At 42.7% G+C, this 144179-nt stretch overlaps 1 protein-coding gene across 1 annotated transcript; it reads right to left on the bottom strand.

Annotated features, from left to right (window-relative positions):
* Positions 1-78679: 78679 nt before the first annotated feature.
* On the bottom strand, positions 78680-133980 carry LOC126175675 (ER membrane protein complex subunit 8). Its single transcript, XM_049922599.1, has 5 exons — positions 133757-133980; positions 112762-112838; positions 100389-100455; positions 87804-87898; positions 78680-80855 (listed from the first exon to the last, which is right to left on the bottom strand). The coding sequence occupies exons 1-5, from the start codon at positions 133964-133966 to the stop codon at positions 80690-80692; spliced, it is 615 nt and encodes a 204-aa protein (XP_049778556.1). The 5' UTR covers positions 133967-133980; the 3' UTR covers positions 78680-80689.
* Between the last annotated feature and the right edge of the window lie 10199 nt (positions 133981-144179).

Genomic DNA, 144179 nt, shown 5'->3' with positions numbered 1-144179 from the left:
GTGCGGGAGCTCGTACATGAACCACATGTTGTTTCGTACTTGTAAAGGCACATGTTTTAGCAGCACGGGTAGAGTATCTCGTATGAAATCATGATAACGTGCTCCATTGAGCGTAGGTGGAAGAACCTAAAATGAGCTCTAACTTGGAAATTAAGCGTTTCCGGACACATGTCCACATAACATCTTTTCTTTATTTGTGTGTGAGGAATGTTTCCTGAAAGTTTGGCCGTACCTTTTGTAACACCCTGTATGTGGCCGCGCGGTCTAGGGCGCCATGTCACCAACTCCGCGGCCCCTCCCGCCGCACGTTCGAGTCCTCCCTCGGGCATGTGTGTGTGTGTGTGTGTGTGTGTGTGTGTGTGTGTGTGTGTGTGTGTGTGTGTGTGTGTGTGTGTGTGTGTGTTTTCTTAGCGTAAGTTAGTATAATGTAGTTAATGTAGTGTGTAAGTCTAGAGACCGATGACCTCAGCAGTTTGATCCCTTAGGAATTCATACACATTCGAACATTCGAAACTATATGTACATCAACTACTGGCACAAATTGTACATCCATTTGCATATCTTAAAGCATTAACCAATGTATTACTGCAATCTTTAGGCAATTATTACATGTAACAGATATAATTTTAAGAACACCCTGCTTTGGAAAGTTTGCTCTCACCCAATCACTCATTCCACCCGCTCTCTCCCTCTCACTTTTTCTTTCTCTTCCTCTCCCTCTGCCTCCAACCTTTCATATCTATCTGTGAATCCCAACCGAAATTGTTATTTGTGTATAAATTTACCACTGCAGTCAACATAATTATTGTACTTAAAGTTTGTAACGTGTCACCTAATTATGTAAACGAGTATGAAGTTTAAGCTATATTATCTTGACAAAATCGGATTTATATACCACCCGAAATATTTATTCCAAAGCATATATTCAACAGCAGGACAAAGGTCTCTAAAATCCTTTAAAAAAATTTATTCTGTAATAATGCTATCACGATGTGTATTCTTTGTACTTGTGGTAATGTTTCTCTTTTGCTATATGATTCTTGCACCTAATAGTTTCCAGACGCCATATTTGTTTACAAAATATGACAGTTACATGTGATGTATTACGACAGTGAAAGGAACCTGTGCCCACTGGAGGTTCTCTGTTTTACTTATTTTATTTTTACCGTTAGATATACGTTTAGTTTTTTATCAAAAGAATCCCGAAACCATGTACTAAAATAGTGTCCTCTTTCTCCACTAGACAGTGCCACAAATTCCTTCAAAAAATCGTAACACAAAACACGCACATATGTCATGCTAACAAATGTAAATCCACCTAAAGATGGAGGTTTAAACCCTTGAAACGCGTCGTGGAGATAAATAAACAGTGACTGGTAACAGTAAACGTCTTGTTTCATTTAAGTTATCAGATTACACTCTGGCAGCGTAGTCAAAAGAGTTGTGGTAAGTCGCTAAAAAAATAATAAAGTAACTTGGCAAGCAAGCCGCCCCACTTAGCCCTGATTGTAATGAAGTTCAGCGGCCAACCACGATTTAGCTTCAAATCACGCCACGAGGCAGAAAACATGGGTAGAAGGACACGCGAACGGTTGGCTGGTGAACCTCACCTACGTTAAACACAAGCTTGGCTTGGGGGTATAACCCACCAAAATACATGCCACAAGATTTGCCCACGTAACACATAAGCTTGCGGGCTCCAGATAACAAAAGAAAGCGAGTTGCCGATTTAGTACACAATGTACCAGGCAAAAAAAAAAAAAAAAAGTGTCACGAATAATGACACATTGAAAGAAAAAGACTTTGCATTGCCCCATGCAGTGTAAACCCCCAATAATCACAACTCTACGAAAGTCACGAAACTGAAGTTATTACGATGTCATACGAGCGATAGGCTCTTCAAATCTCCTGACCAGACAAAGGAACAGAGAACAACAACAAGAGGCTGAACTGAATCCGAAATAGAAGCAGCAAGACACAAACACGTGCAGGAACCGAGTCAGTCACAATTACCACGCTCACAGCGGAGGGAAAGATCAGTCTTTTTAAAAATAAGGCATGGTCTCAGCATCGAAGCAACGAATTCACAGTAGCTCACGAGCATCCAAAGCTGTTGTGCGGTGATAAACAGTGGAAAAATTTTGAGCCGCCAGGAGGTACGTGGATGACGACGATCTACCGCCCGTCTCCAAATCTGGTTAGCCAAAGGAACAATGTGTCTATTCCCGTTACCGGTGCACGTTCCTCGTGTTCGGAAGATGCCCAGCCAGACAAACTTGAAAGTCTCACAACTGGTAAAACAAACTGCCTTCCCGTTGGCCCGCAGACCTGCGCTGTCCATGTCGCTTCACTCACTGCCTCTCCCGGGTAAATGTGTCACGCCCCCTTCACGCCAAAGATCGTGTTCCAAGAGACAGGGGCGCAAGCTATCGATCGCGCAACATTTGAGCATCCCTCCGCAAAATAAGAAGCCCAGGAGGGTGGGGCGGGGCTCACAAGGGAGACTTAATTAATACAACGTCTCTTAACTTGTCTAAGGTGCACCCACAACTCATTTCCACTCTCTTCATTACGGAGCCTAAGCTTGAGTGGAGTGTTTACCTCCAACACCTTGTATGGGGCCACAAAGCAGGGTAACAGATCTCCAGACGCTTCACTCGTAGAGTCTCTGCCCCCAAAATTTCTCACGAAGATTATATCCTCGATCTGATTGTCTCCCGGACGTCGGCCCTTGTTACATCGTGCTGGTTCCCCTTTATGGGTGCTACGAAAAATCCTTGATTGACTCATTAATAATATCACTGGCAACATATCATGTATGAACCAGATATTTTATAAATGGGAATTAAGGGGATATGGAAATATGAGAGAAGCAGTGGTAGTTCTGTGGACCTCGTGCCTGACAGTATTAAAGGCTAGGTTCAGTCATGGTAAGGAAAGATCCCATTTAATTTGAGCCTCGGAGTGGAAAACAGTCACAGAAGACTTTAGGTTACGATTAACCCACTCCGCAAACAAAGGCTGGGGTAATCATGTGTAATGTTGACGTGTTTCACTCCTGATCAGAAATAGACGTTACGAAACTCCCTAGAAGAGAAACAAGGCGCATTATTTCTGACAATGACCTTCAGAGGACCGAACCAATAGAAAATCTTACTCAAATGCCTAATACTTTGTCCGGCAGTAATACCACTACTGGGAAGCAACCAGCGGTGAAAACCATCAGCCACTACAACTATACAGTGTTGTCCACCTTGCGTCCGTGGAAGAGGACCGACGTAATCAATAAAAGACGCTCCATGGGGATCTCTGCCCATGTGGATTTTCAAATGGTTCAAATGGCTCTGAGCACTATGGGACTCAACTGCTGTGGTCATAAGTCCCCTAGAACTTAGAACTACTTAAACCTAACTAACCTAAGGACATCACACACATCCATGCCCGAGGCAGGATTCGAACCTGCGACCGTAGCGGTCGTGCGGTTCCAGACTGTGGCGCCTTTAACCGCTCGGCCACCCAGATTAGGGACTTATGGATCTTGTGAATGTTTTTATATACCCCAGATGACCCCCCCCCCCCCCCACAACAAACTTGTGATAATATTTGAAGACAGCCGGGACAGGCACGGCAGGCAGGCAGACAGATTTTAAGCCCTCAATCGTGGCGCGTGTGCCAACCGAGAATGTCCTCCTGCAATTCGTACCCGGCAGCTTGCAGATCGGCTCTTAACTGCTCTCTAATGGAATCCAACTTGGGTTCCTGAACTTGTGCAAGGTCAGCAAGCAATACGGGAACCTAGGTAAGCACTGAATTAACAAGACCCTCTACCACCTCAGTGAGGAGAAGAGCCCTCGTCCTCCTCTTTGAATATTCTACTCAAGGTAATCCACTACAATGTTATCGCAGCCTCTAGAGTTGTGTACGTTTAAGCGAAAGGTGGAAATTCGATCAGCCGACCTCGCAATATCCCCAGTTTCATGCAGGTAAGCCAGAACCCAACTAAGGGCCTGGTTGTGTCTCCAGTGTGAAATCCAGATGTTTGAGGTAATATTTAAATTTCTCTGGCGCGAAGAGGACAGCCAGCGCTTCCAACTCATAAGTAGAGTATCTCTCCTCAGCTGTAGACAAGCACCTAGAGGCGTAGGCTAAGGGCCTCCGCTCGCCATCTTGCTCCTGAAGCAATGAGGTGGCAACCTCTGAGTTAGAGGCGTCGGTTTGGACCATGAAGGGTTGACTGAAGTCATGAATGGCCAGGCAAGGGGAGTACTCAAAGCGATATTAAGCGCGCAAAATGCAGCCTGCTGGCTGTAGCTCCAGACAAACGGCTCGCTTCCTTTCATAGCTGGTTTGACAGAACGGCTAGCCCAGAAAACTTCGGGACGAATTTTCAGAAGAACTTAGTCATTCCAACGAAATGGGCTATCCGTTTCTTAGCTTAAAAAGGATGGAAACTGTAAATAGTTTGGTCCTAGACTGATCAATCCTGACTCCCTTGGCTGAGACTAGATGCACGAGAAAAGATATTCCATAATGAACTAAGGTAACTTTAAACAGTTTGGCAGTTAGTCTTGCTTGCTTCAGACACTCCAAAACCAGTCGCAAATGCTCCAAAGGCTCGGAGAAGGTGGCACTGTAAATAACATCGTCCAAGTAGTTACACACACACTTGAACTTCAGGTCTCTGAGCACGGATTCGAGTAACCTAGAAAGAACTATCGCCCCAGTAGAAAGGCCGAAAGGCATCCTGTTGAATTAACATAAGTTACAGTCAGTGAAAAAGGCAGTGGCCACCTTGGATCCTTTGGCAAGGGGAATATGGTAATATATCTGGTTAAGATCGAAAACGGAAAAATAGCGAGCCCCGGCAAACCAAGAAAAACACCCGTGTCGATCAGGAAGAGGGACAGATTCCAAGATCACTTTATGATTAAGGACACGATAGAGCACAATGGTTCTGGATCCCCCCTCCCCATTACCCTTAGGCACCAAAAATATCGGTATTGCATATGACAAAGTGAATGGCCTTATAGCATTTTAGCTACCAACTCACGCAATACCTTCATCTTAGGTGGAGATAGCTGGTAGGGTGATTGCCTGACTGGAGGTGGGCGGAAGGTAAAATCCGATATTCAATACGATTACTCGCGCCTAATTTATCAGTCAACAAAAAAAAATGGCTCTGAGCACTATGGGACTCAACATTTTAGGTCATAAGTCCCCTAGAACTTAGAACTACTTAAACCTAACTAACCTAAGGACATCACACACACCCATGCCCGAGGCAGGATTCGAACCTGCGACCGTAGCAGTCCCGCGGTTCCGGACTGCAGCGCCAGAACCGCTAGACCCCGCGGCCGGCTATCAGTCAACACCTCTGGGAAACCGCACGTCTCAAAGAGAGCCTCAGCCTGATCAGGAGGTAAGAGAGCAATGTTGAACTCTGCCCCAATTGTTTCACTTCCAATTTGCGAAGTTCATGATTAAATAAAAAATTTCTTTTACGCTGCCGACTATAAGAGTGTTGGAACTTTAATAGTGGCAACTATTTATTTACAGGTCGTACAAAATAGATACGTGTTTCAAAGTTTTACTGACCTTCAGAGTACTCACCAGCATTGTGTATAACCCGTTGCCAGCGACGTGAAAGTCGTAGGATACTCTTAGCAGTGCCAGTTGTGTTGACATTTCGAGCGGCTCGGTCTATTTTCCGACGAATTTGTAGCAGTTCTGAAGCGAATGCCGTGAAGTGTTTCCTTCAGTTTAGAAATCGAGTTGAACTCACGAGGGCTTAAGTCAGGGGAGTGCAGTAGGTGATATAGCACTTAGCAGCCCCATCAGTCAAACAAATCAGTAACAGCTGGCACTGTACGTGCTTGAGCATTGTCCTGCAAAATGATGGCCAGGTCCTGCAGAAAGTATCATCATTCCTGTCTCTAAACTGGTCGCAGGTTGTGTTCCAAAAATGAACAGCACAGAGACAGAAGTGACGACACTTTATGCAGGACCTGACCATCATTTTGCAGGACAATGCTCAAGCACATACAGTGCAAGCTGTTACTGATTTGTTTGACTGATGGGGCTCCTAAGTGCTATATCACTTACTGCACTCCCCTGACTTAAGGCCTCGTGAGTTCAACTCTATTTCTAAACTGAAGAAAACACTTCACGGCATTCACTTCAGAGCTGCTACAAATTCGTCAGCCAATAGACCGCGTCGCTCGAACTATCAACACAACTGGCACTACTAAGAGTATCCTACGACTTCGACATCTCTGGCAACGGGTTATACACAATGCTGGTGACTACTTTGAAGGTCAGTAAAGCTCTGAAACACGTATCTATGTATCTATTTTGTACCAGTTGTAAATAAATCGTTGCCACTATTAAAGTTCCAACCCTCGTGCTTTCCGCCTAGAGGCTGTTCAGTCTCTTTTATACCATTAACTAGAAAAGCACTTTGTCTTACATAAACAACCAAATTCATTCCTTAACACGAGTCAGTTTCACCAAATAAAACGCTTCTCACACCCGGGGTATATGCTAAAAACTTTGTGAATCAAATTTATTACAATTAGCAGATGAAGATAGGTGTTACAGTTCGGTATATGAAGACAGACCAACTGATGTACAATACCTCTAACCATTTCATTCATCTAATACAATACAATACATTTCTATTTCCCTTAACGATGTACAATAATGAAACATGAGCGACACAGACTAACCGCGCTTCCTCCGCGGCTTGGCCGTCGGCTGCTAGCTTTTCGCCGGCCGATGTGGCCAAGCGGTTCTAGGCGCTTCAGTCCGGAACCGTGCGAAAGCTACGGTCGCAGGTTCGAATCCTGCCTCGGGCATGGTTGTGTGTGATGTCCTTAGGTTAGTTAGGTTTAAGTAGTTCTGAGTTCTAGGGGACTGATGACCTCAGCAGTTGAGTCCCATAGTGCTCAGAGCCATTTGAACCATTTTTTTGCTAGCTTTTCCGTGACCGTCGCTAATCATACCCGAAACAATGAAGTATACAACGCTGGTCTCCTCTGCTCTCGCAACAGACTAAATAAACACGATTATGTAGCTTCGATTCTAAATCTGAACCTAACGCATCAGTGACGTAACTTAAAAATAGTTCAAAGTCACCTAACCTCACGCAGCTCTCTAGGAACGTAGTGCATCGAAAATTTTTGCGCACTACACTCTCCCTATTCCATGTATGTACGGAGTGAGGAGAAAATAAGTATGTACGAGGATGTGGCTGGATGATGCAGAATGAAAAGTTACTGGCTTTGCACAGAAAGAACTGGGTGAAAGTTCTGTATAAATTAATTCAACCGCCGCCTGTTCCCCACTTCCAACCCCCACCCAATTACCCTGCATGAAGCACTTCTTACATCGTTTGTGCAACTTTTATAGGCGTTTCGAAAGGAATTCATATGCTAGATGGTCAAACAGGTTCTCAGCAGCAAGTTTTACGTCTTCGTTGTCGCCAAAGTAGGGATAAATAAATACTCTAGGTTGGTCTGACATAATTCCAACATATCCGTTGCTCCCGCAAACGAATTACACTGTGGTTACTCTATTTTATCAGTGAGCTGCGTCATATGATTTCACCCCTCTGTCGGCGTGATTCAGTACTATGGCACAGGATTTCAGTGCGTTCCATCATAAAACAAAAAATTAATTAGGAACTTTTATTTTTTCGAGGTGACAACTAAAAATTTATATCATTACTCCTCGAGTACGACTGGTGATCGATGACTAGAAACTGTAATAATCTTAAAACCGACATGAAGTGCAACGAACACATACATCTAGTTGGAAAAGCAGATGTCGGACTGAGAACTGTTGGAAGAATCCTAAACAAATGTAATTTATCCACGAAAGAATAAGTTCGCAAAATCACTACATAGGATTCCCGAGAACTGCCAGTAATCAGGGTCTGTCACCAAACAGGATTAACAGATGAGGCGGAGAAGATTCAAACAAGAGCGGCGCTTTTCCTCACGCTCTCGTTTAGCAAGTGACGGCGCCAAGCAACTGTTCATCAAACTCCTGTGGCTGAAGCTGCAAGACAGCCGTGGTGTATCACGGATAGGTGTACTCTTGCGGAGGTGGACATGCCGAAAACAGACAGGCGACATATTAAGTTTTTCTCATACACATCTGGCGACAGGACTATGAGAGTAAAATCTGTGAAATTCGAAGTCGAACTTCCTGCACACAATTCGCAATTGGAACAGAAAGGGAGGTAACGGTTGCGGTACCCGAAGTACCCTTCGCCCTAGTTTGCTATAACCCCGTTGTCTCGCCTCTGATCACCAACCCTGGTTAGCTGAGTGGTTGCCGGCACGGTAGCTCAGCGTGTTCGGTCAGAGGGCTGCGTGCTCTCTGTAATAAAAAACTGAGTCAGGGAACCAACGATCAACTTGAACGGATGTCTTGCGACGTCCGCCCAGACCAAACGCTACGAACTGTATCGAACAAAATGAAAAAAAAGGGGTCAGCGCGACAGAATGTCAATCCTAAGGGCCCGGGTTCGATTCCTGGCTGGGTCGGAGATTTTTCTCCGCTCAGGGGCTTGGTGTTGTGTTGTCCTAATCATCTTCATTTCATCCCCATCGACGCACAAGTCACCGAAGTGGCGTCAAATCGAAAGCCTTGCACCCGGCGAACGGTCTACCCGACGGGAGGCACTAGTCACACGACATTTTACCAACCCTGGTATACTGCCGCGCCTTCTCAGACACATCCCTTCGTCCCTACGCCTACACACACTCCGTATCACCTCAACGCAGATTCAACCAACACCCTCTCTCAGACAATTAGATCCGCCCCGATCTTCATCCCTCCTACCAACTTTAACCGTTCCCCACGCATCTCACTCCACGTCAGGGCTCCTCTCTCCTGTTCCCTATCCACCCAACCCTCTCTCTTGCTTCTTGTACCACTACCCTCCCCAAACACCATTACTCCTCTCCACCCTCTGTCTTTCCCACTGCCTGTATTCCCACTATCCGCATCATCTCCTACCTGTCATCTCCATAGCCTTCCCACCTAACAGACCCCTATCTCTTTACCCACACCCGTCACCCTCTATGGATCATATTCTCTCCTTGCACAATATTTCCCATCCAGTGCAGGTCAACTGTTAAGTGAAAGTGCAGTGCTCCGTTGCTTTTTCATGGGTGAGAATCACCACATTTCATTTGTGTTTTTTTTAATTTTATGTATTTTCGTCCTTTTAGCTGTCTGCCATTAATGTTGTTAATTTAAAACGACAACAGTCCTCGAATTCTTTCTTCTCTTATCTTTATTATATCATTCCGAATGCTCTTGGCTGATAGTGCACTCCCCGCCCATACTGGGTGAGGGGGATGAAATAACCAAAAGAAAAAAATACCCTCTGCCGCACAGCATATAGTGCTTTGCGCATTCTAGAGGTAGAAGTGAAGTCGTCGCATTTGCAACCATCTTTACGCACGTCAACGGAGCCACCAGTGAGCAGAAGATTACTACAGCGCCGCTGACACGCCGGTCACGATCAGCACTGTGAAATGTGAGCGCCACAAGGCCATGTCTGGCAGTAAACCTCAGGTGCCGGCGATTTATAGCGCCGTGCAGGAAGTGGGGTTGTAAGGCCACTAACTGAGACAACAGTCCCAGTTGTCATGTGCCAGGGACAACTGCGAGCAACCAAGGGTCTCCTCTGCTTAAAATATAAGCAGTGTCTCAGTTATTGGTCTCACTAAGTTTATTACCATAATCGATTGCTCATAATAGGACACCACAACATCAATGAACTGACGAAAGATGTGACAACAAATGGTATGCTTCAGTTGGACAGTTCAGTCATAGACACAAAGTGGCAACTACAAAGCAGATGTATTATAAAAACGGACCTACGGGTATGTAAGTGTGTGCGTATGTACGTTCCACATCTCCTATAGTGCACAAATTCTAGCTACATATACAATTTTGTTGAAATTAAAACACAGCACAGTACGTATAAAGAAAAACTACACACTGACCAACTCAGAAAGCAGTACTGAGAGATAGATTAATTCACAATAATAAATTATCAATAAAGTAATACAATCAAAAATGTCCAATGAAAGAGAGAAGCTCCTCTTCTCTTCACAAAAAACTAAGACAAGAGAATCTTGAGATTACACACATAAACTAGAAGAAATATGAAAGAAGGGACGAAAATTTATATGGAATAATTATTAAATCAACTGCAGAGGAGATGAAAGGAGGGTCTGGAGATGTTGATCCTGGACTGATCTCAGCCTATTAGTTTTAGCTGTTCGTATGTTGGATGATAGCGTCATATCTATGAACTGCTTAATCTTAACACATTGGAAGCCTTTGGATAACTGGAAGATAATCCCACAATACTGCTTCAGAACAAATTAGATATTCTGTTCTGTTCTTTACTTTTTCCTGCGTAATTTAAAAGAACTGTATTTATTGCCTGTCACCATGATGTGTTCTTATGACCCAGCTGCTATATCCTCTGTATGTATCTACGCAAATTTATTTTACTAATCAACTGTATCACTTATTTAATATGCTTCCAGCTGCATTGTAAGTTCACCAAAAGCCCTTAACTCCAGTCATATTTCAAAAATTGTGTGTGTGTGGGGGGGGGGGGGGGGGGGGTCTGTGCACGCGCATCCGTATGCGTTTTTCACATCATCTCCTCAACCATTGGACCGATTTCAACAGAACTTCGTACACATATACCTTACTGTCAGGCAACAATCACTGTGGGGGTAAGAACCACCTGTCTATCAAAGGGGTGGGGGTGAAAAAAAAGCGTAGCCAGCGACATGTGAATTCCCCGACTTTATTCACCCAGTATCTGAGAATGAGAGCACTTAGCCAGTTGCAACAAACTTCACACATAATTTCAAATCTTTATGAAATTGTTTCTTACTGACAAGCTCTACAAAACGATGAAAGAAAAAAAAATTATCGCTTATTACTTTTCCGCTGTTCATGCAGTAAAAGTACCGCATGAGGCATTGCGTTATGATTTATTACATCTTTACTACTAACTGTGGTAATTTCCAAGAATGATTTCCTATCGAGGTCGCTGGGCCCCAACGATACATATCGAACTTGCGATCGGAAATCGATCATGCGAAGCTGGCGGGCGTTATGAGTATGTTTACGGTGGTCACTACAGCAACGACAAAAGAAGAGCGTTACAAAAATACTTGTAATTCCGAAGGAGACGACTTACCTTACTCGTCGTCGGTGTTATCGTCATGTGCAAGTCCATTACGGTGTCCTGGATGGATAATTTGGAAGAGTCCAACGATGTATTATTCCTGATACTCGTTCCTTTTTCGCACTGTCCGCAATGAAATTGTAACGGTATTTCAGCATCGAAATTGTTCTTACGAAGTTTTACACACTTCGCACCACCACGGTCTACACAGTCCCTTCTTTCCTCGTCCGGTAGTACTCCATATTTGCTACAAAAAGTCGAACAATTTTCTACGCTGGATAAACATGGAATTAGATTCTTCCATGTGAGAGAGAACGCCGAAGAAACGCCAAGAACACCAGACATCCCACTCCCTAACGACATAAATCATGTGGGCTTCCCTAGCATCTCACAAATATTCGCGTTGGTATGTAATTTAGCGCAAATAAGGGAACGACGGAAAACAGAAAGAAATGACGATCACAAACAATTGATCACAACGCCCGGCACCGGGATCGCATGATCGGTTTCCGATCGCAAGTTCGATATGTATCGTTTGGACACAGCGACTTCTATAGGCAATCATTCTTGGAAATTACCCTAACTGTATTCGCGACACATTTTGCAAGCATTATGCACATATAGGACTGAAACGTAACTGTAAAAATATATCATTGTACGCCACTCACTTCAGGAGACATGACGTCATAAACAAATGGTTCAAATTGTTCTGAGCACTATGTGACTTAACATCTGTGGTCATCAGTCCCCTAGAACTTAGAACTACTTAAACCTAACTAACCTAAGGACATCACACACATCCATGACCGAGGCAGGATTCGAACCTGCGACCGTAGCAGCCGCGCGGTTCCGGACTGAGCGCCTAGAACCGCTAGACCACCGCAGCCGAACAAATGAGTTGCGTGAAAAAAAATGGCTCTGAGCACTATGCGACTTAACTGCTGTGGTCATCAGTCCCCTAGAACTTAGAACTACTTAAACCTAACTAACCTAAGGACATCACACACATCCATGCCCGAGGCAGGATTCGAACCTGCGACCGTAGCAGTCGCGCGAGTTGCGTGAAAGACAGCCGCATTATGCAAGACGTTAAGATTTATTGCTTCTTTGGTAATAACTCTAATCGCAAAAAAAAATTCCGCAGACAGTATCCACATATGTCGCTGAATGTGCCTACAGTATTATATTATCGTACGACCCATAGTTCAGGAGATATTACGTCATAAAAATGAGTTGCGTGATAGAATGCCACATTGTGCACGACGTTTAAATTTATTACTTCGTTGCTACTACTTCCATTCGCACCACAGTTTGTAGACAGTATCAGTACACGTCGCTGAAAGTATCTACAGTATTACATCAATGTGGGACACACAGTTCAGGAGGCAGGACGCTGCGTGGTACGGGCATGGAGGCACAGCTAAATAAACATCCAGGCAACGCTAGGAATTAAGAGAGGTTTACTATCTTTGGCCCGAAAAAAGCATATTCTTTTAGAATTTTTTTCTCCGTATGTGTTATAGATATCAATGTCAAATTTGGTCAAAATGTTTATTGATATTGCCTCTACTAACTGGAATTCTTTCGACCGGAAATGTCGAAGAGCAAAGGCAGAAGTGCCGTCGGAACGAAACAAAATTTCGATTCCTCCGCGCGCGGTATGTCACAGGTCCGCCGGCTCGTCTTAAATCAAAATTGAGTTGACGTTAGCGAAGTATATAAGATTCTTTAAAAGTTGTATCTCGCTTAAGTTATTTCGACCATAGGAAACAAAATGGCGGCAATTTGAAAAAAAATAGGGTTTCTTTCATCGATTTTTCGATTTCGTCGGCCAAGTAAAAATATTTATAGTTGATGGATCGGAATAAAAATGGTACAGCTCTTAGAAAATTTAGTTAGCTTCGTCGGAAACAAAGAATCATGCCAATCGGTTAAGTATATTTGAAGTTACCATACCGCGCGATAAAAAGAAAATGTCATTTCGAGAAAAACGCGTTTGAAGTTTTAACTACATGTAAATGCAATATTATGCAACGTACGTTCAATCTGCTATTTCGGGTCCATAAGCTAGTCCTTCCTCTTCCTCATAGAGGGCGTTGTGCTCGATCTGGGCTATCATGCGCTGCTCCAGAGCCGCTCGTACGGCCGGTGACATGCGGTTTTCGGCCGCTTGAATCCGGTGGTCGTCCGAATGCTTGACGATCTGCGTGGAATAGAGTCCCAGCGTGACGTCCATCGTTGTCATGGTCTTCAGAATTGCTGAATAGCCTTCGTTGAAGCTGCTCACTGCCAGGAAAGTCGCAATCCCCACAGTCTTCGCACCAGAATGGAAACACTTGGGGACTAACTTCCAAACACATGCGTTCAAACTTTCATTTGAATTTTGTGTGTTTCCTCCCAAGCACCAGTACAAAAAGGCGTCCTGCGAAAGAAACAAAACTGGTGCGTGAAAAAGACCGATTTCAGGCAAGTGCATTTTTTTGTTCAACCGCGAATAACAAACATTTCCATTCCGTATTCGGAAAAGCCGTTTCAGGGGTGGATTCTAAACACCTTTATGGATCCACAAATGCAATTTAAAAATAATCGATTTTTTTAAACAAAAATAGTAAATCTCCCCTTAATTAAAAACCTGACAAGTGCGATTAGGACTCGTGCTCTCAGGGTTGTGTACGGACTTTAGTATCTACATAGATAATTCACCTACAGGTTTTGTTGAGTGAGTTTGCAAGTGTCTAAATATGTGACATAAATAGCCGTATCTTTTGGTTGCATTCACTTAAAAGCTTAAATGTTTCACACCGCCAAGGGACCGTAGGCCTTAGTATTTGACATAAACTTCAATTTGATATCTCTACCCGTCCCTGAGTAAAAGCGGTTTTAACAGACGGACAGCCAGACGGACGACAAAGTGGTCCTACAAGGTTTCCGTTTGTACCGACAGACGTACGGAACCGTAAAAAAAGTCGCTTTCGTCTATAAACACACTACAGTGATGGAGTGATGATATAATATCTAATTTTTCCGTTCGGCGGTTAACACGGCATCTGAAATTTAAAATACCTACACTACTGGCCATTAAAATTGCTACAACAAGAAGAAATGCAGATGATAATCGGGTATTCATTGGACAAATATTTTTTTTTTAATTTCTTTATTATCAAAACCATTATAATTATACAAATTAACCCACTACCTTACTTCATTAGTGGGTCCTAACATTTATACATTTATATTAAAATGTTGCAGCTAGTTTAGTTTTAGTTGGTGAGCTACAGTTAATATTAGTAACAATGGGCATCTAATATCTACATATACTATTTATACCTAATTCCTATGACTAATTTAATTTATATATGTATTCTGCAGCGTCACATGTGTGCCAGTAAAGATATAAACCTACTTGCACTTGCCTTGCTCTTCGAGCTAATCCCGAAGAGCATGCCCCTGGCACTGGGCAGGCCTCGATGTTAATTCGCTGCAGTCCCTATCTTAATTTCCTATAACTAAGTCCTACAAACTAACTTATCCTACGTCAAATCCGGTGTGTGTCACAATCGGTGGTTGTTCCCTACTCCCCCTAGTCCTGCACGTGGCGGATTCCAACTTAGATGTAGTCGGCCAGTCCACGCACAGGCGGCATGGGAATAGGGCTCCTGGACGCAATTGGTGGTTATTGTATCTCTCCTAAATAGTCAATTAGAACTTTTCGAGATACCTCGTTAGCCAAGGTGTTTAAGGTCTGAAATGTTTCCTCTTGTCTGAGTAGTTGGTATGTGTCGCGGTTGGGTAGTCTGTCTCGTAGTGTGTTGGCAACATCATTGAAGAGGGGACATTCGTAAACTACATGCTCGGGTGTACCCTCCGGATCACCACAGTCACACGCTGGTGTTGCCCTCTTCCCAAATCGACATAAATAAGTCGGGTAGGGTCCATGGCCAGTGAGAAAGTGGATCAGCCCTCGCGTAGGCTCGAAGTACTTCAGTCCAAGTCGTTCCCTGACATCAGGTAGGAACTGGAAGGTTCTTCGTCCCGTCTCTTCTACCTCCCAAGTCTCCTGCCAGAGCTCCTCCCCTCTTTTCCTTATCTCTCTCTTATCCCCCACTCTAATACCCATAATATCAGCAATCTTCTCATAATTTCCCTTCTTGGCCCAATATCACGCCACCTGCTCTCTTATCTTTATGTCCAGGGGGCAGAGCCCCATTATGACTAATAGCCCCCCCCCCCCCGGAGATGTTCTATAGGCACCTACTGCTCTTAATACCATGCTTCTCTGGACCCTTCTCACGGCCATGGCGGGCACAACCCTCGTGAGCCTGTGCGCCCAGACTCCCGAGCCATAGTCCACAACTGAGGTTAAGATACTATTGTGATAGAGTCTGATTAAGTGTGGAGGAAGATGGAATCTTTTGTGGCCTATTGAAATGAGATTATTTAATATCTGAAGGGCTCTCTGGGTGACAGTATCAATGTGTTTTCCGAAGTTCCACCTCTCATCAATGATAACTCCCAGGTAGCGTGTCTCTCGTCGTCGGAGAACTGGTGAACCGTCTATTCTTACTGTCGGGTTACTGATGAGATGTCCTATTAGTAGTAGGTAGGTGGATTTACTGGGTGAAATCGTCATTTTAGTCGTGTGGCACCACTGTTGGAGTTTGTCTAATGCTGTCTCTATTTTCGGTTCAATGTCTTCGCGGCTACGGCCACCGACCAACAGGAGGAGGTCATCCGCGTAGGCTATCACCTCATTACTTTGTTGCAATCTATCTAATAAAGGCTCCGTATGGATGTCCCAAAAAAGGGGTCCTAAGACAGAACCTTGGGGACATCCTTTGGTAATTACCTTCCCAACTCTTTCGCTAGACGATGATAACCAGACCTCCCGATCCTTACAATAGCTCCTCAGGCAACCATATAGCGGCCCTGGACACTCTTTCTCTCGCAAGCAGGAGAAGAGCGAAGGCCACCACAGGTTGTCGAAGGCGCCACTGATGTCCACCATGATGCCAACCACGTATTTGTGCGGGGTCGAGTCACAGACCTCGGCCGCCAGGGCGATTGCATCAGATGCCGATCGCCCCGGCCTGAACCCGAACTGCCTGTCACTCATCCCCCACAACACTCGGTGTGCTGTCAATCTGTCAGCCAGTAATTTCTCTAATATTTTGCCAAATACGTCCAACAAGCAAATCGGCCTGTAGGATTTTACTTCTGCAGGGTCCTTGTCTGGTCCTTTCTTTATAATAACTACGTTCGCCATTTTCCATTTCTTCGGGAATCTTCTCTGTCTGAGGCATTCGTTATATAGATGTGTTAGTGGCGCAATCAGCTGAGGCGCCAGAAACAGCACTACCTCCGCCACAATGCCGTCTGGCCCAGGTGCTTTTCCTTTTTTCAGTGATCTTATATGGGTTGCCACCTCCTCCTCTGAGAAGGGGTAGACAGCCGTTTCATTAACATATTCTTCTTGATCTTCGTCTCTAAGTTGTTTCTGCCCCTCTGTCTCCCCATCCGCATTATCGTCAGGCAACAGGAACTGGAGGAGGACCCCCGCAGTCTCCTGCCAGGACTCCGTCATCCCGTCCCCGTACCTGACTGTTGATAGTTCCAGAGGAGAGCGGATTTTTTCCCTTACCAATTTGTATGGAAGCCCCCATGTGGACAAATATATTATACTAGAAATGACATGTGATTTCATTTTCACGCAATATGGGTGCATAGATCCTGAGAAATCAGTACCCAGAACAACCACCTCTGGCGGTAATAACGGCCTTGATACGCCTGGGCATTGAGTCAAACAGAGCTTGGATGGCGTGTACAGGTACAGCTGCCCATTCAGCTTCAACACGATACCACAGTTCATCAAGAGTTGTTACTGGCTTATTGTGACGAGCCAGTTGCTCGGCCACCATTCACCAGACGATTTCAGTTGGTGAGAGATCTGGAGAATGTGCTGGCCAGGGCATCAGTCGAACATTTTCTGTATCCAGAAAGGCCCGTACAGGACCTGCAACATGCGGTCGTGCATTATCCTGCTGAAATGTATGGTTTCGCAGGGATCGAATGAAGGGTAGAGCCACGAGTTGTAACACATCTGAAATGTAACGTCCACTGTTCAAAGTGCCGTCAATGCGAACAAGAGGTGACCGAGACGTGTGAGCAATGGCACCCCATACCATCACGCCGGATGATAAGCCAGTATGGCGATGACGAATACACGCTTCCAATGTGCACTCAGCGCGATGTCGCCAAACACGGATGCGACCATCATGATGCTGTAAACAGAACCTGGATTCATCCGAAAAAATGACGTTTTGCTATTCGTGCACCCAGGTTCGTCGTTGAGAAGACCATGGCAGGCGCTCCTGTCTGTGATGCAGCGTCAAGGGTAACTGCAGCCATGGTCTCCGAGCTGATAGTCCCTGCTGCTGCAAACGTCGTCGAACTGTTCGTGCAGATGGTTGTTGTCTTTCAAACGTCCCCATCTGTTGACTCAGGGATCGAGACGTGGCTGCACGATCCGTTACAGCCATGCGGATAAGATGCCTGTCATTTCGACTGCTAGTGATATGAGGCCGTTGGGATCCAGCACTGCGTTCCGTATTACCCTCCTGAACCCACCGATTCCATATTCTGCTAACAGTCATTGGATCTCGATCAACGCGGGCAGCAATGTCGCGAACCGATAAACCGCAATCGCAATTGGCTACAATCCGACATTTATCATGGTACGCATTTCTCCTCCTTACACGAGGCATCACAACAACGTTTCGCCAGGCAAAGCCGGTCAACTGCTGTTTGTGTATGAGAAATCGGTTGGAAACTTTCCTCATGTCAGCACGTTGTAGGTGTCGCCACCTTGTGTGAATGCTCTGAAAAGCTAATCATTTGCATATCACAGCATCTTCTTCCTGTCGGTTAAATTTCGCGTCTGTAGCACGTCATCTTCGTGGTGTAGCAATTTTAATGGCCAGTAGTGTACATGTTCACGCCACATTGTTACAGATACGATAAAAGAAAGGCAAAACATGAACAGACACCACTCGTGATGACGTCGCTGGTGCACACGATGATATGAAATACAAAATGGGGAAAGAGAGGGAAGGGATGGGTGGGAATTCGTGACTTCCAGCCGCACAGGGCGCTGTGGTAATACATTGGCGAAAGTTGAAAATTTGTGCCGGAACGATTTACCGCTTCTCATGAGCGGTTGCCTTAACCGTTCTTTTTTTTTAAGTATACGGGCCTGCAGTTTGGTGGTCTAATGCCTTGACTGCTTTTTCTTAATGTTAATATCACTAACCAGGCCGCAAAACGAAAGCTAAAAACGAAAAAGAAGATTATATACTGCATTATCATTATTATTTTTCATAGGCCATGAGAAATTTAGTTCCAAAAAACATATCAAATCAACGGAAAATGTCAGAAAATGCAAATGGTGAAAACTAACCGTTCTTTGTAATCATACGGAAGGTAGAGACCTTAAAAGATGAGCATGTGTGAGGAGCCCCGGCCTCTACGGCATGGCGGGGGACGGAGTGGGCAAGGGTCGACCACACGAGGCCTGGCAGAGGCGTCCCGAACACAACCAACCCAAAGTCGACAAGAACGGACAGTCAAGGAAGGAGATACTCAGTTGTAATCATGAAATTCCATCGTATGTCATAGCAGTGGTTTTTAGGGGAGAGTGGAAACGACAAGGAAAGACGGGAGGGTGGTAACGACAAACAAAGGCATTGTGGTAGCAGGCGTGGTGGGTTGTTAGAAGTGCCCCTCGACAGCAGTCGTGCCAACTCCGCCAGGCACATTCCACCGAGCGGGGGATCGCGCAAAACTCCACGGAAGTATATATGAAGGTAGTATCTATTCCCGAAAGAACAGTTACCCTTGATGACCATGCAGCTTTCACTAGAATGAAATGATAATTAATTGGACACCCTAGCTACAAAGAGGCGTTGATTACTTCATTGGGGAGATGTTGAAAATGTGTGCCCCGACCGGGACTCGAACCCGGGATCTCCTGCTTACATGTCAGACGCTCTATCCCTGTGAGACCCACATTCCCAACATGTCCACAACACTACATTCGTAGTGCGCCTAATAGATGTTTGCCCATCATACTCATTACTCGTGGCAGATTAATCTACCAAGTCCCGTAAGAGTTTTGGGCATAGGGTGTGCATTCGCACAAGAAGGTCAATGACCGGGAAACCATATTTTAACTATATATGAAGGTAGTATCTGTTCCCAAAAGAACAGTTACCCTTGACGACCATGCAACTTTCACTAGAATGAAATGATAATTAATTGGACACCCTAGTTGCAAACAGGCGTTGATTACTTCATTGGGGACATGTCGAAAATGTGTGCCCCGACCGGGACTCGAACCCGGGATTTTCTGCTTACATGGCCATTGACCTTCTTGTGCGAATGCACACGCTATGCCCAAAACTCTTACGGGACTTGGTAGATTAATCTGCCACGAGTAATAAGTATGATGGGCAAACATCTATTAGGCGAACTACGAATGTAGAGTTGTGGACATGTTGGGAATGTGGGTCCCACAGGGAGCGTGCAAGGGATAAGTTCTTGCAGGCGCACTGGCCTCTTTGTCCTCGGTGGCTCAGGTGGATAGAGTGTCTACCACGTAAGCAGGAGATCCCAGGTTGGAGTCCCGATCGGGGCACACATTTTCAGCATCTCCCCAATGAAGTAATCAACGTCTGTTTGCAGTTAGGGTGTCCAATTAATTATGATTCCACAGAAGTAATTGGCGAAATCGGCGCGGTAGCGCGAATGTCGTTCAGTCATTGCATCTGCGTTCTGTAGGATGGTCCTAAGGTCGAGCCACGATATGACCCCGTCTCCATAAAGGTCAGCGACCGTCCATCCTTAGACTCACATTGCGGCATGAGTCTAGGCCGCAGGGAAACAAACGTCCTCCGGGTGAATGAAAATGTGCAGTTCAATCAGAGACGGAGGGTCGCGGAGGTAACAGGCGACAGTTTGCCGCCCCACCATCCAGACTTCACGAACACCGGCGAAGGTGAGATGAAGGGCGTCATCGTCCACCGAGTGAAAGGAGAAGCTTAAAGGAGTGCCCATAAAACCTATCGCATGTAAGCGCCGGTTAGTGGCGAATTTTCCACAGGTGACGTGGTACCATGTAGCTCGGGCTGATGTCGGGATGAAGGTTAAGTTAGACCACATCCGCTTCGTTAACAGATACTTGAACTCAAGGTTGTTGAAAAGGTACACTGAGCGGTAACTGAATGTAGAAATCTTCCGAGCATGGCGGATGTGTGCATAGGAGGCTGGCTCGTACATAGGTAAGGTCTACAAAGAAGACAAACAGACGTGTGAATAGAGGCACAATGTGTCCCACTGACGCCAGCAGGGCGATGGAGGCCACCATGTAAATGCTCAAGAGTTGTCGCGTGGGCGGCCGGAGTGGCCGAGCGGTTCTAGGCGCTTCAGTCTGGAACCGCACGACCGCTACGGTCGCAGGTTCGAATCCTGCCTCGGGCATGGATGTGTGTGATGTCCTTAGGTTAGTTAGGTTTAAGTAGTTCTAAGTTCTAGGGGACTGATGACTTCAGAAGTTAAGTCCCATAGTGCTCAGAGACATCTGAACCATTTTTGAACCAGTTGTCGCTTGAGTGAGCTCCCTCTGCCCAACAACTGTTCGTTCGTGGTGTTCCGATACAAGGCCGCTGTATAGCACCGGACGTTGGTGAAAACGAGTCCACCGGCCTTCCATGGGAAGGTAAGTGTGTCGTATTTGACCTTAAAAATGTTACGAGCCATCAGTAAATAAGCTTAACATGGCCTGTAGGCTCCAATCAATCGCCGTCGAGATCGAAAGGACATGAGCTACGTGCACCAGCTTGTAAAGTACATGGATGTTCAAATATTCCACACATTGCAATGCAAGAAAACCAATAGAGGCGATGTAGCTGAACAGTCACATAGGTGACTTGGAGGACACGTCACAAGTTGAGCGCTGCAGTGCAATGGGTGGTGGACATAAAGACGATACCAAGGTAGCAGAAGTTTTGACTGCAGAGTAGAGGAGCCAGTTCTTCTCGTGTGAGTCTGCGACAAATTCGCATCGCTGTAGATTTGGCCACACACAAAGCACTGCCAGGCACATTCACGTATGGGGAGATCAGATCAAGTATGTACATGGTCTCTTCCTGTGCCTGCAGCAGCAGCAACAGGTCGTCTGCATAGGTACGCCAGCAGAACGTGTATTTCTGCAGGGTGAATCCTGAGAAGTGCATTGTGCGACTCCTGATAAGTTGCTCCAGGGAGAGGAGAATCAATAGTGGGCATCCCTGACATGAGAAGCGGCGGATTAGTAGTGGTCCGACGATATGACTATTAACTTGGACAAGGGGGTGGGTGTTGGTGTACAGATGGTACAGGGTATCATTTAAGGGGGACGGAAAGGCCATCTGCTACATGACGGTGAAGATGTAACGATGTTATAGGTGATCAAAAGCATTGTCAAAAGTCAGCCACCAATGCCAAATGGAGACTGCATATAGTCGCTAGAGTGAGCACATCTTGACATTCACCAGTGATTGTCTGGACACTGACAGGTCCATCTGGCGTCGCTTATTTAGTGGGTATTGTACTTGGGAGGATTCGAGGGCATTTTGTTGCCAATATACGAGTCAATATCTTGTAGTCAGCATTGAGTGAGGTTTGGGGGCGGTAATGTGCAACTGTAGTTCCCTGCATTGTCTTATGTACTCGGATGATAATGCCTTCGATAAAAGCCAGCGGAACTATGGCCACAATGGGGCAGGTTGCTTAGCATGTATTGCCGTCCGTGGTGATCACACTTTATTAAAAACCATGTCCCGAATTTTATAATAGCCACGGCCCATGGGGCCATAAGATGTCGCATTGATTTCCGTGCTATTTTTTAATAAAAGTGTCATTACTGTTTGCGTCGTTGTGTAATTCTTTGAGTTTATGTTCTGCACTACACTGTAGGAGTTCTTTCTATGTATGATCCAACTTTCGTTCATCTATGCACCATGGCAGTGGCACATGATCCGGAAATTTGCTTTTCCCTTAAGCTTTGCACATCATTGCATAACAAAATATTCCACCACACTTATAAATGCCACTGCAGTTCTGGGAATGCATTTAAATATCACTGTAGTACAGTTTTTGTCACATTTACTTGTAAGATATATGACGGTAGTCTACTGCGCTGCGGCTCTTAATCGCAACTGGTTAGTACTTTTATTTTATTCTGCCTGGCTCTAACCTTTAACGTAACACTGTACATATTATTCATGTCTTCATGGCCAGTTCAGTAACTTGATACGTTACACAACAGCAGTGCCTCCAGAACGTACAGGTCTACTGATATACTGCACTCTATGGAAGTCGGTTACCTTTGCTTACTGACTGGCGCTGTTCTACATGTCTTTGATTGATAACAGGAAAGATATGACGAGATTAAAAAAAAATATGAGATGAAAATTATTTAAACCGACAAACTCTGGGAGGTTGCACAGGGTATGAAACGAAATATTATATTCTAATATCATAATTTCCTGTCAGTATTACGAGGGATATTCGGAAAGTAAGGAACGATAGATCGCGAAATGGAAACCACAGCGAAAATCAAAACTGTTTTATTTGAAACAGTTAGCTACAACTTCCAGCTACTTATCTCCATAGTCGCCAATCCGACTTAGACGTTTGTTGTAGCGTTGTATCAACTTTCCAATACCCTCGTTATTGCTTTTCTGCTTCTTTTTCATACAGAGTAACTTTTTGAAATATCTGTCATTTGCGTTCCAGATAGTTGGGGCTATTCATAATATAATGGCATATGAAACTTTCTGGCAGATTAAAACTGTGTGCCGGACCGAGACTCGAATTCGAGTTCGAGTCTCGGTCCGGCACGCAGTTTTAATCTGCCAGGAAGTTTCATATCAGCGCACACTCCGCTGCAGAGTGAAAATCTCATTCTGGAGTAATGGCATATGTTTAATATGTCACACAAGGAAAAATAAACACAATATAATTAAGCATTCATCACTACTTTTTGTCTTTTTCTTTTTTCATGTGCGATGTCTCTTACTTCCTCTCTGTCTCTTCCTGCAGTTTCTTGGGTGTTTCCATACATTGCAGTGTTTACATCTAAAATTATATTACATTATGACTTATTAGGGAGGAGGGCTGGCAAGATTTTACATCCTAGCTATCATTTCGTACTGATGCTCAATATACGTCGCCAATATACGAGTCAATATCTTGTAGTCAGCATTGAGTCAGGTTTGGGGGCGGTAATGTGCAACTGTAGTCCTCTGCATTGTCTTATGTACTCGGATGATAATGCCTTGCCGGCCGGGGTGGCCAAGCGGTTCTAGGCGCTACAGTCTGGAACCGCGCGACCGCTACGGTCGCAGGTTCGAATCCTGCCTCGGGCATGGATGTGTGTGATGTCCTTAGGTTTGTTAGGTTTAAGTATTTCTAAGTTATAGGGGACTGATGACCTCAGAAGTTAAGCCCCATAGTGCTCAGAGCCATTTGAACCATTTTTTTGATAATGCCTTCGACAAAAGCCAGTGGAACTATGGCGGTCGTCGTCAAGATGTCTTGGAACATCACGATCAGCACTGGCGCCACCAAATCCTAGAAAGCCTGGTAAAAGTCCACAGGGAGACCATCAACGCTTGGCGACTTGTTTGGAGTACCATTTGCGATAGTATTCTCGATATCGTGAAAAGTGACGTCCTCTGTCAGGGTTTCCACCTCGATGCCCAAGAAGGTGTTAGTGACGTGGGACAAAAACTGGCTCCAAATCATTAACTTCTTGTTGCCCGTATTAGTAATTGTGGCAAAAGTGTTCCGCAAAGCCAAAAAAATGGTTCAAATGGCTCTGAACACTATGAGACTTAACAGCTGTGGTCATCAGTCCCCTAGAACTTAGAACTACTTAAACCCAACTAACCTAAGGACATCACACACATCCATGCCCGAGGCAGGATTCGAACCTGCGACCGTAGCAGTCGCGCGGTTCCGGACTGCGCGCCTAGAAACGCGAGACCACCGCGGCCGGCCGCAAAGCCAGCCATGGTGTCTGTCTGATTGGTGGTCCGAGGCCCTCCGTGAGCTATGAGGCCAGGGATCAGTTGTTGCTCGCAGTGCTTCCCATCAGTCATGATATGGTGCATTGAGGGGTCCTCCTACCATGCTGTATCTTGACAGTGGGTGCTCACGACCATTCCTTGCAATCTGTAATGGGTAGCGCCACTGTATGAGCCTTGATCCTGTTGCAGTCCATCTGAATGGCTGGGAAGGCCAGTTGCATATCAGTGGTCATGGAGCACAGTGAATTGATAGTCTGCTGTGTGGTCGCTCCATGCAGACACCTCCCTGCCAAACTGCATCAAGACTCGCCATATTGCAGTTTTGGCACACTCCAGCCACTAAGCCATCATCATCAGATACGCCAGACGCCGGCATCTGTACGACTCCAAATCTCGGCCACATGCCACCGGATGTCGGGGTTGGTAAGATATATGGTACTTAACTTCCATGGCGCACGACTGCACTACACTGCCTGCTGTGGGAGGAGTACGGTGCTCACGTAGGTTCAATGGTCCGAGAACGCCAAGAGCCATTGTTCTGCATCTTGGATAGCATCGTCGACCCCCTGGAAGACATAAACCCTATTCAGGCGACTCGTAGAGTGGTCCATGTCGAATCTCCCAACAGTCACAGAAGGAAAGGTCGCTGACGATGAAGCACAGTTCCTGGCGGGGTTGAAGTGTGGTTGTTCGTCCTTCCTATTTAAAACACAGTTGAAGTCGTCACCAAGCAGACAATGTTAGTACTGACCCTTCTATCGTTAAAACCAGTACACATTTACAATGCGGTTGCCCATCACTGCAAGTGCCCTACCCCTCGTGGATGGCAGATACATGGCATCCTCAACTGATGTGCCTTCGAGAACATATGCGGCCACTCCGCGTCCAAGGTCGTCATCCGGAGAGGCGAAAGAGGCCCAACCTGCCAAGTCTGGCACGGAAGCCAAGTGCACTTCCTGAAGCAGCGCACCGTCAATGTTGTTGTTGTTGTTGTTGTTGTTGTTGTTGTTGTGGTCTTCAGTCCAGAGACTGGTTTGATGCAGCTCTCCGTGCTACTCTATCCTGTGCAAGGTTCTTCATCTCCCAGTACCTACTGCAACCTACATCCTTTTGAATCTGTACTAAATTGGTGATCCCTTGATGCCTCAGAATATGCCCTACCAACCGATCCCTTCTTCTAGTCAAGTTGTGCCACAAATTTCTCTTCTCTCCAATTCTATTCAGTACCTCCTCATTAGTTATGTGATCAACCTATCTAATCTTCAGCATTCTTCTGTAGCACCAAGGACGCCCAAATCATTTCTCCAAGAATTACAGTTTCACTCCAGTCTTAATGTTGTAGATGTTAATGGTAGCCACGCGCTACGTCTTTTTAAGTTGCGGCCCACGGCATGAGGGGATTCTGCCGGAAGGCATCAGAAAGGAGGCAGCTGGCAGGGTCGCGCGCCGGATAGCCCTGGATTCTACCGTTGCTACCATGCGCTTACTGCTCCATCGCAGGCGCCGCACACCATTGCATAGGGTCCGGCTCGTCGTCGACGTCGTCGCTTCGTGCAGACATCGTCAACGCCTCTGATGGATCCATACGATCCATTGCAAACTTTGCCGTCAGTGTGACAATACCGGAGGCCGTGTTAAGCAGATTCCAGTCGTCTGTCACATGCCGCTTTTTCAACGACCTTGACACTACTAAGTACGGTAAAGAATATTCTCAGTATGTCCGATGGTGGTATCTTTGATTCTTCATGGAGATAGCGTTCTACCTCCAGTGCTTTTCGTCTTGTGTATTCATTATTAAAGATGAATCGAAGTGTTGCTTTCCTAAAGCGATTGGCGAGGTTCCTGTGCACAATCAAGCGGAGTCTAAGTCCGAAAAGTAAATAATGCAAACTGCGCGTGTCACGGCGACAAACAGGGCGCGTCAACACCGCTCGGCATCTAAAGCCAGACTGCTTCGGTCATCTGGCCGTGGACACCGAGCGACTCAAATTTCCAATGCAGCGTCCCTTGTCCATTTAACTCTCTTCTCACTAATTATTGATTCCCATAGGAGTTTGGGCAATATTAATGCATCCTCACTGAAACAAACATCATGGAGCCATCGCGCTCTTACAGAAAAGTATATTTTACTATCCAATGGGCCGCAGAGTTGCAGATATCTCTTAGAGACAACTTGTAATGGAATCCAAATTGCTGCTACAGGAGTTTAATGTTTTTTATTTTCATGGATCCATTTCCGCTGGATTGCTATCTTCAGACCACGTCCACATATCATCAGTGGTCGCTGCCACTCCTTATTCTTATACAGTGTGGTGTAGAGTTAGGACTCTTACGTTATAAACTACTTTGTGATTTGCTGCTGTTAATAGTGCTTTCTCGTAATTTTTGTACTTTCACATTTTATCGTCATATTTGACAGACTGATAGTTAGTCAAAGATATATAGCATATCGGACGAAGCGGTTAAGGAGAGAAGTGATAAATCCGTGTTCCAGTACTCGTCCGACACAAATTTTCAACTTTCGGCATTTCATTACAACAATGCCCATTGCGGCAGCAAGTAACGAATTCCCACCCATCCCTTCCTTCTCTTTCCCCATTCTGTATTTTATATCAAAACTTAGAAATACCCTTACAGTGTTCTGCACCATCCCGCGTAAGGCGGAACACTTACGTTTCCTCTGTAAGACAAAACGAAACACGATAGGAAAAAATAGGCAGGTCGAAACAATGTTACTTTCGAAAATGCTTTGTTTTTGTGTTTATGTGTAACCGGGAAGGAGGCGTGCCGTCTGTGGTCAACGGTGGTCGCGGCTACGAAAGGGAGGCGCCAAACTGCCACCACCAGCAGCGGCGCAGATAATTACACTACTGGTCATTAAAATTGCTACACCACGAAGATGACGTGCTACAGACGCGAAATTTAACCGACAGGAAGAAGATGCTGTGATATGCAAATGATTAGCTTTTCACAGCATTCACAAAAGGCTTGACACTTACAACGTGCTGGCATGAGGAAAGTTTCCAACCGATTTCTCATACACAAACAGCAGTTGACCGGCGTTGCCTAGTGAAACGTTGTTGTGATGCCTCGTGTAAGGAGGAGAAATACGTACCATCACGTTTCCGACATTGATAAAGGTCCGATTGTAGCCTATCGCGATTGCGGTTTATCGTATCGCGACATTACTGCTCGCGTTGGTCGAGATCCAATGAGTGTTAGCAGAATATGGAATCGGTGGGTTCAGGAGGGTAATACGGAACGCCGTGCTGGATCCCAACGGCCTCGTATCACTAGCAGTCGAGATGACAGGCATCTTATCCGCATGGCTGTAACGGATCATGCAGCCACGTCTCGATCCCTGAGTCAACAGATGGGGACGTTTGCAAGACAACCATCTGCACGAACAGTTCGACGACGTTTGCAGCAGCATGGACTATCAGGTCGGAGACCATGGCTGCGGTTACCCTTGACGCTGCGTCACAGACAGGAGCGCCTGCGATGGTGTACTCAACGACGAACCTGGGTGCACGAATGGCAAAACGTCATTTTTTCGGATGAATCCAGGTTCTGTTTACAGCATCATGATGGTCGCATCCGTGTTTGGCGACATCGCGGTGAATGCACATTGGAAGCGTGCATTCGCCATCGCCATACTGGCGTATCACCCGGCGTGATGGTATGGGGTGCCATTGGTTACACGTCTCTGTCACCTCTTGTTCGCACTGACGGTACTCTGAACAGTGGACGTTACATTTCAGATGTGTTACGACCCGTGGCTCTACCCTTCATTCGATCCCTGCGAAACCCTACATTTCAGCAGGATAATGCACGACCGCATGTTGCAGGTCCTGTACGGGCCTTTCTGGATACAGAAAATGTTCGACTGCTGCCCTGGCCAGCACATTCTCCAGATCGCTCACCAACTGAAAATGTCTGGTGAATGGTGGCCGAGCAACTGGCTCGTCACAATACGCCAGTCACAACTCTTGATAAACTGTGGTATCATGCTGAAGCTGCATGGGCAGCTGTACCTGTACACGCCATCCAAGCTCTGTTTGACTCAATGCCCAGGCTTATCAAGGCCGTTATTACGGCCAGAGGTGGTTGTTCTCTGTACTGATTTCTCAGGATCTATGCACCCAAATTGCGTAAAAATTTAATCACATGTCAGTTCTAGCATAATATATTTGTCCAATGAAAACCCATGTATCATCTGGATTTCTTCTTGTTGTAGCAATTTTAATGGCCAGTAGTGTATAATCTCCTTAGCACGGATCGTAGGCGATCGGAAGAACGCTGTATTCCTATGAAGATTTATATTATTTTAACACTGTGAACGCATATTAAACCAGTTTTGATAATGGATAGTGGTGAGATGAGAATGATATAGCCCATGTATATATGCAATTTGGCATTGACTAGTATTTTACATTGTGGTGGAGAGAATACATAAACTTTCAACACAGAAGACGATACTTTCTTAACATTCGGTAATTTTATTAATGCAGATTAACATACGCAGCGGACACGTCCAAGTGACAAATTTGGACACAACAGAGGCGACACGAAATCGGCGTAACGAAGATGGAGATGAAGTATGTGATGACTTTCGAGACATAACAGTCACCTCATCATAACAATTAAACATCGACTACATTACAACATTTTCCTTTATTTGACAAAGAAACCAAAAACACTTTTGGCAATGTGAAATGATTTCGCAGTTGCGAATATGGACAACCCTCATAGTGGAATGACGACAATGAATATTTGCGCCGAACCGAAACTCGAACCGGGATTGCCGCTTATCGCGAGCTGTCGTCTTATCATTAGGCTATCTGATCACGCTTCAGAGGCAACCCCAAACTTCCATATGTCGTCAACCACGTGTCTACAACCTGCACTCGTCAATTCATTTTGTATATTCCTGTACAAGGGAGACATTTTAACGGAAAGACGCTTGCCCGATGTCGGCGGATAAATACGACATTGCAGTACTGTTTGGCCACGTTAACTTGACGACAATTTCGCTAGTGCTGCCAGAAGCGGAGAAAATCGGCACTACTTCAAATATATTCATTTGTCTCGAGCGCTGCCAACGTCAGGATGCCCCTAGACGCCAAGTATTACGAAGTCTTGTGTCCAATAGCAAGTAACTTCTGTAAGGATTTGCTGAGGTGTTTCTTTACGTTGGAACAAAATCTTACCCAGGCTGACTTCTTCAAGTCACTGGAGCAAGTTTATGTCAGGAAACTGCTGCCAGTACTTGCCGCAGAAGCGCAACTATTCTTAAAAACCAGAGCAGTCGCCACTGTCGTAGCATTATGATTAGCGAATAAAAATCGTGCTGAAACACAAAATAATAATAGAAAAAAATGTTTGAAAATGCATATTGATGTTACCAAGAAGCACTATTCATTTAACTAAAATCAGAGGACGTCACTTAGATTAAATACTTTGAGGATTCCGTATGCAAATTTCAAACTTCCCTTGTATACTGTGTAATCAAATATTTGAGGAGGAAGAGATTAGTGCTCATTAGAGGTCATTAGAGACGGAGCGCAAGCTCGAAGGATGGGGGAGGAAATTCCGGAGATCTAGGAAAATCTCGGAAAACCTCAATCTGGATGGCGGGACGCGGGTTTGAACCGTGATCTATCAGAGACGGTTCAGGGGATCATGCTGGCCACTGGAGTATCTCACCATTACGAAGACAGCCCTTACAGACACATGCTGTGTGCGTACGAACATTACGCTGCTGAAAAATAGCACCACGGTACTGCTGCGTGTATGGTCACACACGAGGGCGGCGGTGTGCATTATGTCCGGTTATGATGTGAGATTTCCCTCGGTCACTACCAGCCATATGCTGAAGTCATACCGCGTGACCTCCACACCACGACGCCGTAAGTGTCACTCCAAAACATTGGAAGGATCGGACCTCCTCCCAGATCATCGTCATACTCGCCGACTATTGTCATCCAAGGTAATGCAGAATCCCAATTCTTTGCTGAACACAATGTACATGCACTTGCGCATGTGACAGCGATTCCCTAATCCGCCTGCTCCTAGGCGGTTCCACTGAAGAGAAATGGACGTCTCCAAACCGGACAATGACAGAAGTTGGACATACAAACTTCGATACAAGGAAGGTAACTGCGAAGAAGCTTTGGCTAAAAGAAATGATACTTCAACTGACTGACGAAAAAAGAAAGTACAAAAATGTTCATGGAAGACAGAAATATAGCAAAATAAGTAACTTAGGAATGAAATAAACAGGAAGTGCGGAGAAACCAAGGCAAAAGGGCTGCAAGAAAAACACGAAGAAATCGAAAAAGAATGGTCGTCGGATGGACTGATTCAGCATATAGAAAGATCAAAACAACCTTGGGTGAAATTAAATCAAGGGCATCAGTGCTAGGAGTGCATTGGGAATTGCACTATTAGCACAGAGGAGAGTGCCAATAGGTGGGAAGGAAAAGAGTGAGGGCTCCCTTCGAGGGGAAAGGCCTGTCTGACGACGTGGTAGAAATGGGAACCGATATAGAAATCATACGGGCACTTGGATCAGAGTTTAACAGAGCTTTGGGAGATATCCAGTCAAATAAGGCTAGATAACATTCCTTTGGTTCAAAATGGTTCAAATGGCTCTGAGCACTATGGGACTTAACATCTATGGCCATCAGTCCCCTAGAACTTAGAACTACTTAAACCTAACTAACCTAAGGACATCACACAACACCCAGTCATCACGAGGCAGAGAAAATCCCTGACCCCGCCGGGAATCGAACCCGGGAACCCGGACGGGGGAAGCTAGAACGCATTCCTTTGGAATTTCTAAAAATCATTGGGGAAAGTGGCAAAGAAACGACTTTCAAGTCGGTCTGTAGAATCTATGAAAATGAAGACATACCATCAGACTTTCGGAAAAATGTCATCCACACACCCCGCAGATAGCAAGGGTAGTTAAGTTCAAAAGCTATCGTTCTGTCAGCTTACAGTTCACGCATTCTAGTTAATGAGAAGACTAATATACGGAAGAATGGAAAAGAAAACAGAAGATTGTTAGATGACGATCAGTTTGGCTTTAGCAAAGATAAAGGCGCCATAGAGGCAGTTCCGATGTCGCTATTGATAATGGAAGCAATACTTAAGAAAAAAAACTATATACTTTCATAGGATTTGTTGACTTATAAAAAGCGTTTGACTCTGTGAAATGATGCAAGATATTTGAAATTCTGAGAATAATTGGACTAAGCTGTAGGAAGGGGCAGGTAATATACAATTTTTCCAAGAATCAATAGGAAACAGAATGGAAGACCAAGAAGGAAGAGCGCATATTAAAGAGAGTTTGTTTTACAGTGGGATTAAAATTCGGAGTGAAAGGATACCAATGGTACGATTCGCTGATGACACTGCCGTCGTCAGTGAAACTAATGATGGTATACAGTGCCTACTGAAAGGAATAAGTATTCTAATTAGTTCAGAATGTGGACTGAGAATAAAACAAAGAGAAACAAAATTAATAACGAGTAACAGAAATGAAGTTAGCAAAAACAGTATCAAAATTTGGAACCACGAAAATAAGCAATCCTTGCTGGCGTGTCAGCTTTCTCTGGATTCGAATATGACCCGGTGCCCAGCAGCAATTTTATTTCTTCCTCATGATATTGTAGTCTGTGAAGGATGTCTTGTATATTAGCGCCGCTGTACCTGCTGGGTATATTTGCTGAATGATCTGTAAGCCACCTGGGGGGGAATCTGAGTAGAGAAAATTATTCTTCGAGTGCACCTCATCTGTTCCAGTGCGTTTGGTACTGCATGGAGCTCTGTGTCGAAGACTGTAAGTTCGTCTGTAAGTCGAATACGAAAGACACTGTCAGGGGAAATTAACAGACAAACGACAGTATGGCCCTGCTTAGACCCATCAGCACAAATAGCTACCAATTTTCGGTAGAATAAAATCCTTGTACAAGGTTTCTTGTACTTTGTCTAATATAAAGGCAGCCTTGTCCTCAATACTAACCATAAAAGCTGCTTTCTACAACCCTGGGGTTAAAACTTTCAGATCAGCCATATCAAGCTCTGCAAGTTGCTTCTTTGCTCTAATCCCAGATAGTCTTGTTGCTGTTCTGCTTTTTACATGCATTGGTCCAGCTGACTGTAGCACAAGAAGATTGAATGCTGGTTCTTATAAGCTTATTGCACTACAAAGAACTTTCGCCGTATCGTTATATACGGTTCCCCATCCCTAAGGGCGACCATATCCGCGGGCAAAGGTGTGCCCCCTCCCCTTATCTCTGGGTCTAGACCCTCCCCCCCTCTCGCCAACAATGTGTCGTATGGATGCCCTTGTCCAGTCTCAGCGCACAGGCTAAATATGGGGCTTGTTCTGGAGGCTCCTGTTGCCAGTCTTTACGACCTCATGAGAGAAGGAGACCAACGTCTTTAGATAGGATAGTCGTGCAAAGACATGCACAATGTACACTAGCTACTGAACAAAAGTCCTGTAAAATAACCACTGACGCCCTATAAGATGTTTAAAGCATTTGGAGTTCATGTGTTGAGATGTTTCATGTAAGTCAAGCATGTGAACTTATCATCAAAAAGGAGACCCAAGACTTTTCCTTTATGAGAGAATGGTGTCCCCAACTCACAGTTCGGATTTGTAATGTACACTATTATCCCTCGCAGTACCTCTTGAAAATATTGTAATCTAGTCAGGTGCTCTACCTTTCAAAATTCTGAAACAATTATTTATTGTTTTTAATTAACTCTTCTACCAATTCGATATTTTTTCTATTTTTTCAGTTAAACTTAACACTTAAATTTAAGTCTCAGTAGCAGAGGTGACTTTTCACAATGAACTTCATATTCAACATTTTAAGGTTACTTTAAAGGTAATGTTGTGAATTAAAACAACTTTAATTAACCAAAATGTATTTTTAAAATTTTTCTACGGTGGTCACAAAGTACCCCCACCCCGGCCCCTCCCCCATTTGTAGCATGTGTTACTGAAAAGCTGGTATTTCTAAGAGTGTGCTAAAGATATTTTCGAGTTCTGGACTCTATGTACATCAGTACATTTTTAATATGTCCGTTGTTAATGTAAGTCAACAATAAGTAACGAATTTTGATTTTCTTCCCGTTTTTTTAAGGTGGGCATACAGTAAGACCCCCCTCCCCCAAATAATAAACATTACTGAAAATACATTGGTATCATGAAGTTAAAACTGACATGTACACATTTATCTGGGGAACAACTGAAGACCTTAGTTTCGACATCTTCAACTTTTATAGTCCTGTCTTCCTCAGTTGCGTGTAATATTACGGTATATTAATAATTTTTACTTATGGACCGTCTGACAGCAACTGAATAAAACACAATTTTAGTGCCATACGCGTTTCGCCTTTATTTTCTGCAAGGCATCATCAGTGGAAGGTTGCGTGGACAATTTCCTACATATTACGCTCCTGTTGCATTTTTGGTGTTGTTCTTCTTCTTATGAACGCCAATTTGCGGTTTTTTTCGCCATTGCTTTAAAACAAGCGTTCTGTGCATAGTGTTGTGGAATGGCGAAAAAACCGCAAATTGGCGTTCATAAGAAGAAGAACAACACCAAAAATGCAACAGGAGCGTAATATGTCGGAAATTGTCCACGCAACCTGCCGCTGATGATGCCTTGCAGAAAATAAAGGCGAAACGCGTATGGCACTAAAATTGTGTTTTATTCAGTTGCTGTCAGACGGTCCACAAGTAAAAATTATTAATATACCCTTAGTTTCGGCTTATAATTCTAGTATTCTTAATGTTAGTTGCATTTGTCTATTTATTAGAAGATGAACAAATAATTGAGTAATCGTTCACAAAAAGAGAATATCGGACAGGGCTCCTGACTGTGAACAGTACACTGTTCAGGCAAAACCACTGCCCACAGCAGGATTGGATGGTGGCTGGTGGCATTGTGATCACACGACACTATCTAGTTACTTCCTGTTAACGTGATAAATTATTAATATCCGTCGTCACTAGAGAAAAACAGTGTTAAAACTCATCTGGACACATTTTCACTGCGTTTTTGAAGTGTCCCCTCACAGTGAGTCAACACTGTCCCTGATTGCAACAATGATGTAAAAAGATTACGGCCAGTTTAGTACCGAGTGGTTGTTATTAAATCGCAGCTGCTCACAGAGGTCTGTGTAATCTGTAATTATCATACAGCAGCGAAAATTGGTAGATATTCTAATGTGTTAATGCAGAACCGATTGATGCTGGAAAAAATAGTTCCAATGTTGTCCACCAGGTGCAAATCTGGCGCTGTGAATGCAAGAAAAACGTATGTTAATGGACTAGGAACGGGACGTGAGAAGCAGAGGGGGTCAATCCATTTCAAATCACCCAGGCGATATTGCTCAACATTTTTGATTTTCTTGATTTTTTTTATCATGACTTCCCTATAGACAGACATTCACAAAACACTGTTTTAAAAATTTTTATAAGTCATAGTTTTTTATGGCAGCCGTTTTTACAATGGCGGGGTAAATTTTAGTGGAAATCGACGTTTGTGGAAAGTTTAATTGCCAAGTTATTTTAAAAGATATCAGAATAACTCAAAAACCAGCGTGCTCAGCATGAAATGAACTTCAGGCATATTTTTTTAAATTTTTCTATCATGCAGGAGAGTCACTCAAACTCTTTCTGTAAAGACTCTGAAAAAATTTATCAATCTTCACTTTTTAAGGCCTACAATTTTCATGAAGGAAGAGAGACTCACTAATAATATGTTGTCTCTGTGTTGTGTACTTACGTAACTACCTGCAGTAAAAGTTGCAGTCCTGAGAATGCACTCCTGTTTTTTCTAGAGCTTTTCAACAATGGCCAAAACCCTTCTAACGTCAATTTTCGCAGGTCAATATCTAAAAAGGGACTGAATGAAAACAAGTGAAAATTTTACAGAATGTTCTTTATTCTCATGGGAATATCTCACAAAAAATTATGACTGAGACTCAACTACATTGAGAGTAATAGAGCAGCAAATTTCAGTAAAAACGCTTCCTCTCTACATGCTTGTGCAGTGCCAAGTTAGCAAACAAGGGCTTGAAATTATTACAGCTGACATTGGTCAAATGATGTTTAAATCATTACATACAATAAATGATCAAATATTTCTACTTTTAAATAACAATGGGCAGAGATAACAATTGGTAAGAGTTCTAATTCTTAAAATTAATGGTACATTTGTTGTACTACAATCGCATACAGTATACACATAATAATGTTTCTCCGTGTAAACAGATTTAAAACTTCAGTTGTAACTACTTGCGAGCTGCAGTTTTCAAAAGGGAGTTAAACAAACACGATATTTCATTGCATAGTTTATCAGTTATGTTGTGTGTTCTACCAGACACTTTGTGAATTCCATTGGAGTTACTTTTCATATTACTTTTTTTGCAGGACCCAAGACAATAAACAAGCGAATAACAGTTTTGTAAGTGTAGATCTGAAGTCTCCCATTTTCAACTGTTTTCAAGAATGGTAGATTTTTCAAGTATTGAAATGAGTTGTTTTGTGGGTGAACTAATAAGTGAACAGTGCCATAAACAACAGTACAAAAAGAAATTGCATCAAGAATTCATAAGAGTGAGTGACTTGCCAGCTAACAACAATGTTTGTTAAAATTAAGAATTTCGAAAGAAATTTCTAATATTTGTTATTACCACAAAGATAAATATTTAGACAAATACAACCACATTTTTGGTAAAATGTGTTGTGACCCATTTGGTACTCACAAAAAGCCAGTTAAAAATGGTTTGCATAAAATACTAGTTGAACACCTAAACAAACAAAAATGTGGATATTAACCTAATTCCTGGACAAGCTCTATGCCCCTCTTGCGCATCAAGAATATTTGTAAATACACCAGCTGAAAAAGTGGCAATTAGTGTTGAGAATGATCCTGAATTTCTTCCTGGGCCTTTTGAATGGTTGAGAATGATCCTTTGCATCAAGTAGAATCAATCTGTGAAACTCTGGAATTATCTCCTTTATGTAAAATAACAAAGCTCAACAAAGACAAGCGACTATCAGCCTTACAAAGAAAAACTGATAAAATTACAAGTGCTGCCAAGCGAAAATTGGAAGAATCTTTCCATAATGACTTAGATGTTCAGAATGGAAATAGTACAGAAAATGTACAAAGTGAGTATGATATACTTATTACCAAAATGAAAGAAAAATTCAAAGTTTCCAGTAAAGATGACAAAATTAAGATAATTGGCCTCTTGCCAAGATCATGGTCAAAGAAAAAAATAATCGAGGAATTTGGTGCATCTGCATACATGGTAAAGTTAACTAGGCAGCTAGTTATGGATCAAGGTATCTTACCACATCTTTCGAAAAGACAAGGTGCCAACAAAATAAGTGAAGTTGTTATTAATAGTGTTAAAGAATTTTACGAGGATGATGACAATAGTCGCATGTGTCCTGGTAAAAAGGAATGTGTTTCAACTGTGATTGACAATGTTAAGGTGCAGAAGCAGAAAAGGTTAATTCTTCTCTCGCTGAATGAGCTCTACAGTCTCTATAAACAAAAATACCCAGATAACAAAATTGGTCACTCTATGTTTTGTGTTCTACGACCAAAGTGGTGTGTTCTTCCGGGTTCATCAGGAACTCATATGCATTTGCAAGCATCATCAAAACACAAAGCTTATGATGGAAGGAGCAAAGCTTAATGCAAATTATAAAGATCTGATAGCTGTCATGGTATGTGATATTGATAATGAAAAATGTACGCTTGACATATGTGCAGGATGTCCTGGACCAGATACCCTACTTTATATCTTAAAAAATGAACTTGACATCTTGCCTGATGAAGTAGTTTTCAAACAATGGATACAAACTAATAGAGTTGAGCTTATTACACAGGTAATACCCAGTGAGGAATTTTTACAGTCTCTTGTCGATAAGCTGATGCTTTTAAAATCCAATCACTTTATCTCAAAAGTTCAAGCTCAATATTTTGAGGAAACGAAAGAAACCTGAAAGAAACCCACTGTTTAGTGATTGGTGATTTTGCAGAAAACTATACATTTACAGTACAGGATGAAATTAAAAGTTTTCACTGGACTAATGCACAAGCGACACTGTATCCGTTTGTCATCTACTTTAAAAAAGAAGACAACGTGTGTTGCAAATCTATTTGTGTAATTAGTGACCACCTAGAACATAATACCACGACTGTGTATGCATTTCAACATCACCTCATTAGAGAAATTAAGAATATCATACGTAATGTTGAAAATATAATCTACTTTAGTGATGGCGCAAGCAGCCAGTACAAAAATAAGAAAAACTTCATTAACATCTGCCAACACAAAAATGATTTTGGTTTAACAGCTGAGTGGAATTTCTTTGCCTCATCACACGGAAAGAACTCTTGCGATGGGATAGGCGGAACAAGAAAAAGAGAAGTTACAAGAGCTTCCCTTCAAAGACCTTACACAGAACAGATCCTGACTCCACACGATTTGTTCATTACTGTCAACAGAATATTACTGGAATTGGATATATATTTGCTTCTTCAACTGAAATTGAACAAATCAAAACAAAGCTGACTGAGAGATTTGATTGTTGTTTACCATTGAAAGGAACAAGAAGCTATTACAGATATGTTGCCATATGTGACAATCAAATAAGATGTTTTGTTACTTCCAAAGGCTCCAACTTTGATGATCATCAAACTTCAATACTTTTTACAAATGTGTCATCGTTTACAAATAACGATTTTGTTGTTTGTATGTGTGATGAGAAGTGGTGGCTTGGAAAAATTGAAGAGAAAAGTGAAGATAACAATGATGTTTTAGTGCATTTCTTTCACCCTTCTGGTCCAAGAACTGCCTTTCAACTTTCCAAAAATAACACTGCTTGGGTGCCTGCAAATAAAATAGTACGAAAGCTGACTCCACTAGAACTCACAACAGTGTCTGGTAGAACACACAACATAACTGATAAACTATGCAATGAAATATCGTGTTTGTTTAACTCCCTTATGAAAACTGCAGCTGGCAAGTAGTTACAACTGAAGTTTAAAATCTGTATACATGGAGAAACATTATTATGTGTATATTGTATGCAAGTATAGTACAACAAATGTACCGTTAATTTTAAGAATTAGAGCTCTTACCAATTGTTATCTCTGCCCATTGTTATTTAAAAGTAGAAATATTTGATCATTTATTTTATGTAATGATTTAAACATAATTTGACCAATGTCAACTGTAATAATTTCAAGCCCTTGTTTGCTAACTTGGCACTGCACGAGCATGAGAGGGGTAGCGTTTTTACTGAAATTTGCTGCTCTATTACTCTCAATGTAGTCGAGTCTCAGTCATAATTTTTTTGTGAGATATTCCCATGAGAATAAAGAACATTCTGTAAAATTTTCACTTGTTTTCATTCAGTCCCTTTTTAGATATTGACCTGCGAAAATTGACGTTAGAAGGGTTTTGGCCATTGTTGAAAAGCTCTAGAAAAAACAGGAGTGCATTCTCAGGACTGCAACTTTTACTGCAGGTAGTTATGTAAGTACACAACACAGAGATAACATATTATTAGTGAGTCTCTCTTCCTTCATGAAAATTGAAGGCCTTAAAAAGTGAAGATTGATAAATTTTTTCAGAGTCTTTACAGAAAGAGTTTGAGTGACTCTCTTGCATGATAGAAAAATTTAAAAAAATATGCCTGAAGTTCATTTCATGCTGAGCACGCTGGTTTTGAATTATTCTGATATCTTTTAAAATAACTTGGCAATTAAACTTTCCGCAAATGTCGATTTCCACTAAAATTTGCCCAACCACCATTGTAAAAACGGCTGCCATAAAAAACTATGACTTATAAAAATTTTTAAAACAGTGTTTTGTGAATGTCTGTCTATAGGGAAGTCATGATTAAAAAAAATCAAGAAAATCAAAAATGTTGAGCAACAAATTTTATTCATATTGGGTGATTTTAAATGGATTGACCCGAGGTCAAATCAGTGTGAAAGCCATGGTGTCAGACAGTTTGTTCAATATGAGCGCTGGAGACGTCGAAGAGATGCTGTACAGCGCCAATTTGCACCTTGTGGGCAAAATTTGAACTATTTTTTTTCAGCATAACTCCCACACTGGACCTCCGTGAATCGCTGTACTTTAGTTATAGCCACCCAGTAGTTACTCCACTTACTCGATCACAGCTCATATATATTTGTTGTTTGCGGCTGTTGGTAGAATGGACTCGCAGTGTGCAGATGCACTGGTACGGAAAAAAAGAAAACTTGAGTTTGCTTCATAGAGTAATTATCTCTGGAGTGAACATTCACATGTGCAGAACACATTTTGTGTTGTCAATATTCATTGCCGGCCTGGTCACGTGATCTCGGGACGTCGTGTGTTTGTCCGTATAGCGCCCTGTATATTTAGAATGTCACTACATCCCTAGTACAGATGGATTTTTTCGTACGTGTCGTGGATTATTTATATATGTTGCGTAGACATTTTAACAGTATCCATTTGATACCGGGAATAAACCAGCGATGTAACTTTTTAAGGGCATGTGCTATTACATTCTGCTTCTTTGCGATAGGTGTCACAGTTCAGAAGCACTCGATTTTTGGTACTTTTCGGTATAATACGGCACTATATAGTATTACAGAGCCTGACGTACATTTTTGCAGTGATAGTCCTGCAAAACGACTTGACAGTACGCTAGTACTTTTGCAAGTGTCCGAAAAACACCGAATTTGCCACACATTAACAATTATATCCCTGTTAATTCGTCCTTTTTTCTTGTATTTCTGCGTATTTATTTTCTCGTTTTTGCGACCTAAAGCACAATTTTTCTTACTGGTGGCACTTTGAGGTATTTATTGAACACATTTTAAGTACTTGCTCCCAGTTTATTAAATAAATAGTAGACTGAGTAATTTATATACATAATCGACAAGTCCCTAATAAATGCATGGACGATAGTATTTACTGAAAACACTAACCATTCCCTTTCCTGTTCCACTAGCAAATTTATGAGAGGAAGCGATTGTTTGTAAGCTTTTGTACAAGCTGTAATATCTGTTATAGAATCATAAAATCGTAGAAAAATAGGTCTACAGAGTCAAGCCTTAATTATAAGGCGTCTCGAAATTTTTAAACATATACAGTGTCTCTTACTAATATGATAACTATAATTAAAGCTACATGGTTTGTACCCATGAAAAGTTACTATCCCTCCTTTCACATATTTTTCTTTGCATCCGTAGCAACAACAGTAATTCACCCTCGCTATTACACTATCAAAAACGGTGAAACACGAAAAAAGCTCTTGATATTATAAAGTTCAAACGCTGCAGAAAGCACACACGTACAGCGAAGTCCCAAAAACTCGTGACAATCCTGGTTTAATGTTGACAACATGCGCAGAACACAATGCTCACTCCAGAGATATTTACTCTATGGTTTGCTTGGCACATTGTTTATCTACTATACAAACCTGTATCAAAAGAAAGATATACATATCATTGAATGTTTATTCTCCATTACTATTATAACTTTTAAATGATTTACTTTCATTAAATAAATACACCTAGAATACAATTTATCCTACGAAATATTAACAGAAATAGTTTGGCTCATTCTTATCCTACAATCCAAAGACACTTACAAAAACCAACATACCTATATCTAATTACGGTACATAAAACGGAGCCGTGTAGTGCTCTGAGAAAGTCATTTGTTTCCTTTCGCTTTGTTCCTTAAAGTAATAGCCCGAGTTATCGCGTTTTTATTATTGTGACAGAAACTTATAATCCCGAGTATACTCAGGCAACGTAAGAATAGACCTTCGAAAAAATATAAACCCATTTCATCACACAGAGTTAAGCGTTCGGCCGCTAGGGAGCATCTGGTTCTACATTTGTAGTCCGGCTGTCATGTTTTTATTCCCCGAGTTATCGCGTTTTTATTATTTTGACATAAACTTAAAATCCCGAGTATACTCAGGCAACGTAAGAACAGACCTTCGGAAAAATATAAACCCGCTTCATCACTGATAGTTAAGCGTTCGGCCGCTAGGGCGCATCTGCTTCTACATTTGTAGTCTGGCTATCATGTTTTTATTGACATAGTTGCCAGTAGATATCGTCTTTGCTGTGTGCATCTGTGGATGCTCGACAACAAAACGCACACTTGCAGCCTCTCGCCTTTGTTGTTGTTTCGGCAATGCTTAAAAAAAATTAAAAAAGGGGAGGGGTGGCTATAGTGATCGAGAGTTTGACACAAAATTTTTACTTCACTAGACACTGAAAGCGACGACAGTACGTCAGTTAAGTAACAAGTGCACGGTACTGCTGGCCTTGGTGGCCGAGCGGTTCTAGGCGCTTCAGTCCGAAACCGCGCGACTGCAACAGTCGCAGGTTCGAATCCTGCCTCGGGTATGGATGTGTGTGATGTCCTTAGGTTAGTTAGGTTTAAGTAGTTTTAAGTTCTAGGGGACTGATGACCTCAGATGGTAAGTCCCATAGTGCTCAGAACCATTTAAACCATTTTTTGCACGGCAGCGGTATAAGATAAATACATCAACTGTGCTCCAGTCAGCTCTAGTAGAAGCATTTCACAATAGACTGTTTTCACGCCATTACAGACAAAGACAAAAAAAACTTCAGAATCTTACACAGCTTTATCTACATATCTACATGCATTTGCATTCAATCACACTGCGTTATTTAATAAGTTGAAAAAGAGAAAAATGCACAGAAAAAATCACGTAACAGCTATATGTTGGTGCACTGTATGACCTGACAAACCGGTAAAGTAAGTGTATAAGCGGAGCAGTGGCGAATAGGGAATCGCTCTAGCAGCAATGGGACTCAGCAGCACACGAACCCTGTGTGTTATCATGTTGGACCAACAACATCAATTACGATTATAGTGGGTACAGAACCGTCGAGACTGGACCGTGGATCAACAGAAAAGTGTCGGCGGGTCGGATGAATAATGTTTTTTGTTGTGCTAAGTCGATGGTTGTATCCGCACATCCCAACATCCAAGTGAACAAACGCTTCGAAATATCAGCCGCGCCACATACGCATTTATCTGGGCTTCCGTAGGACTTTCGGTAGTAATTGAAACCACCATGCCAACTGTGGACTACGTGAACATTACTGCAGTCACCTGCATCCCTTCATGCCTGCCTTCCCCAAGGACAATGGCATCTTCCAGTAGGCTAACTGTCCTTGTCACAAAACCAGAATCATGCTACCGATGGTTTTGAGGAGAATAATACTGAACTCACGTTAATGTCGTGGCCACCAAATTCGCCTGATCTGAAACCTGTAGCGCACATCTGGGACGCTATCCGGTACTATCTCTGCTCCCACAAATGACTGGCCCGTAATTTACGGGCATTGTGTGGCATTTGCATGGACAACTAGTGCCATATCCTCCAGAAAACTGCCAAGGCTTTGTCGAACCCATGCCATGCAGAATCACTGTCGTATTGTGTTACAAAGGTGGACCAAGACACACTCGTCACTGCATACTGTTAATTGCCACTGAAAAAACTCAGATACTCCATTGTAGAGTTTGGAAATTGTTTAGGGTTCGAATCCTGCCTCGGGCATGGATGTGTGTGATGTACTTAGGTTGGTTAGGTTTACTTAGTTCTAAGTTCTAGGCAACTGATGACCTCAGAAGTTAAGTCGCATAGTGCTCAGAGCCATTATTTATTTTATTTTTTTTTTTTTTTTTTTTTTTTTTAGAAATTGTTTCACTTGTGTGTCTCGAGAAAAAGAGCCAGATTCTTGAGAATCTCATCAGGTATCTCGGGAGATGTTGAATTGTACTGCCCTCTCTTAGTACGCAAATCAGTGTAAGGCTCCGGTACACAGTTAAACAATTTGTCATATTTTACTATGTCTGCCAAATATTTGGCTGAGTGTCCATGTGAGGTGCTGTGTGTCAAACAAAAAGCATGTTCCATCTGTTTGCCAGAAATTTTGGCTGACTGAAAACTTGACAATGTGGCGGATGTTGTTTGTGACGATGTTTCCATGCATATGTTTTGTGAAAAGTAATTTTATTACAATTTATCTCACTGCATCTAGAGTTTACACAACTATGGAAACTGTGATCAAGGATAAAAACAAAACTCCATTGGCAGTTACCAAAACCGTAGCAAATTTGCATCTTTCCCAAATATTACACAGGAAGAACTTAAGATGAAAATCGATGTTCCAAGGATAACAAACAAACGGGAGAGCAATGAAATAAAAAAATATCGAAGTTCTCCGGTTCTTGCACGGACGATGTTGGCTGTGTGTTCCCACATTCTGATATTTCAGTGAATTGTCGTTAGAGGATCAAGTAGGAGAGAATAAATGTTCGCATATTTATGTCTTTAATTCTAAATAAGTCATCAAAAGTTTCATTGTACCTCCACAGAACGTTGATGTAATCATTAGGTTCTAAGTGTAACATTTCCTTCAGTCTCTCTCCGTTTTAAAACATTCCCGGACCAGCATCTTGTTTCTTTTTCTTCTTGTTCTTTTAACACAGTGCCAGAGCCAATTTTAGAAATGCTTCATCTGTATTTGTAGCCATTCCCACTAATGTCGAAATACGGTATACACGAAAAGCGTCCGCTTCGAAAGGAAGATTAAACTGACAAGCTTTGTTGGTGCCCGTACTGGATGTTTGACAAATCCACGGCTAGATAACAGCGTATTTGACAAACAAGTTTGCTCGTTCATGGGGACCTGTATAGTCACTGTAAACGCGCCCATTAACTATCAAACAATTTGTAACATTTCGCTATGTTTACCAAATATCTGATATTGCAAGGTACTGCTTGACGAGTTTTTCACTCAAGAGCATGTTTAATAGAAAATTTGATTGACGGAGTATTTGACACGACAGCAGACGTTGTTTGTGTTGATGTTTCGCCACATGTGTGTAGTGAAAAAGAATTTCATTCTACTTTATTTCACAAATGTAGAAACCTACAGGGTAGATATTGTGTGGAATATATATAACACGATATGGTACAGAAATATTCATTATTTTCAGAAAGCAATATACAATGAGAAAAGCACAGCTCTTGTTCTACGTGAAGGCTTAGAACGCACTGTCTCTGCACATTGAATACAAAATTTCGTATGTTGTGAAGCAAGGTCGATTGTTAGTGATGTTACATAATGTGATGTCCCCACCGACATGCCTTACCCCATTGTAGTGAGGACCACAGGGAAGGATAGTTCAAATGTCTATCAGCACTATGGGACTTAACATCTGAGGTCATCAGTCCCATAGAACTTAGAACTACTTAAACCTAACTAACCTAAGAACATCACACACATCCATGCCCAAGGCAGGATTCGAACCTGCGACCGTAGCGGTCGCGCGGTTCCAGACTGAAGCGCCTAGAACCGCTCGGCCACTGCGGTCGGCACGGGGAAGGAAATAGGTGTCTTGCACGGTTTACGTGGGAGGCCGCTGAGTGCGAATGCAGCAGAATTGCTGTGGCTTATCATTTAGTTGGGGTGTTGCGTTGGGGCTGATTGTGGCAGGTAGTCTTCGTAATCCTTCATTGCAGCAGTAGAAGGGTGTGATGCTCCAGAGATGATAATGCTATTGGTGAGAAAATCGTCAGAAGGTATCTGCAATGTGATGGCTGCCATATCGATGTCATTTGGCAGTGACAGTTTGATGCTCAGGCATTGGATCAGAAGTATGTGGTATCAAGCTTTGTCACGAAATCGGTGGTGGCCACAGTGTGTCTGGTCACATCTTTGTGGTGGCTGGTGGAGACTGATGTGTCCTCAGTGGATGCATCGTACTGAAGCGTCCACACAGGTTTCAGATGGTTTACACAGGTCTTTCATTCAGGAGTATGACAAATGTATGTGTACCACATTTTAGAACATTGTGTGGTCATGTATAAGGAAGCTGTAAGGTGAGCTGTATTGCATCATCATGGAGCATGTGGGTACAGTCCAGGAGTGCCTTATGGATGACAACTTTAGGAGTGCTGTGAGTTTGTGGAAGCAGTATTTTGTGATGCACGATGTGTACTTCTACTCTGGTAACAAGGATTGGAAGTTTGATGGTTTCCACTGGTGACACCTTAAGCACTAAACTGGCGGCATGGGTAAATGTTTCACCATACTCGATTTCAGTGAGCGAGGCACAGTGTTTCCTCTAATGGGAGGTGCATATGCCTAAAAGTATTCACTGCAAAGCTACTGTCCAGTGTCTGCCATGGCGCATAAGATTGCCTTTATTGGGCAGTGCCACCATTCTACCAAGCCATTGTTCTGCAGGTGGTAAGTGGTAGTTCTGTAATTGTGGGTGTCTCAGAGGCTACATAGTTCACTAAAAAGGGCAAATTCAAATTGTCGGCCTTGGTCAGTGGTTATGGACACCAGACATCAGTATTGGGAAATGTGTCAATGAAGACTGGCTGTTGATTCTGCTGATTTGACTCACTGAGTGGTGGCTTCTATCCACTGTGTTACCTGGTCATTGATTGAGAGTATTTATCAATAACCTTCATATTCAGGAAGGAGCCTACCAAGTCATGTTGGAACTGTCACTTTGGTTTTGTAATCTGTCCAAGTGGTATTTGTGGTTTTCTGACAGTATGCACACGAGTGTCCACTCCTTGCAGTCTTTCTTGACATTCAGCCATACAAGAGATCTGTAACAAGTCATGTCATTGATTGAATGCCATGCTGTGGCAAATTGTGCAGCTGGTAAAAAATGATCTTCCGAAATCACTGTGGTACTAAGGGATGGGTTCGATTTTGTGACATGCCACACAAGATCTGTCTTGTTGCGCCCAGTATCGGATGATATTCAGTCTTGAGTTTTGTAGTTGTATCATGGAGGTCTTGCAACAGTTGCTCCTGCTGTAGTGCTTCCGGAAATTCATTTAACTGGTTTGTGTGAAGATGGCATTGATCCATGACATATAATCAACAACACTGTTGTCTGCTCCTTTCATGTGGCATACCTCACTTGTGAATGGTAAAAATATAATCGAGATGGTGAAAGCGTCTGGGGCACAAGTCTTCGATGGGCTGTAGGTTGTGTTTTCTAGGGGCCTGTGATTCATATAGATGAGTAGTTGTCAACTTCCGCGTTGTCCATGAACTGACAAATTGTTTCGTGGACCAGGGGAGTTTGCACAAAGATAACCTCAGGTTGTCAAAGTTGGCTTTTTTCATCATTAATAATGACGCCATTTACAGATAAGTACATCAAAAACTTGTTTTTGGTCGGAGTCGTAAGTGTTATTATCCTGAGAAAAAATGAGAATATAATCAAGATAAGCATAAAGAAGGGTAGCTTAAATAGGATACCACCTCAAAACTATTGCCACATTTGGGCTGTGTTGAATAGGCCAAAAAGTGTAATGATTGCTGTCTTTTTCACGTCTTCTGTGTTCGTGAGTATTTGGTGGTAAGATTGCTTGGAATTTAGGACACTGAAAACAGAGGCATCCACAAAGTAGTGAGTAAGTCGTGTGTGTTTGGTATTGGGTAACTGTCAGTTATGATATGTCCTTTAAGAGTTCCATAATTACCACATAAATGTAAGTACAGGCTTTCTCTGGCACTGGTTTAATGGGTAAAGACCATGAACTGTTTGAGGGACTGACTATTCCTGCTTTTAAAAGTCCATCGACAGCCACCTTGGTCACGTGTAGTTTGTTTGGTGGAAGCTCATGTGGTCTTGTCAGACTGGGAGGCCGGGTGTGGTGGGAATCCTGTTTGCAATGGCATACTGAGTGAATGAGATGTTTGAAGAATTCACAGATGGATGGGAGTGCTGATTAAGGGCACAAGCACTTGAGCATGAGACACATTACTAACCTCGTTGGTACATGAAAACTGTGTAGGCATGCCGCTTCCTCTAAGGTTGTCGTAGGCACATTGGAAGTGTATTTTGCGTATGTGGTGAGGTTGTCATCAACGACTGATGTCGGCTGCAGGTTTTGTAGATTATACCATGCTGTGGTGAGCTCTTCAGCCATCTTTTGTATTGCCAGTCCTATTATTCTATTCTCCTGTCAGAGATTTAGAGAGCTTGACGCAAAGAAATTGGTTTTGATGAATTTTTTCGAGTGTGTTTTTTTGTTATGGTTTTAGGGCGCAAAACTGCTATGGTCATTAGAGCCCAGTCTGTGACTTAGAAAAAGGGAGAAATGGGAACGAAACTCAAAAAATTGGAGAAACTAAAAATAGAAGGAAAACTTAAAAAACCACTAAAGAAGGGGGTTGTTGTCCCCAAAAAGAGCGTCAAATGACTGACGTCATCTCACCGGCACTAAGAAACTCGAGAACGTGATTGACTGAGCACGTATCATCTGCTAAAATGGACGATATTTCAGGCGACAGCTGTAGACGGACGCGTAACTGAGTAAAATTGGGGCCCCTCAAGTAAAAGGTGTCTTACCGTCCACAGCTGAGAGCAGTGGGGACAGAGTGGGGAAGGATCGCCGCTTAAAAGATGTCGATTGCTAAAAAGAACAGTGCCCTATCCGGAGTCTAGTTAAAATTACCTCCTCCCGACGACGCGTTCAGGAGGAAGAGGTCCAAGCACAGGGAAGAGCTTTCACTTCCCACAATTTATTATTTGGAAGTGTCGACCAATGTGCGTGCCATAAAAGAGTAACACGACGACATAAAACACTCCGTATATCGGCGAAGGGAATCGTGCGAATGGCTGGCCGAAGAAGAGAGACTGCAGCCTTGGCCACTATATTGTCCGCCTCATTTCCACAGATACCAATGTGTCCTGGGATCCAGAGCAACGCCACAGAGACGCCCCCCAAATTTGAACAGATAACATACTGTATCCGCTGATGGCGACGGATGTATTGGACAGCCTGGAGAACAGCGTAAAGCTCCGCAGTATAAACCGAACACTGGTCGGGAAGCCGAAATCGATTTGGGGTGTCGTAAACAATATAGGCACTCCCTACACCAAACAATGTTTTCGAGCCATCAGTGTAAATAGATGTGGCCTCCTTCATTTGTGCACATAGAGCAGCAAATGCCCGACGATAAACAAGTGAAGGGGTATCATCCTTGGGAAACTGACAAAGGTCACGGAGCAGGCAGGTCCGGGGACGGAGCCAAGGCAGTGCTGTACCCCAAGTTGTCAAGAAGGTTTTAGGAAAGCGGAAGGGAAGAGAATGGAGCAGTTGATGGAAGTGGACTCCCGGTGGTAGTAGGGAGGAAGGGCGGCCAGCATACCCTACATCAAAGGAGGCGTCGAAAAAAATGTCATGGGCCGGATTAGCAGGCATGGAAGACAGATGGCTAGCATAACGACTCAGAAGGACTGCTCGCCGATTGGACAGCGGAGGTTCAGCAGTCTCAGCATAAAGGCTTTCCACAGGGCTGGTGTAAAAAGATCCAGACACTAAACGTAATCCACAGTGGTGGATAGAGTCGAGACGCCGAAGAATAGACTGCCGAGCAGAGGAGTAAACTATGCTTCCATAGTCCAATTCCGAGCGCACTAAGGCGCGATAGAGGCGGAGAGGGACCACTCGGTCCGCTCCCCAGGAGGTACCATTCAGGACACGGAGGGTTTGGAGGGATCGCAGACAGCGAGCCGAAAGATAGGAAATGTGGGAGGACCAGCACAGTTTTCTGTCAAACATAAGACCCAAGAATTTAGCGACGTCCGAAAACGGAAGGTTGACAGGTCCTAGATGTAAGGAGGGCGGAAAAAACTCCTTACGTCGCCAAAAATTAACACAAACGGTCTTACTGGGAGAAAAGCGGAAGCTGGTTTCGATGCTCCAAGAGTGGAGGCAATCGAGACATCCTTGAATACGTCGTTCAAGAAGGCTAGTCCGTTGAGAGCCGTAGAAGATCGCAAAATCGTACACAATGAGGGAGCCTGAGACATCGGGAATGAGACAGTCCATAATGGGATTTGTGGCAATGGCAAACAGTACAACACTTAGCATGGAGCCCTGGGGAACCCCGCTTTCTTGGGAGAAAGGGAGAGAGTAGTGTTCACCTGCACTCGAAATGTGCGCTCTGCCATAAATTCGCGAAGAAAAAGGGGCAGCCGACCCCGAAAGCCCCAAGAGAACAGTGTGCGGAGGATGCCTGTCCTCCAACAGGTATCGTATCCTCTCTCCAGATCAAAAAATATTGCTACTGTTTGGCGTTTCCGGAGAAAATTGTTCATGATATAAGTGGAGAGAGCAGCAAGATGGTCAACTGCGGAACGATGCTTTCGGAAACCGCATTGGGCAGGTGTTAAAAGACTGCGGGACTCCAGCCACCAAGCTAAACGGCAATTCACCATACGCTCCAAAACCTTACATACACTACTCGTGAGAGAAATGGGGCGATAGCTAGAGGGGAGATGTTTGTCCTTTCCAGGTTTTGGAACAGGAACGACGATAGCTTCCCGCCATCGTCTGGGAAAAGTACTGTCGGCCCAAATTCGATTATAAAGGCGAAGGAGGTAACGCAGACTATGGTTTGATAAATGCAGCAACATTTGAATGTGGATACCATCCTGTCCTGGGGCGGAGGAGCGAGAAGAAGAGAGTGCATGTTGGAGTTCCCGCATGGAGAAAACAGTATTATAGCTTTCGCGATTTTGAGAGGAGAAAGCAAGAGGTTGCACTTCTGCTGCACGTTTCTTTGGGAGAAACGCTGGCGTGTAATTTGAAGTGCTCGAAATCTCAGCAAAGTGTTGACCCAATGAGTTAGAAATTGCGACAGGGTCCACTAACGTATCATGCGCGACAGTGAGCCCAGAGACCGGGGGGAAACTAGGCGCGCCAGATAACCATCGAATCCGACTCCAAACTTCCGAGGAGGAAGTGAAGGTGTTAAATGAGCTAGTAAAGAAGTTCCAGCTGGCCTTCTTGCTATCGCGGATGACGCGACGGCATCGCGCACGGCACTGCTTATAGTGGATACAGTTGGCCAAAGTAGGATGGTGGCGGAAAACGCGAAGAGCACGTCGCCGCTCACATATTGCGTCACGGCATGCCTCGTTCCACCAAGGAACTGGGGGGCGCCGTGGCAATTCGGAGGTGCGTGGTATTGAACGTTCCGCAGCTGTAAGAATAACGTCTGTAATATGTGTGACCTCATCGTCGACGCTAGGAAAGTGACGGTCATCGAATGTCGCTAGAGACGAAAAAAGTGTCCAATCGGCTTGGGCAAACTTCCAGCATCGAGGGCGCATATATGGCAGTTGAGGTTGCAGTCTTAAGTGGTCACTCGAGTGTGTATCATCAAGGGCGAACCATTCGAAGCGCCAAGCTAGCGGAACAGTACCGACCGAAATGTCCAAATGAGAGAAATTTGTCGTGGAGGCAGACAAATATGTAGGGTCCCCAGTGTTGAGGCAAACAAGATCCGCTTGGTGGAAGACGTCTATCAATAGTGAGCCACGCGGACAAGGATGTGGATATCCCCAAAGCGGAAGGTGGGCATTGAAATCCCCAACCAGCAAGTAGAGGGTTGGAAGCTGACCAAGAAGATGAAGGAGATCAGCTCGTGCCATTGGTGTGGACGATGGAATGTATACAGTACAAAGAGAAAAGGTGTATCCAGAAAGGGAAAGACGGACAGCAACAGCTTGGAAGGAAGTGTTTAAGGGGATTGGGTGATAATGAAGAGTATCATGGAGAAGAATCATAAGTCCTCCATGTGCTGAAGTGCCTTCAACAGAGGGGAGATCAAATCAGACGGACTGAAAATGGGGGAGAACAAAGTGGTCGTGGGAACGCAGCTTTGTTTCCTGAAGACAGAAGATGACCGGCGAGTAGGATCGTAAGAGGATCGACAATTCATCCCGATTGGCTCAAATGCCATGGACATTCCAGTGGATAATGGACATAGCGTGAACAGAAAATGGAGGGATGGGACCAAGGTTGCCGTCAACTCAACGACTGCTCAGAGCTTGCGACCAACAGCATGGCACGGCATTCAGCCGAAGGCAGAAGATCCTGATCCATAGGTTCTTCAGGAGCAGCTCCTGCCACCTGCGATCGGCCGGTTGATCGGCCGCCAGCAGTGCGCCTCGGCGACACAGAAGACGGCCGAGGCCGGTTACCGCCAGGTGGTGCTGTAGATGAGACACGCCTTGGCGGAGAAGGAGAGGAACTGGGTTTCTTAGTAGCCTTCTTGGAAACATGATGTTTAGATGGAGGAACCGATGGTTGTGAAGTTGGGGTAGATAAAAAAATCTTCACGAGTATGCTCTTTTCTCGAAGTCTTGGTGTCTGACTTTTGGGCTCGAGATTTAGCAGAACCCGATGAAGGGTGAGCCATAGAGTGAGCAGGCGAAAGTGGGGAGGTTGAACGGGCGATCTTTGCGCTGGCCGATCTGACGACCGTGGCACTAAAGGTGAGATCACAAGTCTGTGTGGCCTCTTCCTTTGTTGGCCGAGGAGAGGCAAGGACAGTGCTGTATTTTCCTGTCTGAGGCACGGTGGGCTTTCGACTGGCGAATAATTTTCGAGCAGCAAAGGTCGACACCTTTTCCTTCACTCTGATTTCCTGAATGAGCTTTTCGTCTTTAAAATGGGGCAATCTCGAGAGGAAGCAGCGTGGTCACCCATACAGTTGAGGCAACAAGGGGATGGAGGTGGACAAGCACCCTCATGGGCATCCTTGCCACACGTAACACATTTGGCCGGATTGGAACAGGACTGGCTGGTGTGATTGAACTGCTGACACCGATAGCAACGCGTAGGGTTTGGGATGTAAGGGCGAACGGAAATTATCTCATAGCCCGCTTTGATTTTCGATGGGAGCTGAACTTTGTCAAATGTCAAGAAGACAGTACGGGTTGGAATGATGTTCGTGTCAACCCTTTTCATGACTCTATGAACAGCCATTAGGCCCTGGTCAGACAGGTAGTGTTGAATTTCCTCGTCGGACAATCTGTCGAGGGAGCGTGTATAAACGACCCCACGTGATGAACTTAAAGTGCGGTGCGCTTCCACCCGGACAGGGAATGTGTGTAGCAGTGAAGTACGCAGCAGTTTTTGTGCCTGGAGGGCACTGACTGTTTCTAACAACAAGGTGCCATTTCGAAATCTGGAACAAGACTTTACAGTACCTGCAATTGCGTTGACACCTTTCTGAATAATGAAAGGGTTGACCGCGAAGATGTCGTGACCTTCGTCAGACCGAGAAACAACAAGGAACTGTGGCAACGATGGAAGAACTGTCTGTGGTTGAGACTCATTGAACTTACGCTTGTGAGCAGACATAGTAGAAGATGAGGAAACCATTGCGAAAGTATCCCCCATGATTACCAGCATCTCCGATGGCGCACTCCTTCCTTGTGGGGGCCCTCTCTGAGGGCAATCCCACCTTAGGTGATTGTTGACACCTCAGGTCACACCTCCAAAGAAACGGACGGAGGGATCAATCGACACTTTCGGAAGGTATCAGAAAGGGAAAAACAAAGAAAGGGAAAGGAAAGAAGAGAGGTCTCAAACACAGCAGCGGAGAAAAGGGTAGGGAGAAGAGGTAAGGAAAAGAGAAGGACAAAGGAAGGATGAGGACGTGCAAGCAGAGAAAGCGAAGAATGTGTGACATTTTTGAGCGTCCGTCTCCGGACGTAGGCACAAAACATACTCCCAGAGGGGGAGAAAGGGAAGGAAGGAGGCGGAGGTGAGGGAAGGGGGGGGGGGGAGGCAAAGATGGAGGATAGGGAAGGATGCGGAAAAGGGAGGTATGCAGCCCGGAAAGGAAGGAGGGCCACATTAGCTCGGGATCCCATGCTCGCTACGCACGTATCCACAAAAGAGTTGTGGACCCCCTGGGGGGGGGGGGTTTCCCAGTGTGTTGATTAAGTAAAGTAAATGATGATAATGACCATCCATCGGGGTGCACTGTTGCTTGTCAGTTGGAGAGGATGTAATACGGATATGTTGCTTTTCTGGGAATGCATGGTGAATGACACCAGCGACTGCACAGCCAGTGTCACACTGAATCAGTGTGCCATGGACATATCCAGTAGCAGCCAGAAAAAGGCGAGAAAATTGGCACCTTATACTGGTTTGCTGACATCTGTGAGTAGGAAGTTCCATGTTACTATCGTTCCAAGATCCAGGTATAATGCGCAGAGTTCAGCGCCATAGACAGTGATGCTTAAATATTCACTGATTGGAGCTGTAGGGCTGTGGTGAGTGAGATCGAAAGTACCACACTGATGTCAGAGCCAGAATCAATCAAATAGTATTGTTACCTAATGTGATCCATGATATAGAACCTGCCACTGTCCCATGTCATGAAATGTGTGGTAGTACCTCACTACTTGAGATGAGGTGACTTGAAACTTGAATGACAACCACAGTTTGGTGCACCAATCGCGAGCCATGTGGCCATTTTGGCTGGGGGGAGGGGGGGGGGGGAGGGTGGCAGAGGTGACAACAGCTTCCCACAGTATCACTGAACTATGCATGATACCAGCAGAGGCGCAAGTGGTGGCCTGGTGGGCATGGCTGCCAGTAGTTTGTTTTGTTGACACAGCTGCACATAAGTCATTGCCATGGACAGAGGCTATTGCATCTCAATTGGGTTGGTTCAGCTGTTGCAGGGGCACCAAAGAGTCATTGTTAATGACAAGTGATTCCAGTTACAATCAATCGGGTGTTAGTGGTTCACAATGGGCCAATGGGGTGGTGGTAGAGTCACACAATAACTGAGTCATAGGATGTCACTGCCTTCAGCAGTATTGGCAATTGCCGATGCACTGCACTGGAAAGTGTCACTGTCACTTTTAATGAACACCCTTCTTTGGAGAGTCGATTGTGGAATATGTAACTGAGATGCACAATAACTGCATTGTTGATGCATAGTATCCAGTCTGGTGCATAAGTGTCATAATCCACAGTCATTGCAGGTCACCAATGTGAATCCGTACAGTGTATGTGTGGTTCAGAATATGTACAACATGATACAGTATTGAAATCATCTACATTTTCTGTGAATGATATACGATGAGGAAAGCACATCCATTCTACATGAGAGCAGAGAATGCACTGTCTCTGCCAATCAACACTGAAGATCGTCCATTGTGAAGCAAGATTGACTGTCAGTGGGATTACACAAAGTGATGTCACCAAAGAAACTATGATCCCCAATAAAAACAATATAGCATTGACAGTTACCTAAATGGTAAAGGTGTCACATCTTTCCCAGCCAAATATTAACCAGGAAGAGGTTAAGAAAAAATCAATTTTCTATGCACAGCATGCAAGCGGTGAGGCCTTCTGGTTGTTCTGCTGATAATGTGTGTGTTTCCACATTCTGGTATTTTAATTAACTACCATTAGGTGATAAAGAACAATAGAAAAAAATATTGTATACTTGAGGCTTCCTTTTCAGTGAGAGGGTGAAGTAATTCAGTTACTACAACTTTGACTGTCAATTCCAAGACAGTTAATGAAATCATTAGCCTCTGGGTGTAATATTTCCTTTAGCTGATTTCCATGAGTACATTTCTCTCTAAATTTCAACAATTCTTTTTCTTCTTTATCAGTCGGAGCAAGAAGTGCTTTACCTGAATTGGTAGCCATTCTCACTACTGGCAAAATACTTCATGACAAAAACTGCATGGTGCTTCAAAAGTGAGGTTAAATTGACAAACTTGTAAGTTTTGTGTTCAGGCTTGTTTGACAAACACACGAACAGAGAGGAGCAAATTTGGCAAACTAGTATAATCGTGCCACCAGGTAACACAATGGTGAGGCAAACCAAAATGTTTGTAAATGATAATGCATTTAGAAGCAGGTGACTCCCAGTTATCAACTGAAGACCTGCCAAGTCTACAGCATGTGGTTAACACTTGTGAATACACCACAGAGGCTCTGGGTCAAGGTGCACCTTGGCCAGTAGATAAAAAATTAAGACCATCACGTGGGCACAGCATGTTCGAGAAAGATAATGAAGCATGTCATATTCAACCAGATCCAGCTGGAAAAAAGCTCTTGAGAAGAGTATAATGGAGCAGCCATGGGGAGTATCAAATCAGTAATGGAGCAAAAGAATATTGAGCAGTGGAGGAGAGCAGTAGAGCATCTTTAATATTGAAGCAACATTGGTTTACAGCAGCCAATATTAATGGCAAGGGGTCATTGATTTGGTAGTGGGCGGGGTCATTGATTTGGTAGTGGGCCCAAGTGGCCATTGTTTCAGTAGACAGCAGAACAAATGTCAATGTCTGCTCTTGTTTCTGAGCTAGGCAGCCTGCATAATGCATTTGATAATGATTAGAACAAGAGGCTGCTGAGAGGCCAGACAAATGTGGGGTTCCTGAAGAGGGGCAGCAGCCTTTTCAGTAGTTGCAGGGGCAACAGTCTGGATGATTGGCTGATCTGGCCTTGTAACATTAACCAAAATAGCCTTGCTGTTCTGGTACTGCGAATGGCTGAAAGCAAGGGGAAACTACAGCCGTAATTTTTCCCGAGGGCATGCAGCTTTACTGAATGATTACATGATGATGGCGTCCTCTTGGGTAAAATATTCCGGAGGTAAAATAGTCCCCCATTTGGATCTCCGGGCGGGGACTACTCAAGAGGACGTCGTTATCAGGAGAAAGAAAACTGGCGTTCTATGAATTGGAGCGTGGAATGTCAGATGCCTTAATCGGGCAGGTAGGTTAGAAAATTTAAAAAGGGAAATGGATAGGTTAAAGTTAGATATAGTGGGAATTAGTGAAGTTTGGTGGCAGGAGGAAAAAGACTTTTGGTCAGGTGAATGCAGGGCTATAAATACAAAATCAAATAGGGGTAATGCAGGAGTAGGTTTAATAATGAATAAAAAAATAGGAGTGCGGGTTAGCTACTACAAACAGCATAGTGAACGCATTATTGTGGCCAAGATAGACACAAAGCCCATGCCTACTACAGTAGTACAAGTTTATATGCCAACTACCTCTGCAGGTGATGAAGAAATAGATGAAATGTATGATGAGATACAAGAAATTATTCAGGTAGTGAAAGGAGACGAAAATTTAATAGTCATGGGTGACTGGAATTCGTCAGTAGGAAAAGGGAGAGAAGGAAACATAGTAGGTGAATATGGATTGGGGGGAAGGAATGAAAGAGGAAGCCGCCTTGTAGAATTTTGCACAGAGCATAACTTAATCATAACCAACACTTGGTTCAAGAATCATAAAAGAAGGTTGTATACCTGGAAGAATCCTGGAGATACTAGTAGGCATCAGATAGATTATATAATGGTAAGACAGAGATTTAGGAACCAGGTTTTAAATTGTAAGACATTTCCTGGGGCAGATGTGGATTCTGACCACAATCTATTGGTTATGAACTGCAGATTGAAACTGAAGAAACTGCAAAAAGGTGGGAATTTAAGGAGATGGGACCTGGATAAACTGAAAGAACCAGAGGTTATAGAGAGTTTCAGGAAGAGCATAAGGGAACAATTGACAAGAATGGGGGAAAGAAATACAGTAGTAGAAGAATGGGTAGCTTTGAGGGATGAAATAGTCAATGCAGCAGAGGATCAAATAGGTAAGAGGACGAGGGCTAGTAGAAACCCTTGGGTAACAGAAGAAATATTGAATTTGATTGATGAAAGGAGAAAATATAAAAATGCAGTAAATAAAGCAGGCAAAAAGGAATACAAACGTCTCAAAAATGATATTGACAGGAAGTGCAAAATGGCTAATCAGGGATGGCTAGAGGACAAATGTAAGGATGTTGAGGCTTATCTCACTAGGGTAAGATAGATACTGCCTACAGGAAAATTAGAGAGACCTTGGAGAAAGGATAACCACTTGCATGAATATCAAGAGCTTCGATGGAAACCCAGTTCTAAGCAAAGAAGGGAAAGCAGAAAGGTGGAAGGAGTATATAGAGGGTCTATACAAGGGCGATGTACTTGAGGACAATATTATGGAAATGGAAGAGGATGTAGATGAAGATGAAATGGGAAATATGATTTTGCGTGAAGAGTTTGACAGACCACTGAAAGACCTAAGTCGAAACAAGGTCCGCGGAGTAGACAACATTCTATTAGAACTACTGACAGCCTTGGGAGAGACAGTCGTGACAAAACTCTACCATCTGGTGAGCAAGATGTATGAGACAGGTGAAATACCCTCAGACTTCAAGAAAAATATAATAATTCCAATCGCAAAGAAAGCAGGTGTTGACAGATGTGAAAATTACCGAACTATCAGTTTAATAAGTCATAGCTGCAAAATACTAAGGCGAATTCTTTACAGACAAATGGAAAAACTGGTAGAAGCTGACCTCAGGGAAGATCAGTTTGGATTCCGTAGAAATGTTGGAACACGAGAGGCAATACTGACCTTACGACTTATCTTAGAAGAAAGATTAAGGAAAGGCAAACCTACATTTCTAGCATTTGTAGAATTAGAGAAAGCTTTTGACAATGTTGATTGGAATACTCTCTTTCAAATTCTGAAGATGGCAGGGGTAAAATACAGGGAGCGAAAGGCTATCTACAATTTGTACAGAAAGCAGATGGCAGTCATACGAGTCAAGGGGTATGAAAGGGAAGCAGTGGTTGGGAAGGGAGTGAGACAGGGTTGTAGCGTATCCCCGATGTTATTCAATCTGTATATTGAGCAAGCAATGAAGAAAACAAAAGAAAAGCTTGGAGTAGGTATTAAAATCCATGGAGAATAAATAAAAACATTGAGGTTCACCGATGATATTGTAATTCTGTCAGAGACAACAAAGGACTTGGAAGAGCAGTTGAACGGATTGGACAGTGTCTTGAAAGCAGGGTATAAGATGAACATCAACAAAAGCAAAACGAGGATAATGGAATGTAGTCGAATTAAGTTGGATGATGCTGAGGGAATTAGATTAGGAAATGAGACACTTAAAGTAGTAAAGGAGTTTTGCTATTTGGGGAGCAAAATAACTGATGATGGTCAAAGTAGAGAGGATATAAAATGTAGACTGGCAATGGCAAGGAAAGCGTTTCTGAAGAAGAAAAATTTGTTAAGATCGAGTATAGATTTAAATGCCAGGAAGTTGTTTCTGAAAGTATTTGTATGGAGTGTAGCCATGTATGGAACTGAAACGTGGACGATAAATAGCTTAGACAAGAAGAGAATAGAAGCTTTCGAAATGTGGTGCTACAGAAGACTGCTGAAGATTAGATGGGTGGATCACATAACTAATGAGGAGGTATTGAATAGAATTGGGGAGAAGAGGAGCTTGTGGCACAACTTGACTAGAAGAAGGGATCGGTTGGTAGGACATGTTCTGAGGCATCAAGGGATCACAAATTTAGCATTGGAGGGCAGAGTGGAGGGCAAAAATTGTAGAGGGAGACCAAGAGATGAATACACTAAGCAGATTCAGAAGGATGTAGGATGCAGTAGGTACTGGGAGATGAAGAAGCTTGCACAGGTTAGAGTAACATGGAGTGCTGCATCAAACCAGTCTCAGGACTGAAGACCACAACAACAACAACATAGAACAAGAAGTCAGGTGGGAAGTGGGAAGCCCATGTATAATAGGATAGAATGAATGTGAAACTAGTTTCAACAGTAGAAAGCTGGTATCAGGTGTAATGTATGTGTTAAGGGCCCTGTTGTTCAGACACCTCACATATGGATATGTCTAATGTTGAATAGACTTATTGAAAGAGTTCATATCATATTGCCACTTTGGCAGGTCACTTTCCCTGTCAATAAACTCTTCTCTGTTCCTAACACCAACCCCAAGCAACCAAGTAGGTTCTGCTTCCTCTGGACTTTGTTGTAAAAGTTAATAAGGGGGATAATGTCATCAACATCCTAATTGCACCACACAGGTCACACCAAATCTATATTAGTAGATTGGAGCTATGCTGGGAGATGGCTGTAAATTTTGGTAACAGATGTGCATGTGCTACAACAGGCAGAGGGACACAAGATAATATCTTATCAGTTGTATTGCTGCATAGTACTGCAACAAGAAACAGCTTACACAAGTAGCAGTGCCCAAGAATGGAAGACCAGAACAGTCCAGCAGCATCAAAGAAGCAGATGGCCAGAGGAGCCCAGTAGTTTGAATGAGCCAATACATCAGAAAAGGCTAGGCAACTCATTGAAATTAAGTATAAGTTCCCTTGTGATTGTATAAATCAATGATCCCCAGTAGTGATAACAATGGTGTAAGTGATAAGGATGCACTAGTTTCAGTTTCAAGAACATACAAAGGCAACAAAAGGGAACGGCAGGAGTTCATTGAGAACATGAATGTCACATTTGAGATAGTTAAAAATGAGAGCAAAGAATTATTGTTTTGATATGAAAAGTCAAAAATTATGGGAGACGCATGAGCTAGGTCGAAAGAAATATTATGAGTAGATGGCCAGACATGTGAAGTATTATAGAAGAAAATTATTCTGATATATTTATGATTAATTTTTATGCACCTAGAATGTTTGAAGTCAAATAACATTCTGGGGAATGAATAGCCTCATGGGGACATAGGACAGCTGACCTCTCCAAATCGTTCAGGGTTGCTGCAACAGGGGTGACTGAAAAAAGAACAATCAGAAGGCTCTATAGAATTGGTTCACACACTAGGATGAGCATGTTTGATTCAGGGGTTGAAAAATGATAGAATACAGACCACCATATATAGTAGAGGTGGAGTTAATGTAGCACTACAAGAGGAAAGAGTGATAAAGAAAAATCAAGGCTCCACCTGTATCAGCTTTGCTTGTTCCATGCCAGAAGTACTCGGTAACGCAATAAATTTCATTTAGTATTTCAGTGCAGCATTTTTTTGGTTGGCACAACTCTCTTCAGTTCAGCAGAATCACTATGTCAGTGCTGTTTACCATTCACTATCTGTTTCTGATATGATAGATGTTCACAGGTGCAGTGGATGTTTGCACAAAAAGAGGCACTCTAGTCATGTGTCATCACAAGTCTTTAAAAAGGAATGGGAGTGACAGAAGAGAGGGATGAGAATTCTCAGTGTATATTATACAGTCGTATAAGCAATGGGTACTGAAAATTTGCTAGGAAACAAATTACAATACCAAGTAGAAAGAATTTAATGATTTTGTTGACAATGAAAGATTAAATAATTACAATGATTGACAGATTGGATTCATGGTAAAGCACATCAAGAAGCACGGTTTGCTAAATTTTCAGGCATGCAGCATGTGAAGATAATCGTGGTATGAATAGCAAAATACCGGTTGATCAAAAAGTCAATATAAATTTGAAAACTTAATAAACCATGTAATAATGTAGATAGAGAGGTACAAATTGACACACATGCTTGGAATGACAAGGAGTTTTGTTAGAACAAAAAAAAAAAAGTTCTCAAAATGTCCGACAGATAGCGCTGGACAGCAAAACATCAGTGACTGCACATGACAATCATGTATAAAAGGAGCTGTAATGAGAGAGAGAATCAGATGCGCCAGCAGTCGCAGCATGTTGACGTTACCTGAAAAAGTGCTTTTAGTGACGCCGTATTATCAGAATGGGGAATGTGCTAGTTCAGCGTTACGATCCTATTGCCATAGGAAGGAGATCCGAACGGATAAAGAACGATTACAGTGCTGTTCACAACATTATTCCTTGATTACAGCTATTGTTGAGAAATGATGGACATAATGAGCATTTCCTGTAAAGAACATCATCTTTGCTTTGTCTTACTTTGTTATGCTAATTATTGCTATTCTGATCAGATGAAGCGCCATCTCTCTGACATTTTTCGAGCTTTTGTATTTTTTTGGTTCTAATAAAACCCCATGTCATTCCAAGCATGTGTGTCAATTTGTATCTCTCTATCTACATTATCCTGTGATTTATTCAGTTTTCAAATTTATACTGACTTTTTGATCACCCGGTATATGAAGTCAAAAGCATTATTCCACCATCAGTTGCACCTGTTTTCAATGAGAGTGAAGGAAGAGTATAGAGAATTTACACATGTCTACAAAGTACATTGGTCAAATCAAGGGACAAGCCTACATGGATCCTACAATTTAAAACTCACTGTAGTTGAATTTATGAAGGAACAAAAATTACAACATCCAGAATGGATTGCACAGTTTGCATTTTAAATAGACTTGTGAGAATTTTATGGAAGGAAATCATATTTCTGGGACACAAAATAACAGATATTGGAGTAGAGCAAATTGTATATTTAGGAGGATACTACCACAAATTCATACAGAATTTCAACAAAACTGCAGCCTCATTGCATAAGTTACTGAAGGCTGATGAAAAATATGACCGGTGAAAGCAGCAGCAGAGTTAAGAGAGAATTTAATCAATTCTCCCGTATTACAGTATCTTGATTTTGAGAAACGTTCCACGTTTACTGCAGACGCAAAAGGGAGAATTGTTGGGGCAGTGTTATCCCACGGCAAAATTGGAAGCAACCTACCTATAGCATACACTTCAAGACAACTAAATAAAGCAGAGAAAAATTACTCATCGACTAGAATGTTTGGCATTAATGTGGACTATGATGATATTTAGACCATATGTGTATGACAGGAAATTCATGATCTTAACAGATTGTAAGCCATTAATGTGGATATTTAGTGTACAAGATCCCTCATCATGTTTACTAAAGTGGAGATTGAAATGGGCAGAATTTTCACATGAAATTGTGTATAAACTTGGCCAATTGAATGGTAATGCTGATGCATTAAGCAGAAGGCAGCAAACAAATGAAAGAAGCAACAGGATGGGAGCCAGAAGAGCAAATAACAGTAGTGACTGAGCTTAAGAAACAGGATCAGGACACGACAAAATAATGATGAGCAGAAAGTAGAAAATCTGCTGACAGAAATATGCGACACTTCATTGGGTGGGCACCAAGGAATGCCATTGAATGGTGGATCAACTAAAGAAATACTTAATTTGTGAAGGAGTGGAAAAGAGATGTAGAAGAATACACTATAACATGTGCTACGTGCAAACAGAATAAATTTACACAAAGTGAATAAAAAATGCCATTAGTTATAACATGGCAGAAACCATTTTTAGCAAATGTAGTCCAGACAAAGTAGGTCCATTAGATGTAACATAAAAATAAAACATATATATATATATATATTTTAACATTTCCATATGATTTAAGCAAATTTACGAAAGCCATGCAATACAGTGTCAAACGCAGTCATATAGGTATGACTTCTGCAGTTCATTTGGGCTAACTGGACAATAATGTGACAAACTGAAGAGAGTAGGACTGCCTTGGTTCACTTCTAGGCTGTTGAAAGTTAGTCCTCAGAGCCAGCTTCAGGATGCTTTCAGGCCATTTCCCATGTTCATTCAGTCAAATGCTGACCCTAGGTTACACTTTTTTCCAATTAATACAGAAAAAGATGTAGTTTGCAAAATATTTTTTTCAGCTTTAGTTATACTAGTCAACATTAAAAATAGAAAGCAAGGAAATAATGCTATAATTCCATTAATGTGACTAAATGTGAAATATCTTAAGCAAATGAATTATAGACGACATCAATGCTGATTGTGTGTTTTTAAAGTTTATCCGCAGTTTCTCACTTCATGGACATTAAAATGGCATTTTTCTACTAAGTGTTTTCTTTACACCTGACAGGATTTTCCCCATCATTCTGAATTCTTATATTTCCAATTTTTAATTCTGGTTTAACATTACATTATTGGAAGATACTAAATTTTTGTGAATAACGGACTGATTACCCTAAATGTATTCATATGATGATACAATTTCAGATTGTTGAATGAAAAAGGTAGCATCCATATTTATATTAATAATATCAAAAGACTGCATACACTATCGAAATATGCATGCCATTTTGGTATCAAAGTAAACTACCTTTAAAGTAATAAGTGGATAATTATCAATCATTTGAGATACAATTAGTTCTGTATACTTCTTGTCAAAATTAGTTCTGGGGGCTCAACATGTTTTCAAACTCACAAAATCAGTTACATTAAAAAAAAAAAATGGCAATTTCTGAATTTTGCCCCCTATTCCATAATTTTCTGCAGATGCACACGGGTACACGAAGAATGGTACCTTCCACTACATACCAGTATGACACATTACCGAGAACAAATGCGGATGAAAACAATTTTATCTTCCAACAGAAATGTGGTTGTAAGAATACGGCAATATGTTCTATAGTGCGGTTCCAATACAAATGGCTCTGAGCACTATGGGACTTAACATCTGAGGTCATCAGTCCCCTAGAACTTAGAACTACTTAAACCTAACTAACCTAAGAACATCACACACATCCATGCCCGAGGCAGGATTCGAACCTGCGACCGTAGCAGTCGTGCGGTTCCGGACTGAAGTGCCTAGAACCGCTCAGTCACCGCGGCCGGCGTGGTTCCAATACAACATTCCAAAACAACTGAATAGACTTCAGTTTCCTGATTTACAAATGTTGAAAATTTTTGAAACTCCTTAGAATCCTATACTAAAAGCAATCATATTGCTAATAAAAAGGACTTGATGAAATCACTTCTGCATACCTGGGTTAAAATACTGGTACCTGAGGCATCAAAACTGGTAGAATCAATCAGTGAATGCTCCCAAAGAAATCTCATACAGTAAATGATGGCATGTTTATGATGGCATTCAGTATGCCAATGCACCATGTCTAATGATGTGCTTCTGGGTTATACAGACAAACTGTTTACATTTTTGCACAATATTTCAATGACTGACTGTGTTGCCTTCTTCACGTACTGCAAGTTTTGCTGTTACATGTGCTTGCTGCTTGGGCTCCAGCCAGACTGCATTACTGTTAGTCCCACGTCCCTACTTACGGAAATATATAGGCAGGTAAATAATAGTTCATCAAAATAAAGATACCAAGCAGTCGAATAAACAGGGACGGTGGTTGCAATTTAAACATGGTTATGAGTCTGGCATTCAATTTTCTATAATCTTGTTGGCCATTACATCCACCAGAAATGAGAAACGCAAGGATAGTGTGCATTTCAGGGAATATCAATGCAAGCTCTGGAAAAAAAAAGTCTAACCAACCTACAAATAGTGGTGTAGTACCAACAACAGTTCGCATATGGCTGGAGTCCAAGTCCAGGCAGTGAGTGCACGTAACAGCACCTGGAGAAGACAACAGGGCCAGTTGTCAAAATACTGAGCAAAAAATCAAAAACAACAACTCAGCTGTATACCTAGCAGCACACCAGGCTGATAAAATCGTTTCTTGTGCTTATTATTTTACAAATGAGTCACAATTTCAAGTTTTTGGGCCTTCTCTGAAGATTGATAGTATCACAATTCATCCCACATAACAATCAACATAAATTGTACAGAATACTTTTGGCAAGTTTCCAGGTAAACTGAGTTGATGTTACCACTAGAATTTGACCACAGAGACACCACCACTGCCTCCGAATTTTACTGTTGGCACTACACATGCTGGCAGATGACATTCACCGGACATTCGCCATACCCACGCCCTGCCATCGGACCGCCACATTGTGTACTGTGATTCGCCACTCCACACAATGTTTTTCCACTGTTCAGTCATCCAATATTTATGCTCCTTACACCAAGTAAAGCGTCATTTGGCATTTACCAGCGTGATTTGTGGCTTATGAGCAGCCACTCAACCACGAAATCCATTTTCTCACCTCCTGCCTAACTGTCATAGTACTTGCAGTGGATCCTGATGCAGTGTGGAATTCATGTGTGATGGTCTGGACAGATGTCTGCGTATTACACATTACAACCCTCTTCAACTGTCGGCGGTCTCTGTCAGTCAACAGACGAGGTCAGCCTGTATGCTTTTGTGCTGTAAGTGCCCCTTCACGTTTCCACTTCTCTATTACATTGGAAACAGTGGACCTAGAGACGTTTAGAAGTGTGGAAATCTTGCATACGGACATATGACAAGTGACACCCAATCACCTGACTACGTTCGAAGTCCATGAGTTCTGTGGAGCGCCCCATTCTGCTCTCTCACAATGTCAAATGATTACTGATGTCACTGATACGGAGTATGTGGCCGTAGGTGGCAGCACAATGCACCTAACATGAAAAAGGTATGTTTTTGGGGGTGTCCGGATACTTTCGATCACATGGTGTATATTTTATGCTTACTGTATGTGAAGATGGAGTTGAAGTAGATAAGTAAGGAAATAATGAAGCTCACCAGACAAAGTGTTATGTCACCCCTGTAAAAGAGCACACTGGTTGCTTTGGAGCACTGCAGATGGTGTAGAATTGGTACGAAGTGGTTATGTAAATGATGTATGTGCGATTGTATTTAACTATTTGAGTATCACATTCTCTGACATGGAATTTGGGGGTCAGACCAGCATTTATCTCATCGGAATCTGGCTGGTACCCACACTCAGGAAGACCAGCGTAAGTGCCCAAGGTTGTTATTAAAAATATGAATTTGTTCTGGGTCTGGCTCACCTCACTGTCTCTTGAACTAGTGCACTGTGCGTTACACTGTACAAGTGGTTTAGTGTGCTGTCTGTTGAGAATGATTATTTCTTTTTTTGTTTGGTATGCTTACAAAAGGGTACTACAAAGTAAACCAATCTAATGTGTAGGTACCTTACTGATGAGGACACAATCAAAAAGTTTTAACCCCAGTGCATACGCTGCCTCGGCAGCTGTGGTCTCGCGTGTGTGTGTGTGTGTGTGTGTGTGTGTGTGTGTGTGTGTGTGTGTGTGTGTGTGTGTGTGTGTTTGCTTTTGTCTCATTCTGTTGTCTGCCTTTTCGGCCAAAAGCTTACTTGTTTGCCAGTCTTTTTCACCTCCGCTAAATGGTAAGTAGCAATCTATCCTTTTCACAATAATGTCAAATGAAAAACACAGCTCACATGACAGGGCTGACATTAAGTTATTTGGTATTACAGGTCTATCAGTTTGCATGTATTCTATTTGCTGTTAAGATACTGCCAAACCCTCTAGTAACTATTCAGCCCACTGGCCTGTTCCACCAGAGTCCAAGCCTGTTTTCAAATACTCAAGATTTCTGGTGAACTGTGATGTCATAAGCATGTTTACATATCTGAGAGTTTCACTGTACATGGTTTATGAGAACTGCATTGGCAAGTTCTTGAGATGTGCTGCCATTTCCCATCTAACTCCCCTGAGGGACACAATTCTCCCAGGTATGTTGTCTGAGTGGGCTTTGCCAACTATGAACCTAAAATACTGTCCTGAAAGGAAGAATCACACCATAATGGAAAGACAACTCCAGAAACCCCCCATTCATTCAGTTGTTGGATGATGTATTTCCATGTAGTGCCACACACATTGCCACAGTTTTCTGAAGTCCACATTAAGTGGCTATATATCATTTGTCCACATATCTTCCCTATACAACTGACAAGTGCCATATGTGGTAAGTACTTGGGTCAATGCAGTCCTTCCCATGTTTCAGAAGGGGGATCTTGAGTGCTTCCCTCCAAGAATCACAACATTCTCCTTCAGATGTGATACTGTAAAAGAAAAAAAGTACAAGGAGGAAAGACTGACTCGTTATTCAAGTATCATGATGCACTTTGTCTGGCCCTTGTGGTGTACTGCGAGCCTCAGACAGTGCATGCTCTTAACTCTCCTAAACAAAAGGGGCAGTCAGACAGGCAGTGTTACTGGACCCGATGTTCAGTTGTGTCGTCTCAGTTCATTCCACTCAGTTATGTAATGCATGATCGTAATTCACATTAGATATGCACTGTTTTTAGTGTTTTGTCATTATCTGAGCTATAGCTTCTGGTACTGCAATTACAGCACCACTGTTCTATATGGCCACTGAAAGTGCATGCATTATCTTCCCCACTGATCGTTGTCTTTGACTCCCATACCTTTGACAGGAAGAAACAGTTAATAGACTGCAATAAATCATGCCACAACCCACTTTGCTCTCTCTGGTAATGCACCTAGCTTTTGTCCAGGCAATGCAGAAGGCAGCAAGATTGTCAGCAGATGGATGATGATGAAACTTTTGCAGTGTCACCTGCCTTTTCCTGATAGATAAATGTCAGTCCTTGGTCCACCACTGAGGTAGTCACTTGGCAGATTAAACGAACACTTTGGGACAGACACAGCAACAGTCTTGTTAATCACTGTAATGACTAGGTCTGTTGATAAAATATCAATATATTGAAATTTTTTTCAAAAAATATTGATATACATCAGTGATATTTCTTCCCTTGATACATTGACACCAAAATGGCAATTTTGAGTGCTGGCATTATTTATATTAATTTTTTTTCACAATTTTCAGTAGATATTTGAAGTTGTTCTTTTAAAAATTTTATTTCACTATGTGAAGGAGTCTCATTACTTTTTGAGCTTTTACCACATCCAGTCTTACTCTTCGCTGTGTGAAGCAAGTATATGTGGCACGAAAGTAGAAGTCCGATTGCACTGGCGATGGCGGTGTGAATAGAATAACACGGTTTCCAATGTGAAGAAATAGCACACCAGTTATTAAAAAAAAAAAAAAAAACAATTTTTAAAGCAACTAGTGTGCTATTTCTTCACATCGGCATTCTTCAAAAACAGTTGCAGAAAACAATGAACAAAAATCTGAATGACAAGATTGGTCTTTGCAGTGGACGGAGACATATGAGGAGAAATGTTGATGTAATCAGCACTTGGTGCTACCAACAGAAACTGCAACGTTTAGCTTCACCATGCAATTTTGACACTACAATTGCTAGGTGGTGGCATTGGCAGAAACACGACAAACAGTGGAGTCAACATGAAGCATTCCAGACAAATCCAGTATGTGACAAAACCAAATGACTGACCCATCACACAGCTTTTATTGTGCCACTTACATGCAGTTACTACTGTTAGCAAAGTGGATTACTGTCAAGCATGAACGTGTAACACTTTCCTTTCAGTTTTTGCTATAAGAGGGATAGGCAGGCTGTTAGCTTGTTGATGTACAGAATTCCTAATAATAAATCAATACCCAAATATACATCTCTAAAACCAGCACAATATTTACGATGTGCAGCCAATATTTTTATAGGCCAGTACATCAATATTTTTCCGCCAATATATCAATACTTTACTTCTTCCCAAATCATTCTTGAACTGTTTACATTCCATTGCAGTATAGAAGCCATAAATCAGAAGGGTCTTCTTTCTCCACACGTCCATATTTTTGGTGACAAGTTATATAATGAAGTAGTATCTGAGAGAAGCTGCATAAATATTCAGTCAGATCTTGATAAGATTTCACCATGGTGCAGAGATTGGCAACTTTCTCTATCTCAGTTATGTGACTGTCAGAGAGGTCACATGTCGTAGTAATTGAAGGAAAGTCATTGAGTAAAACAGAAGTGATTTCTGGCATTCCCCAAGATAGTGTTCAGGCCCTTTGCTGTTCCTTATCTATATAAATGATTTAGGAGACAATTGAGCAACTGCTGTTGTTTATCATCTAGTAAACTCATCTGAAAGTCAAAGCAAATTGCAAAATGATTTAAAAGATATCTGAATGGTGTGAAAACTGGCAGCTGATACTAAATGAAAAGGGTGAGGTCATCCACATGGATGCTAAAAGGAATCCGTTAAACGACGGTTACATGATAAATCAGTCTAACCTAAAGACTGTAAATTCAACTAAACGCCTAAGAATTACAATTATGAACAATTTAAACTGGAAAAACACATAGAAAATGTTGTGGGAAAGGCAAACCGAAGACTGCATTTTATTGGAAGAACACTTAGAAAATGTAAAAGATCTACTGAAGAGATAGCTGAAACTATGCTTGTCCGTCCTCTTTTGGAGTACTATTGCACAGTCTGGAATCCTTACCAGATAGGACTAAGGGAGTATATCGAGAAAGTTCAAAGAAGAGCAGCACATTTTGTGTTATCATGAAATAGGGGAGAGTGTGTCACAGACCTGATACAGGATTAGGCATGGACACCAGTGAAACAAAGGCGTTTTTCGTTATAGCAGAATCTTTACACAAAATTTCTATCACTAAATCTTTCCTCTGAATGCGGAAACATTTTATTGATGCTGACCTACTGACAGAGAAATGATCATAATAATACAATAAGGGAAATTAGAGCTTGCATGGAACAATATAGGCATTCATTTTTCAGTGTGCTGTTTGAGAGTGGAATTATCAGAGTATCCATGTAGATGTGGCTGTAGGAAATTGTAACATATTGGTTGACACACCTTATGACGGCATTCACCATGAAGAGGGCATTCTATTTGCAATGAGGACAGTTGGAATACCACCTGGCAGTCAGTGCGTATAAGAGGATGGACACAACTTTCTCTACTTCTTAATATTTAGGCTATGTTTCACATAATTCACATAAAAATGCTAAAAAACCTAATAATATGCCTCGGAAAAATTGGAACTTTGGACGACGAACTGGCGATGAGAAACGGAAAATTATGGTTGGATGCTGGAATGTGCAAGGTATTTCCACTAAAATAAATTTACTTCCTGCAGAACTTGACATGTTCAACATGGATATTGTCGTACTCTCTGAAACAAAGAAGAAAGGCCAAGGAGAAGAAGAACTGGATAATTATGTACATATCTGGAGTGGGGTATCAAAAGCAGTAAGAGCCAAAGCAGGAGTCTCCATTATGATAAAGAAATCATGGAGAGAAAGAATCACAAATTGGACAATCATCAATCAATGTATTATAACTGTTGAAATGACATTATTTGCTAGGGAAGTTGTGATTATTGGCGTATATACACCCACAAACGACACAAAAGATAAGGAGAAAGACACATTCTGGGCCACCCTCAGGGAGACTATTTAAAAAATCCCAAGAAGAAAGGAACTGATTATCATGGGAGATCTGAATGGAAGGGTAGGAATTAGAGAATCTTGTAGAATAGTAGGGAAACATGGAGAGGACGAATATAATGACAATGGGGAACGACTGATTGCAATTTGTGAACAATTTGATCTAAAAGTTACCAACACATTTTTCAAACATAAGGACATTCATAAATATACTTGGCAACAGAACACTAAAGAACTCCGTTCTATAATAGATTATATTATCATTAGGCAAACAAGTAGTTTCAAAGCAGTAGACGTCAGATCTTATAGACGAGCCCTGTGTGGATCAGACCACTATCTAGTTAAAATGAAGTCTTTCGGGCCATGGAAGAATGCAAGGAGTGATACAAGTAACATAAATAAAATGAACCAGACTGAGAAAGATGAAAATTTACCTTTTAATATTGACAGCCTACAAGACGAAAGTATCAGAACACTCTTTGCGGCCAGGACGGAAAGGAAACTGGTTGAAGCATTTGAAGGAAGTACAGAGGAAATATATGACTATATAAAAGCTAATGTGAAAATCATAGCAACAGAGGTGTTGGGTAAAAAAGATACCAACCACAACCGTGCAGCAGAGTGGTGGTCAGAGGAACTAGAGGTCCTCGTTAGAGAAGAACGAAATGCGTTCCTTCAGTGGTTGAATGACAAAACAGAAGAAACAAGATCAATATACAAAGAAAAGAAGAATGAAGTGATGAAAAAAATAAGCATGGCAAAAAATGAAGCATGGGAAAGAACATGTGCCACGGTGAATAGCAAATTAGGATTTGGGAGAGCAAAAGAAGCATGGTCAGTATCGAAAGGGCTTCGACAGGATACAAAAAGCAAAACTAATCTCCAACTGATAACACAAAAGGAATGGGAAGAGTATTTCCAAAAATTATTAAATGAGGACAGAAGAATATCTATAAGAAGGAACAGGGGAAGAAAAAGGACATGAAGATGAAGAGATCCAGATTTTAGAAAGTGAAGTACTTCAGGCGTTCAGAACAGGAAAGAATGGTAAATCACCGGGACCAGGCAATATCAATCTGGAGTGTCTCAAATATGGTGGTGACAAAATTGTGAAACTGATAAGACAGCTCTTCAACAAAATGATACATGGAGATTCAATACCCAACAAGATGAAGCTAGGTTACTTTAATACAATATTTAAGAAAGGGGATCGCAAAATTTGTTCAAACTATCGAGGAATTTGTGTTACAAACACATTAATGAGAATTTTTGCGAAAGTAATTAAAAACAAACTGGAAAAACAATTTTAGAACCCAAGAAGAACAATGTGGATTCACGGCTGGGAGATCACGTGTAGACCATATTTTCACATTACGACAGATTTTGGAGAAACATATGGAAAAATCAAAAAATATATGATTAATTTTCATATATCTAGAAAAAGCGTATGATACTGTTCCAAGAAAATTACTTTGGAGAGCACTACATATGGCAAACATAAACCCTTCCTTGAATAAAATAATACAACACATGTATAAAGATAACATTTGCCAAGTGAAAGTTGGTAATAAACTTTCACAGAAATTCAGAACAAGCAAAGGCCTTTTACAGGGCTGTCCCATGTCACCATCATTATTCAAAATCTATATAGATATTAGCCTTAGAACATGGTCTCTAAATGTAATAGTAGGGATTAGAAATAAGAGATGGAGTTTACCTACATCATTTATTATTTGCTGATGATCAAGTAGTCGTAGCACAAGAGGGGGAGGATGCTAACTATATGTGCAATCAACTAGCAGTAGCATACAAAACTTGGGGTTTGAAGATTAATTACCAAAAAACAGAATACTTGACTAATGATTCAGATGAACTATACATTGAAGGGGAAAAAAAAATCAAAAAGGTAAACACTTTCTGTTATTTGGGATCCATTTTAAAAATTGAGGGAATATCAGAGTCAGAAATCAATAAAAGAATTAGTAGCGGACGGAGGGTCATTGGGATGCCTAACTCAGTCATATGGAGCAGCAATGCAATGAGCAGAACTAAAAAATTAATATACAAATCCATATTAGAGAGTGTGGTTCCGTATGGAACAGAGACCTGGACAATTAACATGAAGCACATTAGAAAGATGGACTTTTGGAGAAGATCGGCAAGAATCTCCAGGAAAAAAAAGATAAGGAACACCGAAATAATAAGGAGAATGGAAATAAAAGAAAGAATATATGACGTAATGGATAGGAAGAAATTACAGTGGTAAGGGCATGTACGTCGAATGGAGAAAACCAGAATACCAAAATTGATACTGGAGTGGGAACCGGAGGGGAGAAGAAGAGGACGACCTGTGACCACCTGGCTCCAAAATGTACAGCACACAATGAGGAAAATGGGCGCATAGGAAGAAGACAAACAAGATCGAAACACCTGGAGGAATATTTTGAGAATATAGTTTAAGAACATTTATTGTTTGTGTTATATCCTAGCCAGTAATGCCAACCGAGCCCGCTGCCAAAAGGTTGGCAGCATCAAAGTCCGGACGCCGTCCGCATAAGCTGCGCCAGCGATACAGAAAATCGTCACAAGTCTGCGCGCGCCACCGCTGGCTTCTGGCTTCTTAAGCGCTGGAGTCGCGAGCGCTAGGACAGTTCTGTATTCGCCGCTCAGTTGTATACTCGCCACCGATTTGTGTACTTGCTAGTCAGTTGTGTGTTCATCGCAGCAGAGTAGTTGTTTGTCGTCAGCCGACGCTGACCTAGCCGCTCCGACTCGAACTAGACAGATTTCTGTAGACACAGAGTTCACTACTGTGTTTCTGTATCTTCGTTAATAAAGATAAGTACCGACTTTTATTTAATCAGAGTGTTTGGGTTTTCATCTTTCTGTTCACTGTTCCAGCGGACCGGTCAGCCCGCTATTAAAAGTGTGGCGGTGACTTCGTAAGCCGTTTCTACAGCGAAGTGTTTGTCGCTACGAACGCCGCCACAAAACTGGTGACGAGGTCTTCCGAACTCGTGTGCAGGGCTGGTTCAACTTGTTTCTTGTTATACTAATTCTAGAGATAAAATTTTGGGGGCTGGTTTAATTTGTGTTCACTATGTCTGCCGAATTACAACAGTTGACCTTGTTACAGAGTCAGCAAATACAAAGTCTGGTGGAAACAATCGCCAAACAAGCAGCTAATCCACCAACACAAAAGGAACAAGCACAGGCGGCAGCACCACCTTTCCGTGCTTTTGATGCATCAAGAGAAGAATGGCGAGAATATTTCGCGCAGTTGCAGGCGCACATGACAGTCTACAAAATCACAGGTAATGAGCGGCAGCTTTATTTAATTTCCACTGCAGGCGTGGAAGTCTGTAGACTACTTTGTAAGTTGTTCCCGGAATCCAAGCCAGAAGCTTTAGACTATGACGTTGTTGTTAACAAGCTTGCTGAGTATTTCGAGTCGCGAGTTCATGTGGCAGCAGCCAGATTCAAGTTCTTCAGATTAAAGAAACTGCCACATCAATCTAATAAACAGTGGTTAACAGATTTATGGGGCCTCACCCGTCAGTGCCGATTTAATAGTGTGTGTGGAGCTTCCTACAGTGATGTCATGTTACGAGACGCTATTACTCAAACCATTGCAGATTCTCGTATTCGTGCTGCTATCTTAAAGTTGCCTGACCCGTCATTAGAGACTGTGATGAACATCATTGAAGCCCAAGATACTTTTGACTATGCTGAGTGTGAGCTAGATCAGCCATGTATTTCTCAAATTGCCTGTGCTAAGCAAGTTATGTCACGCCCGCGGCCCCACCGGCAGAGTCAGACTGTAAACACTAGCCGGCCGCGTCATGTTAAAAACATTCGTCAGCCGCGTGTGCAAAATGATAGAGTTAAGTCTTGCCCTAAGTGTATTCTTTCTCATCCTCGTGCACGTTGCCCGTTAAGAAACGCGGTTTGTCACTTTTGTCAAAGGAAAGGACACATCCAGACTGTTTGTTTGCGTAAACGCAAGAACAATTCTAGTGCTGCCCAGCCCATGGATATTCATGTTATTCAAAGCCAGCCCGCCCAGAAGGTCGCATTTAAAGAATCTTCCACGGTTCGTGTGGGTAATAAACTTGTTCGCAATAAGCCACCCACCCAGCCCTCTGCTATGCGACCCAAGCGTAATTCAAATGCTGTAAAAAGTAATGTACAGACTGCAAGTGAAGCGGGAGTTGTTCCACCTGCCCAACCCATGAGTTGTCGTAAGCAGCAAACACGCGCTAAATGCGCTGATTTTGTGTCTTCCGCCTCCACTGCACCGATCCAGAGACAGTGTAATAAACTATTTGTGAAGCTACGCATCCAGGATAAGACCTTCAATTTTCAATTAGACACTGGTGCGTCTGTGACTAATAAATAGTGCTACGTATGCGGCTATCGGCCGCCCTAAACTTTCAGCGGCAAAACATTCTTTGGCTACTTATAGTGGAGAACAAATTCCTGTGTTAGGTGTATGTAGCGTGCCAGCCACATTCCGTGGCAATACAAAAACAGTTTCATTCACAGTGCTCCGCACTACAGACAGTGTAAACATTTTCGGATTAGACTGTTTTGACTTGTTTGGCCTGTCTATCCAAGACAATGTGTTGCAAATTAATTCTGTTGTTGTTCCTCAAGACAGCATAACCGATTTGTGTAAACAATACAGTGACATATTTAAAGATGAACTAGGTTGTGCTGCGAACTTTGCCGCTCATATTACGTTAAAAGATAATGCTCAGCCTCGATTTTTTCGTGCTCGTCCAGTGCCTCACGCCCTCCGGGCACCTGTAGAAGATGAACTTCGTCGTTGGCAAAACAACGGTGTTATTCAACCCGTTTCAGCGAGCCAGTGGGCTTCTCCCTTAGTTATTATAAAGAAACCGTCTGGCAAGTTACGTTTGTGTGCTGATTTTAAGTCGACAGTTAATCCTCAGACTGTCATTGATTCTTTTCCTTTGCCTAGTCCGGACGAGCTGATGGATAAGTTAGGGGAAGCTCGTTTCTTTTCCAAAATTGATCTCCGTGAAGCATATTTGCAATTGCCCCTAGACGAGCAATCACAACAGTATTTTGTCATAAACACGTCGTTGGGGTTGTTCCGTTTTCTGCGTTTGCCTTTTGGTTGTGCGTCAGCTCCAGCTGTTTTTCAGCGTTTTTTGTCACAACTTCTGGCTAATGTGCCATCGTGTTGCAACTATTTAGACGATATTGTTGTGTCCGGTCGGACGCCTGCTGAACATTTCCGTAATTTGGAGTGTTTGTTTACAGTGCTGTCTCAGGCAGGCCTACGTTGCAACATCGATAAATGTTCATTTTTCCTTACGGAGATGGAGTATCTGGGACATGTTATTAATGCTCAAGGCATTCATCCCTCCCAGTCACATTTAGCAGCTATTCGTGATTTGCCCGCCCCTCGCAATCTGCATGAATTGCAAGCGGTTCTTGGCAAATTGACATATTATATTAGGTTTATACGTAATGCATCACAGATTGCTGCACCGTTGCATCGTCTCCGCCGTAAGAATGTTCCGTTTGTGTGGTCAGCTGATTGCCAATCAGCCTTTCAGCAGCTTAAAGAGGCTTTATTATTACGACCCAAACAAGCCTCTAGTGTTAGCTTGTGATGCCTCTTCTTTCGGCCTCGGTGCGGTGTTGTCTCACCGAGTCGGTAACACCGAACGTCCTATTGCGTTCGCATCTAAATTGCTAAACAAAGCTCAGTGTAATTATAGCCAATTGGACAAGGAAGCGTTGGCTATTGTGTGCGGTGTCACAAAATTCCATCACTACCTCTATGGTAGACCATTCTATTTAGTAACAGATCACAAGCCTCTGACGTCACTGTTTCATCCGTCTAAACCAGTTCCTCAGCGGACAGCTCAGAGACTACAACGTTGGGCTCTTTTGTTATCACAATACCAGTATGAGATACTGTATCGCCCTACAGCTCAGCATGCAAACGCTGACGCGCTTTCTAGATTGCCGATTGCTGCGGATGATGTCTTCGATTCCTCTGAAGACTCTTGCCATCAGATTGACGCCAATGAGCATCAATCCCTCCGGGATTTTCCGATTGATTATCGTCAGGTGGCACATGAGACAGCTACGGATCCTCATCTGAGTTTACTATTACGTTTTGTTCAACGTGGTTGGCAGTCCAAGGCAAAGGACATATCGGATCCTGTGGTTCGTCGCTATTATCCGCAACGTCATCTGTTGTCTGTTTCACACGGAGTTTTGCTGTTAAGCACCGAGAATGACCAGCTTCGTGTAGTGGTTCCCCAAGTGCTCCAATCCAAGGTCCTCGACTTGTTGCATCAAGGTCATTGGGGAGTGGTCCACACCAAGCAGCTTGCCCGCCGTCATTGTACATGGATCGGCATTGATAAGCAGATTACGCAGATGTCTACAGATTGTTCGACGTGTGCCGAACACCAAGCTGCTCCGCCTCAACGCTATTTTGAGTGGGCGCGCCCTGCCGGTCCCTGGCAGCGAGTCCATATTGATTTCGCTGGTCCATATTGGAATTCTTGTTGGCTCATCGTGATAGATGCATTTAGTAATTTTCCGTTTGTTGTGCCCATGCAGTCTACAACGTCTGCACAAACTATACAGGCGTTGACTTCAATTTTTTGTATTGAGGGTCTTCCAGAAGTTTTAGTGTCTGACAATGGTCCACAATTTACCTCTGCTGAATTTGAAAGTTTTTGTTCTGCCAATGGCATTCGCCATGTTCTTACTCCGCCGTTCCACCCTCAATCGAATGGTGCAGCGGAACGTTTCGTACGCACATTCAAGGAGCATATGGACCGCCTTCGTGCTACGCACTCTCGTCAGCAGGCCCTCATCACGTTCCTGTCGTCGTACCGGACCACGACACGCGACTGCCCTTCGCCTGCGGAGCTTCTCCACGGCCGTCATCATCGCACCCTACTACGGTTGTTGCACCCCCCGGATCGACCCGCCGCTTCTGAGCATCGCACGCGTTTTCAGCACAACGACGCCGTTTTTTTTTTTTCAGAGTTTATCACGGTCGCCGTCGTTGGGAACGAGGCACCGTGATAAGTGTCCAGGGCCGCGGTTTTTATACTGTTCAAGGTGCTACTGGGGTGCACAGGAGGCATCAGAACCAGTTGCGCCGCGCTGGCCGCCCGGATTCTGCCGTTCGTTCTTTGTCCACAGATTTGGTCCGCGGCGGGTTCCAGCTGCGCCTTCCGACTTCGCTGCCGCCACCAGGGCAGCAGCAGCAGCCGTCGTCGCTACCACGCCGACAGCCCGTCCCGTTGATGCCTCCCACGCAGCTTCATCCGGGAGCGCCCCAGGTGGTCGCTCCGGCGCCTGCGGTCCCTCTTCAGTCGCCACCACCTTCGGAGCAGATGGACGTCGACCCCTCAGCCGGGCCGCCATCCCAAGCGGTGGCTGTGCAGCCTGTCCTGCAGCCACTTTCCTTGGGCACCCCCAAGGAGTATGACACCGCAGCGCCTTGTCCAGCGCCCACGCAGCAGCCGTCGACGCAGCGTCAGGAGACGCTGCCTCTCTTCGTGGGTCCCGATGCCCCGTCGCGTCCAGTACCAGAAGCTGCGCCCGTGGTCACAGGTGTGCACCCTGACCGCGGTTTTCAGTCGGTGTTTCCCGAGGCCCCGCGCAGCCAATGCTGGGGTGCGGACCGGGGACTGCCACCGACAACAGTCTCCGCCCCGGTCTCTTCTGCTACGCCTACGGCCAGACCCCTCCCCCGCCGTCGACGCTCGCCACGTCATTATTCAACGACGGTGCGGCGATTTGGGGGGGAGGAGTGTTATATCCTAGCCAGTAATGCCAACCGAGCCCGCTGCCAAAAGGTTGGCAGCATCAAAGTCCGGACGCCGTCTGCATAAGCAGCGCTAGCGATACAGGAAATCGCCGCAAGTCTGCGCGCGCCACCGCTGGCTTCTGGCTTCTTAAGCGCTGGAGTCGCAAGTGCTAGGACAGTTCTGTATTCGCCGCTCAGTTGTATACTCGCCACCGATTTGTGTACTTGCTAGTCAGTTGTGTGTTCATCGCAGCAGAGTAGTTGTTTGTCGTCAGCCGACGCTGACCTAGCCGCTCCGACTCGAACTAGACAGATTTCTGTAGACACGGAGTTCACTACTGTGTTTCTGTATCTTCGTTAATAAAGATAAGTACCGACTTTTATTTAATCAGAGTGTTTGGGTTTTCATCTTTCTGTTCACTGTTCCAGCGGACCGGTCGGCCCGCTATTAAAAGTGTGGCGGTGACTTCGTAAGCCGTTTCTACAGCGAAGTGTTTGTCGCTACGAACGCCGCCACAAAAGTTTGTATTGTAATTTCCAAGTAAATTATTGTGTTGGAGATAAGCCTCTGTAATGAGGAAAAGCTCAAATAATAATAACAATAATAATAATAATAATGTTTTGATTTTTATGAAAGTGTTTTCTTGTATTTGTACTCAATGTCTTATGTGGTACAAAAACCATTACTGTAATTCACATTCAAAAACTGCAAATTTGCTGTTGTACATGACTGTAAAGATAATCACTGCAGAAAAAAGTTCTTATCGCCAGCTTACAAATACAAATAAATTACACTTTTTTTTTTTTACAGTAACTATGAGCATGCAGATGTGGGTATGTGGGTAAGAAGACTTACAGAGGATGTAGTGTATACATAGATGAGCAACAGGATAGTGGAGCTATGTGATTGTAAAATAGTTACCAGAAACAAAGGCACACATATTAAAAGTTCAAGAGTGATGTGGCAAAATTGGAGAGAAAATATGAGGAAATGCCACTTAAAGAGACTGACCAACAGAATGAAACACAGTGAAATGGGAAGAACAAGGTGAGAAAGAATGGACATAATTACAAAAAAAGATGATTATACAACTGTCAACAAAATAAGCTTGATTATAGGATATAAACTGCTGAGTGACGGGAGAATAGATATTAAGACTTATAAAAAACTGTAGCTTTCACTGCTAAGTCTTGCTCTGCTGATTATGTTAGCTGGAGCTAACAATCAGAAATAAATTCACATGATATTCATCACCTAAGAGACAATGACATGGAGGGGTAAGTGTAGAAGAGTACAGGTGTTGCAAAGCACAAGGCATTCGAATGAGTGACAGAATGGTGTATTGTGTAGGAATGATATGGAGTATGGGGCAGGGGGTGAGGGACATTTAACTATCATGAGAAGTAATCTTATTGTTTCCCTATGAGGATATATACAATCCAAAGGCAATTGCTCCTGTGGCACTTTTATAATCATATAACAATTTATAATTTATCTATGGGGGAATAAAAGAAAACCACAAAAAATGTACACATCTCCTATTACTATGAAGAACTGGAGGAGTGTGTAAACCAACAAGAGCAAATTCTTGAGTTTGTTGTTGCATGTGTAGGAACATCAGGTATGCAGTCTGTGTAGTCTTCAAAATTTCTGAATAAGCTTTTGAGGTTCAGACAGTTAATTTTCATCTCTGAGAAGAAATTACTTGTTAGTAAGGTGATAAAATGTTACACTCACAGAAATATATCATAATCAATATGTTAACTGATTGGATAACCTGTGTCATTGTTTCTAGAAACAAATGTTCTGCTTGGGGCAAAATAAGCTAATATCAGTTCCATGAGCAGAACAGACTAATTTGACTGAATGTGACAGTACCTGTATCTGTATGTAATAACTGTAGATAAATCTTCTCATTTTTATATAATCGTCATGTCAAAATATCTACTACTCACATAGATAGACAAAAAAAACTGTACCAATAGATTTAACGACTTTGAAATCTCAAGGTTGCAAGGATCAATACAATACTTTTTTTTCCTTACATTATCTATGAATGGTATAAATTTCAACAACTTACAAGTTTAATTTCAAATTCCATCCTGTCAATTTAAAGTTGTATATACAATCCAACAAACCATACACAATAATTAAATCATAACAACACACACAAAATCTGAGTGACACACAATTTTTGGCTCAGACAAACTGTGTGTAAATTACAATACAAGGTACAAGAAGTGGAGCTATTCACTGTTGCACATACTAATCAAAGCTACAAAATATTACAACATGTCATATGGTCTAACAGCAAACTCAACATTGAATATGCACATGTATCTTTTGCAAATGGTGCTTTTTGCAATTTAATGTCAGTGATAAACAACAAGAATGCCCTACTGTCAGCAGAAAATTTAATTTACTATCACTGACACCATTAAACACTTTAAAAAGGAGAATGACTTCCAGTCTTGGAATGCTTGGAGATGTGAAGGAGGTCATCACATTTTAGGTGCTTGTCACGTGGAAAATATTGCCACAGATATATTCAAGATGTGCTTCATCCACAATCCTTGGTCTGAGAACAACAAAACTGTCCAGCAGTTATATAAATAATATAAATTTTCTGTTCCTCATCAACAAATGCAGAGGTATGAGCCTGAGATGATATATAATCTGGTTATCACCTCAGGGACTTTTTTAAAAATATATACATATATACAATCTCTTAACCTACCACCTGAACTGCATTATCTATTATATCATTTAATTGAGCATTTGTCCAGTCCAGTGAGATATCATCTAGATGATTGTCGAAGTCCACTAGTTCTTCATAAGCTCGTTGCTGCACTAAAACAGCCGCAGAGTCCAGCGAATTTGCCTCCACAGAAAAACTGAAAACAAAATCATTGGCTACTTAGTTATAAGAATTGCATGAATTTTCAAATATCTCCCCCTCTCCACCCCCTCCCGATAAACGAGTCTGCAGAGACTCTACCATTAAGTAAGAGACTAGAGAAGGTTGTTGGCCACTGACGGTCTGGAAGGTCATCTTTGTCCATACCTAGAAGGAAGATGCAATGCATTCCCAAAGAGGAAGCGTAGCAGTCCCAGCATTGTTCCTTCCTTTGCTTAATTAAGCAGAGCCCCTCCATGCAAACCGCTTAAAGTTTAAACATAATAAGTAGGCCACTATGGAGTGTTGCTTATATTGTTGAAGAGCACCTTAACAAGCTCAGATTGTTGATACAACTTCTTCCAACCACCACAAAATTGACCATTGATGTGACGGTGCCCTTGGAAAGTGGGACCAATGTTTCGGCAGCATGCATGACAGCAACAGAGATGTCTTTGAGAACATAATGGATGGTTCCCGATGGGGAGGCTGCAAAGATGGTATCCTTGGTATAGGTCTGCCAGTTCGCCTTCTGAAGTGATGGTCGGCTTGATGAATGGTGGCATAGAAGTGACATGAACACTTTAAAATGGTCACTGTCACATAGGGATTTTTCAATATATCTCTCTAGCACTTTGAAACAACAGCACATACAAAAATTGTATACTGATAGTTTACTTCTCTTCTACAATAATAAATTCAGACAAATTTCCAGAGCAGAAACCATTACTATTTCTCTTATGTTCCTAGTAATTATTTGGTACTAACATCAAAGTTCGCGTAAGTTTCATTTATTACTCACAAAACAAATTTCCAACTTTCCTTTATTATTACTGCAATTTTGAGATTTGTGTGTGAAAAGCCTATTGTTAATAGATGTTCAGTCTTAGCATCCATTTCTATCAACTGAAATTTTGAACATTACTGATATAATGGAATTACATTATTGAGCAATCTCCTCTCATAATGACAGGGGAGTTCTACGATCAATTTTCATTGAACTGTTTCTCCCTCCTGTTCCAAAATTATAGATCTATTTTGAATTTACCATTAGTAAAACTAGACTTGTGCAGTTTCCTGTAACACTATACAGTCCTTAATCCACAATTTATTTGCATAAAAGAAAATTATCAATACAACTCAATATGTTTCATATTTCCTTCACACTGGCTGTAGGCTTAACTTCACACCCATAATAGACACACATCTCAAGTCTAAACAGAAAAAAGGAACCACAGCTACTTAAGGCAAAAAATTAATTGCGAAAAACTTATCTCAAATTATTTGAATACACAGTCATTTTTCTTTTCTGACCAGTACCTTACAGTATTACGTATTTTAATCTAGTACATAAAAATTTTGCTCTAGTCTTACACATAAATCACATTACAAAATCAAGACTATATATAGCAAATAAACATAAAGCTAATGCATATTTTTCCTGCATTGATGAATGTAGCAAGTATTTACGTGTAACAACAAATTTCTGTTACACTGTATCACACTGCATGGAAAGGGTTATCTGTCACAAAAAGTAGGTTTCAGGGCAAATAACGCAAGAAGCAATAGTCGACAAAGTCATACATGTTTACTGTTCCTCCATCCTATTGTGTTGTAGTCTTCAGTCCTGAGACAGGTTTAATGCAGCTCTCTATGCTACTCTATCCTGTGCAAGCTTCTTCATCTCCCAGTACCTACTGCAACCTACATCCTTCTGAATCTGCTTAGTGTATTCATCTCTTGGTCTCCCACTACGATTTTTACCCTCCACACTGCCCTCCAATACTAAATTGGTGATCCCTCGATGTCTCAGAACATGTCCTACCAACCAATCCCTTCTTCTAGTCAAGTTGTGCCACAAGCTCCTCTTCTCCCCAATTCTATTCAATATCTCCTCATTAGTTATGTGATCTACCCATCTAATCTTCAGCATTCTTCTGTAGCACCACATTTCGAAAGCTTCTATTCTCTTCTCGTCTAAACTATTTATCGTCCACGTTTCACTTCCACACATAGCTACACTCCATACAAATTCTCTCAGAAACGACTTCCTGACATTTAAATCTATATTCGATGTTAACAAATGTTTCTCCTTCAGAAACGCTTTCCTTGTCATTGCCAGTCTACATTTTATATCCTCTCTACTTCGTCCATCATCAGTTATTTTGTTCCCCAAATAGCAAAACTCCTTTACTACTTTTAAGTGTCTCATTGCCTAATCTAATTCCCTCAGCATCACCTGACTTAATTCGACTACATTCCATTATCCTCGTTTTCCTTTTGTTGATGTTCATCTTATATCCTTCCTTCAAGACACTGTCCAATCCATTCAACTGCTCTTCCAAGTCCTTTGCTGTCTCTGCCAGAATTACAATGTCATCGGCAAACCTCAAAGTTTTTATTTCTTGTACATGGATTTTAATACCTGCTCCGAACTTTTCTTTTGTTTCTTTTATTGTTTGCTCAATATACGGATTGAATAACATCGGGGATAGGCTACAACCCTGTCTCACTCCCTTCTCAACCACTGCTTCCCTTTCATGTCCCTCAACTCTTATAACTGCTATCTGCTTTATGTACAAATTGTAAATAGCCTTTCGCTCCCTGTATTTTACCCCTGCCACCTTCAGAATTTGAAAGAGTATTCCAATCAACATTGTCAAAAGCTTTCTCTAAGTCTACAAATGCTAGAAATGTAGGTTTGCCTTTCCTTAATATTTTTCTTCTAAGATAAGTCGTAGGGTCAGTATTGCCTCACTTGTTCCAACATTTCTACGGAATCCAAACTGATCTTCCCCAAGGTCGGCTTCTATCAGTTTTTCCATTCGTCTGTAAAGAATTCACGTTAGTATTTTGCAGCTGTGACTTATTAAACTGATAATTCAATAATTTTCACATCTGTCAACACCTGCTTTCTTTGAGATTGGAATTATTACATTCTTCTTGAAGTCTGAGGGTATTTCACCTGTCTCATACATCTTGCTCACCAGATGGTAAGAGTTTTGTCAGGACTGGCTCTCCCAAGGCCGTCAGTAGTTCTAATGGAATGTTGTCTACTCCCAGAGCCTTGTTTCGACTCAGGTGTTTCATTGCTCTGTCAAACTCTTCACGCAGTACCGTATCTGCCATTTCATCTTCATCTACATCCTCTTCCATTTCTATAATATTGTCCTCAAGTACATCGCCCTTGTGTAGACCCTCTATATACTCCTTCCACCTTTCTGCTTTCCCTTCTTTGCTTAGAACTGGGTTTCCATCGAAGCTCTTGATATTCATGCAAGTGGTTCTCCTTTCTCCAAAGGTCTCTTTAATTTTCCTGTAGGCAGTATCTATCATACCACTAGTGAGATAAGCCTCTACACCCTTACATTTGTACTCTAGCCATCCCTGATTAGCCATTTTGCACTTCCTGCCGATTTTCTACTTTCATCAATTAAATTCAATATTTCTTCTGTTACCCAAGGGTTTCTACTAGCCCTCGTCCTCTTACCTATTTGATCCTCTGCTGCATTGACTATTTCATCCCTCAAAGCTACCCATTCTTCTACTACTGTATTTCTTTCCCCCATTCTTGTCAATTGTTCCCTTATGCTCTTCCTGAAACTCTCTATAACCTCTGGTTCTTTCAGTTTATCCAGGTCCCATCTCCTTAAATTCCCACCTTTTTGCAGTTTCTTCAGTTTCAATCTGCAGTTCATAACCAATAGATTGTGGTCAGAATCCACATCTGCCCCAGGAAATGTCTTACAATTTAAAACCTGGTTCCTAAATCTCTGTCTTACCATTATATAATCTATCTGATACCTACTAGTATCTCCAGGATTCTTCCAGGTATACAACCTTCTTTTATGATTCTTGAACCAAGTGTTGGTTATGATTAAGTTATGCTCTGTGCAAAATTCTACAAGGCGGCTTCCTCTTTCATTCCTTCCCCCCAATCCATATTCACCTACTATGTTTCCTTCTCTCCCTTTTCCTACTGACGAATTCCAGTCACCCATGACTATTAAATTTTCGTCTCCTTTCACTACCTGAATAATTTCTTGTATCTCATCATACATTTCATCTATTTCTTCATCATCTGCAGAGGTAGTTGGCATATAAACTTGTACTACTGTAGTAGGCATGGGCTTTGTGTCTATCTTGGCCACAATAATGCGTTCACTATGCTGTTTGTAGTAGCTAACCCGCACTCCTATTTTTTTATTCATTATTAAACCTACTCCTGCATTACCCCTATTTTATTTTGTATTTATAACCCTGTAATCACCTGACCAAAAGTCTTGTTCCTCCTGCCACCGAACTTCACTAATTCCCACTATATCTAACTTTAACCTATCCATTTCCCTTTTTAAATTTTCTAACCTACCTGCCCGATTAAGGGATCTGACATTCCACGCTCCGATCCGTAGAACGCCAGTTTTCTTTCTCCTGATAACGACGTCCTCCTGAGTAGTCCCCGCCCGGAGATCCGAATGGGGGACTATTTTACCTCCGGAATATTTTACCCAAGAGGACGCCATCATCATTTAATCATACAGTAGAGCTGCATGTCCTCGGGAAAAATTACGGCTGTAGTTTCCCCTTGCTTTCAGCCGTTCGCAGTACCAGCACAGCAAGGCCGTTTTGGTTATTGTTACAAGGCCAGATCAGTCAATCATGCAGACTGTTGCCCCTGCAACTACTGAAAAGGCTGCTGCCCCTCTTCAGGAACCACACATTTGTCTGGCCTCTCAACAGATACCCCTCTGTTGTGGTTGCACCTACGGTACGGCTATCTGTATTGTTGAGGTACGCAAGCCTCCCCACCAACGGCAAGGTCCATGGTTCATGGGGGGGAGGGGGTCCATCCTATTATTGAGCAACAAATCTATTATAGCATTTTAACACTGATGATTTAATTTCTTTTTTATTTTCCAACCCATTATTAAAGAGTCCCTGGCAATTTATGTCTTTGTCTTTGCAAATCACGAGGTGTCATACTTTTGTTTGAGACTCCATTTATTCAAAACTGTAACTAGTTTCAATCTACAGTCAAGGCTATCAACTAAAGCCCTAATACATAAAATTAGCCGGAATAATAGTTATTACTTGACCTAAGATAGAACTTAAGAACTTATTACAAAAATTTCACATATGATATACTGCTTACAGGTGCTGTGCAGCAATGCAGATGATATTTTTATACCACTATGTAGATTTTTGTACTTAGTTATTCACTAGTACTAAACATGGTCCATAGTGAGTTCTGTTAACATTATGCTCGGCAGTTAGATGAAGTGCAGGCACGGAAACAACAACAAAAGATTAATATATCTTTACTAATTCTCATGCATAGTAAAAAAAACTACTAATTATTTAATTCATACTTAAACCTTAGTTTCTACTCACTGATGGTTAGTAAGCAAATTTTTTATGGGAAGAAACAGCAACTTCTTATGTGCAACAATGTCACTGTCATCAACTGACCTATAATTTTCATCAACAATGAACCACAATACTCCATTAAATTAACAGGAAAGAAATATACCACTGGAAAAATGTTAGTACACACTCTTAGAGGCTTCCATTTTACTCAAGATTTATTGTTGCAACAGTGCATATGGAGTACATGAAAAGATTACATTTACAGATCAACAGCACAAGCAGATCTGAGATACCAGGTTTCAACCCATGCTGAAGCAACCATATCAGTACATTGTGTAGCCTCTGCAGGCACCGACTCTGGCATACAGTTAGTTCTGTAAGAGTTGTTGGTTGAAGAGTTGCACGAGTCACTTCTCATCCCATCATATCACCCATGTGCTCCACTGGAGACAAGTCCAGAGAGCGTGCTCGGCAGGGAAGTTGCTGCTCATGTTGTGGAGCACACTGAGTTTCACGGGCAGGGAATGACATTTCACCCTCCTGTTGCAAGAACAGCAAAAGAACATATCTATAACATTCTGCACATACCGAGCACTAATTAGTGTCCCTTTCCAAAACACCAAGGTAAATGAGTGTTGTATCTTCTCACACCACAGACCATAAGGCCTGAGGGTTGGGGGGTGCTTTCCATGTTCCAAGTGATCCTCTGGCAATATCACTCGAGCCGTGCATGTCGATGCTGTGCTGTGAATGGAAAACAGACTATAGATCTGTGTGCCCACTGCTGAAAACCAGCTCATGACAGTTCGTGTTGACACATCTGGTCTCAAAAACCTTCTTATTTGTACTGTGGCAGCTGTACAGTCTGTCATTGCTGCCTTTATTACAATACGATGATCATGGCCGGTGTCTGTACTGCATGGATGTCCAGAGCTTCATCTACAGGTGTGAGAACAGTCACGTGACCACAACTGACACAGCACATCCAACTTGTGTAGCAATTTTCCAGAAAAACCATCTGCCACTCTGAAAGCCACAATTTGACCCGTTTCAAACTCACACAGTTGGTTGTAGGAAGCACAAGTGCATCTCCATGTTATGGTTGCCTACCTGTTTCACGTGTCTGCATCACACTGAGCCTTTAGGCTGTGAGCATTCACTATTAAACGGTAGACACAGATGGTGCTCTGGTAGCTATTCCACTATGCTACCTTTAGCACATGACACTGAAACCAGTATCAGTACATCCACTATTCCTCAGGTGGCATATGCTGTCATCGGATCAAAACCGATGTCATCTTTCCACATGTACTAATATTTTTTCCAGCAGTGCATATATGGTTAGGACCGATACTGAAGTATAATTTGAAGAGAATTATGTTAACAGTTGATAAATTTTACTAAACTATCTTGCTATACACATGTCCAACTCTACCACGAGTAACAGTTTTGTCTGCAGAGCACACACTGCTCACAGATAATGTGACAGCACAGATATGGTTAAAACTTAATCTTCGTAGTGACAAACTACCATAATCACATTGTGTTCACACTATTTTCAAGTAATTTAATGATTTACCTTGATCTATCCTTTGGTTTCCACTTTCCATCGGCATTCTGTAATACACACAGTGCTACATTGTCCATCGTCACACTCAGTTTCTGATTGTTTATCTGGAAAATATCACCAAACGATCCACACAGTGAGCAGGGATAGAAAAATAAAGGAAAGATAAGTACAACTAGGCATATCAAGGTAAGGAACGCTAAAGTGTGACAAAAATGGCATCTGAGAAAGAATCAGCATGAAATTATTACTCACTCTTTCTAGATATAAACAGAAGGGCTTTAAAACAAGGTGATGCAATGGTGATGATGATTGGTGTTTTAGGGCACACAACAGCGAGGTTATCAGCGCCCGAAGGTGATGCAAGTAAATGAAGTTTGATAACAGTTACACTTATGACTTAGATTTAGTGGGTGAGGTAAGGAAGGTTCCCAGGAAGTGGAGCATAGCATCGGACATCTACATGGTAGAAGTATGCCTAATCAGAATGTGGATAATGTTACATTTTTTTCAGGTGTTTGGATAAAACAACTAAGTACCTAAAAAGGAAAAACAACTACATTAATGACAACAATATATAATCTCTCTTTGAACAGGTGGTTCCTTTACATTTCATCCTGAATAATCTATATTAAAAAAGTTCATACTGAAGGTGTATGTATACTTTCAGAATTTTCACAACTGCGCCTAAAAAGCAACAATTCTCAGTGACAAGAATGAAACTATATACTGGCCACCCAACAACATATTAATATCGATACTTTGTGAATTTAGTGATGCCTGCTCTCACAACTCTGAACATGGAAATTATTTTCTTGAAGATTATTTTTCTGTTAACCTTCACTAATTTCTATGCTTTAAGCACATGATGGATCCTGTGCACAACACCATGGGAACAAAATGCTAACTAATTTAATGAATGTCCCAACTGTTTGCCCCATTACCTTCAGTGTATAGTAGGGGAGTGGGTGGGAGGGTGCAGGGAAGACAAATATGCATTGTAAACCAGTGTTGATAGAGCACTCCTCTATCAATAAAGCTACTGAATAATGTTTAGAGCATTAAGTGTCCTTGCCTAACCACGTCACCACAGATGAGTCCCCTCTTATCCAGAAGTTGGAGTGACCCGCCCTTTCCCTTTAACCTTCTCCAAACTATCTCTCTCTTATCCCTGTTGAAGGGACTATTAGTACGTACACACACGCACGCACGCACACCACTGGAAGAGAGCACATGTCACTTTTTTGTGTCTATCAGCAGTGCCACAAATTTCACCTCCTGAAAGTAAGTATGATCAGCAATTTTTTATTAGTTTTCTTCACTGCATTTTCCTTTGAAAATACTAAATTTGGCATTTATACAGGTATTTATTACATAGGAGGATACTACTGTACTAGTGTGTGATGACAGCAGTGAAACACAAATGATAAAATGGTTCAAATGGCTCTGAGCACTATAGGACTTAACATATAAGGTCATCAGTCCCCTAGAACTTAGAACTACTTAAACCTAACTAACCTAAGGACATCACACACATCCATGCCCGAGGCAGGATTCGAACCTGCGACCGTAACGGTCACGCAGTTCCAGACTGAAGCGCCTAGAACCGCTCAGCCACTGCAGCCGGCACACAAATGACAGAGACTCATTAGCACAGCTGGTATTGAAACACAATTACAGTAAAAACCCCTTTCTACACTTTTCAGCAGACTGACCCAAAAAGGTGTAAAATGCAGGAAAGCATAGGAAACACAACAAGCAAAAATGAACAAATCACTGTTACTATCATCCTCTTTACATTGTTCAAAATATGAAATTAGAACTGTACTTAAATTTTAATTAAAATTATACACTGAAGCACTAAAGAAACTGGTACAGGCATGCTTATTCAAATACAAAGATATGTACACAGGCAGAACACGGCACTACAGTTGGCAATGCCTATACAAGACAACAAGTGCCTGGTGCAGTTGTCAGATCTGTTGCTGCTGCTACAATGGCAGGTTATCAAGATTTAATTGAGTTTGCATGTGGTGTTTTATTAGCTGCATGAGTGATGGGACACAGCATCTCTGAGGTTGCAATGAAGTGGGGATTTTCCCATACAACCATTTCACAAGTGTACCATGAATACCAGGAATCCAGTAAAACATCAAATCTCCAACATTACTGCGGCTGGAAAAAGATCCTGCAAGAACGGGACCAATGACAACTGAAGAGAATCATTCAACATGACAGAAGTGCAACCCTTCCGCAAATTGCAGCAGATTTTTATGCTGGGCCATTAACAAGTGTCAGTGTGCAAACTATTCAACAAAACACCACCGATATGGGCTTTCAGAGCCAAAGGCCTACTCGTGTACCCTCGATGACTGCACGACAAAAAGCTGTATGCATCGCTCGGGCCCCCGTCAGGACTGACATTGGACTGTTTATGAGTGGAAATATGTTGCCTGGTCGGATGAATCTCATTACAAATTGTATCGAGTGGATGGACAAGTACGAGTATGGAGACAACCTCATGAACCCATGGATTCTGCATGTGGTGAAGGTTCTGTAATGGTGTGGGGGGTGTGCACTTGGGAGTGATAGGGAACCCCTGATACATCTAGATGTGACTGACACATGACACATACGTAAGCATCCTGTTTGATGACCTGCATCCATTCATGTCCCTTGTGCATTCTGACAGACTTGGACAATTCCAGCAGGACAATGTGACACCCCACATGTCCACAGTTGCTAGAGTGGCTCTAGGAACACTCTTGAGTTTAAGCACTTCCGCAGCCCACCAAACACCCCCAGACATGAACATTAATGGGATGCCTTGCAACATGCTGTTCAGAAGAGATCACCACCCTATCATACTCATGGATTTATGGACAGCCCTGCAGGATTCATGGTGTCAATTCTCTCCAGCACTACTTCAGACATTAGTCAAGGCCACGCCACCTCATGTTGCAGCACTTCTGCATGACCGGGGGAGGGGGGGGGGGGTACACAATAAGAGGCAGGTGTACTAGTTTCTTTGGCTCTTCAGTGTAATAATATAAAATTATAAGAAATATTGTTTCTTTCTAAGAGCAATTAGCTCTAACTGTCTCTCCACAGTATACACAGCATCAATCACAAAGGCAATGGCCAAGTGCTGACACACACACACACACACACACACACACGTGTGCGGGCCCTTTTCATTCTGATCTTGTCCAATGGTGTAAACAGAACAGTAAAGCAAACATCTTTTGTGAAACCACATTAAAAAGATTTTCATGTTCTAATGTGACACATCATTGATAATCATCATAAAATTATGGTAAATAAAACTTGTAGCACAATACTGGCTACAACACTAAAGTTGGCAGTCTTTGTAAACAGAAAACAATAGGCAGAAATCTACAGCTCATTGCCAACAAGGAAGTCACTTAGCTCAGGGATGTCCTGGGTGAGAAAGAGGGTGGAAATTATCATGTTACAGAGCATCTTGAGGAGAAATGTTTACGTCTGATGTCAGGTCACATCAATCTAAGACTGCCCACTTAATACGGACTAGTGTATTTCCTGTGGAAGTAATGACAATTAGTGAGAGAACATCACAGAGACAGCTGTCTTCAATTTGGTGTTTATTTGTATAAATGACTGAAATTAAATTAGAACTGCTGTAGTACAATGCAATGAGCAGAAGGAAGATTGCTACTTGAGTCACGATTATCAGGTTGTGACTATCATTAAGGCTGTGACTTAGCATACTTCCCACCCTTCCAAACATTGCAGATGGCTGTGACCCAACACACCGACAATGAAAATCTTGGTTACCATGCTAAAGCTATTTAATACAGTCAATAACTTTGCGTATAGTGTGCATTTTCTCCTTTATTCCAAAGCTGACTTTGAGCAGGAATACAATGCACTTTTTACATAAATTTGTACAAAAATCAATGCTGAAGGCAGAGGTAACAGCAAAGAAAACTTAAAATTTGGGAAATGTTTTAACACAGACTCGTTAACAGGAAAGCTATGTATTGAGAGAACAGGACTTTTGTTGGGACTAACAAAACTGAACATAAAAAGTAGGAAACTGTAAAATGGAAGAAAGCAAAATTGGGGATTTACTGTAATACACTGGTGTGCAAAACTAAAGGATGAAAGTAACTTTCACATGACATATCACTGTCAAGTAACACAGCTCATGAAATTTTGACCACACAATGAAAGAACTACTACAGTATAAGACAGAAGATAACTGAAAGAAATGTGCAAACAGAGGAACAGAAATTACATTTTTATCCAGAGACAATGGTTGCACAACAGTCATCGTGATTCATGATGGTTCCCCAGACATTACAAAAGGTGAGACATGGTTGTTAATAGGGTGTGTAACCACTGCAGATGGCAATGCATGTCTGCACTATGCTCCCACACTGGGCACAGGGTTGGTAAGGAGTTATTGTAGTAGTGTGTTCCGGTCCTGCAGCACCTTGGCTGACAACTGCTGGATGGTTGTTAGCACAGGTGGATGTGCTGCAATTTGTCTCCCCAATGCATCCAACATGTGCTTGATGCAATTTAAGTAGGAGGAATGGGCCGGCCATTCCATTTGCCAAATATCCTCTCATTCCATGGGCCTGTGATTTTTGAAGTGGTCATGCATTTTCACAAAAAAAAAAAAAAAAAAAAAAAAAGGGCCAAGAGATGAACACATTCCCAAAATGACACACATGAGGAAGGAGTACAGTATCACAATGTCGACTGGTGAGGGTACCATGTTCACAGATTTGGAGTTCCATACATCAGTGCAACATTCTGTCTCTCCACACCTGAACACCTGGAGCACCAAAGGATCATGTTTGACAATGCTGTAAGATTGTGGTCCAGGTGTTATGGGGTGGGGACGTATAATGTTACAAGGGTATACTGACCTCTCCAAGTCTTTCAACACAATAATCTCACTGGTCATTATTACTGTGATACTGTACTACTCTCTATATGCACCTTCAGGGTTGCATTCCACCTTTACTTCATTTTTATGAATGACAATGCTCCCCACATTGAACAGTGCACGTGGTGAAGCTCTTGGAATGAGAAAATATTTGGCGAACTGACTTGTCTGCAAATTTCCCTGGACTTTATAATCTTATCGAACTCATCTGGGATGCATTGGGGAGACGTATTGCAGCACATCCCCATGCACCAATGACCACCATCCAGTTGGCAAGCGGGCTGGAGGAGGAATGGAAGCCTACCACAAGAACTCCTTACCACCCTTGGGACTAGCATGGGAGCATGCTGCTGAGGATGAATTCCTGTCCATGGCAGTCACACACCGTATTAAGAAGTGTCTCCCCACCTTTTATAATGCCCAGGAATAATCATGAACATGCCATCATGAATGCAGTGATTTCAACATAATCATTGCTTTTGAATAAAAGTTAGTTGGTTGGTTGGCTGGATTGGAGAAGGGACCAAACTATGCAGTCATCAGTCCCTCTGACCTTGGAATAACTAAAACCGATAAAACTTCACACTGTAAGAAGGAACTACAATGGCCATAAAATTACAAACAATTGACAGAGAAGGAAGGAAGAAGGCAGAAGAAGAGAGGATAGAAAGAAAGCAACGAATGACAGGAGCACGAAGGAAGAAGCACAGGTAGACAAGATAGACACTCAAGATGAAACAGACCCCATAAGGAAAGGAGAGGGAAGGCAGAGAGAGGGGGTGAACCCCCAACCCCAGTTGAAGCCAGTCCAATCAGGGTGAAGGGGGGGGAGCAAGACTGCCTGCCATCCCCTCCACCCACCAATAAGGTTGAAGGTCCCACTGTTAAATAAAGCAATAAAAAGCCCCATCATGAAGAAACCATAAAATGAGATCAGCCACTGAGGCATTGGCAGCTAATGCCAAGGGTAGCAAGTCAGGAAAGCTAAGAGTCCGTCGCAGGGTGGTTAAGTTGGGACAGTCCAGTAAATAGTGAACCACAGTCAACAACAATCCGCAATGCAAGAGAGGAGAGTCCTCATGACGGAGGAGATAACCATGAGTCAGCCAAGTATGGCCGATGTGGAGCCGGCAAAGGACGACAGAGGCCTTACAAGAGGCCTGTAAGGAGGACCACCACATAGTTGTAGAATCCTTTATCACCCTGAGCTTGTTCGGCAAAGAAAGTGTGTGCCGTTCTGCATTCCAAAGTCTCAAAACCTGACGACGTAATGCCAGGCGAAGGTCTATTTCCGGAATGCCAATAGCAAGAGATGGCCTGTTAGTAGCCAATTTAGCCAGTCTATTGGCAAGTTTATTGCTAGGGATCCTAACATGGCCTGGGGTCCAAATGAAAACCACTGAGCATCCACACTGATCGAGGAGAGAAAGGAGTCCTGGATTGCTATGACCAATGGGTGGTGAGGGAAGCACTGGCCGATAGCTTGCAAACTGCTCAAGGAGTCACTACAGATAGTAAAGGACAGTCCTGAGCAGAAGCGGACATGGTCCAGTGTGCAAAAGATGGCCACCAATTCTGCAGTAAAAACACTACAGCCATCTGGCAAGGAACGAAGTTCTATGTGTCTCGCATAGGTGTAAGCAAAACCAGTGTGACCAGCAACATGGAGCCATCAGTATAAATCACTTCTGCACCCTGGAATGAACTGAGACAGTAGAATTGGTGGTGAAGGGCCTCTGGAGGGACAGAATCCTTTGAATCGGCGGAGAGATCAAGACAGAGCTGTGGCCAAGAGACACACCCCGGAGGGGTACGTGCATGAGCAGAGAAAAGATGCGGTGAAGGGAAGTGCTGGAGCTCAGAAAAAAGCGACTGAATGCGGTCAGCCACAGTAAGTCCACATCGTGACCACTGCCGCAGGAGGTTGATCTCCGTGTCTGGATAAAGAAGACCATAATTAGGGTGCTTTGAGGTGCAGCGAATGCGGAGTGCATAAGATATTAGCTGTTGTTAGTGCAAAACTCGTGACGGTGGAATCCCCACCTCTGCAAGAAGGTGGAATAAAAGTGTCAGTTCTGTTTGTCTCACTGCATATTTCTTTCAGTTGCCTTCTGTACTATACCATTCTTTTTATTTAAGGGCCAAGTTTCGTCGAGCTATGTTACTTGGCAGTAACACATCAGGCAAAAGTTACTTTCATTCTTAAGTTTTGCACACCAGTGTATAAGACATGGCAAAAGTTTTAATCACACTTGAATAAACGAAACAAAAAATTAGGCTATTTACTTAAAGTCATTTGTTTGTTGGAACATGTCTACAGTTCTGAAATAACCATGCCAGGACATCGTAGCATGCCGCTATAGTGTCCAAAACAAAATAACAAAATGCACTGATAAAAGTTTAGATGGATCCGAGGTTCTATTTAAAACTTTATGACTATACCTCATACTTTATGCACTTAGCTCATATTTTTTGAGAATAGGCACAGCAAGCAATCTGCAGTAACTGGGGAAGAGCAAAGGTCACTCTGTTTCCAAGTGGGTGGAAGATCAGATGCATATAATTACACACCAATATTGCTGATGTCTGTCTATTGCAGGATCCTACAGCATATTTTATGCTCACAAATTATGTTGTTATCTGAGGAAAACAAGTTGCTCTTTAAGAATTAGCATGGCTTCAAGAAAAACTACTCATGTGAAACATAGCTTGCTTCATTCATACACGACATCTTATGAACAGATGGAGGTTAACAGACACATTCTGTGTTCCTAGGTTTACGAACGCCTTTAACACTACCAAAATCACCAACTGCTAACCAAGATATGATTGTAATGTTCTCGACAAACATTCTACAGGAGAATATTATCTTGGATGATACGAATATGTAGAAAGATCTTAACATAAATTCCACCTGGTGTGATGAATCTACATTGTGTATAAATGTAAGGTAATGCCTCTAACAAAGAGAAAAAAAAATCAATAAGCATCCAATTGGAAGATTGATGGTGAACACCGTGGGCATGTCAAGTCATAAGTATTTAGGGATAATACTAAGAAGCAATTTGAAATGTGATGACCACATGCAAGCAGTATACTAGAGGGCAAAGTGAAGACATTTGTTGGAGGGTTCTAGGAAAATGCAATGCCTATGTAAAAAGTCAGATACAAGATGATACTGTAACCAATCTTAGAGTGTTATTCCATCAGTGGAAAATATTCCTGTCAGAGCATAAAGGAGGTGAATATTTACCCTCTTTTAAAAGATCTTGGCAGAGAAGTGCAGAAGCAGCTGCCTAAATCCTCATTCTGCCTTCCTAGCCAGAATTTTGGCATGCAAACATATTTATGATTTTTTAACACAGAACATTCTAAATCCTTTTGTCTAGTCTCTCTTTGTAGTTAAGCCTTCATACTCACCACCTCCCTCTCACTGCCACTATCCATATGTACCTCTCTCTACCACTGTCTCCTTTCTCTCTCCCTTGTCTCTCTATTCCACAATCACTGTCTTCATACCTTTCTATCTCCCCTCTTTCTTACCACTGTCCGCTTCTCTGCCACTTTCACTGCCTCTGTTCCACTGCCAGTTTCTGTTCCACTCGTTTTCTCTCCCACTGACATTGTCTCCTCTATTTTTTACATTGACTCCTTTTGCCTTTTTCCCACTGCCAATGGCTCTAACATACCTTTACAGTTCAAAAATTTGGGGGAATCCAACTTAGTTTTTCCCCTACACCCGCATATTTAAAATTTTGGTCCAAAAACCATCCCCTGTACCCCTGTTTTAAAGTTTGCTGGTTTGGGATGGTCCAGATACGCTAAGCCTATGTAGGCTCTCCACTCATCCCTTTTTTATTTTCACTGTCCCCTCTCTTGCTCCCTCTGTTACTATGTCCATTCATCTTCTCTTTCTCTCACTGACCATCACTATCTCTGTCTTTGGCCCCCAATGCTATTGTCTTCATTCATCCCTCTCTCTTTTACTACCATTTCCCCCCCCCCCTCCCTCTCTCTCTGTCTGTCTGTCTGTCTGTCTATCTGTCTGTCTGTCTGTCTCTCTCTCTCTCTCTCTCTCTCTCTCTCTCTCTCTCCCTCCCTCTCCCTCTCCCTCTCCCTCTCCCTCTCCCCCTCCCTCCCTCTCTCTCTCTCTCTCTCTCTCTCTCTCTCTGTCTCTCTCTGCTACTATCTTGCAGCTGAAAAAAGATGAATATCCTTTCATGCCAAAATTTCTGGTGAGGAAGGTTAAAGGACTGAGGCAGCTGGTTCCCCACTTTTCTGTCAGAGGAACATAGTTATCTTTTTAGCACTCCAATAGGACCATTTTTCGGTCAGTTCTCTTCTTTTTCCTGCTACAGCAAGGTGTGCTAGTTATATAAACTAATTCTATAGGTCAGTAATGTTTTGACACTTTATTTATAAACTTCAACATGTATAAACAAAAATATAATGTTAAAACAAAATTGTCTCCCATCCAACCCAAGTTCACTTTCCACAACTTTATATAAAGAATGATTTTTAACCTACTCCTACGGTAGACAGAAAAATGGGGTAATGATGAGACTCCAATGTCTCAATAAAAATTTAATTAAATTAGGTCTATAAAAATATGTTGTTGATTTGCAAGTACAAAGAAATTCATATGACAAAATTTTGCTATGGCAGTTAAAACTACATTTATGCCTCAGACTGGGTATTACATGCCTAAGTATGGTAACTTTGAACCTCTGGATCAGAGTAATGGATAATGATACTGAAAAAAGTTTCAGGATTACCTGAGAACATCTCCTTAACAAAATGTGGTAGAAATTTCAATGATTTGCCAGGAACACAAATTACAGAAGTAACTATCTGCACAACTGATATTTTTGGTACCGAAAAATGGTTTTATGGGTGTATCTTGATAACAGAGAAAGGTTTTCGAAAATAGGAAAATGGTACTTCTAGATAAACATCTAAGGAATAAACAATTAAATTTTGAGCCATTTGCTATGTTTAGTTATTTGCATTATTGCTGCCCACAGTGCAAAAAAAGGGTAAAAACTGGTGTTCTTGAAAACCACTCATGAATCGATTGTGCTTTTATAAGCCACCTAAACCCCACCCTACACCACACCCAATGGAGAAGACCCAACCTATTATCTCAATTTGCCTGAGCTCGAGGAAGTGTGTAACATTTAAATTTTGATCCTGTTCAGTAGGTCAGCTACAGTATGCCCGTTCTTCCGATATATATACAAATGATCACTAGGCCAAGGACTATCCAAACCTCTTGACCCCTTATATCTCTGATTGATACAAACTGAGATACAACTCCCTAAAAAATCATATTTTTGTTCTTGGCTTTTTGGAACATATAGATAATGTGCACTGTTAGGATCCTAACAAGTCAATACAGCTGATATGAAAGTGAAACACAAAATCTCAGGAAACTTAGATTTCACAACTTCCTGTTTGAGAAATTTAGGGAACATATGATCAAGGAAGAGAGTGTGCTTATTATGCTGCCACCAATCTTGGGTAAGGATGATGACAATAAGGTAAGTGAGTGTAAGGTAACTATAGGGGTACATAAACAGTAAGTTTTCCCTCTCACTAAATACACAAAAGGAATAGCATAGAAAATATATATTATTGGTATGATGTACCCTCTGCCATGCACTGTACAACCACTTGCAGAGTCCTTGTAGACAATTCTATCAGTGTGAAGCTGAACAATCTCATTTATTCATTATAAGTAAGGTAAGTTACAATAGCTTATAACAAAGAATGCTATTAATTTACGTTAGTGTTTTGTTTTCTCAGATCAAGAAAGAAGTTTTCTCCAGTCGCTAAAAGTTCAGCTGCAACTGTACTTCCAAAAAGTGATGATCTTGAGAGATAAGCATATATTCAAGAAATTATCCAAAATGATAATGCCAAAAAGTTTAAGGACACCAACAATTTTTTTTCCATTCACTGAACACACCAACATTAAAAATATTCAACCGCATCTTCAAAAAGGGAATTTATTATTTAGGCCCCGTTCAGATTGCAACCTATCACTCAGCTTGTGATGACGCAAGCTCGGATAATTTTACTTCCCCTCCTATTTTGCCATCTGCCTCCTTAAAATTCATTTTTTTTTATTCTTGACTAATTACTATCAACATACATGAGTATAATCTGTATTTTCATAAAAGAGACAGGTTGACCCTCAGTTTTAAAACATATAGCACCAGATTAATTTTGTGCTTAGTTTTATGTATGTAATTGATTTTCTAATTTATTTTGACTATTCCTAGTTAGTATCTTTTGTTATAGACTGAAATCAGTAATTGTTTCATAACTTCAATTCTATTGTTATAAACAAATATAAATTCTACAATAATTATAAACATTTGGAGGAACAACTAATAGCATTCTTTAAGTATTGATTTGGCTCCATTCAGAAACACGTTAGCCAAGCCAGCCCTTAATTAATCCCAAAGTAATGACCAATTTTGTCAAAAGTATTATTTTTATAATTAAATATGTTAATTTCATCACATAAACAAATAATTTGTCTTAATCCTTGTAGTGGAGGAAAATGTTAAAAAGAACAATTTTTTTTATAGATTCAGTTCATTGAATAAAGTATGTTTTAATTGTAATTTCTGTAAATTAAACATTGAACAATGTGTAGTTTCAGTGCCTATTAGTCTGATGATATATAAGGGCCCAATATTTGGTCCCGAGACAGTCAGTCCATGGCCGAGTTTCAGACGAAAACCGGTGTTGGTTAAAGCAACAACAATGCACCCACTTAACTGTGAAATAAGTTTAATAGGCCACATGCTAAAACAACAACAGTGTCTGTTCCTCATTTTTCAGCCAGTGTAGCAGTACAGTATGTTGACACCGAGGACAATCAATGAAGAAATAAAGCAGGTGAAAGTCGAAAGCTCACCTGCATATCTGTATTTAATTACCATAAATTTTATTTTGAAATGATATGTGTCTACCAAATTCACCTTCTATCACATCCCTTTCCTGTCATCATCTTCAAAAGTGTCTGCCCATAATAGATCTGAGCTAATACCAATTTTACAGTACCATGAAACATAGTTCCTCATATGTGAAATGTTCAAGAAATTATTTTGGGGCGATAGTTTGGGAGCTTCAGTTGAGCACAAAATACATGTAACTTTAAGAAAATGTTGAACACATGACTAACACTAGCACCAAAAACTCTCTATGAAGATTCAAGAAGTAAAGAATAGAACAAAGGAGTCTTATACATGGCTACATATCTATACAACAATCTGCCAGAGCATATCAAATGCCTTATGAATAATATGGCAGTTTCAGTTATTTAATAGTATTGCACTTAAGCTGAATTACATGTACATTTTTGACTACTTTCCACGCCCGAGATTCCTCTCCATGGGATCTATGAAATACAAATAACACGATTGGAATTTATAAAATTCTCATTAAGTCTGAAATATGCTTCCATTAGTAGCTGAAGGGTTACAAGTGTGTATTCTCAATGATATCATACTTTCCATCGATATCACCCATTTTGAAATATTTCATTAAAAAATGGAAATGCAGACACATTCCTGAGTCTGGTGAACTATATTTTCTCTTTTGAACTTTCTTCATGGGAATGCAATGTTGCATGGATAAATACTTACAACAACAAGACAAGCTGAGCTGAAATTCTCGGCAATTTTGTCTGCAACTCGCTGTCCACGCTCATGACTGCGAACAAACAGGCCGAGGTTAGAAGGCTGCACCAACAGGAAGTTAGTTTACATATAATATACACAAAAGCAAAATTCATTTGTGAGGGTTAGTGGCTTTGTACAAGAGGTCAACTATAACAGTAGTAACAAAACATCTGTTAGATTAAAACTGTGCCAGACCATAAATGACTTTGAACCTTTGCCTTTCACAGGCAAATGCTCTACTGACTGAGCTTTCTATGGAAGCACATGTGCCACACTCTCGCAGCCTTGCTTCTGACAGTACCTCTTGCCTGCTTTCTCAAATTTGAAAGAAGTTTTCCTGCATATCTAGTGGGACTAGGAAAGAAGGATTCTGAGGACAAATGGCTTAGCCACAACCTAGCAGATTGTTAGCATTCTCTTATGAAAGGCAAAGGTTCTATGTAACTTCTTCAAATGACCTACACATGTAGATAAATAACCATGCCATCCTCATCCAGCAAAGATATCATAGTGAGGTATGATTACATCTATGCTGACAGGAAACTGAAGAACAAAACTATCATTTTTCTTATGTGCCTCATTTTGGTTTCTTTTCCCCACAGATCTCTGTGTCTGTCAGTCTTTTGAACTGGTGCATGAAAGATGCATGTAACTGTGTTGCTTCAGTACTGTGTAAAGTAAAAGTTATAATAAATGGAAGTTGCAAGTTTTTATTCTACTACCGAGCTACATCCCAATTTCCTTCTCCCGATGCAATGAGGACTTGCATTTTTAAATGGAGCTTATCAGAGACAAAGTCAACATGAAAAGAGAATAGCCATCACAGCCACCCCTTGCTTTATTGTACATTATTGGGGAGACAAGGTAAAACAATAATTATTACAACCACTAAAGTTCCACATTTCAAAACAGTGCACTCTATGCAGCAGAGTGAAAATTCATTCTGGAAACAACAACAACAACAACAAAAGTCCTCCCCCCCCCCCCCCTCTCCACAGCCGAGCCATCTCACAACTGCTCTAAAGTGTTTTCTAGAAAATAAGTTTAAGATCACATCACAACATTCTTTGTCAGTGGTTCTTGTTTGAAACGCAAGTGTCCCCCAGCAATCAAAGAATTTACCCGCTCTCTCCAAAGTGTTTCACCAACTCAATCCTTGATGTAAATGGACAGTAGCAGACTCAACAACAACCAAAAAACGCTGACTGGTGGAAAAAATTGGTGCAGCAAAAAAATTTTTGTACAGTGATAGGGAGGGGTGTTATGAACAACATACTAAAAATCCTGATTGATAAGGTGCGAATGTAGGGGTGGAGGGGGAGGTGCATCTAAAGGTTACTCTTAGCCTTTTCTTGACTATCTCAATAACTGCGGAAAGGTTTCCTAGCATGAAATTAAACTACACTAAATCTTATACAAGAAAAGTACTATTCATTTTTTCTCTAGGACTGATAGTTTTAACATTGCATGGGGTGGAAAAACAGTATGTTTTTAAAAACAGTGTTTTAACAGTACAAAATTTATGCACCACATCTAAGCACAGTTGGACCATATTAAGAGATAAATTACGCTTTTGGAGTGTAATAGATAGAAAGGTGGGAATGGAGGTTAGAAGCGAGAGTAAAAATAAGTCGCCGGACTGTGGCCATGCACTTTCCTCCTTCATATGCCTGCAAACTGAGGAGAGAGTAGGCTATTTCCCAATCTCTCTACTGCGCTACATCACAAAAAGCAACTATATGGTATCTCACAAAGTTATACTGATCCTTCCGCAGCTACCCTTATGAATCACTGGCGATGTAGTGCACAAGCACTCCTGGTGGGGAGATGATTTTCCATAAAGTACGTTCACACTACACTGAAAAATTGATTCTTAATCACTCTAGCCCACAGTTGTAGCGTTCTTCTGAGAAAGGTGACTTCCCCCACCACAAATGCTGCTCACTTTTCTGTTTACAGACACACTATCTCCCCATCATTCCCTGTTCAGTTCTCTCCCATATGTAGACAAAATGACTTCATTGAACTCTTGTTTATAATACTGGAGTTATTTTCAGTTTAATAAGTGAGTATTTATTTGCAGTTGTTAAGTAAAGTTTTAAGTAAAATATGTTCCAATAAACAACGGCTGAAAAGTGTTTAGTTTGTAGGTGTGATATTGTCAGTGACATATGTAGTGTTGGTGGGAAAAAGGACTGGATTGGTCAATTTGGCATCTTGCTGCCATCTGTCACTGACAGCATATTGTAAGGCCATGGAACCATGGTGCAGTCACTTGGCGTGAATTAACGAATGACTGGGAAGTTATTGTGCTTCTCTCATTAACTGCGTTGCTGATGAGACTGACGAAATCTGTTTCCTTCAGTAACTGCTGACACGTGCAGAGTGGGCTGCAGTGAGTGGAGCCACTAACCACACATCCACAGTATATTATGGGAGGTGGGTGTCAATATTATGTCTGATGGAATAGAACTGATGATGTGTAAATCTAGAACAATAATCTGCCGTAATGCATTGCTTACTTGTGCTGAAATATCTGAACTTCCTTAACACCTATGTGATTGGTTTGGTTTTGTTTTTGTTTTGCTTTAGGGTGCAAAAACAACTGAGGTCATGCACACCCAAGTCAAAACTACAGAACACGAAGACAGAGAGGAGTTAAAAAGTGACAATATGTCAGTCCCAATTGACACAATAGAAGGCAGCTAAAAACAGGCACATGGAGAAAGGGCTAAAAAGAGACACAACAGAGAAACAGAGGTCCAAAACTAAAAATTAAATGGCCTTTGCCATGTTGCTTTGGCGGATAAAATGTACAACGCGGTCGACAACCCGTGCATCATTTGCTACAACAGCCGATACCTCAGATGGCAAATCCAAGTGGGAATGCAAACAGTTAAAAAATGGGCATTCCATCAGGAAGTGGGGGACAATTAAAATTTGGGCACAATGTGTACAAAGAGGTGGGTTAGCATCACTTATCAAATGATGATAGCTAAAAAGGCAATGCCCAATATGCAGCCCGCTTAAAAAGACCTCCCAGTGGGAGGGCCGAGAGGAGGTTGTCCAAGCCGCCAAGAGGAGGTTGTCCAATACGCCGGAGTTTATTCCCGTGAAGGGAGGACCATTGGCGATTCCAAAGGGACACCACCTCCTGACAGATGGCAACACAGACATTATTGGAGGGAATGCAGGAACTCTCAGGCTGAGGTATGAGGACTGCAGCCTTGTCAGCAGGCAGACATGACCAGGAACCCACAGAAACATCACACTGGTTCTACAGGAGGAGCCAATTTAAACCTCTGGGCCTCTTCAGATGTTGGAAGAGCTGAGGCTGGGGTGATGCATTTGACACTTTCAAGCTACAAAAAGTGTTCCAGCCATTGATAGCAGAGACAATGAAATCGACACAGTCTAATACATGTTGGCAGCATGTTACACATGGAGCTGGCTCTCCACTGTGGGAGACAGTTGACAGCTCCAGCTGTTGACCTTTTTTACATAATAGCTCATTTAACAATTTATCTACTCACATGAGATAACTGGACAGGAAATGTTGTGGAGGTATAGCCTGTCTGCAAACTGAAAAGCAAGCAGCACTTGTGGTGGGGAAAGTCAACTTTCCCAGAATAACACTACAGCTACTTTATAGAATGACAAAGAAACAATTTCCCTCTAGCATGCAGAACAGTATGCACAGATTTATGTAGATTCTGTTCATATATGTTTCTTGCACTACTATTATTAGTAATTCACATCTTTATTCCAAGTACTGCTAACTCACTTTGTAGAAAATAAAAATCTCCTGAGTGTATCTGCCCTCTGCATACCCAGTGGATTCACAAGACGAGCTGTGGATAGGACAGTTTAACTTTGTGAAACATCCTATAGTTGCTTTTTGTGACAGTGCAGTAGAGAGAATGGTGAACTGCCTGCTCACTCTTCATTTTGTAGACCTATGAAGAAGTGCAATGACCACAATCCAGTGGACCTACCTTCCCTCACACTTCTAACCACCACCACCACCACCACCACCACCACCACCTTTCCACACAGTTGCACACTCAGAACACAATTTATCTCTCAGTACCATTCTAAGGCACTTATCTGTGGCACAAACATTTAATATTTGGTCTTAACAATATACATTAATTTTATACCATTAAAACACTATTTTACTCAAGTGATTTTTTGGGGAACTATTAGTCCATGAGAAAAAATGAAAAGTACCTTTTCTGTGGGAAATTTAACACAGTTTAGTTTTGTATGTGAAACATTTTTGCTAGATGCTGTGGTTTAATGAAGAAAAATATAGAAAGTTACATTTAAAGGGTTTAACCAACTTTCTGTTCCAATCATTATGTGCACATTGTCACCAATAATGAAAGACACTCTGGGACCTTACCTGAATGCTTATTCAATTAACAAATATGTAGGGACTTCAAAAGTAACATACACATCATCCCATACTAAGAACATTGTGCACTGTCAGAAGAGAGTACACGTTCAGAGTTTTCTGCTGACACAGTTCTGCTGCAGTACGGTTGATTGGTTTAAAAGAGGGTTGGGGGAGGGGGGGGCGGACCAAACTGCTAGGTCATTGGACCCTCTTTCCGATTAAAATAATTCCACAAGGTTGGGAGTAAAATAATCGAGACATACAAAACACAGCTGGAAGAAAGGAGAAAACCACAAGAATTACAGAACAGCAACAAACACTAAAACGGACAAAATCAGACAAGAAAACCACAGAGAGGCAAGAAACATGTAGAAGAGATTAAAACAAGAGAGCAGATTACCATGCCTGGCTGACCATGAGAATAAAAAGGAGAAGTCAGCCATTCTCCAACACATTAAATGTCCACCCTAAAAGCACTAGGATGGAGGACACAGAGGGACAAAGGAACACACTAAAACTTAGATCACATGGTAAAACCCTCCCTCATGAATAAAACATAAAACTAAAGCTGCTGTTGAGGCATTGCCACCCAATACCGAAGGTAGTGGACGCTGAGAAAGTTAAAAATCTGCCGCAGAGTGGCTCAAAGTGGGCAGTCCAGCAAGAGGTAGACGACCGTCATTTGTGAGCCACAGTGACACCGAGGTGCGTCCTCGCAACAGAGGAGGTAACCATGTGTTAGACACGTATGGCCAATGTGGAGCCAGCAGAGGACAACTAATTCCCTGTGAGAGGACCGCATGGAAGACTTGCGCACATTTGTAGTCTCCTTAATGACACACAGATTGTTCTGTGTACTGTTATGCCATTCCATCTCCCAAATCCGAAAAACCCTGCAGCATAAGACAGAGCGCAGGTCAATTTCAGAGATGCCCATCTCCAGAAGAGTTTTCCGTGTAGCCTGTTTGGCCAGCCTGTCGGCCAGTTCATTGTCTGGGATTCCAACATGTCCTGGGGCCCACAAAAACACCACTGAACAACGGGACCATTCCAGGGCATAGATGGACTCCTGAATGGACGCTACCAAAGAACGGTGAGGGTAGCACTGGTCAATAGCTTGTAGGCTACTCAAGGAGTCAGTACACAGGAGAAATAACTCACCATGACATGAGCGGATGTTCTCAACAGCAAGAGATATGGTCGCCAGCTCTGCAGTGAAAACACTGCAGCCATCTGGCAAGGAGTGCTGTTCAATATGTCCTCCATGAACATATGCAAAGCCTATGTGACCATCAGCCATCGAGCTGTCAGTGTAAACCACTTCATAGCCCTGATACATGTCGAGAATCTAGAGGAAGTGATAGTGGAGAGCCGCAGGGTTAACGGAGTCCTTAGGGCCATGCAAAAGGTCCACAAGAAACTGCGGCATAGGCGTACGCCATGGAGGTGTACATGAATGGACCTCAAGAAGAGGTGGTAACACAATGGGCTCCAGTTCAGGCAGAAGGGACCAGACGCGTACCGCTATCTTAAGCCCCGACCTGGGCCACCGATGTGGGAGATGAACCACCGTGCAATGTAACTGGTGAGCAGTTATGCACACATAACCTTCAATGGAGGGACTCTGGCCTCCAGGACACTGGTCACTGGACTCCTAAAAGCTCCCATCGCTAGGCGAATACCACAGTCATGCACTGGGTTGAGTAAATGCAATCCTGAGGGCACTGCCAAACTGTAAACCAGACTCCTATAGTCAAGGCAGAATTGAACAAGGACTCTTAAGACCTGCAGCAGCTTAGAGCAATCTGCACCCCAGTTGGTATTGCTCAGGCAGCGGAGGGCACTGAAGTGCTGCCAGCGCTTCCACTTAAGCTGACGAAGGTGAGGTCACCAAGTCAATCGGCTGTCGAAAACCAGTCCTAAGAATCGATATGTCTCCACTACAGTGAGTGGCTCATCAGTAAGGTAAAGTTCTGACTCTGAATAAGTGGTGCGACGCAGACAGAAACACGACACATGACTTTGCAGCTGAAAACTGGAAGCCATAGACTAGAGCCGATGACTGCACCTTGTGAATGGCTCCCTGTATGTATCGCTCAGCAACACCAGTACGGAGGAGCAGTATGAAATGCAGAAGTCATCCACATACAGAGAAGGTGAGGCCAACGGAATAGAAAGACACTCAATATGGAGCCCTGCGGAATGCCGTTCTCCTGAATACAGGGGGAACTATGGGAGGCACTGACTTTGAGATGGAAAGTACGGAGCGACAGGAAGTTTTGGCTAAAAATCAGGAGCAGGCCCTGGAGACCCCACTCATACAATGTGGCAAGAATATGATGTCGCCAGGTCATGTCGTATGCTTTACAGAAGTCAAAAAAGACAGCAACCAGATATTGGCATCTGGAAAAGGCTTTTCAGATGGCAGACTCGAGGGACAAATGATTAGCAGTGGTAGAGAGAACCTGGCAGAAGCCACCCTGACAGGGAGCCAATAGGCCACGTGACTTCAGGACCAAACCCAACCGACACACCATGCATTCGAGCAGCTTACAAAGAAAGTTGGTGAGGCTGATGGGCCAGTAGCTACCCATATCAAGCAAGTTTTGACCTAGTTTGAGCACCAAAATGATGGTGCTCTCCTGGCATTGCGATGGAAAGGCGCCATCGCACCATGTCCGGTTGACGATGACAAGGAGATGTCACTTGTAGTCAGGCGAGAGATGTTCACTCATCTGATAGTGGATCTGATCCGGCCCAGGAGCTGTGTCGGGGCAATGTGCTAGGGCACCAAGGAGCTCTCACTCTGTACTTGGGGCCTTACAGGGTTCACTGTGGCATGCAGTGAACGAGAGGACTTTCCTTTCCATCCGCCATTTGAGGGTGCAAAAGGCTGGGGAGTAATTCTCCGACGCAGAGGCTCGAGCATAGTGCTCAGCAAAGTGCTCGGTAGATAACACGTCATTGATGTTAATGCCAGGGACACTTGTCGGGTCTGGTACCCAAAAAGACGTCTGATCTTCATCCAGACATCCAGACATGGGAAGGTGACGTGTGGTACCCAATGGTCAACACATACCTCTCCCAACACTCCTGTTTCTGTCATTTTATAAGCTGGTGAACGAGGGCATGGAGTCACTTAAAGGCTATTAGGTGCTCTAGGGAAGGGTGCCGCTTACATTGCTGTACAGTTGGCCAACACTAATTGCCTCAGTGGCTTCCGGCAACCACCAAGGGACTGTCTTTTGCCAGAGGCACCCTAAAGAATGAGAGACTGCTATTTTCCGCCGCAGAAACAATCGTTGTAGTGACTTGCTCAACGACAACATCAATGACACCATGTGGGGGAGATTCAGCAGTGACAGTAGAGATGAAGGCTTCCCAGTCTGCCTTGTTTAAAGCCCATCTGGGTAGGCATCCGTGGGTACGATGCCAGGGGAGTGACAGGAAGGTTGGGAACTGGTCACTACCGCAAAGGTCATGTGCTCTCCAGTGGATAGATGGGAGAAGGCCAGGGCTGCAAACTGAGATATCAATGGCCGAATATGACATGTGACACACCGAGATGTGTGTGGGCACCGGTATTTAAGAGGCAGAGGGCGAGTTGTGACAGTAAATTTTCGACCTCCCTACCTCGACCTATAAGCATGGCGCCACCCCACAAGGGGTTACACACATTAAAATCTCCCAAAAGTAGAAAAGGTTTAGGTTGTTAATCAGTGCAGCCAATACGTTCAGGGGTACTGCACCATCTGGAAGAAGATATACACTGCAGACAGTTATTTCCTGTGTCATCCTTATCCTGACAGCCACAGCTTCAAGAGGGCTTCAAAGGGGCACAGGTTCACTACATACTGAGTTCAGGACATAGACGTAAACTCCACCTGACATACTATTATAGTTGCTACAGTTCCTTTAATATCCCTTACAACCGTGGAGGGCAGGGGTCGACATTGCCGGGAACCAGGTTTCCTGGAGGGCAATGCAGAAAGCAGGTGTAAAGCTTAACAGGTGCCCTAGTTCAGCCAGGTGGTTGGGGGGGGGGGGGGGGGGGGGGGAAAATCGCCACCGTTCCACTGGAGGATTATGTGATTGTGAGACTGGGAAAGCATGAAACACTCAATGAGGCAGTCTACACCTCAGGGTCACCTGCTGCCACCAGATGAGTACCTGTGTGATCAACATTCATTGTTTCTGAGGTCCCAGAGAGATCTAGGTTCTCAGCGAACACCAGACTCTCCACCCCATCCTCAGACACAGAGCTTGTAGGTGGTGGTGGTGGTGGTCTCAGACACAGAGCTTGTAGGTGGTGGTGGTGGTGGTGGTGGTGGTGTGGGTGCCACTGCACTGCCTTGGTTCTTGGGAGTCTTTTTCTTTTTAGTTTTCTCTCGCTGCTCCTTAGGTTTGTCTGGCTGGGACAAATGACCAGCTACCTGTGGTTGCTTCAGCCACTGGTGGGCATCAGCTTTGCCACTGGTAGGAACCTGGGAAGGGAGTGGTGGTGGTTAGTGTTTAACGTCCCATCGACAACGAGGTCATTAGAGACGGAGCCCAAGCTCGGGTTAGGGAAGGAAATCGGCCGTGCCCTTTCAAAGGAACCATCCCGGCATTTGCCTGAAACGATTTAGGGAAATCACGGAAAACCTAAATCAGGATGGTTGGAGACGGGATTGAACCGTCGTCCTCCCGAATGCGAGTCCAGTGTGCTAACCACTGCGCCACCTCGCTCGGTCTGGGAAGGGAGTGACCCCAAGTGACTGAGTTGATGAAGTGGAGACACCACCTCCGTCGAAGAAATGCAAAGTTGTGCCATCAGCTGGGAAGGTCATGGGTTCCATTATCTTTAATTGTGGAGGAGTTGTGCACACAAAGCTTATGGCAAAGGGGACAATCATTAATGCCAATTCATATGTGCTACACTGATATAGTAGTGCAATGCCATGAAGAGTAAGAGGCATGGAACTTTTATGCAAAGGCATTGTTCTCCTGTACAAAAAATTTAACACTTCACACAACAAAAACTGGGCTTCAACATTTTCGATGTGAGGTTTAGAAACATCCGCCACGCAGTCCCGATCTTGAACCATGCACTTAGCACTTTTTTTTTAGCAAGTTGAAAGAACATATGGAGGAAACAGATTTTTGAATGATGAGGACATTCCCACAAAGGTTATTCAATGGCTACATAACCAAGACGCAGTTTTCTATTGTCGAGGCACTGAGTAACTGGCAGAACATATAGGCCATTATTTACAGATAATTTCAAGATTATGTTGAAAAATAGCATCATTTATCTGTCTCACTTCAAAGTGTAGTACAGCATTCAATAAAAGTTACTTGGCATGCAGAATAATGTGTAATTTTTGAAGTCCCCTTCCATTACGTTATAATTTTTTTCTGACCTATAACTTTGCTTACTCTCTTTTATTACCATTACAGTTGACCCTCTCTCCATACAATCTTTATGTCTCATACTTATCTCCATTACCGAAATAGCTATTCCTGGGTGTCTCAGTATGTTACCAGTACCTACACTCCAGACACCGCCTTAAGCTGTGTGGCAGGGGTACTTCTGGAACCACTGTCTTTACCCACCTTCCCAGTTCCACTCACAAATGGCATCTGGGAAAAATGCTTAGCAGTACAACTACACAGAACATCTAATTTCTCTAATTTTCTCACGAAGATCATTTCACGAGACGTGGAAGGGAACAATATGTTGCTCAACTCTTCTTGCAATGTAAGCTCTCTAAATTATTACAGAAAACCTCTTCATAGAGCACAATGCCTCTCTTATAGCATCTGCCATTGGAGCTTGTTGAGAATATCTGCAACACTTTCCCATTCAGTAGTTAGTAGTAAACGATCCTGAGAAAACTTTTTGTGTCAAGCAAGAGGTACACAACAAATATCACAAAAGTTCGCAGCCACACAAGCACAACCACTTCCATGCAGCAGCTCCCTGCAAATGGTGTTTACAAAAACAAACCTCTTTCTGCTTCTGTGTCACATCCTTCAGCAAATCAATTAAAATAATCAATTTTTGAAAATATAATCTAATTGAATAAATAAAATATCTACCCATGAAGCAACGGCATGAGACGGCATGAGAAAACACATGTAAAAGATACTACAGCAGGCATGCTTTCAGAATCAGTGATCCCTCATCCTGGCACAAGGGTTGAAGGGAAAGGAAGAATGATGGAAGAGAAGTACTGGCGAGGTTTAGGAAAAGGTGTAGAGTTCGGAAAAGTTGCCCAGAACCCCCAGGTCAGGAGAGACTTATCGCATGGGATGTGAAAGAAAGACTGTTGGAGACTGCACCACATGTGATTTGAAAATCTGAGATGTTAAAGGTGGAAGATAGGATAATACGCAAGACAGAAATTACTGCCAAAACATCGGCATGAGTTAATCACAGCAGAAAGTTAAGTGCATTGTATGTGACGAAGGTGGGAAGGGGTGGTGGTGAAAAAGACAGGTTAGAAAATTAAAAATGTAGGAAACTAAAAAGGAGTAAGGAAGGGAATAGTTACTGTGAAGAAATGCCAAGACCAAAAGAATTAATGTAAATTAAAGCCAGGTGGGTGACAAGAACCAAGAACATGTTGCAGCACCAATTCCCATGCGCGGAGTTCTGAGAAACTGGTGCCTGGGGCAAAAATCCATATGGCATGTGTGATGAAACAGGCACCAAGATTATGACTGTCATCTTTAAGAGTATGCTCTGCAACAGGATATCATGTGTTGCCACTATACACCCTCTGCCTATGACCATTCATCCTAACTGATGACTTGGTGGTAGTCTTGCTGATGTAAATGGCCAAACAGTTTTTACATAACAGCTGGTATAAGACGTGTCGTACACTGGCAGCATGTGTGCACTGGCAACACACAATATCCTGCTGCTGAGAATACTCTACATGACAGTCATGACTTACAGTGACAACATCATAGACTGTCAAGAGACAATGAAATTATTTAGACATCACTGTATCAGGTACAGGCCATCAAGTGCCATGCACAAACTCTACCAGAGTTAAACATTATATTACAATACAATATTAATAAATGTTATTAGTTGTTTCTTACTGTGTTGCCACATTTCTTTTCTAGTGCCATCACGTCACGTATAGTAAGCATACAATTTGCCACCTTTAAAGAACCATATCAGTAAAACCACTTTTCTGCTACCAGGGCTGTTTGGGCTCAGTTAATAAGCATCCAGTTACAACATTCTCAACAATCTGATTCACCCACCAATCATCGTTCTTCTGCAACATCACATTTCAAAAACCTCTATTATCTCCTTGTCCTTGCTCTTTTATCACACACATTTCACTTCCGCATAACGTTATACTCTAGACAAATACTTGCAGAAAAGACTTCATAAAACTTAAATTTGTATTCAATGTTAACAAATTTCTCTTTGTAAGAAATGCTTTTCTTGCTATTGGTAGTCTCCATTTTATATGTGCTCTATTTCAGCTACTGTCAGTTACCACATTTTGCTCCTCAAATGGCAAAAATCATCTAGTACTTTTAGTGTCATTTCCTAATTCAATTTCCTCAGCTCTGCCTGATTTAATATGACTACAATCCATTATCCTTGTTTTACTTTTGTTGGTACTGATCTTATAATCTCCTTTCAAGGCTCTATCCATTCCACTCAACTGACTTGTTAAACAGAGCTCTCCTTGACAAGGCACACTGAAATCAAGAAACACTGTTGCAACTGGATCAAGAAATGCAATGAAAGTAGCATTCACAAACATTTTCTTGAAGAGGAGGCAGTGGAAATCTGTGCTAAATAACAATATATTTTCACAATAAATCTACACTAGTTTCCTCAAAAACTTAAACATTTCCAATGACTCATTGTTTGTTTTAAAAATGATTTTATTTCACACTTGGCAAATTTATTTATTTAATGCTTACCTCATATCTCTAATGTTCTCATTTGCCATATAGTAACCGGCTATAACTAGTCCAGCTTTTGATGCCCAAAAATCTACCTAGAAACAAAATAAAACACATTATAAATTTCTTACTTTCTCCAGTTTCCACTAATGCAATGTAGCTTATAATTAAATAAACTATTTGTAATTGGTAACAACAAGCACTTCTTTAATCAATTTCAGATTTTTACGTACCACATTCATTGTCATTGCTTACAATGATAAGAATTTTCAAAATCATTGCATGTAAACAAATATGTATTATCAGTGTGTTTATATAAGATAACAATATAAGTAATCAATATATTAAACATATCTTCACAGACTAACCACACATAATAGATTACAATGCAGTATATCACAGTTTTGTAATCTACTGTCTAATGGAGCACTTTTTTTCTAAACTAGCAATTTCTGACCCCATACCCACAATCTGCTGGAGAGAGCAACAAAATTTAAGTTAAGCTTCTGACCACGGAAGTACTTATGTCTGTAGCAAAAGAAAGAGCCAAGAACTGACACCCCAAATGATTCCCTATATCACTGTTCTGCACCTCGTATGTAAGTATGGAATACTGTTTCCAATTCATCAGTTAAGGGGCTATAAGTTTTATTGCCACTGTATGTCCTCACTTTCTTTAAGAGATGCCTATTGTTTACAAAGCCAAAAGCTCTGCTCAAATATAGAAATATTCCAGTAGTGTGCGTATCTTATTCTATATGACTGGAAGAATCTGAAACAGCAGTAGTTGTGATTAAATGGTTCCTATATCCATGCTGTGACTCAGCAAGCTTTGCTTAGCTTGAGAAGAGGGCAGTAACTGAGATAGAATAACAGTATCAAATATTTTACTGAAGGTGAGGAGCAGTGACATCAGTCTGTAATTTGAAACTTCTGCCTACCTTCCCATCTTGTCTCTGCTGATCAGACTTACTTTTAAGGTACTTGGATATACATTTCCCCTAATACTACAATTTATAAGATAGTTAAAGGGTCTAGTCACTTCGTTCACACATTTTTTACCACCACACTTGAGATACCGTCCTGTCCGTATGTCTTTTCTGTAGCTTTAAGTTAAATACCTCCTACCAGCGACATGTGAGTGCTGGTAATCTAGAAGACAAACCACCACAGCACACCACCATCAGACAAATTTCAGGTAGTTGAGGGCACAGATACAACACTTAAAATGTCAGTGCCTGCTGAAGATCACATGCTACAGGTAACTACCACAGTTGCATTACTCCCCTTAACACAAAAGGAACTTATGGATAAGTCTGGTGTGGCCAATAGCCAGTTGGCACAGTATAGTTTTAACTTTCTGAAAGGCCTGGAGAGAAATATGCCTTATCTTCATGGTTCCCTTGATTGATCTCAACTTGTTGAGGCTCATAGTAGCCTGCAATTCCATATCCTGTGTTTGCAGAATTTTATGTTGCAGTTGCAATCTTAAGTATGTGCCCAGTACGCTAAGTTAAAGTTTGTCTCCTGTGGTTTCTTCCTAAGCTAGTTTGTCAGCGAGTTCATTTCCTGAAATATTCACATGGCTTGGTGTACAGATGAATAATGTTACTCGCATTCCAGAACTGTGGAGATCAACTAATTGGTCTTGGATGTCAGTGACCGAAAGGTTTCTGGGGTAGCAATGAGATAGTCCTGTAAGCAGCTCATGGAGTAACTACAAACTAGGAAGAGTAACCCATAATATGGTGACCATCTCTGCAAGCACTTGGCAGAGAACACTTCTTGTGCCTCTTGGTTCTGCAAAGGCCACAAAAAGAGATCCATCCAAATCAAAGATAGAACTGATTATACACCATGGAGGGGAGGGGAGGGGCGGCACGAGAGAGAACTCTATGCTGGAGGTGGTCCTTGCATAGAGCTTCCAATTGTATCCCAGTTGGTCTACCCATTTTTGGAATTTTTGTAAACTGTCTAATCGAGTAACACAGATGGGTAGGCATCTGACACACTGTGGCCAAATCGTTTGCCAACAGTTGCTAGTGTCTGACCCCAGCAGTTATACACCAGCTTACACCAGGAGGCTGTCAACAGGACTCTTACAGAAAGTTCCAGATGCCAACCGTACTGTGGTGGACAGGGTCTAACAAGCTGATGGTGCTGTTGACCCATATGCAACATATCCATAGTCCAGCAGGGATAAAATCAAAGCTTTATTGAATCGCACAAACCCATGCAGTCTACACCCCAGGAGGTGTTGCTGAGGAATCTGAGGATACCAAGTTCTCTCATGCAGTTTGCTTTTAGCTGGCATACAAGTGGTGACCATCTTAACCTGCTGTCAAATAAGATCTACAAATCTGAGTTTCGATGACGAAGTAACTGGTTTCTGAGGAAAAGTTCTGGGCACAGGTGTATTGCCCCGAGTCAGTGAAAAGCGCATGGCGTGAGTTTTCATTGGAGAAAATTAATACCCATGATCAGGGTCCAATCACGTACTTTATGCATGCCCACCTGAAGTTGGTGTTCAGTGATGCGCAATGATGGAGAGCTGTAATACAGGCAAAAGTTGTTCACATACAAAGAAAGTGAGACTGGGGGTCGCACTGTAATCATACCAACATTGACTGCACTGCAGAAGAGCTGCCTGGGATCATCTAACGGATAGATTATTCTTGATAAAAATGGGTGAACAACCCCAGGAGCCCCACTCATGCGGTGTAGATAGAACAATATGATGCCAAGTATATTGTACCTCTTGTAGGTCAGACAACACAATGATCAGCTGTTGGCAATACACAAAAACATTGCACATGGCACATTCCAGACAAATCAGTTGGTCTCTGGTGGACCAGAATGCCTGAAAGCTGCATTGAAATTGTGATATAGGTGTCCTTCCGCTTCCAGGCACAAACACAAGTCATCAGTTGACCATTCATTTGAGTAATATGCACGGCCCGTTCGTTATAGAGATTGGTCAATAATTAGTCAGGCTTGGAGGATCTGTCCCACCATTGGGAAGGAATTCCACTTCCCACTAAATATGATTGAAAAACCTGAGGATGGGTTTTATGCAGTTGTTGTTAAGATGTTTCAGCATTTCATTATGGATTTTATTGGGACCAAGGGCTGTGTCCGACACACTGCTATAGTGCCACAGAAATACCACTCACTGAATACAACACTGTACAATTCAAAGCCATGAGCATGGAAGGATAAGGAGTTTCACTCCATCAGGCATTTCTGGGTAAGGAAATTAGGATGGTAGTTTCTACATGCGGACACTTTGGTGAACTGGAATGTGGAGTTTAATCCATAGTTGAGACAATGAGGTGTGGGCTCCCATAGATGATACATACTGTTCACAATACTCCTGCTTTCTCTTCCTTATTAAAAACCATGCCTTCACTAAGAGTCTCTTGAATTTAAATGTTCCATAGATGGGTGGCACTTGTGTCATTGAAGTGTCCTGCAACACACACTGATAGCGGCAGCTATTTCTTCAGATCACCATGGCACCTGTTTAATAGGGTATCATTGTTTCCGCAGCGTGCACGAATAGCATCTTTTATCACTCCTCCAATATCCTTCTCTTGAGTGGTTTCACATGTTGCTTTGGAGGTGAACATAGAGGTTCTTACTGAAACCATCAGATCGAATGGGTGTACAAACTCCCCAGATGCCCTCCTGGCATTAATGCAATTTGCACAGTACGACTTATAATTTTTAATAGTACAGGGTTGGGTTTCTCAGAACAATGTCTCCTGTAGTCCCATCCCAACTACAAAGTAAGCAGCCATTAATTGATGGAGTTCAGCCAGGTATTGATGGATAGTAGCTGTTACTGAAGAAACATTAGATTGCGATCTGAGAAAGCAGCGAAGGGTAAACGGGAGTACAAATTGGTTTGCTGCTTCACTTGAATATGCAGTTCTTCATAGGCTTAACCTAAGTAAAAGGGAGAAGGGGGAGAGGGTGGGGACGGAGGACAGGTCAACCAAAGCAAGAGAACTCTGTTTAACTCTCAGTTTATCCTCCTGTCCTTGTGAGGTTTACACTTCCCTGAGAGTTTTCATTTTTCGTGGCTTGATTTCTAGGACAGACAAGTACTGTGCCTTTCTATGACCCCACAGCCTGTGCCCCTATTGGCACTGGGTGGTTGTAGACTGCTAGTCCGTTTGCTCCTGGGAGTGTGGCATCTCAGCATTGCCCTCTTACCTATTGATGCCAAAGGATGATGAGGACAATGAGGACAATGCCAGAGGCTGATGGGGTGATTAACACTGGTGCTGCAGGTGTAGAGGTTGAGGGAGCTTGTATGCATTCCCACGACTATAAAACAGCCATTGATGGGTTGCTACGGCCACTAGTCACTGTTTGAGATCTTGTCACTGTACTGGGTGAGTTCTGACGCAAAGTTTGACGCTGTACCGACTGGAGGGTTCACACTTTTTCATAGCTACTTGATAAGACAGGCAGTCAAGTGTTTTATATTTCTGGATTTTCTTCTCCCTCTTGAGAACTGAACATGACAGCAAATGACAGGCATGGAGTTCTGAGTGGTTTACACATGTAAGGGTGACAAATATTGACAACTCATTGACTATTGCATTGTTCAGCTTGAGACTATAGGAATACAGCCAGGGACACTAAGACAGGAAACTAGAGACTTAAGACATTTGGCAGGCATACATGGTAGTGTTTACGTTACACAGGGTAAACACCAACAAAATAGCTAGCAAATTGCGGATGCTCTGGACAGCTTTCCCAAGGGAGAAGTTCAAAGAATTAACTGGTAACTTCTTATACTGTCTAGATGCTGTTGTAATGTGTTACAGTAGATGGTGGTCACAAACAGACATCTCAGCACATCCAGTAAGGATTATCCTTGCTCTTGAGTACAGCAACATCAATGGATTCACACAGAGAGAGATGGGAAATGAGTAAAACTGTAGAAATAGTGATCCCCACTTGCAAGACAGGAGTCTACACCCTTAGAGTGGAGCTAACTGGTGTAAGACACTAATGTTGCTAGCCATACTAGGAAGGGCAGTGATTTTTAGCTTTCAGCTGAACACTGTTGCTATAAGCATGGAGTTTGTTTGTGTAAAGGCAGGGCACATCCTTACCTACAGAGTAAGAGAACAGAAAGGAGTCGAATGTGGTTGACCAGAAGTAGCCTGGAGGTGCACAGCCAGATTGGCTGATGTTGCAAAGTGACAATAGATTGGCGGGCCAACTACAGATTTTCTGTTGACACAGTCCTTTAACAGTTCCACATTTTTGTCTTTAGAAGAGTTTAGTCAGAACATTTGAAAAGCAAATCTGTGTTGCCCCGGGTAAGCTCTGATTTAAGTGTTTTCCCACTGAGTGCTGCTCTCAAATTTTTGTACTTTATGATGTGCACAGGGATTTCTACTTCTGTTAGCTCTCACCCCACAAACTCGGTGATGTCTGTTGTGCCAACATTTAATTCTTTGCTTACTGTAATGCTTAGAAAAAGATTCGAGTGCATTAAACAAGTGATATTCAGATCATTAAGTTCAAGTCACATACACATATCCTTACTGAGTCCCAAAATCTGCACCTCTCACAGCTTCCCTGTGGCAATGTTTGATGGGGATGCAAGCAATCACTTGTCACTGGAAGTTCATCTTTCTCCAGTAGCTGCTAACTGCTCAGAAATTGCAGATCAACGTGAAACCCTTTTTAAGCTCTAATACACTTCCTCTATCCTATGCCAGAACACGAAAGGGTTGTAAACGAGTGCTGCCCTCAAATGTTGCCCAGCCACAATCCCGACCCATAACCTCAATAAGTAATACGGGTGGACATGTGTCCAAATCTCTGGCACTGAAGACACCTCATAGGAGAAGAAAAATAGGGCTTGGCATCACACCTATTACCTATGGCCTTAATTTTCTCAGGGAAAACTTTCATCCATCAAAGGCTAGGATGAAATCTCCTATGTCTGCCCTATTATCCTTAGATCTCCTTTGGACACGACAAACAAACTGGACTCCATGCTGCTCAAGGTTAGCGCACAATTCTTCATGGGTTTGTAGCATTAGGTTTCAGTGGAAAATCACAATGTGAATCATTTTGAGTTTGTTATAAGAAGAGATGGTAGCTGGTATACAAACTTGTCATAAGCCTGAAGCTGCAATCAGGTAGCACTCAATGCTTTGATCAAAAAAGATCAATTTCTCATCTTCTCTATCACAGTAACTTCTCCAAACCAATTTTCAACAAAAAACAGTGGTTTTGTTGTTTTGAAAGGTTCTCCATCAGTTCTGGAGCATACCAAGAATGGGCAACCTGTCCACCTCCATTTTTCCTTGTCTGACTCTCAGCCAATGGCTTTTTATTTTGGTGGGGTTTTAGGGCGCAAGACATCTAAGGTCATAAGTGCCCAGTGAAGAACCAGAGAATGCGGGGGCCATGAGGGGAATAAACCATTGCGACATCCAATACAAAATGGAAGAAAAAACAAATCTAAAACATCAAGACGTTACAGAAGAGTATCTAAAAAGACATCGACAAGAAACTGGAGTCACCAGGTAAAAATCAAATCTCTTTTGCCATAGTACTGCTTTTTAAAAAACTTAAAACACGAGCCACAGCTTGCACGTCATCTGATAAAATGTCCGGCAAAGCAGGCAGCAACCCGACCCTGAAAGGTAAGTGGCTAAAATAGGGACAGAGGATCAGGAAATGTCTGACCATTAATGGCTGGCTACAGAAAGGACAGCTGGGTGCAGGGTCGCCACTCAACAAGTGGCGGTGACTAAAGTGGCAGTGCCCTATTTGCAACCGAGCTAACATGGAAGACGACCAGGCTGTTGGGAGAGGTTTCATTTCTCCGAGTTTGTTCCCTTGAAGGGAGCACCAATGGTCATGCCAAAATGACGCGATACACTGATAGAGGAAAATACAAATATCTTGTGAGGGAACAGAGATGAACGGCGGCCTTGGCCGCAGCATCAGCAGCGTCATTCCCAGGCAAACCAACATGGCTAGGAACCTACATGAACATCACTTGAGCTCATCCATCCGGGAACAAATGGAGGCAGTCCTGGATCCGTCGAACGATGGGGTGGACTGGATCGGGATCATCTAGACTCTGAAGGGCACTGAGAGATTTTTTTTTTTTTTTTTTGTGGTTTTAGGGCGCAAAACTGCTACGGTCATTAGCGCCCGGTCTGGGACTTAAGAAACAGTAAAAAACCTAAAATAGAAACCAGCAGCAGTGGGAACGAAAGGCATAAAATTGGAGAAACTAAAAGCAGAAGGAAGGCTTAAAAATCCACTACAGAAAGGGGTTGGTTACCCCAAAAAGAAAAACTTCAAATGACTGACGTCATTTCACTGGCACTAAGAAACTCGAGAACGCGATCAGCTGAGCGCGTGTTATCTGCTAAAATTGACGATATATCAGGCGACAGCTGTAGACGGCTGCGTAACGGAGTAAAATAGGGGCACTCAATTAAAAGGTGTCTTACCGTCCACAACTGAGAGCAGTGGGGACAGAGTGGGGGAGGATCGCCGCTTAAAAGATGTCGATGGCTAAAAAGACAGTGCCCTATCCGGAGTCTAGTTAAAATTACCTCCTCCCGACGACACGTTCGGGAGGAAGAGGTCCAAGCACAAGGAAGAGTTTTTACGTCCCGCAATTTATTTTGGGGAAGTGTCGACCAGTGCGCGTGCCATAAACGAACAACATGACGACATAAGACGCTCCGTAGATCGGCGATGGGAATCAATGAAATAGCTGGCCGAAGAAGAGAGACTGCAGCCTTAGCTGCAATATCGGAAGCCTCATTTCCGCACATACCAACGTGTCCCGGGAGCCAGAGGAACGCCACCGAGACGCCCCCCAGGTGGAGCAAGCGCAGACAGTCCTGAATCCGGTGGACCAGAGGGTGCACGGGGTAAAGAGCTTGGAGACTGAGGAGAGAGCTGAGAGAATCGGAGCAGATAACGTACTGTATCCGCAGATGGCAGCGGATGTAGTGGACAGCCTGGAGAACAGCGTGAAGCTCCACAGTATAGACCGAACACTAGTCGGGAAGCCGAAAGTGATTTGGGGTGTCGCCAACAACATAGGCACTCCCTACACCTAACGATGTTTTCGAGCCGTCGGTGTAAATAAATGTGGCGTCCATCATTTGTGCACATAGAGCAGCAAATGCTCGACGATAAACAAGTGAAGGGGTACCATCCTTGGCAAATCGACAAAGGTCACGGAGCAGGCAGATCCGGGGACGGAGCCAAGGCGGTGCTGTACCCCAAGTTGTCAAGAAGGTTTTTGGAAAGCGGAAGGAAAGAGAATGGAGCAGTTGACGGAAACGGACTCCCGGTGGTAGTAGGGAGGAGGGGCGGCCTGCATACCCTACATCAAAGGAGGCGTCGAAAAATATGTCATGGGCTGGATTAGCAGGCATGGAAGACAGATGGCTGGCATAACGACTCGGAAGGACTGCTCGCCGATGGGACAGCGGAGGTTCAGCAGTCTCAGCATAAAGGCTTCCCACAGGGCTGGTGTAAAAATCTCCAGACACTAAACGTAATCCACGGTGGTGGATAGAGTCGAGACGCCGAAGAATAGACGGCCGAGCAGAGGAGTAGACTATGCTTCCATAGTCCAATTTCGAGCACACTAAGGCACGATAGAGGCGCAGAAGGACCACTCGGTCTGCTCCCCAGGAGGTACCATTCAGGACACGGAGGGTGTTGAGGGATCGCAGACAGCGAGCCGAAAGATACGAAATGTGGGAGGACCAGCATAGTTTCCTGTCAAACGTAAGACCCAAGAATTTAGCGACGTCTGAAAACGGAAGGTTGACAGGTCCTAGATGTAAGGAGGGTGGAAGAAACTCCTTACGTCGCCAAAAATTAACACAAACGGTCTTACTGGGAGAGAAACGGAAGCCAGTTTCGATGCTCCAAGAGTGGAGGCGATCGAGACATCCTTGAAGACGCCGTTCAAGAAGGCTGGTCCGTTGAGAGCTGTAGTAGATTGCAAAATCGTCCACAAAGAGGGAGCCCGAGACATCAGGAAGGAGACAATCCATAATTGGATTGATGGCAATGGCAAACAGTACAACACTCAGCACGGAGCCCTGGGGTACCTCGTTTTCTTGGGAGAAAGTACGGGAGAAAGTAGTGTTCACCCGCACCCTAAATGTGCGCTCTGCCATAAATTCGCGATGAAAAAGGGGCAGCCGACCTCAAAAGCCCCAAGAGAACAGTGTGCGGAGGATGCCCGTCCTCCAACAGGTATCGTATGCTCTCTCCAGATCAAAAAATATTGCTACTGTTTGGCGTTTCCGGAGAAAATTGTTCATGATATAAGTGGAGAGAGCAACAAGATGGTCAACGGCAGAACGATGCTTTCGGAATCCGCATTGGGCAGGTGTTAAAAGACTGCGGGACTCCAGCCACCACGCTAGACGGTAATTCACCATACGCTCCAAAACCTTACAGACACTACTTGTGAGAGAAATGGGGCGACAGCTAGAGGGGAGATGTTTGTCCTTTCCAGGTTTCGGAACAGGAACGACGATAGCTTCCCGCCATCGTCTGGGAAAAGTACCGTCGGTCCAAATTCGATTATAAAGGCGAAGGACGTAATGCAGACTATGGGTTGATAAATGCAGCAACATTTGGACGTGGATACCATCCGGTCCTGGGGCGGAGGAGCGAGAAGAAGAGAGTGCATGTTGGAGTTCCCGCACGGAGAAAACAGTATTATAGCTTTCGCGATTTTGAGAGGAGAAAGCAAGAGGTCGCACTTCCGCTGCACGTTTCTTCGGGAGAAACGCTGGCGGGTAATTGGAAGAGCTCGAAATCTCAGCAAAGTGCTGACCCAATGAGTTAGAAATTGCGACAGGGTCCACGAATGTATCATGCGCGACAGTGAGCCCAGAGACCGGGGAGAAATTAGGCGCGCCGGAGAACCGTCGAAGCCGACTCCATACTTCCGAGGAGGGAGTGAAGGTATTAAATGAGCTAATAAAGAATTTCCAGCTTGCCTTCTTGCTATCGCGGATGACGTGACGGCATCGCGCACGGAACTGCTTATAGCGGATACAGTTGGCCAAAGTAGGATGGTGGCGGAAAACGCGGAGAGCACTTCGCCGCTCACGTATTGCATCACGGCATGCCTCGTTCCACCAAGGAACTGGGGGGCGCTGGGGCAATTCGGAGGTGCGTGGTATTGAATGTTCCGCAGCCGTAAGAATAACGTCGGTAATACGTGTGACCTCATCGTCGACGCTGGGAAAGTGACGGTCAGTGAATGTCGCTAGAGACGAAAAAAGTGTCCAATCAGCTTGGGCAAACTTCCATCGTCGCGGGCGCATGTATGGCAGTTGAGGCTGCAGTCTAAGGACACATGGAAAGTGGTCACTTGAGTGTGTATCATCAAGGGCGAACCATTCAAAGCGCCGAGCTAGTGGAACAGTACCGACCGCAAGGTCCAAATGAGATAAATTTGTCGTGGAGGAAGATAAAAATGTAGGGATCCCAGTGTTGAGGCAAACTAGATCCGCTTGGTGGAAGACGTCTAGCAATAGTGAGCCACGTGGACAAGGATGTGGAGATCCCCAAAGCGGGTGGTGGGCATTAAAGTCCCCAACCAGCAAATAGGGGGGTGGAAGCTGACCAAGAAGATGAAGGAGATCAGCTCGTGCCATTGGTGTGGACGATGGAATGTATACAGTACAAAGAGAGAACGTGTATCCGGAAAGGGAAAGACGGACGGCGACAGCTTGGAAGGAAGTGTTTAAGGGGATTGGGTGATAATGGAGAGTATCATGGAGAAGAATCATGAGTCCTCCATGGGCTGGAGTGCCTTCAACAGAGGGGAGATCATATCGGACGGACTGAAAATGAGGGAGAACAAAGCGGTCATGGGGACGCAGCTTTGTTTCCGGAAGACAGAAGATGACCGGCGAGTAGGATCGTAAGAGGATCGACAATTCATCCCTATTGGCTCGAATGCCGTGGATATTCCAGCGGATAATGGACATGGAGTGAACAGAAAATGGAGGAATGTGACCAAAGTTGCTGTCAACTCAAAGACTGCTCGGAGCTAGTGACCGACAGCATGGAATGGCATTCAGCCGAAGGCAGAAGATCCTGATCCATAGGTTGGTCAGGAGCAGCTCCTGCCACCAGCGATCGGCCGGTTGACCGGCCACCAGCAGTGCGCCTCAGCGACACAGAAGACGGTCGAGGGCGATTTCCGCCAGGTGGTGCTGTAGATGGGACACGCCTTGGCGGAGAAGGAGAGGAACTGGGTTTCTTTGTAGCCTTCTTAGAAGTATGATGTTTAGATGAAGGAGGAACCGATGGTTGGGAAGTTGCAGTACGTAAAAACTCTTCACGAGTATGCTCTTTTTTGGAAGGCTTGGTGTCTGACTTTTGGGCTCGAGATTTAGCAGAACCCAATGAAGGGCGAGCCATAGAGTGGGCAGGCGAAAGTGGTGAGGTTGAACGGGCGATCTTTGCACTGGCCGATCTGACGACCGTGGCACTAAAGGTGAGGTCGCAAGTCTGCTTGGCCGCCTCTTTGTTGGCCGAGGAGAAGCAAGGACAGTGCTGTATTTTCCTGTCTGAGGCACGGTGGGCTGGCGACTGGCGAATAATTTTCGAGCAGCAAAGGTCGACACCTTTTCATCCACTCTTATTTCCTGGATGAGCTTTTCGTCCTTAAAAACGGGGCAATCTCGAGAGGAAGCAGCGTGGTCACCCATACAGTTGATGCAGCGAGGGGATGGAGGTGGACAAGCACCCTCATGGGCATCCTTGCCACACGTAACACATTTGGCCAGATTAGAACAGGACTGGCTGGTGTGATTGAACCGCTGACACCGATAGCAACGTGTAGGGTTTGGGACATAAGGGCGAACGGAAGTTATCTCATAGCCTGCTTTGATTTTCAATGGGAGTTGAACTTTGTCAAATGTCAAGAAGACAGTGCGGGTTGGAATGATGTTTGTGTCAACCCTTTTCATAACTCTATGAATAGCCGTTACGCCCTGGTCAGACAGGTAGTGCTGAATTTCTTCGTCAGACAATCCATCGAGAGAGCGTGTATAAACGACTCCATGCGAGGAATTTAAGGTACGGTGCGGTTCCACCCGGACAGGAAAGGTGTGGAGCAGAGAAGTACGCAGCAATTTTTGTGCCTGGAGGGCACTGACTGTTTTAACAACAGGGTGCCATTCTGTAATCTGGAACAAGACTTTACAGGACCTGCAATTGCGTCGACACCTTTCTGAATAATGAAAGGGTTGACCGTGGAGAAGTCGTGACCTTCGTCAGACCGAGAAACAACAAGGAACTGTGGCAACGATGGAAGAAGTGTCTGTGGCTGAGACTCAGTATACTTACACTTGTGAGCAGACATAGTGGAAGGTGAGGAAACCATTGCGGAAGAATCCCCCATGATTACCAGCGTCTCCGATGCCGCGCTCCTCCCTTGTGGGGGCCCTCACTGAGGGCACTCCCGCCTTAGGTGATTGTTCACACCCCAGGTCACACCTCCCGACAAACAGACGGAGGGACCAATCGGCACTTTCGGAAGGTATCAGCTCAGGTAATCACCCCTCCCTGGGCCTGGCCGTTACCAGGGGGTACGTACGTGTCCTACCTGTCTACCCGGGGCAGGGAATTACGCGTTACCCCGTCACCGGCTACGCATGGAAGTGCGTGGGTCGGCCTTCAGACATGCACAGGGAGGAAAAAAGAGAAAGGGAAAGGAAAGAAGAGGGGTCTCAAACGCCGCAGCGGAGAAAAGTGCAGAGAGAAGCGGGAAGGAAAAGAGAAGAACAGAGGAAGGACGAAGACTTGCAAGTATAGAAAGCAAGGAATGTGTAACAGTTTAGAGCGTCCGTCTCCGGACGTAGGCACAAACCATACTCCCAGAGGGGGAGAAAGGGAAGGAAAGAGCCAGAGGTGAGGGGGGGGGGGCGAAGATGGGGGAGGGGGAAGGATGAGGAAAGGGAAGGTATGCAGCCCGGAAAGGAAGGAGGGCCACATTAGCTCGGGGTCCCGTGCTCGCTACGCATGTGTCCACAAAAGAGTTGTGAACCCCCTGGGGGGGGGGGGGGGGGGGAGGGGGGGGGGCACTGAGAGAGTCAGAGCAGATCACACAGTGAGTGAGCTGGTGCCTACGGATGTAGTCAACAGCCTGATAGAGGACAAAAAGCTCTGCTGCAAAAATTGTGCACTGGTCGAGAAGCCGGTATTGAAACTTATCAGTCCAGATGACAAAAACACAGCCAACACCGTGGGCAGACTTCGAACCATCAGTGTACAAAACTATGCTATCGGCAAGTTGTGAGCGAAGTTTGAGAAATTTGCAGCGAGCCAATGGCGTGGCCAAATACACAAGTGCCATGGTGTTGTAAACATCTGCATTAAAAATGTGATGGCCGTGTTGGTACAGCCATCGATATGGATGAGTTTAATCTGTTTTGTTGCGTATCATCCAGCCTGATGCCACACACCCCAATTGTAGGCTCTCCCAACAGGCACCACAAAGGCATGACAAAGGTTACCTGCTCATTGCTGTTGTCCAAGAGTCCAGACTGCACAGGCACCCACTCCTCAGAATACATTGGGAAATCGCAGCTCAGGCATCAGCAGTATGATCCCTGCATTGTCAGGAAGCTACAACTATGACAGTATACTATGTACATATAGTACAGTATTTCCATTGCATGTGGGTTGTCAGACTAGATACTCAAACACTTTTTGGAGAAGAGTGCAAAAATACTTCAGATGACTGTATCTGTACTACACGGAGCAAATTCCTAGACATCCCAGTCTATACTCTGTAGGTTAAAGTCATCTCTAACAACTACCACATGCTCTGGATATTGCCATGCTACAGAGCACAGATTTTCTCTGAATGATTCTGAAGCTGTCATTGGACAATTGATTGGCTGATAAAGGCATCTGATAAGTTACTTGAGTTCACCTATGCCTGTTACTTGCATTCAACTTCACAATTAAGATTATTTCCACCTAAATAGACATAGCTGTTTTGTTGACTGCAATGAACACTCCTCCTCCTATGGCTCCTCATCTGTCTTTTCGATACACATTTGACGCCTCATTAAATATTTCAGAACTTTCTACTATGGGTTTCAGCTTGTCTCATTTCCAAGAATAATCTGAGCATGATGACAATCCTACAGGGCAGTAAATTCAGGAATTTTATTATGAATACTTTTACACTTTACTGTTAAAATTTTGACAGTCAAAGTGTCTACTTTGTATGAGGTCTGATTTCACTCTCCAAGTATCGCTTGGCGAGTGTTCCTCAGAGGACCTCAAACTACCACACAGCCTAAAAAATCCCCATGTGCACACCACACATACTCTGCTACCCATGCAGCTGCTTCTTTGCATAGTGCACCCTTGACCTATCACAGGGTGTCCTACAATTCTCCACACCATACGCGGGCTGAGAAACCTGCAGGCAAGGCTGTCATAGAATCGACAGAGCCTTTGGTTGAGAACCTCCACTTGGTTCCAAAGCAAAGGACCCTGATCAACACTGGGAATTATGCTACAAATTGTGAGCTCTTCCCACACACAGAGTGTGGCCAGCAGTCTTCATCACTTCTGCCAGCTGCCCATATGAACTGAGAATGACCTCTTACCAGAAGCAACAGATGTCACTGGTGCTGGTGTGAGCCACAACTTGTGAACAACTGCATCCTGCATTCTCAGCTTTGCTAAGATGTGTAGCTGTCCGTACACAAAAGAGACAGCTGCGTGAATCTACACTTTAATAGTTACTATGGTGATGGAAAAAAGATCACAACACCAAAAAGTAATGCAGAGTAAATTTTGAGATAACCTTTGTCTAGGTAACACATTTATGTGATTAACATTGATAGATCACAGGCTAATTAAGTGCGAGATACGTCATTGCAAATATGAAATGCTGGTACATTAATAACCAGTGTAACCACCAAATGTTGCATGCAAACATGCATACATTATGTTGTAAAGGTGCCAAATGTCGGTTTGTGAAACGGAGTTCCATGCCTGTTGCTTTGATCTATAAAAGGAGGGTTAATGTTTGTGGGTGACACTGCAGTTATCGTCTGATGATGCCCCATGTGTGCTTGAACAAGCCAATACATCATGTTAGCATTCTGTTGAACATGTTTGGTTACGACAGCGGTATATGGGTGAGCGCTATCTTGTTAGAAAATACACTCTGGAATGCTGTTCATGAATAGCAGCACAACAGGTCGAATCACCAGACTAAGGTACAAATTTGCAGGCTGGGTATGTGGGATTACCATGAGAGTACTCCTGCTGTCATATGAAATCGGACCCCAGACAATAGCTTCAGGTGTAGGTTCAGTGTGTGCAATACGTAGTAGACAGGTGGATTGCATGTCCTGAACTGGCCTTCTCCTATTCAACACACAGCCAGCACTGGGACCAGGCCAGAACCAGTTTCCATCAGAAAACACAATAGATCTCCAGCCTGCCCTCTAAGGGGTTCTTGCTTGACACCACCGAAACCGCAGATGGTGTTGGTTTGGGGTCACTGGAATGCACGCTACAGGATGTCTGGCTTGGAGCTATCCTTGAAGGAACCGAACCAATTTGTAACAGTTTGTTGTGTCACTGTTGTGCCAACTGCTGCTCAGATTACTGCTGCAGATGCCATATGATGTGACAATCCAGACACCAAATACAATGATCTTTCCCCTCAGTAGTGCCACATGGGCTTCTGAAGCCTGGTTTTCTTGTGGCCTTCCAGAGCCCAATCTTCTTGCAACCATACATTTTCGTGGTCACTGCTGCCAGCTGTCATGTACAGTGGCTACATTCCTGCCAAATCTTTTTGTCATATAGCAGAAAGAATACCCAACTTCTCTTAGCCCTATTACACGACTTCATCCAAACTCAGTGAGGTGTTGATAAGGGAGTCTGTCACCTTAAAGGCATTGTTGACTAACACAAACTCACCACATCCAATCCCAAAAGTAGCTAAAGTTCATGACTGTTATAGAGTGTACATAAAGTAAACCTGATCTGCATCCTCTTAGCACCATTCTTATACAACTGGTGCGAAATTTAAAGAGACATCTTTCAGATTTAGAAACATGTCTACCAACTTTCATTTATGTCGCACTACTCCTTCTTGGAGTCAAGATTTTTTCCCATCAGTGTAAAAGATGAGAGTACACCTCAAATTCTAATATATGGAAGGAATTTAAAAATCTATGAAAGCACACAAGAAAAAAAATTAGTAACCTGCTACTCTCCCAATTTGTGTCAGGCAACAGCTGCCCCAGATATTTACCCTTCTCTGGTGACCCAAGTGTTCAGTTTTTGTATTCATGTGGGATTTTTATGCGAAGGAGTATCTCACTTGAGAGAGAAATGCTGACTTCATTCACGTCGCCTGTCCTCTAAAATTACAGCCAGAGAAACCCAAATAAAATCATTACATATTTCATGGTTATAATAGTGCCCACACAAGTATTAAAATGAAGACTTTATTTTACAGTTTTGTGGTGCAGGTTCCCACCGAGGTGGAACTCGATGCAATGGTTAACCCAAACGCAGCACAAGTATCAAAAAGCATGTGAGTGTCATCACTGCACCTGGTGGCAAAGAAGCCAGTTGGTTGACGGTCATGTGGTTACCATACAGCACTGAATGCTCTGACATTTCCCAATGGCTATCTGGTGCAACCCACTGGACATTTCTCATGTCTCATTTTTGACTAATCTTTTTCCATGCTGTATCTTGTCAATGACTACAATCAAATCCCAGTGGCCTCAAGATATACACAAAAGAACCACCACAAAAGTATCTGCTTACCTGTATGTCATAGGGGATGCACAACACTGCAAAGACTTTCAAAAGGTCTGTTAAAAGACATGTTATGGAACCTAGACTTACGTTTCACCTACATTGATGAAGTAGCATCTTCATTGTCAGAAGAACATGTGCTTTATCTTTGAGAAGTTTTTCATGACATCAGCATCTATGGAATACTACTGAATCCCGCCAAATATGTTATCAAAGCTACAGAAGTCCCCCCTGCCAGATTCAATAAGTCTGCTACTAGCATATTTCCATCTTCAGAAATAGTTGCCACCCTGATAAAGTATCCAGTGCCAACAACTGTGCGAGAACTGCACCAATACTTACATATGATACATTTCTATCATCTTTTCACATCACGTGCTGCCAAAGTCTACGTGCCACTCCATGTGGTCCTATAGTAATTCAATGACAGAAAATTCCTGACTGCTGCCAGTACTGTTGGCAGCTTTCAGCTGCAAAGTGCTCAATTACTGCAGGTGATAACAATGTCTAGACAGCTGCAAAAATACTGAGGCATTTACATACAGACGTGCATACAAATTCATGTTAGACCGTTGCCTGAGGTAGACATGCAAAGTAATTGTGCCAAACCCATTGCAGCACTCGGGGGTCTTCTTTTGAAGACCCTTACCATATTGGACGCCCCAGGGTGTGGTTCCACAACTCTGTGGAAGAACAACCTACACTAGGCATTCACAGCATGCTAGGCAGGTGTTGCGTGGGTTTCACTACTTGCTCATCCTTTGCTACAGCCCCCCTGTGCGATCTTCCCAGATGCTTCAGCCTGCTCTGTGGATGGGGTTCTCCAGCAGTGCAGCAATGGATCCTGGGAACAGTCAGGTTTTTCTCATAAAAGTTGACAAACTGTGGTCTTTGCCACTATGACTGGTGTCCAATATCTCAGGTTTATAGTAGAATGCTGTAACTTCACCATCTACGGCGAATGTTCACCACTGGGATTTGCATTTTCACAGCTCCATAATAATTAACTGGCAATCCAACTGCATTACCTGAATTTCATAGCTCAGTTCGGGACTGACATTTGGCACTTAAGTTTCAAATAATTCTACAGCAAATAGGAGAGAGTATAGAACAACTGAAAGTTATAGGCCAACACAAAGCAAGACCACCTGGACACTTAATCAGACATGATTTTTTGCTACAAAGCAATTTCATAGGCAACATCTTAGGAAAGAAAATGACAGAATGACCGAGAACATCCTATTTGAAATATTTGAAAAATATGATCAGCAGGGTGGGATGCTCTTCATACATGGAGATGATGATGATGATGATGATGATGACGCTAAAGAGAGGAATCAGTGGCTTCAGAGAGAAGGCTTAGCCCTTTGAAAGGCACTGAGCTGCCAACAGTGCAGAACGGAAGGATCTGCTGCCAGGAATGTTGGCTCTTCAATTGCACTGCATGCCCCTGCCAGGTGCTGATGCAGCAGCATACTGTGACGAAGGCACTGGCCAGACAAGGACATATGTTCCTGTATCACTAAGCCACTGTGTATCTGAGTCCTTCATGGACTAAGTTATCCAGGTACGCACATTATGAGAGCATTGGTGCAATGCTTTGTATGATTTAGCATGTAGAAAGACTGCCGCTTACAAACCCAGGAATGTGCCCCCTACCAGAAGTGCAAAGTGACTCACTATGTACAGGTACCAGAAAGATTACTAGCAATCCATGTTTTACACATTTTGTTGGCCCCCTCGATATTTCTCATACTTGCACTATTGCCCAATCTACTCCTGCCTCGTGCCGAAATCAACAAGCCATTTCTTCACAGACCTCAGCACTACAAAACACATCGTCTAGTGTCGATTCCCATTTGTCCAGCTTTGGAACTACAATGTTATCGATGCCTGTATCAAGTTGTAGAATGCTGACTCTCTAGGTAAATTTACAATTAGGCAAAATTTTACATATAAGAAGTTTCAAAAAGTTTCATGCCAGTAATGGATGGCATATGAATTAATTTATGGGCAGTCTGACTCCATTTACACATTATAAAAACAAAACTGAACACATTTTTAGAAACTTTAGAGGGATAACACATATCAGGTCTAAGGAAGGACATATTGTTCTCTCTTCTCTCTCTAAATAAAACTTCTCCAGTTACCTAAACTGGCCGCCTGTACATAAATTTCCTATGACAAAACCTAAGAAACAGATCCGACTGGCTTCCTATTATCAACAATGATGTTTGTGAATTTTTTTTTTTTTTTTTGTGCCATTTATACCCTCAGTATATGTCCTACTAACGTGATAGTGTAGTTCCAACATACAACAGGCTGATGAAGATCCTAAACAAGGAGACACTGAAGTTTTGTTCTCTGCCAAGTCTTGATTTAGTATCAAAGTCAATTACTAACTTATACCCATGTGGATACAACATGAACTACCTAACACCTAAACAATCTCATACCATTGTGGTGGACTGATTGTAGGGCAGGAAATGGTTTTGACAAATATAAGTTTCTCGGATACACAGTCTTGGCTCAATGTTAAATTTACAATATTTTATTTTCCACATTATAGTATCATTAGTGATCCTTTATTTTCTATAGATGACAGTAATAATAAAAATGGTGCTCAATCAATGGATGACATGCTACCTGATGAGTAACATTAAAGTGTCATGGTCAGTTTACTACTGGGAGTTGGGACTAATAAAATACATTTGGGATTTACATTGAAGATTTATTGCACGCAAGCTAGCAAGAATTGTGTATTAAGTCTTACAGAGCACTGAAATATTCATCCGAAGCAGACTGATAATGAAATATTCTGGCAGATTAAAATTGTGTGTCTGGTCTGGACTCTAATCTCACTTAATCCATGCTCTCTGCATCAACGCTACCTGATTTCAGAGACCATATGCTTCATTAAGATGGTAATTTTGGTTACTATGCCTATGTTTTTACTGTCTGAGACTCATAGACAAGCTTTATACAGCTGGTGTGAAGTGTCAAGCTGACACTAAACTGCCAAATAACAGAAAATATTAATTCACTTACATTCAAAGAGTTCATACAGTGCCACACATATACGAAAAATTTTATAGGTACACAACAATGAATAAATGAGTATAACTGCACATGTTCTCTGACTGAGCATTCACTACATTAAAATCTACCTTGGTGCATTATATCTGCTAAATGTCATGACTATGAATCAAAGAGCCTGTTTGTGTTTCTACAAATTTCATTGCTAATAACAAATTTATGTATGATGTTCATGTTTTCTGAAGTTTTTAGTCTTGTAATAAAAGATACGCCATCTGAAATCTGTTTGACCTCTCCTCTTTGCTTGATAATTCTGATATTCTAGCTGCCGGTCATGGAAACTTGGCATTTCAATTAGACACACAAATGTTTCTTGTATAATAAATGGTCCTTTGCCGCCCCCCCCCCCTCAGCGCCAAACACACAGTCACTTCCAGTTAGTAAATTTCACTTCATTTTGTCTACTTTCTTATGAATGTGTATTAGTTACTGGTAACAATATGACTGCATTCATTTCGCAACTATCAATAAATATTTACTTTTGGAGCGGCAGATGCTCATTAGGGCCTACTTGCTAGCTCCAAAAATGTGGAACCTAGAGGACGCACTTTGAAGATAAATGTTATAAAGTGGATTCACTTTTTCATTTGGAAAAGCTAGCGCTGCCCAACAAACGTTCACACAAAGTAGATGTTTCAATAAACAAGATCGTCAAATGATTATCTGGTTAACTGGATAACATTTAACCGTATAACATTTAACCGTATAACATTTAAAATGTGTTTGGTATTAAATATTTTTCACTCACTATGGGAATCATTAATCGAATATGAACTGCACTGATGATACCGTTCGATAGATTTTTTTTTTTTTTTTTTTTTTTTTTTTTTTTTTTTTTTTTTTTTTTTTTTTTTTTGGACGAAATGACTTAATGATAAATTCGAACTGGTATTACAACTGACAAAACATGTTTGTTTCTTAAAGCAAAATGACACCAAGTATGTAATGTCCCAACAACGTTCATACTCCTGCAGGCAATATGGTGTATTTGCAATACACACATATGTTTTTCTTAGCATTGCCAATAGCATGATATTAGTAGCAGCAGTGTATTTACCTGCGTCAGTGCTACCTCCGTCATTGGGAACACTTGTAAACATATGTGAAATAATGGAACTGCATCGGTAATCACCAATCCTTTGGACTTAGCATCCTTCGACTTCGAATCTTCTGCTAACAAAAGACCATTTACAGCACAATGTGGATATTTTGCTGCATGAAGAATCATTTTACAATACGCGCGAGCAGAAAACTTTATTTCCGCCATTCTCGCTTGCAAAGATTACTACTATGAAGAAGTCATAGTTAACCCACCAGTCAGTCGTAATTTAGCAAACTCTGAATTTACGTCTGTAAAACCGGTATGTCATGTGCGCTTAAAACTGGCTCCACTTAATTGATGCTAATTGGTTTCCTCACCAAAAGGGCTACGCAACAGTTGATAAGCGCAAACAGCAGTTACAGTTAAAAGGCATTTAATTTTTTGGTATTTACATCTACATCCACATCTATTCTCCAAAACGCCGTGAGGCGCGTGGCAGAGGGTACATCCCACTATACCAGTTATTCGTGTTTCTTCCTGTTCCATTCACGTATGGAACGCGGCAAGAATGATCATATCGAGACAGTTAATTGATCACGTAATTACTGCAGCTCGTAATGTGACTAATCTGCTTTATACTTTTACGCATTATTCGATTAAAATTGAAAGCAATGTAATTTTTAGTGTTGGATCGAGTACTCGATCAACGCAGTTCGAAATACGACTGCTCGGTTTTACTTTTGTAGTGACATAACATCTCTGACTTTGTAAAGAAGGATCACTGCCCCGCGGGGCAGTAGGAGTTAGTTATTAGTATGGTCTGCACACTCGTAACCCTTACATATGTTATGTATATGTGCTTACTAATAAATAGTGTGGAAATCGTATCTTCATGCCGTGTCACTATTCTTCTACCACACTGCCGGTACCCCCTTTGCCACACTGGAGACCCCGAATTTCCGCGTCGCGCAGCGATTTTGCTGTGCCGGTTACGCCATCGAGAGCGCTACTGTTACAAACGGTACAACATCACCGCTTCTTCGGCAGTGTCGACAACATCTCTCAACAAGTGCTCGTGAATTCCACGAGCATCCCATGTGCAAAACCGCTAAATATCCGCCAAGGCTTGGACGATACTACAGTGCCAAACAACGTAGCGACGATGCCTTCATTGTTCGCCACATCTTCGGACCAATCTCGCTTCGCCGCCGATGCTAAATAGTGAACTGTGCCACGACGAGTGTCGAATTTCCCGACTAACATCACGACAATCATTCCAGATTTGACCCTGAGCTCATAGCTCATTACCTACTTGACTTGCGATATATGAAGAGTGCCGATAATATTGCAACAATGCACACTACACGACGTGACCGAAACAGTTTGGTGTGACGTTTTGAACATACATGTCCGACCTCTCCTCCCAGGGCCGTATCGCAGGAGAATATTTGATTTTCTCCACAACCTTGCACATCTAGGCCTGCACCCTACCATACACCTCATAAGGGAACAGTTTGTCTGCCCTAACATTAAAAAGGATTGTGGCAAGTGGACCATGACTTGCATTCCGTACCAACAGGCAAAAACTGGCTGTCACACACAACCCCCCTTTGGTAAATTCCTGGTTCCAAAGGGGCAGTGCCAGCATGTCCATATTGACATTGTAGGACCACGCCCTGACTCATATGGTTATCGTTCCGTTTTGTCAATGATAGCTTGTGTGACACGATGGATGGAGGCCAAGTCTATATCCGACATATCACCAGAGACAGTAGCAAAAACTTTCGTCAGCCGACCCGTAGGATTGCAGGTTCAGCTGCCCAATCTCCTTAACATCAGACCAGGGTCAGCAACTTCAATCCCAACTATGGAATGACTTTACCACCTATGCGAATGATACCAGTTCCAAACAACCGCCTACCACCCCTAATCCATCGGACAATGAAAGCTGCTCTTATGTGCCACTCAAATCGTGGGTAGAGGCCCTTCCATGGGTTCTTCCTGGGCATTCACATGACACATAAACTAGACCCTGACACGTCGCTCGCCATAGTACATGATAAGCCCCTCACTCTACCTGCTGAATCATGAAATGGTCCTCAGAGACCAAGACTTACCAGACTTAGTCGCATGTGTACCCACAAATATACAAAACATCTGAGTGCCACTCCCCTCCATCACATGACACAACGAATTTTTATTCATAAAGACCTGGCGACATGTTTTCATATGGCGCTACGTACAAACAGAGTTAAACCCGCCCTACAACCGCCATTCACAGAACTAATCCGAGTGTTGAAACGCAATACGAACACTTTTGATATCGTAATTGCTGGAAAACAAACAACAGTGTCAGTGAACCAGCTTAAACCAGCATGGACTTCAGCACAACTGCCACAACAGATGCTTCCCTCCCCACTGCCTCCTATGCATCTGTTAGTCAGCTTCCAAGAGCATATGAATCTCCACGATTTTCTGCCTTACGACATATCCATCACATTAAACGATACTGAGCTTGTGATTGCTGGCACCTGAATGGACAGACAGTCAGGTGCAAGCACTTTCACACTCAGTAATGTGCACACCACTCCTGTCCCAGCAGAAGTTAATGTGGCAGGACTCACCATCACTGCCCCAGTTTACACCACCACCAGCCCTGCAACGCCTCCAGTGGACACAACAATGAAAGGCAGCATTGCCAACATGTCTCCGTCTTCAAAAACCATCACCGAACCACTAATGATTAAAGATGCCACTGAGACTATGTCTTTATCTGCTAATGCTGCTGGCGACAACCCGTTAGTGGCTCTGCTGAAGTCGAGTTTTAGGGGGTTACCTGTGGCCCCTGGTGCACCTTGCTGACTATGACATGTCTTCCATTGCATCCACTGTCACACAGCTACCCACATCACTTCAGACAGATAACACACCACCACAGCCTCTCGTCACTTTCTGTGCACTAGTGCACTATGGGGGGAGGGGGGGGGGGCTCTGTGGCAGCACATCTCTGACTCTGTAAAGGAGGATCACTGCCCCACAAGGCAATAGAAGTGTGCTTGTAATGCTTACAAGTGTTACATATATGTGCTTACAGATAAATAGTTTGGAAATTTTATCACTCTGCTGTGTCGCTGTTCTGCTATTACACTGCTGGTACCCCATTTCCTACACTTTCTTCTTAGTAGCCTATTGATTATTTATGTATAATGTATACAGGCAGCAAATACTATATATATTATAAGACATGCCCCAGTCTCCCTCTCTGTGGATTTCTATGTCGTTTCTTTGTATGATATTGTCTTTTTATTCATCCTTTTAATTAGTAGAGCGTACAATGCTATGAAAATGAAACCTCTATGTTGTAATAGAAAGACTTTTATGCCACTGCACTGTAGCAAACATAGGAGAGAATTTGTATGGATTGTTAAATTCTGTTGCAAACCAAAATTAAACATTACATCAAAATCACTTGTTTTGCTCTTTCCAAGTATGCTTTACTTTTATGTACTTGTTTTTCTACTTCAAAAAGATGGTGATGATAATGATATTTGGTTTTTGGGGCGCTCAACTGCACGGTTATCAGCACCCATACAAATTCCCATTCTTTATACAGTCCAGACTCGGCACTTTCACAAATGATGATGAAATGATGCGTACAACACAAACACCCAGTCCCCAAGAGGAAAAGCTCCCCAACCTGGCCGGGAATCAAACCCAGGATCCTGTAATCCAGAGGTACAAACATATTTCAGAAAGTTGATAAGTAGACATGTACTAACAAATTATGGGAGCTCATGTATTACATATTATCCAAATAAATTAAGTGCTCACTTATGTAATAGATTAATTTATTTGCACTCTTTTAAGAAAAACCAGAAACGAGAGTAAACAACTGTAGCCATTCCGACTGCGACAAAGATACTTATACTATGCGATGGTTTTTCTCAGTCATTGTGGCGAAGTAGATTAGTAATGGCGCCGTATCAGCATTTATTTACTTTTTCTTTTCAACCAGATGTCCCCAGTATATGGAGGAACATCCACTTCACGTCTCTGCTCATTCTCATGTAAACAGTTGGTGAAAGCAAGAGTTGCTCCTGTTCTGCATTCACTTCAGCATCCTCTTCTGGTACTGAGGGTTCAGTGAAACTGCAGAAATCTTGGCCTCCATGCTTGAGTGCGATGTTGTGGCCTGAGGAAGGACTGCACCCTTATCGATGTATGAGGGTTTCAGCTGTTCTATTGCAGCTAGCTCCTGTTTGCCATCAAAATTCTGAAACTGTGATTTCCTCCAGCGACTACGCTGTAGTGCCCATCAGATGGGCCAGCCTGAGTGGCCATGCGGTTCTAGGTGCTACAGTCTGGAACCGAGCAACCGCTACGATCGCAGGTTCGAATCCTGCCTTGGGCATGGATGTGTGTTATGTCCTTAAGTTAGTTAGGTTTAATTAGTTCTAAGTTCTAGGGGACTGATGACCTCAGAAGTTAAGTCGCATAGTGCTCAGAGCCATTTGAATCATTTGAGCCATCAGATGGCAAAACAAGTGTTGGCACACTGAACCACATGCGGGACGGTTTTTTCCCAGGTCTTTGTGCACAAACACACTCCACTCTCCACATCTATCAATGTTGGTAGGCTGAATGTTCGTTCTTCTAATGCTGACTTGTTGTACAAACTGTATACATAGCCCAGGAACAACTGACCATTTGAATGCTCGTATGATTAATTCTGCTGGAACCCTCAGCTGCTTGCCATAGACCAACCATGTGGAAGAGATTGAATGTTCTCCTTCACTGTCGTTCTTAATCTGACAAGAGGTGGCCATGACACTGGGATCACGGAATTTCTTCAAACTTTTTGCACCTTTAGAAGGCCATTAAAACAAAGTAATATGAAAGTAGTAAGTTGTACTACTCTGATAATGCCGAGAAAATCACAAGAGAAATATTCCGCATTCATTATGTAAATCATCTATATGTGCAAAAGAGACAGCTCTAAGAATTCATTGTGGTTATGTAGTCAGCTTTCATTCAGGGCAAGAAGGTTGTGGTCGGGGCGACTGTTCAAATGCCACAAACACTTACTTTTTAATCTATATTTTTTCATCTCTGGTCTCGTTATTTAATTAATATGACATTTAAAAAGATAATATAATGAAAAATCGTATATTTGCATGAAGTTTTAATTAATGTTTTCCATGTCTGAATTACAAATAACATCTTGCAATGTATGATGTCGAGAGCACATCTGGTAAGTAATTCTACATTACTCTTTTGGTCTGGCACCCTGTGACTTACTATAGTACTGATCATGAATAACGTCATTCGTGTCAGTATTTATTGAGGTTTGGTTTGGGCTTTCAAGCCTGTTCCTCGTCCTTGAAAGTATAATTACAAATAAATACAAAAAAACATTAAATTCACTATAATTTTATGAAAATGCATGTGGTTTTTTCATTATTTTACCTCTCAAATGTCATACAAATAAAATAACGAGACCAGTGATGAAAGAAATATAGATTAAAAAATAAGAATTAGCAGGATTCGAACCATCGCCTCGAAAATGGCTCAAATGGTTCAAATGGCTCTGAGCACTATGGGACTTAACATCTGAGGTCATCAGACCACTAGACTGAGAACTATTTAAACCTAACTAACTTAAGGACGTCACACACATCCATGCCCGAGGCAGATTCGAACCTGCGACCATAGCAGCAGCATGGTTCCAGACTGAAGCGCCTAGAACCGCTCGGCCACAACGGCCGGCACCATTGGCTCGACAGTGACCTTTTTGCTATACACATGACCATAATGAATTCCTATAGTTGGCCCCTTTGCACAGATACATGAGTACATCACAAATGCATAAAACGTCTCTTGAGATTTTCTCGGAATTGCCAGAGAAGTACACCTTACTACTTTCACATTATGTTGTTTTAATGGCCTACTAAAAGTTCACAAAGTTTTAAGTAAATCCGTGATCCCAGCGTTGTGGCCTCCCCTTGTGAGTAGGACTATAGATGGTGCTTCAGACCATGTGATAAGCTTCACTTTAGGAGCAGCTATGAGCATGTGGTTGCTGGTTTGATGGTAACTTGTAATATGGAGGTGGTTGCAGCCACACATTAGTAAAAATCTGTTGAAAAATTGGCTTTCAAATTGCCTCCCAAGAACCGCCAAACTTGGATCGCTGTGAGTGCACTGGCACCCTCACGACAGCCTCATCAAATATGTCTTCTATTCTGATGATTTCTGGCCACCTCATAAAACTATCGATGACCATGTGGATATAACTTTGTCCCACAGAGTATGGGTAGCAGCACTTCGATGTCCACATGTATATGTGTAAAAGTTGCCAACAGTGTTGGGAAGTAAGCACTCAGTCGAAAGACGTGCCTGCCAATTTTGTTAGGCTGCCATGTTAGGCATGCACATGCTCGTGCATGACAATATTTTTACACTCCAAGCCATAGGATTTGATGGAGACTAACTTAGCTTTGGATCAGATTCGTGGGTGTACTATATTATGCAGTGCATAATGTAGTTATGGTATATAGAGCCGCTGCTTCCGTTTCACTATGTCAAACCAAATACCGTCCAGCATATTCAGAGCTGATAGACATCTGAGCTGTAACGCTTTTCGCTGCTCGTTTATAAGACAGCCCAAGAGAGGATCTTCTTTTTGACTCAGTGCTAGCTCTGCCCAATGAATTAACTTCAAACTGGCACAATTCAAAGATAGACAGTGTGTGACAGTTGTCGTTTCCTGCTATGTAACACACCTCAGCTGCGAGCTGTGCAATATACATGACCTGCCTGAACTGACGTGGGGAAATGAGGTCTGAAAGACAGCTACCAGCAGGTTGTGATCCATAAAAACTGGAAAGTGTCTCCATTCAACAGTTGGATAAAAACAGTTCATAGCTAAGTAAATAGCAAGTAACTCATGGTCAATAGCACTCCATTTTCGATGCTGTTGTTGAGTCAAGTTCTTAGTGAAAAATGCGAATGGCTGCCATTTGTCATTAACTTTTTTTTTACAGAGATGCTCCCATTTTTGTCCAGCTTCCATCTACCATAAACACCAAAGGGTGCACAATCTTTGATACCCCAGCAACGTTGCATGTGACAAATTGTAACGTAACTAGTCTATCACAAATCGCTAATGAATCTATATTCTGTCTCAAAATATCTGTATTTGTTAACTCTGCTGGGAGAATGGACACATGTAATGACTGTTGGGGCTAAGTGACAGTATTTTTCTCTTGCCTGAGACAGCTAAGGTGAGTCAGCGCTGTGCTTGGGAGGGCTGGTCGGTTCAGAACATAAGACTCTTTCCCTAAGTCCTTCAAGGGTCGCAAAATTCCAAGATCTTACAATGTCAATGACCGTTCTTGTTTGTCGGTAGGACAAAGATCGCCCTTTGATGTCAGGAAGTTCCATTGAGTCTTGGAAGTGTTTGCTAGTGTAACGAATCCGTTCTCCCTGCACGGCACAAAAGAATGTGACTCCGCCATTTTGTGCATTCACTGCCTGAGAACTTTCAGGTTATGGGAGCTCCAGCGATCGCCTGCCACTATTTTTTGTTCATCCAATGAGCGACGTGACAGCAATCGTCTTGCCAAACTTCAGACAACTAAGGAGTACACAGTGGGCACTGCTCAAGAATTAAAACAGATTCTCGCCTGCGATTTGTGCTGGAAAGAGAAATCCTGGGTTGTTAGGCTGGTAATTGTGATAGACTCTTCCCTCAAGGACGAGGTGCTCTGGAACGGAGGGGTGTGGCCCTAGAGAGGTTGGAGAACAGTGTGGGTCCTCGAGGTCCGATTTTCGATCGCCGAGATGCTGGTCTCCAGCCTTGGACAGGTTTACTGTTTGAGTAAGTATCGCTATTTCGCAGTAGCGAGTAACAGGCAACTTTTACGTCCTTCAAATCGCAGCTTGTGTTGCGTTGTATCAGTTCAGAGTTGGACTTAGTATTCAATATTTTCGTATTTGTGAGCTGCTCTGACCTATAGGAACGCCACCTGCACTTGTGCTAGCAGTCTTTATTGATATTAGTTTCAATTGCTCATAAATAATCAAGGTATTCTCTATGCTAATTTGTGTGTGATTCAAATAATCACAGCCAATTGTTTGGTTTGATAAATCGTTCTTCTTTACGAAGAGTCTTTGTTAATAATTAGATTATAGTGTTGATTACACAAGTTTGTGGATAGTTAGGATTCCGTAATCATAAGTTTAAAGCTAGCTTTTCCTTATTATACTATTCATACAACAAATTTCGTTATGAGTATCATTATATTTTATATTCTACATCAACAAAATAAACTAGAGTAAACTGATCCACTCAACTTATTTCGCTCAATTTCATGACTTGTATCAGGCGACCCTTCATTATTGAAAATTTTATACACATGTTTGGTCATATTTCTTTATCTTAATCTGTGCTTTCACTGTGCTAGTGAGCCATTGCAGTACAGGTATCCCCACGGAGATCAGTTTGAAGACTTTTCAGTGTTAAGATTTCATTGTTACATTCTGTTTAATGGTTGTTCAACGAGCATACACCTCTTTTTTAAGGCAAAAAATTGCTGGGAGGGTTTTCCTTTTTCTTGCTGAATTCTTGAGAGGGCCAGGTAGATTCCACAATTGCTGGCGAACTCCAGATCATCTCACAGCAAAATAAAACCAACATAAAAGGAGAAGATCAAGGAAAGGAAGTAACATTTCAAGATCTTTCTTTAGGTCATGGAAATCTGCTTTGATAACTAGAGTACACGGTATTTTACGATTTCTTGTAATATTTTTGCTCATGAGTAACACTGTGAGCGATTCTTGGAGGGCAGCTTGTTTAGGCAAGTGATGTTGGAAATAGTTCAGCATGCCTGGGAATTTGTGGATCCCCTTGTAAATTATGGGAAGGGCACCTGTTGTACTGCTTCAATCCACTCAGGCAGTGGTAACAGGCCTGCCATGGAGACCAAGTATTCCAGGGATTTAACCTCATGTTTTCCCAATGCACACTTCGTTTTGTTTAAAATTAAGCCATATCCTTGTAGGCAGCATAAAAGCTGCTGCAAGAATTCGACGTGCTGTTCTTCAGAAGAAGAGAATACTAGAATGTCGTCCATCTATCAAAATATGAATGGTAATTCTTGAAGCACCTTATGCATGAATCGTTGCCAAGGTAGGGTGGCGTTTCTGAGACCAAATGGCATACGATTACACGCAAAAAAGCTGAATCATGTAATCAATGCTGTTTTTTATGTCAGACGATGCCGAGGAGTTTGGGAAAAGGCTTTCGCACAGCCTATTATACAGAATATTTTGGCATTTTTAATGGTACTGTTAAAATCGGCCTTGGGGTAGCGCTATTGAATTTTGAGGGCATTTAGTGGTTTATAGTCTCCACTCTCTCTCCATGGATTAGCTTTCTTATGAACCATGTGAATTGGGAAGGCCAATGACTACTGGATTTGGCCATAGTATCTGCTCTCAGATCAGTCAAATTGTGTTTACACTATGAGTAGCTTCTCTGGAGGTATACGCTGCTGGCTGAATGTGATGGGTTGACTTTGTCTTGTGCGAATGTGGTGCTGAATATTGTGTGAGCATTTCCTGGTTAGGCGAGTACTTGAAAGTCTTGACAAAGATTACGAAAAAGTCATTACTCAGGAAATGTTATGATCTTGCCTACAGTGCATGAATCATTATGACTCAGAGAGTTCTTCCTGCAAGACACACATGTGTGGGCCTCAGTTCAAGACAATATTCAGCCACAGTATTGATCTGAATTACCTCATGTCTTGCCGTTATGTTGCACTGCCTTGGTCTCGACATGGCCAGAGGAGGGCTTCGTCATACAAAGCTGGACATATCTACCATAGATGCTCTGAGCCCAGACCTTGCAGTACATTGTCTTCAGCTGCTACTGATGTCAAAACTTACTCCACACCTGCCAACGCCCCAATGTGGGTCATCCAACTTCGACATCATCCAGCTACTGTTTCTGCTGTCTGCTGGTCTATGGGTCACTGCTGAACCTAATGCTGCAGGGTTTGAACTAGCGCCATCCAGGTGAGTCCACCTCCAGGATGACGCCAACCAGACTCTTGGCATCTCCACAGGAACTCTGGTACAGAGCCTGTGCACCAACGTGTTTCACACCTGACCTGCTGCCAAGCCACCATCTGTTTGGCATATACGAATCCTGCTACAATGGACTTGCAAACACATGCCACTGACACTGCATCCTTTACCAAGGTGCTCGATTCAGGGCACTGTGCCACCTCATCTATGCTGCTGCCCAGTGTTGTGGCCTCACCTACCAGTGCATGTCACCACTGGCCCACATGTTCAGTACTCAACCGGTAATGGCATGTGAGCTTTTGGTATAGCACCACTGAGAAATCGTTGTTGTGCAAGGCAACTGCTC

Source organism: Schistocerca cancellata, chromosome 3 (genome assembly GCF_023864275.1).
Source record: "Schistocerca cancellata isolate TAMUIC-IGC-003103 chromosome 3, iqSchCanc2.1, whole genome shotgun sequence".
Lineage (NCBI taxonomy): Eukaryota > Metazoa > Arthropoda > Insecta > Orthoptera > Acrididae > Schistocerca > Schistocerca cancellata.
The sequence above is the reverse complement of the archived record's forward strand: the minus strand, read 5'-3'. Positions and strand labels throughout refer to the sequence as shown.

Coding starts and splice junctions, on each gene's coding strand:
- LOC126175675 (XM_049922599.1), bottom strand. CDS start 133,966: ATGGCGGAAATAAAGTTTTCTGCTCGCGCGTATTGTAAAATGATTCTT. Junction 112,839..133,756: donor CGGAGGTAGCACTGACGCAG/GTAAATACACTG, acceptor TTTTGTTTCTAG/GTAGATTTTTGGGCATCAAA. Junction 87,899..100,388: donor GCTCAGCTTGTCTTGTTGTT/GTAAGTATTTAT, acceptor GATATTTTCCAG/ATAAACAATCAGAAACTGAG.